General features: G+C 42.7%; 2 protein-coding genes and 1 long non-coding RNA gene across 8 annotated transcripts; 1 reads left to right on the top strand and 2 right to left on the bottom strand.

Annotated features, from left to right (window-relative positions):
- The first annotated feature begins 9,706 nt into the window (after positions 1-9,706).
- SHROOM1 (shroom family member 1) lies at positions 9,707-84,707 on the top strand. Of its 5 annotated transcripts, none has more exons than XM_073355664.1 (10): positions 9,707-9,888; positions 22,613-22,782; positions 24,609-24,708; positions 65,858-68,684; positions 71,438-71,508; positions 75,533-76,216; positions 79,060-79,677; positions 80,186-80,339; positions 81,882-82,154; positions 84,109-84,707. In XM_073355664.1, exons 4-10 carry the CDS (start codon positions 65,967-65,969, stop codon positions 84,361-84,363), a joined length of 4,773 nt encoding a protein of 1,590 aa, XP_073211765.1. In that variant the 5' UTR covers positions 9,707-9,888; positions 22,613-22,782; positions 24,609-24,708; positions 65,858-65,966; the 3' UTR covers positions 84,364-84,707. The 5 variants fall into 5 exon arrangements, with proteins under 5 accessions (XP_073211765.1, XP_073211764.1, XP_073211763.1 ...); XM_073355663.1 differs by lacking the exon at positions 24,609-24,708 and adding an exon at positions 13,149-13,247; XM_073355662.1 differs by lacking the exon at positions 24,609-24,708.
- Positions 11,580-92,212, bottom strand: LOC140915648 (uncharacterized). 2 transcript variants are annotated; one of them, XR_012160230.1, is made up of 3 exons: positions 92,127-92,212; positions 23,208-23,314; positions 11,580-11,809 (listed from the first exon to the last, which is right to left on the bottom strand). It is a non-coding gene; the product is annotated as an uncharacterized lncRNA (long non-coding RNA). The 2 variants fall into 2 exon arrangements; XR_012160229.1 differs by lacking the exon at positions 11,580-11,809 and adding an exon at positions 20,472-20,599.
- Positions 92,213-101,228: 9,016 nt separating this feature from the next.
- On the bottom strand, positions 101,229-104,674 carry SOWAHA (sosondowah ankyrin repeat domain family member A). The gene is given in 3 exon segments (XM_073358152.1): positions 101,229-104,210; positions 104,213-104,432; positions 104,434-104,674. Coding segments are annotated over 3 exon segments (1,896 nt in total). The 5' UTR covers positions 104,599-104,674; the 3' UTR covers positions 101,229-102,699.
- Positions 104,675-110,767: the final 6,093 nt, after the last annotated feature.

Genomic DNA, 110,767 nt, shown 5'->3' with positions numbered 1-110,767 from the left:
TATTCTTATGCACACACTGCACTGTGAGATGAGAGGGGTTTAAAAAGATACATATTTAAAACTGTAGCTGTCAGGTGGACTGGATGGCTCAAGGAAGTAGTGATGAGCTATAGAGGCTTATATACCTAGGTTACAGGTGTGAATCTAGACCTAGGCAGAGGTGCCCTGAAAATTGCCATTGTTTGGTGGCCTGTGTGAAATGAGTTGCCCTTCCGGTGGTCAAGTGTCCCAGTCACCAAAATACACCATGTGTATTAATTAGCCCCTTTGTTAGCAGTCCTGAAAGAGAAGACATGGACTGAGTGGACCATATGGTGTGGTTGCACTGTCACCTTTTTTCCAATTTCCACCAATGCACTACCCAAGGTGCAGCTCCATTGATGGCAGCAACAGTGAATATAAACTACAGCTGGCATTTTAACCATTGTGTTGTCTAACCATGTTCATAGCAGGTCTAGATCACATGGAGTCAGATTTTCAAAAGATCTAGGGATTACATTTTCAAGTATTCAGTACCCACAATTGGGACTAGATTTTCAAAAGTGCTTAGAGCACAGCAACTCCCTACTCTGAGTTTTAAGACGCATATATCTACTAGGCTGAACTCTTTTGACAGTCTGGCCTTCGTCTCCCCCTAGTCCTCACAAGTGGGAGCTGAGCTTTTTTGAAAATCTGGCCCATAATATCACAGGCATTCTCAGCAGTGTTGCCATGGTCATGGCTTCCTGAGGAGGCAGCCATAATTTAGGGCAGCCCTTGGATTGTCTACTTCATCCAGTGGGCTGCACTTGTGTCATGGAGTCATTGCGCGATGTTCTGGAACTATTCCATATGGAGCCAGTCAGGATTCTGGGGTAGCATGTCTCCTCTCTCTGAGCATACTGTCACCAGGGCAAGAAGTTTACACAGCTTCAACCTTCCTGGATCTGGCCCCGAAGCATTCAGCATCCCTTTCCACACCGTGCACTTCCTGCAGTGAGTCCGCCTGGGTGGGGCTCCTAGGGAAGCCAAAGGGCCCTGCACCCCAACTCTGCAGTCAGCAGAGATTCTCAGCCAGCGTAAAACAGAAGGTTTATTAATTGACAGGAACACAGCGTAGAACAGAACTTGTCAGCACAGAAATCAGTGACTTTCAGCCAAGTCCATCTTGGGAGACCCTGGGCCAGACCCCCTGGACTTCCCCATCTCAGTCCCAAAAAACGCAGTCCCCCAGCTTCCAGCAACCCCACCTCCAACCCGCCCATTGCTCCTCCTCCTGGCCTTTGTCTCCTGGTCGCATCCCCCTCTTGGGTCTCAGGTTACGAAGGGCATTGGCCGTTGTCTACACGTAGAGTTGGGCAGCCTCACTTGCTCGAGGGCCTCAGCGAAAGTCACACACCCAATGCCCATCACCTAAGCATTGGTTCAATACACAGGGAAACTGAGGTATACGCAGTATTAGTATAGGACAGTAAGACTACATGCAACATAACAAGGTGAATAAAACCCCACTTCATCACAACTTGTCCCTGGAACAGCCCAGGAAAGAGGATGCAAAGACAGTCTCAAAATTGCCATGGGGCTTTCTCCCACAGAGCTGAAAGTTCTGTAAGAAGTGCAGCACAGAATGTCATCTATTAGCAGATCACTGTAAAGGAAACTTACACTGCTGCTGACCACGTTATAGCCATTCTGTGCACAAGTAGAGGGCTTCAGTCTCTGGTAATTAGTGTGTATTATTGTGGTGTGTGGAGCTTTCAAGATCCGTTGTAACGGTGGTTACTGAAACCTAAATGCCTACAACATTCTGGAGGCAGGATTCAAAGAGACTGGTCACCTGGAAGCAGCTGAATATGGACAGTGAACCAAAAAGAATAATAATAAATGATACGTGAGGCTAGATGTAGCTTGAAATCAAGGACATCTCTCCCTGTGCTAATGGTTCATTTTGCTATTGTTCTTATCTAACTAAAGTCATCATTGCAGTTAACTGAAAAAGGCATGCTTAGTTACTGGAGACATGACATTCATGAGCACTAAATTACTAAGAGAAGAAAATTGAAACACGGAGGGAAGTGCTTTAAAAAAGTTAGCAGACTATAATTAACTCTGTCAGTAAGTGCAAGATTAAGATCTTGTAAAATATGTTTGTTTGTTTTTTACAAAAACTGAACCCAACAAAAATATTTCCATTATTATTTTTTTTAAATTTCCAGTTCATCAGTTTTCTTCATTTAAAGAAAGAAATATTGCCCTGCAGCTTTTGCAACAAAGGGCCCTGATCCTCCTGTCACTCATGCAGATTCAGTGGAGCCTCATTGCAGTCAATGGAGCTCTGCCTTGGCACAAGGGTTTGCCCCTTGCATGTGGTTACATGCGGTTTGTGTCCAAAAAGAACATGAAAAGTGAAACTGATTATAAACAAAAGTTATACTGACAAATGACTTTCTTTGCTCAAGATAAGAGAAAGGCCAAAATTAAATAAACAGCATGTGGTCCATATAATTTTGGACCTGTAGAATAAAGGATTTTAAAAAACACTATTTTAAAAAAATAATAGACTGTATTTTTTTGTTTTAATACTTGTAAGGTGTTATTAGTAACATGGAGAAGAAAGGTTTGTTTACAACATATGATGTTAAAAGTTCTCTTTTGAGTTGAAAGTTTCTCTTTACAAATACGTCAACTAAAAACCAGTAGAATAACATACAAAGTATTTCAAAAGTCTGATCCATGCATATCTAAATATTCCATCAGTATAGGGGAGTGAGGATTAAGAGCTAGTAGTTTCCCTCCTCAGAGTGATCACAGACTGTATTGCCTATGATCTCCTCCCACTGACATCTGGATTGAAGACTTCCTTCATCTCCCTTAAGTTTAATAGTCTTTCAGCATCTGACCGAGGGGATGTGAGAAATGGAGGTGAAGCAAGATGTGAGCTCTTAATACAAAGAAAATGGAAAAGAGTAGAATTTATGGGTTATAACAATTTTACTTCTAAAAGAGCAAGCAGATATTCCTCCTAAGAAACATGCTTCTTCCTCAAAGTCTATCCATATTAAAGGGTCACGCTCAAGTTAAAAAAACATTTTTAAAAAACCCTCTGAGTCTGATCCAGCAGACACATCTGTTTTTACTAATGTTGTTGTTTTTATCAGGAGTGATTCAACCGCAGTCAGTGGGATTAGACCTGGTAGTAAGCACTATGGCCATATTATATATTTTCAGGTTCAGGTGCAAACATCTTTAAGTAGGATAGTAACAAGAGCTTAGATTATTAAAACTGAAAAAAAAAAGATGCAAATACTTTTTGCCGCTTATGCTCATTGTTTAGGTTTTCCATGATAATGGACTAGTGAGCTTCCCTTCTGTTCTAGTCGGTTTCAGTTTCTGGTTTTCCTGCACTAGTGCAATGTTGAAAAGTTTGGATGGTAAACATAACAGAGGAATGTATGTTTCTTTAAAAGAATGGAATTGAACAGACATAGAAACAATTTTGCTGGACTGAAGTTGTATAAATAGCTGGATCTCTTTCCCTGCAAGCAGTCATGCATTGCTTAACTCTTATTCAAGTGAGTAGTCCTACTGAAGTAAAGGGACTACTTACATGAGTCGTCACTCATATGCATGAGTGTTTGTGATATTGAGGCATTGGAGTTTTTTAAATAAAACTCAAAATCTGAGCCAAATTAGAGTTGATCATGTCCCTTTAAAAAATTCCACACCATTTTTAGACTATTATCTGGTCTTCCAATGCATTACATATTTTAAATGTTTTGCTCTGTCTTTTATTAAATTTAAGATTCTTGGGACAGGAGCCATGTCCTCCTATATTTTTTTCACCAAGAAGCACACTAACGACACTGGTCAGTAAGTTCTTCTGCTAATAATTTTTAAATTCCTGTAAATGAGAACTGAGGAATGTGCGGCTTTGCCTGGTAGTTAGGTACTGAGGTTTGTTTGTTTCCTCAAGACAGCAAAAGCATGAGTCACAGGTACAGATGTTATGCCATGATAAACAAGGGTTTTAATTCTAGCTCACTGAGCTGATTCAGTGGACTTTGAAACGCAAGAAATGTCAGGTGCTTTCTGCAGAGTCCATTAATATTGTCTATAGAAGCTTAACTTACTACATCCCCACAAACGTCGTAATCATGCTGTTGCTATACAGATGTGAGCCGTGGCAATTTTCAAAGAAATGCGTGTTTAGAAATAAAAGGAGAAATATTCTTTGTTACTTATGACAGCTCATTGTTACCATAAACACCAAAAGATTTTGATGCTCTATTTGTTTACAGAAATAGCACACTTTTGTGGTCACTAAAATAAGAGCAATTAGTTACTATCCCAGGTAAATGAAGTCAATGAGTGCAAAAAGTAAGGTCATAGGGCTCAGTCTTAAATACCTGCTACCTATCAGTCAAGGATAGCCAAAGGATGGTCCCCGAGTCTGTAATCACAACCCTTCCTAGTGTTCTGGACCCTCTAGGTGTGATAGTTGCTCCTCTGTCATTTTGCGGAAGACTCAATTTCTTTTGTGTCTCCACCTGCGACAATGTAAGATTAATTGTCATTTTGTTTAGTTACCTTCAGTGTTTGGGTTGGCAGACTGGCTAGGTTCTTTCCATCTCTAACTTCTGTGATTGTTTCTTTCCAGAGTCTGGCTATAACTGATTACCCTAGAGAAGGTTGGGAGATTAGTACTGAAGCTTCATAAAAATAATTTGCAGTAATACGGCATCATCTGAGGATCTGAGATAACTAATGTTAATTATTTAACGAGATTGAGCCAGGAAGTATGGCTGGAGAAACTGAGTCATAAAGAGGTCATGTGGCTTGCCTCGAGTCACACAGTGAGAGAGCTGAGAATAAAAAAAATAAATGAAGTTTTGACTCCCATTCCCTGCTCTGACTACTAGTCTAAGGTACCATTATATTCCCAACATCCTCTACCCAATGCTTTAAAAGAATTATATACGATGGTACCTAACAGACTTTTCAAATGTTAATGAATAAGGTAGCCACAGTTGAACTTACATTGTTCACAGTAGGTATCTCTTCTTTCCTGTATATATCTGCTTAAAGTTACAGGGTCTAAATGATCTAATAGTCCTTTTTCATCACTAATATTTAGATTTACTAACAATAAGATTTTAAGTTAATTCCTCATGTTTAACAGTCTACTGACTTCTATATTGGATAAGGATCTGCTCACCAACGGCAAAGTCTCTCCTCTAATTTGCTGTGTTATTTACATGTATGTAAACATACCTTCTGTAGCTCTTTACATCACAGAAAGCACTGTACAAATATTAACAGATACACAAAATATCATGGGTTATTATTATTCCACACTTTACATATAACAAAATTGTGGCACACAGGAAGGCAAAATGACTTGCCAAAGGGTGCATAGAAAGTTAGTGCAAAGCTGGGATTGAACTCCAGAGTTTCTGGAACCCATTTGTTTGTTCAGCCCATATTGCCTACCTGTCACTTTGTCTAGAATTACTGTAAATTCTTGACCAAAATAACATTTACAATAAATGACCTTGTGGACACTTTGGACAGAGTATCAATTGTATTGTTGATTCAATAGTTTTGTTTAGTGACGTAATAAGTGATAGCATGGGAAGAGTTTCACTTTATACGGTTGTGAAAACATATGATTAGCAAGGAGGTGCTTGGCAGTTTCAGTCACTGAAAACCAGAAGAAACTTTGTCCTCTGATACTAGACTGTCAGTAGCAGTATGGGTATAAGTGTGTTGTCTTTATCAAACCTCTTCAGTTTTACAACAGTGGAGGTGTGTGTTTCCAAAGTATGTTTTTACAGAGCTCTTCAATATCAAGGGCTTAATTCACATCTCAGTTACACTGTACTTTACTACTGAAATTCATTAAGGAAGACTGTGGGATACTCCACGTTAAGGCAGTTCATTAGACTGCTATATTTTTAGCTTGTTAAGCAAAAATCACATGAAATCTAACAGCTCTTTCCGTGTTGGGAATCAGATACTAATTTTAAAATAATGAGAATTTAGTGCTTCTGAAAAATAACAGATTGACAGCTGCATAGAACAGTTCTCTATCCACACAACAGTTACTGCAGCAGTTCCAGCTTCCTGAAGCATCCCTGTCCTGGAGGGACCATTACTATTCAAAGTATTTCTAGACTGCATATCCCCATAGAATCCATGCACTGAAAAGCATAAAAAGATACAGAAGTTTCATTTCCAGGCCCATTTACTCCTTGGCTTGTCTGCAAGGACCAACAACTAGTGGTGACATGGACACCTGTCCACTAGGAACTGGACTGAGGTCACAGAATCATTTCACACAAGCCACTGAATAACTATCATAGCATAACATCTTTCAGTCATTATCAACCCTTAGACTGATTTGAACCAGCTACTTAGGGTGAAAGGCTCTGTGAACATTTACTAATACTATTGGCCATCCAGTCCCATAGAAAGTTATTCTTTTAGTGTAATGGGACTTTTATTAAAGTAGAATTTCTGTAGTTCATCCACTGAACTTGCATTAGTTAAATGTGCTAGTCCCTCAACCTGTGTGCACTACAAATGTAATAGGGTGAGATGGATTTTGTAAAAGTTGTATCTACCAAATATTTCTGTTTGGAGTCCTAGATATACTCAGAAGGGGTGAACGTGCTCCCACTGGGTACTGTGGTGCTCTGGAGAGATCCCCTCTGTACTCCCTAGATCCCCTCTGTATTCCTGCCTAGAACTTTGGAACAAAAGAAGTAGAGAATGGTCCACAAAGAATCCGTTACAGTGTTATGTAAAAGCCTAGTGGAAGAGGAGGACCCTGAGTAAATTTTGGGCAGATACCCATCCCATTCACCTGTTTCCTCTTAAACACTGAATCTTAGTGCATTGACCAAAGATGCCCAGTTACTTAGGCTGCATTAGATATGCATGACAGAGGAAATTGTGCCCTTTTGGATTGTTTACAATTGCACTCATTCACTCTGTTTAAGCAGAATTGCTAAAGAAGGAGTTGTGCCAGGTCCTGCCGTTGAGCTGGGAGTTTATTCTGCTTCTCACAGGACACCACTGGAAGATGCAGCATTGTACTTCTTGGGAACTGGTAGTGCTTAGAGACCTTTTCCTTCAGCACTTGTATGGTCTTCAACATAATAAGTTTGATTTCCTGTTGTCAACCCCTAATGATTCAGACAGAGAGCTTTTCCCCCTGGGTATCTTCACAAAAAGGAAAGCAGCTCTTTTATTTAGATATAGCAATTGTGTATATGTAAAAGAGGGGCAAAAGCTGCAAGCAGGGCCCATCAGTGGAAGCTTCACGGGGTACGTGTTTCGATTCTGACCCCGTCTGATGTTTATCCACTGTTGTGAATTGGTGCCAATGACATCTTTGTACTAGTTCTGCCTGCTCGCTTTCAGACATCCCTAGCCTTCAGTGGTACCCAGGCAATGCAACTCTTCTGTTCTACTGAATCCGTGGTTTTCAACCTTTTTTCATTTGCGGACCCCTAAAAAATTTAAAATGGAGGTGCGGACCCCTTTGGAAATCTTAGACATAGTCTGCGGACCCCCAGGGATCCATGGACCACAGTTTGAAAACCACTGTACTAATTAATCTTCTAGGTTTTCCCAGTGACCATGGGACTGGGAGTCATTAATGATATTGTTAGTCTGTCAGCATTTCTTTTGTAGATTCCATTTATAAAAATTGGCTCTTGGTTGTAAATTCACGTTAGATGTTTTTCATGTGCTAAGAATATATGTATTTCCCTAACTAATCCATGTGCTTGTGCTCAAGGGATGCTCCCTGTTACCTTAAACTCTGCCATAAATTCAGATCCCACTGCTCCCTTCATTTGAGCAAAGGGAAATGCTCAACTAGTTATTAGCAGTATCAGGACTGAGAGTCACAGTTCTTCCATTCTGATTTCATTCAGCATGGGCCTTATTATCTCTTAGTGTAGAGGTGGGCAAACTATGGCCTGTGGGCCACATCCGGCCCACGTGACCCTCCTGCCCGGCCCCTGAGCTCCTGGCCCGGGAGGCTAGCCCCCAGCCCCTCCCCCACTGTTCCCCTTCCCGCGCTGCCTCAGCTCACAGCACGACCGGTGCCATGCTCGGGGAGGGGGGGCTGCGAGCTCCTGGGGCAGCGCAGCTGCAGAGTCCGGCCTGACCCGGTGCTCTGTGCAGTGCAGCACGGCTGTAACGCCACCAGCCACCAGTGCTCCAGGCAGCGCGGTAAGGGGGCAGGGAGCAGCGGGGGTTGGATAGAGGGCAGCAGAGTTTGAGGGGGTGGTCAGGGGCCAGGGGTGTGGATAGGGGTTGGGGTGGTCAGAGGGCGGGAAACAGGAGGGTTGAATGGGGGCAGGGGTCCTGGGGGTAGTCAGGAAGGGTGGGGCGGGGGGTTGGATGGGGCGGCAGGGGGCAGTCAGGGACAGGGGTTCCGGGGGCAGTCAGGGGACAGGGAGAATGGGTGGTTGGTTGGGGCAGGGGTCCTGGGGGGGCAGTCAGGAATGAGAGGAGGGTTTGGATGGGGCGGTGGGGGGCAGTCAGGGGTGGGGAGTCTGGGGGCAGTCAGGGGACAGGGAACAGGGGGTGGTAGATGGGGCAGGAGTCCCAGGCAATGTTCCCTCTAATTTTTGACAGGCCGTGTGCGCAAAAAATATCTTCTGTGCAAATTGTTGTGCTTCTGTGCAAATGTTTGTGCGTGTGGTGTTTCGCACACGCACACAGCTTAGAGGGAACAGTGGTCCCAGGGGGGCCATTAGGGGGCGAGAAGCAGGGGGGTCAGATAGGGGGCAGGGGCTGGGCCATGCCTGGCTGTTTGGGGAGGCACAGCCTTCCCTAACTGGCCTTCCATCCAATTCTGGAAACCCGATGTGGCCCTCAGGCCAAAAAGTTTGCCCGCCCCTGTCTTAGTGGGATAATAAATCTGAGGATAAATACAGCAATTCTGCCATTGGATTTGTGGCGTATCCCACACCTGTAAGATGAATGCAAGCTGCAGTTAAATGTTAATATATAAAAATTCCTATTAGTAACTTCAAACAGTCAGTGAAGTAATCAATCCAGGAGAGTTTCCATAGCATCATCTGTAGCTGACTGGGAAGAGAAAAATAATAATAAAAAGCTTTTCCACTTTTACGGAAGTGGCGCAGCTTATGGATTCTGAGGCTGCTCCTCCTTTAAGTCTTAACTGTCCGCCATCCAAAAGGAAAGCAATCTCTGTAGGAAGGCACAAGCTCAGATTGGATGCTGTTAAGACGGCACCTTAACAGAGCTGGGGCTAGACCACAACTTTCGGATCCACTGCTAAAGTCTGGGGCATTCAGTTCTGGGGATTTTAGCTTGGATCCATCTCAGCTTCTTAAGTAAAAGACAAATCACAGGAGGTTCCCCCTTTCGCTCTGCTCCATCTCTGCAGTGAAGGTGTTATGAATACCTGGCTGTCCTAGATACTGTTTCTGTACCTTGAAGATTATAACTGCCAGCTCAATCTTGACTAGTACTGTAATCAGTGGCATACATTGCCTGGTATTCTTGTGCCCAGTGTTGGCTGCTGTTTTCTTCCCCCCTTTTGCAGGAGGAGATCTGGGTCATGTTGAAATGCTTCTACTCCGACGCCAGAGCTGCAGGTTCATTATTCTAACCCCACCTCCCTTCATCTGATTGGACAGGGAGCCCTCCCAGTTACCTTTACGGTCTAAAAGTAGCGAGGGGAACCGCAGAAACTGGAAGAGTTTAATGTGTTGCTTCTAAGCCTGCCTGTGTCAAGGAATAACAGCAAGCCTTTGCTACGTGCTGGCACTGCAAGGGAAACGGCATTGTCTGCAGCAGCTAGTGACAAAGCCAAGCTCGCTCACGGGAAGCACAAAGGGAGCCTGGGCAAGTGGTGGGATGCAGGTAATTATGGTTGTTTGCGGCCAGGGCTCCGGGCTGTTGTGTCTTTGCAATCATTGTTGACAAAGCTGGGGACTGATCTGATGGCCGCTCATGATGCTGACCCAGCTATATTTATAGCACGGATTGGTTCTAATTGCTGTAAATGTGGGTGCCCTTCGGGAGGTAACTTGCCTTTGTGACGGTGAACGGAAACCTACAGAGCTAGATGAATGCAGTGATGGGGGCGGGGGAAGACCACCGATGTCATGAAATAATGTGAAGTTCAGTGATCCTTCAGAATGTTAGGGAAATTTTGGAATGTTTGGGAAAATCGATGTTTTAAGCCAACCTGTTGAATATAAATGACAAGCCAAGTCCTCATCCCCTATTGTAAACAGATATAACTGAAATTTAAAAAGTGTGTGTGTGTGTGTGTGTGGAAATAGGGTTTGTTTCCTAGGCATTGCCTTTTGATCAGTTTTGCAGTCTTAAACGAGTAATTACACTATCAGAAAATGTAATATTGTCTGTTAACAGAGGGGGTTTTAGAAAAATGACATTATATAGTGAGATTATATTTTATAAGAGAAAAGAATCCTTTTATAGTTCAGAATGTGCTGGAATTCTACTACTACAGCATGTTGGGCGAGTAACAATGTGGTTTTATTTATATGCTCCTTTCAGTAGCTGATTTGAACCTTTATTTTTTGTTTTAAGGTCTTGATCTACCCAATTATTTCCTGTAAAAATCACAGGGGCAATAATGGCCTCGAAATTTCTGTTCCTGTTGTGCAGAAACCCATTAACAAGATGCTTATCTCAGAAATAACTCTCTATAGCAGCATTTAATGTCGGTATTGCAGGGATTGAGCAGAGCTGTGTGGAAATAACAAATATTTCTTCACAAGGTATAGCAGAAAACAACTCCTAATAGAGCTGTGGGTTATTTTGTCCTTTACAATTTTTTTCACTAACTGGTCATTTAAAAAAAAAAGAAAAGAAACTACCCAGAATTTCAAATATTGTGCATGTTGATGTGAAACTTAATGTCAAAACAAAATATTGAAATTCAAACTTTAAAAATGTCTTGGTACATATTTTTTAAAAAGAGATCCATTTTGAGTGAAAGTGGGTTTTTTCCCCTCCCACTTAGAAATGGTCCTATTTTTCAAGTGAAAAGACACGCAAAATTGCGCAGGTCTTTCATAAAACTGATCATATTTATAAAAATTGAGGGCAAAATGCAAAACCTATAGACTCAAGACTCTTGTTATGAACATTCTGCATACTGAGGCTGTCATTTTGCATTAGTTGGTGTTTAGGTACAAGAGGGCCAGATCCTGATATCTTTCTAATGCTGAATAACACTTTAAATCCACCAGTAGCCTCACTAAGTAAGGGTACCAGAATTTGGCCCACAATAGGCAGAATTATAGGCTGGGTTGGTAGTGCCTCCTATTATTAAGGTTGCTTGATACCTCCCATTAGAAGACCCTGTCTTCATTTGCTTACAACTTTGCCAAATGTTAACCATTTAGGCTGAAATTTTCCATGCCTTGTGTCTGCCTCAGGCTGATTGATTGATTGACTTTTATTTTTATTTTTAAACTTCAGCCAAAACAGCTCAATAGTTTCAGAGAAAGGGACTAGGGAAAAAAATATTCTGTTTTGCCCGTTTTTAAAAAATGATGACAACTTTTTATTTGAACAGATCTAGTAATCCCATGCCTTGGAACAGAAAGTTGAAATTCCCCAGGAAGTGGTCTTTATGTCAGGGGTGTGCTTTTTGCTGTCCCTTGTGAAAATCTGCCCAAATTGGCCAAGTTATAAGTCTTTAGAAAATTGCAGTTTGCATGTACTCAGAGACTTCTTTAATTTTTAGCAGCTAAAATCTCTGAAGAGTCCATCCTCAGTGAGCATGCTCACTATCTTTAAAAGTGACCTGCAAAGGAAAAAAACCCGGGTTAGAAATATCATTAATGTCAAGTCTAATCATCCCTCATACATTTTAAACAGTCTTAATTAAAAACCAGTTTCTGATTTATGTGACTAGGTTTCACTTCTTTAGTATTTTGATGTCATAATTTCATTGTTTCTCCAATTAGCCATAGAGTTTTCTAGGGGAGACAAGACCCAAATTTCTAATTTAAGGCCCTGGAGGTGGGGGAAGAGCTGCTGTTAAGATAATGAAAACTTTTCAGGCCTTTAAAATAATAGACATAAACCCTTTTTTCCTATTTGTAAGTAATGCCTTTATAAACTTTTCAATAATGTTTGAATTTGTTCACCAGGAGAGTTTAGTTGGATCCTCAGCTGGTATAAATCAGCTTCTGAAATTAATGGAATCATGCCAGTTTACAGCCGTGTAAGATCTGAACCTTTAAGGGCAAGTCAAAAATACTGATTCCAATACCTAGAATTGATTAGAGTAGCAGGGAACCATACAATTAAGGAGACCTACATTCCCTGTCTGCTGACCTTCTTCAGTTCATCAGTATTCTTTGCTCATTTTTCATCACCATTTATACAGTAGAATCCGTAGAAATGTAAAACTTTCTTGAAAATAGGGATACATTAGTTTCAATAGTATGTGAAAGATGAATTGCTTTGGATATTTCTTCTCCATTTCCTCCTGGCTGATTTAGGGCCTGGTTCAAAGCCTATCAAAGCCCATTGAAAGAGTGCCATTGACTTCAGTGGGCTTTTGGATTAGGCCTTTAAAAATCTTTTGAATGCAAATTACCCTCCAATGTGGAATAAAATAATAAAAGACTTGGAGGAATGGAACAAATATCAAATTTCTTGGCTCTGTAAGTTAGATATAGTAAAGATTAATATCCTCCCAAAATTACTATTTTTGCTTCAGTGCATTCCTGTTTGTATCTCTGATATGACATTAAAAACATGGCAGGATGCATTATTAAAATTCATCTGGAACATAAAGTTCTAAAGTTTTCTATAAGCCTACAAAATGGGGTGGACTAGCTTTCCCTAATTTGGTGTATTATTATTTCATTATATTATGCATCACAGTTAAAAGATATGACCAATTGGGTTAGCAGTAGATCAAGTTTTACCCAGTATTTGGATGAACAAGACTGAGGTCCAGTTATAGCTATTTGTATTAACTGTTGGGTTAAAAAGAAATGTAGGTCACCAAAAATAAAAAGTCACCCATTCATCCAGGCCATTTTAGCCGCTTTGGACAAACTTTCTAAATTCCTGTCACCGAAGCCCTCTCTCTTAGCTACTTGCATTAACAATCAGAAATTTCTCTCTAGGAAATATCAGAGTGATTATTCGTTGTGGTAAGAGCTGAGAATGAGATTACTCAATTCAGACAGCTGTTCCTGGGTCCTGATTTGAAATCATACCAGGAGGTATGTAATAATGTAAATAATATAAAGATCCCATATTTTCAATATTTACAAGTTAAATATTTTATTATAAAATCTGGATATGAGGTACTTCTGTCTAGAACTTTAATCACAGTTGAGCAAGCTAGAACTTATATAATCACAATTTTGTTGAAGAAGATATTGATAAGAAAACAACCCAGATGAAATAATCAGAGAGGGATTAGGACAAAGAAATTGATCTGGGTCCCTATATGGGAAAGGGAATATACATCTTCAAAGGCTAAAAAACTGGGCATATTTAATCTTGAGAAAAGAAGACTGAAGGGAGACCTGATAACAGTCTTCCAATACGTTAAGGGTTGTTATACAGAGGATGGCAATCAATTATTCCCCATGTCCACTGAAGGTAGGACAAAAAGTAGTCGGCTCATTCTGCAGCAAGGGAGATTTAGGTTAGAAAGTAGGGAAAATTTTCTAACTACAAGGATAGTTGAGATCTGGGATAGACTTATAAGGGAGGTTGTAGAATCCCTATCATTGGAAATTTTTAAGAACAGGTTAGACAAGCACCTGTCACAGATTGTCTAGGTGTACTTAATCCTGCTTCAGTGGAGGGGCTGGACTAGATGATCTTTTGAGGTCCCTTCCAGCCCTATGTTTCTATGATTATTGGAATTGTGTGACCCCCCCCCTCCTCCTATGGAATTGTGGTATAACATGAAATGTGGACTGTCTTTGTGATGGAAAAGCCTTCACACCAAGTACTCTGATACGAATACCAGAATTATGGATTTTCCGGTCAACCAGACATCCTCTGGAATTGGAAGTAATCAGGCAGCAGTGTAGACAGACAGATACATACACACACAAGCAAATACTTTACTGCCTCGGGGCTTTAGCCTTGGGCAGGCACCGATTCTGTGGGTGCTCCAGGGCTGGAGGACCCTCAGGGGAAAAAAAAATTTTGGGTGCTCAGCCCCTACCAACAGCCAGCTCTCCCCCCCGCCCAACTCTCCCAGTGCCACCCGCCTGTCGTGATCAGCTGTCCTGCGGTATGCAGGAGGCACTGGGGGGAGGAGTGGGGATGGGGTGCGCTCACAGGGGGGGAAGAGGCGGGGTGGGGGCGAGTGGTGGTGAGAAGAGGCAGGGCAGGGTGGAGGTTTAGGGGAAGGGGTCAAGTGGGGGTTGGAGTCTGGGGTGGAGTGGGGGGTTTGAGCACCCCCAGGGCCTGTAGGAAGTCTACGCCTGTGGCCCTGGGGCTCAGGGTTTCAGCTGCGAGGGTGGGGATTAGGACTGCAGCTGCAGGGTGGATTTGGGGGGGTCAGGGCTCTGGGCAGGGGGTGAGGCTCAGGGTCCCCAGGGCTTCTAACCTTCGGGAGCACCATGGCTCAGAGCTTCAGCTCCGTGGGAGGTTTCAGCCCCAGCGCTCTCCCCGTAGCTAAAGCTCCAGGCTCTGATGCCTCCCACTGAAATCGTGAGCAGATCCATGGGAAGCCCTGAGCCCCAGTGCCCCTTCACAGGGCTTCAATCGGGAATGGAGATATGGGGCTGAAGCCCTAAACCCTGGCACCCCTCATGAGGAAGAAGCCAGGAACGGCGCTGTGGGGTTGAAGCCCCGAGCACCAGCACTTCCCCCAGATCTAAAGCTCTGAGCCCTGGTGCTCCAGAGGGTCACAAACCCTGACACCCCACCTTCCCCACAGCTGAAGTCCATAACGTCTTGTTCAGAGATACAGACATTTCAGAGTTACGGATAACCTCCATTCCCGAGGTGTCCAGGAGAACCTCAGAGTTACATAGATATTTAGAAATGTGGTCACCCTTTCTGCCATACTCTGAGGAAGAGGGCTCCCCAGCCAGCAGGCCAGAATCCTTTGTACAGAACTTGATCCAGTGTAGTTTGTTAACATTGTATTGTAACTTTGCCTTAATAAGAAGTTTAAAAAACAAAACGAGAACAATGAAATGTTAACTTTGTTGTGGCAAAAGCAATCCATTTTTAAAAAAAAAAATTAACACGTTCCAGTGCTTTATAAATAGCCTGATCAGCACGTTTTCTGGTGGTCTGGAAAATCTTTGACTGGCAGCAGGATGGTAATGTTATGGCCTTAAAGTGTTTGCATTTTTGGCATTCAATAGTTCCATATGTTGAGAGTTGGGCCAGATCCTCAGCAGGTGTAAACTGGAAGTGAATGGAGTTACATCTATTTACAGCAGCCCTGGATCTGGCCCACTATTTTAGGTTCCAAGCTGTCATGGTCGTTCAGTCCAAATCAATCTAGAATTACAAATAAACAATTATAAAAAACAGCATTTAAATTTTTTTTATAATGCCCCAGTTCAGTTCGATATATGCTCTTGGGTGATATCATAAGATAGAAAATATAAATTCTGTATGCCGCACAGTGTAAGACCATGCATATGGTATTATATAACTGATACCTCATTTTCGTCTCATACACAAATTAGGTTAACTTGACCACATGCATTCCATTGTTGCAGATTTGTATTAAATTAATTTAAAATATGACCGTCCCTCCCCACAGCATTGAAAGAACTACCCTTAGATGACAACGATAAGATGAAGAAAATTAGCCACTATGTTACAAGCCAAGAAATCCTAACTGTCATGAAATTTTGTTGTATGAAGAGTTTATTAACTTGAAAAGAATTTAGGCATATTTTATGACAACTTTGAAAAGAGTTTCAGAGTGGTAGCTGTGTTAGTCTGTATCAGCAAAAAAAACCGAGGAGTACTTGTGGCACCTTAGAGACTAATAAATTTCTTTGAGCATAAGCTTTTGTGGGCTAAAACCCACTTCCTCAGATGCATGTAGTGGAAAATATAGTAGGAAGATATATATACACAGAGAACATGAAAAAATTGGTCTCGTTACAGTTGGTATGGCAACACCCATCAATTACGGTGGGCTACTATCAGCGGGGGGGACGACGGACTTTTGTAGTGATAATCAGTATGGCCCATTTCAAACAGTTGACAAGAAGTGGTGAGTAACAGTAGGGGGAAAAATTAGCATGGGAAAATTGTTTTTACTTTATGTAATGACCCGTCCACTCCCAGTCTTTAGTCCAGCCTAATGTGATGGTGTCCAGTTTGTAAATTAATTCCAATTCTGCAGTTTCTCATTGGAGTCCGTTTTTGAAGTTTTTTTGTTGGAGAATTGTGACTTTTAGGTCTGAAATTGCATGACCAGGGAGGTTGAAGGGTTCTCCGACTGGTTTTTGAATTATTTTTGATAATTCTTGATGTCTGATTTGTGTCCATTTTATTCTTTTGAGCAGAGATTGTCCGGTTTGGCCAATGTACATGGCAGAGGGGCATTGTTGGCACATGATGGCATATATCACATTGGTAGATGTGCAGGTGAACGAGCCTCTGATAGTTTGGCTGATGTGATTAGGTCCTATGATGATGTCCCTTGAATAGATATGTGGACAGAGTTGGCAACTGGCTTTGTTGCAAGGATTAGTGGGTTCCTGGGTTAGTGTTTTTGTTGTGTGGTTGCTGGTGAGTATTTGTTTCAGGTTGGGGGTCTGTCTGTAATTGAGGACTGGCCTGTCTCCCAAGATCTGTAAGAGTGAAGAATCGTCCTTCAGGATAGGTTGTAGATCCTTGATGATGCGTTGGAGAGGTTTTAGTTGGGGGCTGAAGGTGACGGCTAGTGGCGTTCTGTTATTTTCTTTGTTGGGCCTGTCCTGACCCAGGTGACTTCTGGGTGTTCTTCTGGCTCTGTCAATCTGTTTCTTCACTTCAGCAGATGGGTATTGTAGTTGTAAGAACGCTTGATAGAGATCTTGTAGGTGTCTGTCTAAGGGATTGGAGCAAATGCGGCTGGCTGTATCTTAGAGCTTGGCTATAGACAATGGATCGTTTGATTTGTGGTCTGGATGAAAGCTGGAGGCATGTAGGTAAGTATAGCAGTCAGTAGGTTTCCGGTATAGGGTGGTGTTTATGTGGCCATCGCTTATTAGCACTGTCGTGTCCAGGAAGTGGATCTCTTGTGTGGAATGGTCCAGGCTGAGGTTGACACAAATCAGGCATCAAGAATTAGAACATTCCAAAACCAGTCGGAGAACACTTCAACCTCCCTGGTCACTCAATTTCAGACCTAAAAGTTGCAATTCTCCAACAAAAAAACTTCAGAAACAGACTCCAATGAGAAACTGCAGAATTGGAATTAATTTGCAAACTGGACACCATTACATTAGGCTTGAATGAAGACTGGGAGTGGATGTTTTTACTTTGTGTAATGACCCTATTTCCCCATGCTAATTTCCCCCCCTACTGTTACTCACCCCTTCTTGTCAACTGTTTGAAATAGGCCATCCTGATTATCACTACAAAAATCCCCCCCTCCTGCTGATGATAACCCACCTTAATTGATTGGTCTTGTTACAGTTGGTATGGCAACACTCATTTTTTCATGTTCTATCTATCTAATCTATCTTCCTACTGTAGTTTCCACTGCATGCATCTGATGCAATGGATTTTAGCCCACGAAAGCTTATACCCAAATAAATTTGTTAGTCTCTAAGTTGCCACAAGTACTCTTTTTTTTTTTTTTAAAAGAGTGTGGGTGTGTGTACTACTATATATTACACACACAAAATCCACGTCAAGAGAATATTATTAAGATGGCAAAGTCAAGCACTCAGAAGTTAAGAAATGCCAGAATTAAGGTTGCCTCTGCCATGGCCTAGGTAATAGAGATAGCATCAAGCCACAAAATTCAGATCAGAAATTCTTGAAGGCTCTAGAATTTAGGGGTTTGGGGCCCAGAATTTTGGCTTGACCCATTATAAGCCTATGTTTAATCTGTAAAATTTGAGTTTGGATTTCTGACTGCTGTCCAAGTGTGTGGTATTCATCTGAGGGGTTTTTGATTCAGTTTTATTGCTATTGATCGGTGTTTTGCAGTCTAAAATGCTACTAGTCAGCATGACCCAGTTAAGATAGTATTTTGCAAAGAAACAAGAATGAAAGATTCTCTGCTGCTTTGTATATCATTGACAATATCCCATTGAACAAACAGGGGTTCTGAGAAACAACCCTTTTCTAAATTTTCCAAACAGACCTCACTGGCTCTTCACATTTGTAAATCTTTTAAGGAAACGATATTGCCAATATCCAGCTGGTCTGATAAGGAGACTCATCCAGACTATGGTATGCGGTACCCACCCCACTTTGGCACGCTCCAGAAAATCAGCTGTGTGATATCTCAAGAGAACATAAACTCTCTGCTATACTGTATGACAAATGAGAATTTCAAAAACTAACAGCTCAGCTTGCATCAGGAATATTTGTTCCACTGAGTCCTAAAAGATTCTCTACTCATTCCCCACAATAGCTCTATGCACATGCTCCACATTATTGGGGGATTTATGTTTAAGGGCCCTTCCAATTAAAGATCAGCTGAGCTCATACTATTCATGTTTTTGTCTAATCCACAAATAGTGTGGTCTTTCTGCTAATGGCAAATGTTTAATTTGCACCTGTCCATACTTCCCTCCTTCAAATCCCTCTCTGCTGCTGAAGAAGGCCATTTTATATGACTCTTTTGTAAGACAATTTGATTGCAATGTGAAGGCTCCGCTCTGATCCACATATAGATCTCTTAGCTACAAGGTGAATGTCTGCACTTCTTCCATGCCTGGACTTCCTTTGGAGTTCATGGAATGAAAATTACATTATGGGCCACATTCTGAAAACAGGTGTGATTCTGCCCAAATGGGTGCCAAACATGCCCAGGTGTGCTGCCAAAAAAGTCCAAATTCCAGCTGCGAATAGCCTGCAGAAATACATCCATCCAAAAGACTAGAGTCTGTCTTGCTATCTAAACCTGTAAAGGCCAAGCCCCCTATTCTCTTACAAACTCCACCACAGGTTCAGCAGGGACCATTAGATCATCTAATCTGACCTCCTGCATAACATGTTCCCTGGTGCAATCTCTTCCCCTAAGGGTAGGAGTCAAATACTCGGGAGTCTGTGTGCAGAGGCCATAGGGTGATGAGTATTGCTGCATAAGAATGTGTACCATCCCTCATTTACCCTTACATGATTCTTGCTATAGGCCCTGTGGAGTCAGATCTCTGCATGTTTTCAGGGTAGTCAGCTATGCAGCTAGTCAGGGTAGCCTTCTGCCATGGACCCTGGCAACAGCCTGAGCTTGTGTGCTTTTGTTCTTGCAAGTGTGTGTGTGTAATTTAGAGACATGTGGGTAAGGTAATATCTTTTTATTGCACCAACTTCTGTTGGTAAGAGAGACATGGTTTCGAGCTTACACAGAGCTCTTCTTCAGGTCTGGAAAAGGTACTAAGAATGTCACAGTAAATCTGTTTTGAAAGGAGAACTTTGTCCCAAGTGTTCAGCATACTTTTATGAATAAAGACTAGATGGACAGGGGATTAGGAAAAGCCACTATAACAACTGGTTTCCCTTTTGTAGCCTCAGCAGAGAGGCAAAAGATAGAAGGGGTGACAGATACTAAACTACTTTCAATTCCTCACAGAAAAGAGTGACAGATATTTATCTTTTTTTTTTTTTTTTTTTGTAAGAACAAATATAAATCTCGTTTGTTCACAACACATGTGATTGCCCTGAATTTAACCCAATTTCATAGATTCCAGGGCCAGAAGGGACCATTGTGCTCATCTAGTCTGACCTTCTGTATAAGATTGGCCATAGAACTTTTGAAAACAAATCATTCCTTTTGAACTAAGCATCTTTTTATTTTATTAATCTTGATTTAAAAATTGGGTGTGATAGAGAATCCACCATGAACCTGGTAAATTGTTCCAACAGTTAATTACCCTCACTGTTAAAAATGTATGCATTATATCCAGTCTGAATTTGTCTAGCTTTAGCTTCCAGTCAATGGATCCTGTTATACCTTTCTCTGCTCGACTGAAGAGCCCATTATTAAATATTTGTTCCCCATGTAGGTGTTTGTAGACTGTGATCAAGTCACCTTTTAACCTTCTCTCTTTGAGCCTATCACTATAAGGCAGGTTTTCTAGTCCTTCAGTCATTCTCATGGCTCTTCTCTGAACCCTCTCCTATTTATCCACATCCTTCTTGAATGGTGGACACCAGAACTGGACACAATGTTTTAGCAGCAGCTGCACCAGTGCCAAAAACAGATGTAAAATAACCTCTCTGCCTGTTAAGATTTTCCTGTTTATGCATCCAAGGATCTCACTTGCCATTTTGGCCATGATGTTGCATCGGAAGCTCATGTTCAGCTAACTGTCCACGATGACCTTCAAATCTTTTTCAGAGTCACTCCTTCCAGGATAGAGTCCACCATCTTGTAAGAATGACCTACGTTCTTTGTTCCTAGATTTACATTTACCTGTATTAAAACACAAATTGTTTGCTTGTGCCCAGTTTACCAAGTAATCAAGATGGCTCTGTAACTGTGTCCTGTCCTCTTCATTATTTCCCACTCACACAATGTTTGTGTCCATCCGTCAGTGATATTTTGTTTTCTTCCAGGTCACTGATGAAAATGTTAAAAAACATAGGGCCAAGAACCGATTCCTTCCTATGGGACCCCATTAGAAACGCTGTGATGAATCCCCATTTACAACTACATTTTGGGACCTAGCAATTAGCCAGATTTTAATCCATTCCATGTGTGCGCCATGTTAATTTTGTATCATTCTAGACTTTTAATCATGCAGTACCTAGTCATATGACTTACAGAACTCCAGGTATATTATATTAATGCTAATTTCCATAGTTTTAGCCAAAGTCTCGTGAGAATAGCTCACAATATCTTGAATGAAATAAGCTGTTTGAGCCAGAGAATGTTATTTTTTTCTACAAGTAGCTCTGCTACTCAGTCAGACTGGCTCCTGTTGCAGTCATATGGTGTTTTCCAGCAGGGGATGAGGAATCACACACAGCAGACAGATGCAGAGACATAACCAAGCTTAGAATTACATGGGTGAGAATGATTCAATGATGTATCTATTCCTCCTCAACCCTTCCTCTCTCCCCAGCTGTTCTCATATTCCAAATGGCAGACCTCATGCCATAGAATGTGGAAAACATATGGAAGCCCTTCCACAGACACAGGATATATAATTAGGCACCTAAATCCATATTAAGGCACCTAATAAATGGTGTGACTTTTCACAATGCTTCAATAGCATTTCATTGGGAGTTTGCCCAGCACTTCTGAAAACCCTCTATTTCAGTACATAAATCTGGATTTGAGTGCCTCGGTCTTAAGTCTCTTGAGTCTGAAGATTTGGGGCTTATTTTTAATGGACCTCTGAAAATGTTGTCACAAAACATGTATGCAACATAGTAACCTGGTCTAGGAGGAAGCAATGTAGACAGGGCATGGGATTGGGAGTTAGGAGGCATGCAGTCGATTCCCAGATCTGCCACTGACTCACTATCTGAATTTGGACAAATTGTTTTATAACTCTGAATTTATATTTCCCTATGTAATATAAGTGCTCTAAGATATATACATAAGTGCTGTTTAAGTACAAAGTATGATTTTTATTATATTTATCCATTTGCACATATAAAAACCTCACGTTGTTCCTGCTAACAGATGTCCTTGCCAAATTTTACATTTCAAAATGTATACATTTATTAATTTTTAAATTATTTGGATAGCATTTTTAATCCCAGGTAGTTTTTCACATGCTCTTTGAAAATTTTGCCTGAAATGTATTAAACATAAACCTCCACAAAAGGTAGTTGGACTAAATCTGATCAAATCCTTCTTGTTTCTTTCCACTTAATTGATAACACTTACAAGTTTAGCCAGGTTTGTCAATTGGATATAAAATCTTCTGTCATTATGTCTGTTATTACATGAGAAAGTAAGTGAGGCTTTCAACCTTAATTTCCCAGTCTATCTCCTACAGAACTGTAGTGTTCCCTCTCTTGTTAATATAATTAGTCTCCGACATGTTAAGTTATGAAACTAAAAATACAGTGAACAAATTATAATGTGTCTTACATTTCAGACATGTAAGAAATAATTTCCATAAAAGTCAAATCCTTATGTCTCTTGTTTTTCTGTTAATATTATTTATTCCTCATTATTTATAACTTTACCATCCATGAGTTAACATTCTTGGGACTTAATCTTGTATTTCTTCAGCACTCAGAACTCTTACTGGATCAGGCACTTGGCTGACAGTGAAATTTTTAGTTAGTAAAAAGAAATTCTTCTTAGTAAAATATAAATGTTTAAACACACAAAATCCCATTTTAAAGGTCAGGGTCACAAAGATGACAGGTGGGGAATTTAATGGATTTATATGTTGTTCTGCCCTCCCAATGTCTTCTGAAGTTCAGAGAGATTCCAAACTTTAAATGATTAACTGGCATTTTCCAGACTACCAGCCAAATGAACGCTTAGCAGAATGTGAAGATATGCCCGCAGTCCTCAAAAGATTAATGAGTCAGATCTGCATTCAAGAGAGAGAGGTTGGGCCAGATAGTGCTGTCTTTGTACAATCAAAACTCCCACTGAAGTCAAGGAAGCACCAACAAAAAACATGTAAGGTAAGTAACTTCTGCTTTCAGTCAGTACCCTGAATTCAAGCAAATGGGCCAGATCCTCAGTTGGGGTAATTGGTGTAACCCTATTGGGACAATGGAATTTTTGCCCGTGAAAGAACTGCTAGATCAGACCATTGTCTAAGTTGATGGGTTTCCAAATCATACTGGGCTAAGTTGTCTTTGCTCAGTAGGAAAAGGTCCCCCATTCTGGTTTTGGAACTTAATATTGTAATGCTCCTTCCCTTTCTTATGTCTGACGGCTGTATTATTTATTTAGGCTCCCTGTAATAAGGACACCATTGTGCCTGAGTGTTGTGAGAGAAAACAGAGAGCTGGCTCTGCCCTTGCTGTGTAACTATATCAACATACCAACAGAAGCCCTCTTTATTTATTTATTTTTTTTAGTATACAAAGAAAGGAATGCATACCTGATGACAAAAGCAGGCCTTAGCTGTTGTTGTGTCTCTTCAGCTGGGTCCTTGTCTCCTGGGAACTAAAACATCCCTCTCTTGTTTTACTTGTTTCACTCTTTTCCCTGGAAGAGAAACAAATGGATTGCAGTTTGCTAGGGACTGTGTTTTATTAGAGTTTTGCAATACTGTTTCTTATCAGTACTTAGCTACAGACATGTTTCCTGATTGACTCTCTGAAATGGGAATTATTATTACATTTAAGTCCCAGACATATAATACTGTTATCTGTAGAAGAAAAGGTGGGATGGTGAGGGGAAGGCAACAGACTTTTAGGCAATAACAGCTTCTTATAGCTGGCTGGCCGTTCTGTCTCTGCTTCTTACCTAATAATAGCCTGACCCTAGATGTCCATGGGAGCAGAACCTAGCCCTAAACTGCATTTCAAGTTGGTGATCTCATCCAATTGCCAATGGCTCAGTGGTCACATCACAACACCTACAACTGCCATTACTTTGGTATCCCTGCTGCCATGGTTTGGATGCCACAGAGACCTCTCTCAGTGGTTCCACTGATTCAGGACTGAGGCTATGAGCAGAAATTTGCTTATCCATGTTGCACCTTCACCTAGGCTAGTTTTAAATGACGCAAGTGATGGGGCTTTCTCTACTCCGTTTGAAAGACTACTGAGATTCTGTGTGGTTACATTAGGTAGGACAGTCTGTTTAGTTAGTGTAAGAGATTGAGAACCACATAGTCTGTCTGTGTTCATTTGTGTACAGTTGTGTATGCATATGTGACAATAAACACAACTCCCTCTGAAAGTCTTGGCCCTATAAGTACAGAAACAGTATAAATAAAACAAATCACAGAGGAACATGTATCTGTTTTTTCCTTTTGTTGGAGGACCAGAGCCAACACCATCAGTCTGAGCCCCTGAAGTGCACACTAGCAGATAGCTGTCACAAAAGAAGCAGCTTGGTTGAATGGTGCTGCCTCATACAGGGCGACACAGAGCTGCAAAATCATTGCTCTTACACAGTCCTATCCTGTAAAACGTTGAGTGTCTCCTGTGATGCAGTAGGAGATGTCAGGTCCCATTGGCTTCAAAATGAGTTGACAGTCTCAGCACCTCACATGAAGCTCTTAGCACTCTGCAGGTTGAGGCCCGTAATGCTATCATCCTGAGGAGGCCAAAGGTAAAAATGAAATTTCCTAAAAATTACAACAAATAATTATAGCAAATCACAAATTATATAATTTCAAAGCTACCTGCCTCCTCTGGGAACTTCAGTCTGATTTCCTGTCCACATTTAGCTACAGCTGCAACTCCTTCATTCAGACAGTGTTCTATCTTTATGCCCTTAGTCACCATATCAGGTGGATTATGAAGGCTAAACTCATCCTTTCTCCCTTCAGGTAGTGCTGCATGAATGAAAACTATCCATATAGCAAATAAATCACATCTGTTTGGAATAGGGCACTTTCCTCCAACAAATTATGATGATCTGGATTCACAGTATGTATCAAATGAAATGTAATGCCTGATATTTCGTATATGATGTGTTCCCTCAAGAGGGAATTTGTCACATTCTAGGCTTAAATTTTTCCTTTGCCCAGTGTCATGGCACTAATTTTAATGCTTAAACAATTTGATCTCTTTAATAGGATTTAAGTCCTTCATACATTTGTACTTAGTTATATTTTCCTTTAGCCATCATTTAGGCTAATTTATTCTTTTGATCATATATAATAAACCAATCCCTCCCAATCCATTAATATTCTTATTGATCTCTGTGAAGTTCCTCTAATTTATTGGCATCTTTCTTGTAACATAGCATCCAGAATTGCACATGATATTCTAGCAGTCTCATTGTGGGTAAGTATTAGCTTTATTGGCTACCATATAGGAAAGTTAAGGGACCCTACGCTTTCTGAGCTGCAACAACTTCAAGGTTAGATGATCTGAAATGTAATTTGTTAAATGTCCTTGATCTTTTGGTCACCTGATGAATCAAGTGGCTTCTGTTTTACCAAATCACTTCAAACTCCATAATATGTACTATCCCAAACCTTGTGCTTCTACCCATAATCTTCAAATGTGAGTAGTTACTCCACTGCCTATAGACCAGTAGTTAAGGCAGCCTAAAGTTGTAAATTTTCTAATATTTCTTTCATCTTTTTGTCTTCTGTAACAATGAAGGCAGGACTCTGGGGCTAATATTAAAGTATAAAACACTGTCCTGCAGTTTTCGGAATGAGCAGCCCCTCCAGCTGAAGCTAATAAAGAATGAATAAGTTTTAGGTTTTTGCTTTCAATAGAACACAAGTTGTATGTATGTCCTTAAAAAGGAACATGTGGGAAACTTGTGTGATGTTTGTTTTTATTTTCTAATGGGACTTTGAAACATGACTTGATTGTTCAGACTTAAAGATTCATGAACCACTTCAGTACCAGACAAGTATTTAAAACAACACAAGGATTTGGTGTTCATGTTCTGGTTGATAAACCCAATTCAGTTTTTAAAATGGTGTTGTCTTGGAAAACCAAATTTAAACACAGTTGAACATGAACTGAGGTAAAGGGACTTCATAAAATCTGCAGACTTCATAAAATCATTGTCACAGTCTATTCTATTCTATATGCTCATTACCAGGGTATCTGAGCGCCTTCCAGTATGCATTTAGTGATGTGTCTGAGGGGAGGTCTGCACGGGAGCTGGAAGGTGTAAATTCCAGTTCAAGAAGAGATACCCGCATTAGCTCTGATCAAGCTAAAAATAGAAGTAGCTACTGTGGCATGAACAGTGTCACGGTCTAGTCACCCCAGTACGGGTCTCGACCAGGATTGTACTTAGGGTTGCTAGCCCCTCCCAGCACTCATACTGCTGCCTATATACTTCTGTTTCAATCAGAGCTAGTGCAGTTATATCTCCTCAAGCACTTTCCAGCCCTTGTATAGACACATCCTGATATCTGTCTCTTGTGGCTTATTTTCTCATCTTCTACCCAGAGAAAGAATTGTGTATGCAGTGGAGTGTTTTGGTTTACAAAGTTGTTTTTTTTTAATGTCACTTTGCTGTGTGATTATGTTAGAGAAGGCAGGGTGAACAAATGCACCTGGCACTTGGAGCGTAAGGTGGAGAGGTTTATGATGGTCCTTCGTTCCTGGGGTAGTTCATTCCACAGTCTGACCAACCCCAGGAAAGTTCTGTCTCTCACACAGATGAACCTTCCTCTTACTGGCAAAGGTTTCATTGTGCCAGCCAGAGGAGCAGAGTCGGCAACCCTGCCTTCATCCCAGAGTACTAGGTGGTCTTATAGGTCAAAACTCTTCTATTCACTTTCAGTGCATTTGCAAACCCACACTCCTATTCTCAGTTACACCTATGTGCCTGGGTAATACTCACCAGGGAGGAGGAAAAGAAGGCAGCACTGTCTCTTGGAAGTCTAGAGACTTGGATTCTGTTCCCAGCTCTGAGCTGTTGTGTGACCTTGAGCAAGTCACTTCCCCTCTCCGTACCTCTCTTCCTCTTCTCACCCTTTGTTTCATCCATTTAGACTTCAAAGTGTCCAGGGGCAGGGTGTGTCTCTATGGCTACATCTACACTGGGAGGTGTAATTCTCAGCTTTCGTACCTTCTCGCACTAGCTCTCATTGAGCTAGAGCGCTAAGAATATTCGTGTAGCCGGGGCAGTGACAAGTGGTGACATGGGCTAGCAATGCTTCAGTACAAACCTGCCTGAGCCCAGTGGATAAGTACTCGGGGCAGCTAGTCCACGCCACCGCTAGCTGCCGCCAGTGCTACCCCAGCTACTACTATTGTTTTTAGCACACAAGCTCGATGAGAGCTAGTGTGAGTATAGACATACCCTACATGGTTGTGCAGTGGCTAGCAAATCGGGCCCCTATCTCAAGGGGGGGGGCATTTAGTCACCATTGTAATAATATAATTCTCGTTGTTGTTGTGGTCATCATTACAGTCAAATCGGGTGAGTAGACTTTGTGTCTGTTAGTCTATTTTAATGGGGACAAACTCTCCTTGCAGCTTTGCCTGAGTGAAGAATGATTTAAAACCCTAGTGAGAGCCTTTGGGATTTGGCCCATGATGCATTTGCAAGGCTTGTTAAAATAATGGGCATTTAATATTGCCATACATCTACAAAGTCCTGTACAAACATTAACTAATTCGTAGAAAATACTGAATAACTACAACATTCTCCTGCTCTAATGCAGTGATCGGGGATTAACTCGAGTAGGAAGGATTCCAATGAGAAAAGAATAAGTATGTCTGTGAGATCAGTATTTCAATTTTCCGCCCTACTAACTAGGTTGATTCACTAGTCAGTGTAACCATATCTGTGATGTCTGTCATTAGGAGACGTTTTCCAGCAGTTTTATTCTGCGGCTGTCAGGCTGCTGTTATCTGGATGATCTTGGGGGAAAAATATGAATTTTTTTTTTTAACTCTGCATTTGTGTATCCGCTGACCTAGTTTTCGAAGCCAACACTCTCAGCAGCCATCTGTAGCCCTGCTGGTGCCATGTAACAAAAATAACATTCTAAGGAAATATCCCCAGTGGGTGATTTAAGGTTTTTACAAGTAGCGGTCGGTATTTGTGTTTTCAGCATTTTACCCTCATTTTGAGTTCTGCTTTCTTGAGCATACATTAAAGCAGGTTACACAGCCAGGTGTGCATAAGATTTTGAGTGCTATGGGGTAATGAAATATATCTTGAATAGAGTACTTATTGGATTATCTTTTTCTTTCATTTATTTTCACATTTTCTCCTGTTATGTGCCCATCTGGCCTGTTAATTCTCTTTACCTGCTCCTTTTTCACTTTATGCTTGATTAAAATCTTCTTCATCAGGCTGGGTAGCAACCAGTTTGTTGTGTGTGAAGTTGAAGGAGGAAAAATTGTCAATGTTGTTAGGAGTCATTTTGACTTAAAATTTGGCTGACATGTCTATAATTATTGAAAACTTAACAGAGGTGACGGAAATAAAGAACAGAATAAAGAACTACCTCAGTGCAAAGTGCTAGTACGGTGGGCAAAATCTCTTCTCCTAGATCTGTTGTACACCATGATTGCACATTCTACGCTCCTTCTACCAATGGATGTCAGTGTCATTCGAAGTAACACAGTAGGAGTGCAGAATACATACGAAAGATATACAGTTCAGGTAATAGATTTATAGTGTAGACTGAAGAGGCAATTTTTGGCCTGTTGTAATACTGCCATATCACCTTGTGGTGCTGTGATCCTGTCTTTGTGAACTTTAGAAAGTTCACAAAGTAAGCATGCATTGTTGCCAGCTCTTGCAATTTTGATTGCAAACTTTCATGTGTTTTTTCTTAAAGCCTGAGTTGCAGGAATGAAAAGATTGCCTGAGAATCTTGGCTTTCATTTTTAAAAAAAATCTACTTTTTAGCTGTCACGATCATAGAGAGAAGCTTGAAAACGTGAAGCGAGCGCACCCCAAAGGGTCAGAAACCCTAAGTCAAATAAAAAGAACCTAAAATATATTACTCTTACAAAATCTCATGTGTTTTTAAGCAAATCTTCTGATCTTTAGGGCCTGACCCACGATTTTTGAGCCCTTGGGGTTGACAATTCTGAGCCTGGTTCACTGAGGTGGGTTCATCTCCCAGGAATGCCAAGCTGCTGCAGGAAACAGTGCTGATGACTCAAAAGGTGGTGGTACTCCCTCTGAATTGTTACTAAAAACCAATGCTTCTGCAGGGCGTTAGCAGGTGCTGTGTGGTGGGAAGTACTGTCTCTTTAGGATAAGATGCAAGACAGACACCTTGACCATTGGTGATCGTTGAAGATGCTGTGACAGTTTTTGTAAGAGCAGGGGAATGGTTAGTGTCCGCATCCTAGAAAGTCATTCTTCTTCACTTCCTGCCCTAAACAACGATATGATAAACTGCACTCTGTCTTAGAGATGGCTGCATTTCAGGAGTGACTGAAGTGATACTTGTAACTCTTACTGACTGGAGCTAACACACAGACGTTATGGGCTTTACTTGTTAATACTTGTGAAACACTTTTCCATCCATTGGGTGAAAAATATTTGAGAAGTGCCAGAGTCTTTTTTTATGTTTGTTTTTTTTTTAAAAATAGGCAATTAGGGCTGTCAAGCAATTAATCACACTGTTAAACGATCATAGCATACCATTTATTTAAATATTTTTGGATATTTTCTACATTTTCAAATCTATTCAATTATAACCCAGAATACAAAGTGCTCACTTTATATTTATTTTTTATTACAAATATTTGCACTGTAAAAAAACAAAAGAAATAGTTTTCAGAGTAGCAGCCGTGTTAGTCTGTATTTGCAAAAAGAAAAGGAGTACTTGTGGCACCGTAGAGACTAACCAAACCTGGATTTGTGCTGGAAATGGCTCACCTTGATTATCATACACATTGTAAGGAGAGCGATCACTTTAGATAAGCTATTACCAGCAGGAGAGTGGGGTGGGGGGAGAGAAAACCTTTTGAAGTGATAAACACCCATTTTTTCATGGTCTGTGTGTATAAAAACATCTGCTGTATTTTCCACAGTATGCATCCGATGAAGTGAGCTGTAGCTCACAAAAGAAATAGTGTTTTTCAGTTCACCTAATACAAGTCCTGTAGTGCAGTCTCTTTATCAGGAAGTTGACCTTACAAATGTAGAATTAGGTACAAAAAAACCTGCATTCAAAAATAAAACAATGTAAAACTTTAGAGCCTACAAGTCCATTCTGTCCTATTTTTTTGTTCAGCCAATCGCTCAGACAAATCAGTGTGTTTACATTTGCAGGAGGAGATAATGCTGCCTGCCTCTTGTTCACAATGTCACCTGACAGTGAAAACAGACCTTTGCATGGCACTGTTGTAGCTAATGTCGCAAGATATTTATATGCCAGATGTGCTAAAGATTCATATGTCCCTTCGTGTTTCAACCACCATTCCAGAGGACGTGTCCACGCTGATGACGGGTGCTGCTCGATAACGATCCGAAGCAGTGCGGACCGACACGTTCATTTTCATCATCTGAGTCAGATGCCAGCAGCAGAAGGTTGATTTTCTTTTTTGGTGGTTCAGGTTCTGTAGTTTCCACATCACAACATCCTGTGAGGTAGGAAATTCTGTTCCTCTCCGAGTGATTGCCCATGTCCATTCCACTGTAGGTGTGTGCACATCCTGTGCACAGTTGCTGGATATTTTTTTCCCCTCAGCAGCATCCATCAGGGTAGCATGAGCACCCTCTGCTGCCTCACACTTCTGTGCAAAGGTATAAGGGTCGGAGCTGCCACTGAGCCCCCGAAGTTCCTTCTTACCCCCTGTGATGGTGGTTGGAGCCTGTGTTTTTGCAAGCACCCATTTTTTGCCTAGTTTAGAGCATGTAAAGCTATATTTAGAAAGTTAGGTTTTAGTTTTTAAGACTTTGGTTTCCCCAGTTCCCAACTGTGTACCTGTGCTAGGGTCATGCCTTGGTCTCCAGGTTTCAAGTCTTGTCTCTCTTGCAGCAGACCTGTGCCTGTGAGTGATCTGCACCCCTCCTGTCTTAAATGCCTGGGGGAATCACGGGTTAGTGACAGATGTCACATTCATAATGGTTTTAAACCCCATCCCAAAAAGGACAGAGCAGCCAGACTCAAGTTCCTTTTCATGGAGGCAACACTTTGTCCACCCTCAGAGCCTTCCTGCTCACAGCATGCGGTGAACAAACTGGAATCTATGACCAGTGCTCCCCTTCGTTCCATTCAGAGAGGCTGTTCTTCATCCCTGGTGCTGGAAGAAAAGCACTGAAATACAGTAACTCCTCACTTAAAGTTGTTTCGTTGTTATGTTGCTGATCAATTAGGGAACGTGCTCGTTTAAAATTGCTCAATGCTCCTGTTTGGCAGCTGCCTGCTTTGTCCACTGCTTGCAGGAAGAGCAGCCCTTTGGAGCGAGCTGATGGGGGCTTAGAGTACTTAAAGGGGCAATGTGCATCCATCTCTCTCACACTCACACACACACACACACACACACAGGTAGGGTGACCAGATAGCAAGTGTGAAAAATCAGGATGGGGTTGGGGGCTAATAAGTGCCTATGTAAGAAAAAGCTCCAAAAACCAGGACTGTCCCTATAAAATTGGGACATCTGGTCACCCTACACACAGGGTGTGTGTCTCAGTCTCTGTCTGCCATGCTGTCTCCCCTCCCTCCATTTGTGCTGCCTTGTAGAGTATGAGGTTACATTAACAACAATGTGTTAACCCTTGAGGGCTCAGCCTACTGCTAGTTCATCGTTTAACAGTAAAAACAACGGGGAGTCTTGTAGCACCTTAAAGACTAACAAATTTATTAGAGCATAAGCGTTTGTGGGCTATGACCCTCTTCTCCATACATCTGAAGAAGTGGGTCAGAGCCCACAAAAGCTTATGCTCTAATAAATTTGTTAGTCTTTAAGGTGCTACAAGACTCCTCATTGGTTTGGCTGAAACAGACTAACATGGCTACCCCTCTGAAATTTAGCAGTAAGGCATTCCCTGGGAAATATCCCACCCTCTGACTCCACCACCTCAACCAAGCTTCACAATCATCCTTGTGTGTACAGTATTAAATTGTTTGTTTAAAACTTATACTCTGTGTGTGTGTGTGTGTGTGTGTGTGTGTGTTATATATATGTCTTTTGTCTGGTGAAAAAAAATTTCCCTGGAACTTAACTCCTCCCTATTTACATTAATTCTTATGGGGAAATTGGATTCGCTTAACATCGTTTCACTTAGTCGCATTTTTCAGGAACAGAACTACAACGTTAAGCGAGGAGTTACTATAGCTGTAAAAATCTGGCCATAAGTGACATACTGAAGGGCACCTGGAAGCTTATGGCAGGACAGAGAATTGAACCCAGTTCTCCCAAGACCCAGCATGGTGCCAGACTACTGATCTATCCATCTTCCCTGACTGGGGGATAGACTGTCAGTGCATACTCCTGAAAAGCTTTCAGAAGAGAGATTTTAAAACTATAAAATAATGAGCTCCACCTCTGTGTTTTCCAGCTTTGGTTGTTGGGTATATTATTCCTTTTTTTAGTCAGGAAGGTCCAGGAGTAGGATAGGCCTTTGACCCAGATCTCAAAGGTATGTAGGCATCTAACTGTCATTGATTTCAGTGGGAGTTAGGTAGCTAAATAGCTTTGAGGATCTCGGTCTTTGTGTCTGCAAAGCTTTGACAAGTCAGTCATCCCTTTTGTAGGTGCTTGAAAATTACTGGTAATAAATTGTGGCTGTTTGGAAACAGATTTTTGGTAGTTTGTGACTTATTTTATTTTTTTAAAAGAGCCTGGATTGCTGCTTCCAGAAAAATCTCAAATTAACAAACCCAGGGCTGTAATCAGGAAGTTCCTATATGCCCTTTACACTCAACAGACAGGCAGTTTCAGAGGTCCAGCATGATTTATGCATCAAAATAACCCACATCCTCTGCCTGCTTTTTCTCTTCACTAAACTATAAACAGTGTTCTCAGTCTTTACTGTAGTGACTTCACCATCGCCTGCTCAGAGAATGTGGTGAAGTCAATTTAAAAACAAGACCAGAATTGCTCCAGGGAGCCCTTTATAAAAAATTAAATCTAGCCACAAAGGGGATGAACGTTTAAAGGATGTTTAAAAGGATGTTCTTTTCCAGTTTTCCCTTGACATTAGTGCTTTTCACAAGTTGAGCCTTATTGCCCAGGAGGTTCTGTAATTAACCATTTGACAGTTCAAGTAGGAGTGATAGTGCTACTGGATTGGCTATTTTGGGTTATTTTATGAATGGCCTCTACCTAAAAGTGTGACACTTTTATCCTCTTAGAGTAGGAGCCTATATTGTGTAATATAGTACTGGACTGGGATTGTTTTTCTTTCGTATAGCTCTTGAGTGAATCTATGCCCTGGCTGTGGAAAATTAGGGTTTTACTGCAGGGGTTCTGATTTAATCAAGCTTCCAACCGCATTCCTTCCATACAGTTTTACAAACAGTAAACTTAAAAGGCAAACCATAGAGGGTAGCTATTATGTTTCCCCAGAGCATCCTGTCCTGACATATGTACAATCCCTTGCCCTTCCTCCCCAACCCTCATCCCAGAGAGTAGCACATTCTTCTTAGCTGAGATGAAATACTTTCAGTTGCATTCAATCAACTCTCAGCTAGCAATGCTTCCCATGGCTGCCTTTGAACCCTGCCTGGGAAAAAAATTCCTGAAACCCAAGACTGTTGGCTGGCTTGGTGCAGCCTCCTCCTAAGAAAACCATGGGACAAGGATGGTAGATCTTCAGAGTCCTCTCTCTGGAGTGACAAAGGACCTGAACACGACGTCACAGGGAGTAACTACATTTCTATGGGAAACAAATAGAACCACTGCATACTAGCTCCCGATGAGTGTTCCTTCCAGCTGCTTCTTCTGATTTGTTCCCAGGTTCATGGAAGTTTTCAGTTCTGTTCACCCAGCAAAGCAACATATAGTGCAGGAGTTATGATCACTGGTCAAATGGATGGCCAAAAATGAAACTCTAATTAATAATTGACTAGCAAGATAATGAAATATCTGTGGTTGCTGTTTGCTTTCCTTTCCTTTCCAATGCAGCACCAACACCGAGCATGGTGGAAGGTAATCAATCAAAGAACAGTTTCCACTTGTTGAGCAGATAAATTACAGAAGAAAATGGCTTCAGAATGTGGATGGTATTTAATCTCTATGAACTGCATAATGCTGTACTGTTTACATGAGACGTCCAAGTCACATGGTAGAGTAGGAAGCCACTTCCCTGACACCTATCTGAATCCCATTGAAAGATGTGTCGAGTCCTGTTTTTAGAATTTCTCAGCCATCGTCTTTCAGATCTTTCCAAAGACTGATCCTGGAATATGACCCTAATGTGTTACCTCAGTATTTTGAAGTGAAAGACTGGAGGTTATAACATATGAACAATCTAGATTCCTTGGAACCAAAGGTTCAAAGCCTGAGAGGGTTAATTCAGTCCATTGACCCGCCTTTGGTGAATAATCAGATACCAGTGTAGTGTGTGTGAGTATTTTAGGTGGCTCCATCTTGTCTAATCTCTCTATTTAGAATGCATCAATCACTATGATATGTACATCCCTATCTGTTTTGTGCAGATACTGAATAACAGAAAGTGGAGCTGCAGTTACTCCGTGTTGCCCAGTGTCTCATTTGCTGTGAATCTGGGCAGAGTGTAGATTCAGCTGATCCAGGGCCTAAGAGATTCCTTCTTAGTCTGTGCGAGAAAGTGGTGGTTCTGTGAGGCCATAAAGTGAAAAGGTTTGGGGGCCCCGTGATGCTACCCTAGGAAGGACAGAGTAATGGGGTAATTACAGAGATATTGCAACAGAAGGACAGAGTGAGGAGAATGGGAAAAGGAAACTGTGTTTTCTGTAGAAGTACATTGTCCATACTACCCATTGAGGAGTAACTTGGCTCTCTGATTACCTCCAGTGTGCCTGCTGCCAGAATCCATTTGCTATCATTCAAAGAGAGCTTTGCTGGGGCTGCCCACAGGAAAACAGATCAAGGGGCAGGAAACACTTTTGGAAACTATTAAAGCCACGTTTTGAAGTGTTTTGCCTCAAGAGCAAGGCTGACTTTAGGGGCATGCAATCACAGGAGGTATCACCCACTTGGGGGCAGAAGCTGTTGATGACAAGAGTCTTGACCTTTTTCACTGGAAAACTCGTGACAGTGACAAATGATTGGACTAAATCTACAAGGCTAGAATGAAATTTACCGGAAAAAATTAAACTTCAGAGTTGTTGAAACCGACACTGTTTCATGAACCCAAGACTGCAGGGAACAATCCTGTGCACAAGGTGGAGAAAGATGATCTAATAGGGCATTTCTATCTCCTATATTGCTCAAGCTAGTACAGATGCAGGAGCTCTGCTTGCAGGTTTTTATCACTGGGGGTCATCTCATGCCTGCAGGGCTGGGCCCAAATCTGAGAGTATGCGTTTATTTGCATGGTAAAAGGAATCGAGGTACATGATAAATAGTGAAGAGAAGGTCTTGCAGCTGAGGCATATGAGTACTTTTTTGAAATTTTCTATAAAACAGGTTAAATGTAGAGGCCATGCCCAAAGGAACCCACAAGGGCTTCAGAGTAACAGCCGTGTTAGTCTGTATTCGCAAAAAGAAAAGGAGTACTTGTGGCACCTTAGAGACGAACCAATTTATTTGAGCATGAGCTTTCGTGAGCTACAGCTCACTTCATCGGATGCATACTGTGGAAACTGCAGAAGACATTATATACACAGAGACCATGAAACAATACCTCCTCCCACCCCACTCTCCCGCTGGTAATAGCTTATCTAAAGTGATCATCAAGTTGGGCCATTTCCAGCACAAATCCAGGTTTTCTCACCCTCCGCCACCCCATATACAAACTCACTCTCCTGCTGGTAATAGCCCATCCAAAGTGACCACTCTCTTTAAAATGTGTATGATAATCAAGGTGGGCCATTTCCAGCACAAATCCAGGTTTTCTCACCCCCCCACCCCCATCCAAAAACCACACACACAAATACTGAGCTGTAGCTCACAAAAGCTCATGCTCAAATAAATTGGTTAGTCTCTAGGGTGCCACAAGTACTCCTTTTCTTTTTAGATAAGCTATTACCAGCAGGAAAGTGGGGTGGGAGGAGGTATTGTTTCATGGTCTCTGTGTATATAATGTCTTCTGCAGTTTCCACAGTATGTATCCGATGAAGTGAGCTGTAGCTCACGAAAACTCATGCTCAAATAAATTGGTTAGTCTCTAAGGTGCCACAAGTCCTCCTTTTCTTTTCACAAGGGCTTATTACACTGTGGGTTAAAAACACTTTGTTTTGTGTGGAGACCAATTCATCAGTGCTCTATGGCACCTTTGTAGTTGGCTGTGTCCTCGCAAGTCAGGCTGCAATGCAGCTATGTAGTCCCTCTGGGGAATTAACCCCAGCATAAGTAGCCTCTCTGGTAAGCACTAAGCTGGTTTTGCAACCTCCCCAGGAACCACTGGCTCAAGAGATGTGCTGGGGGCAGGGGGAGATGTGGCTGGGGAATTCCTATGCCTCAGCTATTGCCTAAAGAACAGGAGTACTTGTGGCACCTTAGAGACTAACCAATTTATTTGAGCATAAGCTTTCGTGAGCTACAGCTCACTTCATCGGATGAATTCAGTGGAAAATACAGTGAGGAGATACAAGTACTCCTTTTCTTTTTGCGAATACAGACTAACACGGCTGCTACTCTGAAACCAGCTATTGCCTAGCTGCTGCAAGGAACAATGAGAACTGAGCTATAAATTTAGGGCAGCTTCAGGATGAGGGAAGAGCAATTTGCCTGCCCCCTAGTCCCTGCACTGGCACACAAGAGGAATTCAGCTCATAGAAAATCCAGCTCCAGGAAACATTGTTTATAGTTGAAACTATCTGAGAATTACCCTTTGTAGTGTTTGAGCAGCTGGAAAAATAAAGGTGAATGCAAGTTCCTCAGAAGTAACTTGGTACATTTGGAGAGGAAGAATTTTGAAAATGTACATAAAAATGTTTCAAAAAAAGTAGTGAGGGGTTCTTATCTTGCAAAGTCTTGGCATTGAAATGGCAGGCAGAGGGTGATGTTTTCCATTTTATAGGTTGGTTATGCAGTGATGACACCTGAATTGTCTTCTCACATCTGCCACTGATTTGCTGTGTGATCTTGGGGATTACTCTCTCTCTGCCTGAGTTTCCCAATCTCTAAAATAGGGATAATAATAGTTCCTGACCTCACAGGGTATAGTGAGGCTAAATTAATGGTTGTAAAGTCCTTTCAGATGCTTAGACAGAAGCTGCTACAGCCGTGTGAAGTATTACCGGGAGTGAAATGTCTTGGGTTGCCTCTGAGATTAATTTGTAAACCACATGAATGGATGAATGAGATTTCCCCTACCTCTATCTACTGAAAAACCCATAGGTTCTAAGAAGCAGGGCAAGGCCAACTGGCTAGGCTTTGGCTAAGTCACGCAGTCTGCCTTATTATCGCAAGTCTCCAGCGAAGCTCCAAAATTACATTGCAACAAACCTACATTTCTCTCACAGACACACACCTCTGTCCCCCATCCACCACATTTTAAAATTGTATTTAATTTTATTTTTTACTTTACTGTTCTGTCTGTCTAATCCTGGTTTCCAGTTATAGCCAGTGCTGCAGAGTTATTTGCAGGCTGCAGCCTGTTATTAAACCTGCATTGTCCTATCGAATTGATATTCTCATAGTAGATTTAACTAGTGGAACACTTTGTTTCATTTGTTCTTGTGGAAACCACTGATAGCAATGTGTAGCACGAGATTAGGTAGAAGTGATTATGAAGTTTACAGAACTGTGGGATGTGGGAAAATACATTCCTCTGACAAGTATTATACTCAGGTACCATTCTATTGTAGTGTGTGTGTATCTGGGTTTGGGTTTGGTGGTTTTGTTTTCTTTCTCTACTGAATGTTCAGAGGACATTGGATAATTACACTAGTTTCTTGTCCAAGTACATTTATAATGATGTTTAACAACTGGAGGAAATACACTGAAGAAAGAGAGACTTTGGAAAGGGGTAGTTGTCAAAACAGTGAGGTTGTTAGTAAGCCATTAGTTTCCATTAGGCACTAAATGTGATTATTTAGTTAATGTTTATTCATTGCTCTTAATGTGTACAAATCACTATATAAGTGCTCAGTATTATTGTTAATAATTGCATTTTGTAGGCTGGCAACTTGGCTTTGAAAGAACAAGTCAAATACACTTGTGTGGCTACCAAATTATACAAAACGTGTCTTGTAGTTAAAGAACAGGACTGGAAGGAGGGAAAGCTACCCAGTAATACTACAATTCTCTTTCCAATCATGCTGTAATTTCATGCTGTGGCCTTGGGAAAGTTGCTAAGGCCCAGATCCACAAAGGGATGCTGAGCATCACAACCCCTAATGTTTAGGTATAGGAAATCACTGAAGCAACAAAGAGACCCTCAAAGCCTGAGTTAGGTGCCTGGGGTCCCAGTATAATGAATGAGGAGAGGGGGGGGGGGCCTTATAGCCTGATCCACAAAAAGAGCCAGTGGGAGATGCCAGCCAGAGAGGTGTAGACTAAACCCTGCTCCTGTCTCCGAGATAGGTGCCTATGGCCCAGCTGCAGGGAGGCACCAATCTCTGCTAGTGATCTACAATGGGGAACCCCTCTCCTGGAGTCAGGTGGCTAAGTCATTTCATGTGAGAATGAGTTGAGCACCAGCCTCACATTGTTATAACTTTTAGCCCAGTGGAGAGAGAACTCACCTGGGACGTAGGAGACCCAGGTTTACTCGCCCACAGGGCCGTCCTTACCCATATGCAAACTATGCAGCTGCGTAGGGCACCAGGAAATGTTGGGCACCAAATTGCCCCGAATTTCCTAGTGCCCTACGCAGCTGCGTGCTGCTCCAGCTCCAGCAGCCAGCCCGATTCCCCGGTCGGCTGAGCCAGCCAGGAAAGCTGCCCCTGCCCCTGTCCCGCCCCCACCCCACCTCTGCCCACCCCTGCTCTGCCTCAGCCCTGCCCCCACTTCTCCTCTTCCCCTGAGGGACGTCCCGGGGGACTGCAGCAGGGGTCGGGTGCGCCCTGCACTCATGGGGTGGCGGGAAGTGGAGCGACCCGGCCCCAGCCCAGCCCCGCTCTGCCAGCTCCCAGCCATGCCGCTGGTGAGTACTGGGGAGCGGTTTCCCTCTGCCCTGCAAGTCCCAAGGCTGGGAGCCAGGGGAGCAGAGTGGAGCAGGCTGGGGCCAGGTCACTCCACTTCCCGCAGTCCCGTGAGTGCGGAGTCAGGCCTGCCCTGCAATCACCGTGTGGCAGGAAGTGGAGCGACCGGCCCCAACCTGCTCTGCTGGCTCGTGCTGGAGGGCAGTTTATTCCCTGTCCCCCACAGACCTTGGGCAGAGCCCCTCCGCCCCCCGCAGAGGCCTGGGTATGCCCCCCCAGCGGGGGGACTGCATAGGGCACCACAATGACTAGGGATGGCCCTGCTCGCCCCCTCTGCCAAAGGGGAAAAAGAGTATTTGAAAAGGGGTGTCCACCTCTCAGGAGCATGCTGTAACCACAGAGCTAAGCAGCAGGCTGAAGTGAGGCTCCGACAGGCTCCCCTGTTGTAGCTGTTCCCCTGTGGATAAGTAATGAAAGAGAGACTTGTCCAGAGACAGTTGGAGAGTGCTCTATAGCCTGCTGGCTGGGGCACCCACCTGGGACACCCAGGATCCAATCCCCCAGCACAAAGGACTATTTAATTATTTATCCACAGGGGGACAGCTTCAACAGGAGAGATGGAGGGAGCCCCACATCAAAATATCCCAGTTAGAGCCCTCTGCTGAGGGGTGGGAGAGCCCTCTTCAAATCCATTCTCCCCTTCTGGCAGAGGAGGGAATTAGTCTCCCGCATCCCAGGTGAGTGTTTTAACCACTGGGCTAAAAGATAAGATGGGTGGCAGCACTGTCACCTTTTCCTTCAGCCGAATTTTGATGGGATCTGATGCAGTAGATGGCCTCTGAGCATACCTACCAGATTGGGCTCTGCGGGCAAGACAGGTGTGTGCCCACCTATCTTCCCTTGGCTTCATGGCTCGCTCTTAGGTGGGAGACAAGCATCTGGATGTCTAGAGTGAGGCATGCTCAGTGGCAGAAACCTAGGCATGTAGGGAACCTAGGGGACTTTTACTTTGAACACATAGATGCCGAGTTAGTTTTGGCACCTGCAGGGTTTGGTGGCAGCTGAGCAGGTGTTTTGTGGAGCCTAAAACTGGGATTTAGGTGCCTAAGTATCCTTGTGGATCTGGGCCTCAGCCTCTTTCTGCCGTAGTTTCCATTTCTGAAAAACTGGGGTGATAGTACTGTCCTCACTGTGGGATTGTGAGGTTGGTTCAGTGAGTGTTTGTAGAATGCTGCGAGAGCCTCTGAGAAGAGGTGCTGTAGAAAGGCAACGTACTCTATCTTATTGTGAGCAGTGCTAGCATGTGCAAACTAAAACCTCAGAGAGATGCAGACAGGAAACTGTCTTCAGCAGACCTGGTTTGTATATCCAGTTTCCTAAATCTCACACACTAAAACCCCAATCCTTTGTGTCTTCTTTTGTGCTGTGACTAAACTTGTTAGTTTTCACAGTGGACTCCGGTTATTAGCCGTCCAGATAAAGACAACTTTCGGCTCCTAGCAACGTTTTTCCTGAGAATCAGTCCCATCCTATTGACTTTCACGTTAACAAGTTTTGGATATTAGCAACTGTCATGCCGCTTATTGACAGCTCTTTTCCAAAAACAGAAAAGGCCCCGGCTGCAGGCAGGTTTGTGGGGCTGCAGCCAGGGAAGGAAGTGCAAAGATATGTTCCTATGCTTCCTTCCCTGGCTGCAGCCACATAAACCTGCCTTTTGCTTATTGGCAACTTTCAGATAATAGCAACCTTTTGCTGGGAACTGACTAGTTACTAATTGGCATCCACTGTATTCTGTTAGCTGTAACTCTGTGTTCAGACACCTCTGCTCTTTTATATATTCATTTCTCTCCCCTCCTCCTCCATCAGATATTATAGAATCTACTAACTGTCACATGTGTTTACCATCCCATCCATTGTCTAAAATAAGCTGGAAATAATGTCTTGGGGACATTCTCCCCAGATTCCAGAAGGCACCAAGCCTTTTGAATAATGAAACAAGAGACTCTATCCCAGGTTTTACATTAAGCCCTTTCTGAGTGGAGTCAAGGCAGTGTGACTGCTCATGCCTTGTAGTCCAGATTAATGAAGCTCATAATGTCCAATCTCAAACTTCATTGAGGTCAATGGAAAGACTCCTGTTAGCTTTAATGGGAGTAGGATCATCCCCATAGTACATCTCTATCAAGTCTTAATGCCATGGTTTTAGTAGTTCCTCAGTAACCATGGATTTCATGTGGTAGGACTCTGTGGTGAGAGCAGGGCCGCAGGGGGTTGATTTAACAGGACTCTTGTTAAAGAAATTGGACACTGTGCGTAATCCGCCTGGTGAATGTGTTTCTATCTATCCATCCTGAAACTGGAGGAGAGAAGAATGTTTATGTTTTGACGGCAGTTTCTGTCTGTGGAAAGGATAATGATAATATGGAAAAGCTGAAATCTGCAACCTCCTCTTTGCTGGGCCTCTTCGACTGATAGAGCCAGTCGTTAAGTCTCTCAGAGTAATTTTCTGTTCCAACTAAAGAAAATATACACAGCTGCTGGAAAATTTACTATTCTTTATAAAACCAGATCACTTTATCCCAGTTCTCTGCTTGCCAGCTCTCTCCCACAGACTTGAGAAAGCATCTTTCTTCACCCCAAGCTCTAGTAAAAGTCCAGAAAGACGGGTTCTAATCCAAGATCCTTCTTATTATACCTTATGTCTCGACTATGATTGGTCTGGGAAATATGCCCCGGGGATGGTGGTGGCGATCATTGTTTTGTAAAGGACAGTGTGCAATCTGCTAGTACCAGATGTGGTTGGAACAGACATACTCTGCTTCTAATGAACATGATTTTCAATCCATCTCTTAGGTTCTGCATAGGCTGTGCTGACTGACCTTTACTGGGGTTCATTTTCCTGGAGCCAAATAGCACATTTAGTCCAGTCAATGGAAGGGAATGTTCAACCAGCTGCATAGACTTCACATATTCAAGCTTGGCCTGTTCGTTACCCCACTGTCCTGCCTTAATACGGAATCCATTGGGGATCCCAGGACAATACGTTCAGATGTCAAAGTAGTTCAGAGGGATTGTGGGAATTTCATAGCCTTTCCTGATCTTCCCATAGTCAATCATGCCTGCTTGCCAGTGAGGAGGCAGCCATCAACCAGTATCTTCTGAGACTGCTATTTCTGGTAATCCTCCAGAATGTGCTCTAGTTTAGAGTCTCTTGTGATGCAGCTTCCTCTCTCCATGAAGACCAATAGGTTTGTCTCCTTGTTGAACATTAATGTATATAGGAACTATACTACTGCATCAAGGAGGAAATAGTCCTTTGGGTGTACTCTAATGATCTTTTAGAGAACAGAGCTTGCAAGATTCTTTCCTCTCCGTTTAGCTGTTGTACTCAGTCAAGATTATGAACAGAGGGAAGGAGTGCAGACTTGCAACAAGACTGTTATTGAGATCTGTTTTTCAAAGCCAACCTGTCAGCACAATTGACTGAGCAGAACCATGGATGAAGTCAGTGCATGTATTCATTACCTCAGTTGCTCAGTGAATAAAATGGAGACCTGTATTTGGGAAATAACTATGCTAATGTACATAGAACTCCATGAGAGTGCCAACCATTTTGGAGCTGTTAGGCTGGCTCAAATGCTCAGGCTTCATTGCTCAGGGCAAGGTTGCATCTGAGAGTCTTAGGAATGTATGGCTACACTCAGATATCTATGTAAGGCACCTATTACCAAAGCACAGATTTGGGTGGGGATCGTTTGGCCTTAAATTCACCTTTTCATTCTGGGCTTCCAGTTCCCTTACTGCACATCACCAGCTACATCGCAGCCCTGCATTTCTGCAGCTGTTTGATATATACTCTGTAGGCATGCACCTGTGTTCTGTGGTCACCCATTGGAGCATGCTTGATGACTGAACCAGATGAAATATGTCACTTATGTGATGCCATTGGGTCCTTTCTAGTGGGAGGTTATGGAATGCTGATGCTAAACTCCATATTATTTTGAAATATAACCCTGATGTAGTCAAGAACAAGTCCCTTATCAGTAAAATCCAGACTTTGAACATGTTGGATTTATCCCAGTTTCACCTCTTTTAGAATGGCCATGTAAATAAGTTGAGTGAAAAAAAACTAAAATAATTTATTGTTGCACTGAAAAGGCCAACTTCTGTCCTAAGCAGAGGTGACAGGAGGTAACTGAGAATAGAATCCAGAAATTTCATAAAAGGGGGAGGCAGGGGACGGGAGGGAGAATCAAAGGTCCCTAATTGCTCCCATCCAATCTCAAACATAATAGCTCTGCAGTCAGGCTTGGGCATTGCACAATCCAGTAAGTTAAATAAAACAAAACGGGCTCGGCTGTTGCAAGTTAGTGTTGCCAACAAATGAATCTTTGTAGCCTGGTTTTCTTAAACAGATGCAGAGTGTTACATTACGGCCACACTGGCTTTAATTTGCGGGACTGGTCTGGAGAGAGGTGATTCTTAGATGCACATAATTTTTCAAAGCAGATCTTTGAAACAGAAAATCTGATTCTCCTCTTACTTACACTGGTTTTAAATTGAGTTACGGTTGATTTATGCCAGTGAAGTAAGTCGAGATTTAGGCCTATGAAGTTTCATGTTCCTTTTATTAGTGATCATTTTACATGAGTAGTGTTTAAGGTAGAAGGAGAAATTCTTTAGGAATATCAGAAACAGGAAGTCTTGGGGAAAATTAGTGGGAGTCAGTCATCTAAAGGTGGGAGTCTTTTTTTTTCTTTGTTTTTTTTCCCCTCTCGTTAGATTGAGTTTTTGTTTAGATTCCTTCCCTGATACTAGATTAAAAAAATTCTTGATTCAGATTGAACATGATTAAATCTAAAAATATACATGATCATGTATATTTTTAATCTGACATTTCAAGAGTCTATTCTTTAAAAATGCTCTTGAATGTTTTCATAGTGAGTCTATTCTGGTTGCCTGGAAAAGTAACACACAAAATCATGACAACAATAATTTACAGGATCAAATGAACTAGATCTGGAACATGGGGGTGGGAGTCAAGATGGGGAGGTAAGAAGGGATGGAGTGGGAAAGATGTGAAGAATATGACAGGAGCATTCGGAAAGGAGCAGAGACAATGATTTATTTTACTAGAACATTCCCCACTGGAAGTGCTTTCAGAGATAAGGAACTGTTTAGTGCAGATGAGAATCAAGATATCTGAAACTGCAAGAAATTTGTGAGGCTGAATAAGGAATGTCACTGAATTCAGCGATGATAGAGATGTATATGGTGACTGACTGTTCTTATTAAAAAATCAAACTCGGCTAGATGCTGAGCATTGTTCTCTCAAACCATTGTTGTGAGCAGCAATTTCTGATCCTCCTTGTTAAATCCGTGGCCAGAGATCAAACCTATGATCTTTAGAACAAAATACCTTTTGGGACTGGCCACCAAACCCTTTACTCTGACACCTCCTTATCCAACAGGTAGTCATCGAGTTATGCAAGATAAGAAGCTGCCCAAAGGACATTCCAGCATCATTGCTCAGGCACCATTCCCTCTGAAGTCTGTGGGAATCTTGCTTGAGTAAGGATAGCCAAGATTTGGCCTAAAAAGTAGAAGAGATCTGGACATCAGTCATTGGTCTTGTCCTTTTCCAAACTGCTCAGGACATTTGCAAGACTTCAGAGAGTGCAGTAAAAGCAGCAGATTTGCAATACCTTTGTTCCTGCACACCATGCATTTAGGGATTAATAACAAGAATTTTAGTTATAAGCTGGGGACGCATCAATTAGAAGTAATGGAGGAGGAGAAGGACCTTGGAGTATTGGTTGATCACAGGATGACTTTGAGCCGCCAATGTGATATGGCCGTGAAGAAAGCTAATGAGGTCTTGGGATGCATCAGGTGAGGTATTTCCAGTAGAGATAATGAGGTTTTAGTACCGTTTATACAAGGCACTGGTGAGACCTCACCTGGAATACTGTGTGCAGTTCTGGTCTCCCATGTTTACGAAGGATGAATTCAAACTGGAACAGGTACAGAGAAGGGCTACTAGGATGATCCGAGGAATGGAAAACTTGTCTTATGAAAGGAGACTCAAGGAGCTTGGCTTGTTTAGTCTAACCAAAAGAAGGTTGAGGGGAGATACGATTGCTCTCTATAAATATATCAGAGGGATAAATACCTGGGAGGGAGAGGAATTATTTAAGCTCAGTACCAATGTGGACACAAGAACAAATGGATATAAACTGGTCATTGGGAAGTTTAGACTTGAAATTAGATGAAGATTTCTAACCATCAGAGGAGTGAAGTTTTGGAATAGCCTTCTAAGGGAAGCAGAGGGGGCAAAAGACCTATCTGGCTTTAAGATTAAACTCGGTAAGTTTATGGAGGAGATGGTATGATGGGATAACATGATTTTGGCAATGAATAGATCTTTAATATTCATGGTAAATAGGCCCAATGGCCTGTGATAGGATGTTAGATGGGGTGGGATCTGAGTTACTACAGAGAATTCTTTCCTGGGTATCTGGCTGGTGAATCTTGCCCATATGCTCAGGGTTCAGCTGATTGCCATATTTGGGGTCGGGAAGGAATTTTCCTCCAGGGCAGATTGGAAGAGGCCCTGGGGGTTTTTCGCCTTCCTCTGTAGCATGGGGCACGGGTCACTTACTGGAGGATTATCTACTCCTTGAAGTCTTTAAATCATGATTTGAGAACTTCAGTAGCTCAGACATAGGTGAGGGGTTTATAGCAGGAGTGGGTGGGTGAGATTCTGTGGCCTGCATTGTGCAGGAGGTCAGACTAGATGATCATAATGGTCCCTTCTGACCTTAATATCTATGAATCTATGTACTATATAATACCTTCAGATGACAATTTTGCATGTCAGATATGGATAACTGGCAAGGAACATATATAGCTTTCCAGAGTAGGTGTCATCATCAGCTGTATTTCCTTATGTTACTTCTAATTTTTAAGTCAATTTGCTGCTAGTGAAATTGAAGGCCCTGGAGGTTCAAATCCTTGATTATAATAACAACAACAATAGCAGCATTTAGATATTTTTATCTCCTTTTTACAGAAGTGGAAACTAAGAAGCAAAGAGATTGTGTCCTGATTTTCAGAGATGCTGAGCACATGTAGCTTCTAAATTGGCATGCAAATGACTTGCCCAGGAAGTCTGAGATAGCGAAGGCTCCTGAGCACATTCAGTCCTTGGCCTCTTGGCTGAGATATCCAATAAGATTGTCCGTTAGTATCAACCGTGATGGTGATTTTTGTACTGTGACTGGTGACTCTATTTAACAGCGCCTCTGTCTGTAAGATACCTGGACTTGTTGCTGCAGACTGTGCAACTGAATGGAATCTGAAGAATTTGGTCTAATATTTACCCTGGTATTTGTCCCTTGATAAGAAATGGGTCATTCACAATCATGTAAATCACACAATGTGGGCAGGTTAGTAACAGTGTTTGCTTTGTGTTTCACGCGCTTATCGCTCACATTCTTCTGAGGTCTGTTGCACATTGTGACTTTATGCAGATTAATAGGAAAATTTTCTTTCTTCTCTTATTTCCAGGAGCTGGTTTTAAAGAGGCAGTCTTATCCCTCAACATCCTTTCTTTTTTGTTCATGTACTGATGTTATTATTTGTAGTGCGAGAGTGCCAGTTAAGGATCAGGACCCCACTGCATGAGGTGCTGTACAAACTCAGAACAAAAAGACAAGCCCTGCCCCAGAGAGTTTGCAGGCTGAGAAAGGGCTGAGATTACCGGACATGCTGTGCCTTTCCCTAACTTTAACCAATAACATTGTACCTGCATGCCACAGCAAAGCTGCATGAGTATGTGGGGGGAACATTCACCAAACACCAATGAAATAAGCTGAAATTTGCCATATTCTTTTGCTCAGTGACTGCAAACAGATTTATCTATAAATCTTGGTCTTGGACAATTATTTATTCTCTCTGACGTCCCTCTCCATGGGAAACCATGCACCTGACTGTCCTCTCACTTATACTTCTTTGACTCCTGTGTAGCCCCACTTGCTTCAGGGAATTACTGCAGATTGACAACAGTGTGAGGGAAGAATCAAGCACCGTCTTTATAATGACCAGAGAATAACTAAGGTAGATTTTTGGCTACAATACACAGGCTGACTTTATTGCAGCCTTTGTAAAGGCTTTTTTACTTTGATTATACAGTAGCTACCAACCCCTAAACTTAACCAGGTTGGAACAGTTGATTTCCCTTCCCCTAAACCACTGAGCAGCTTGCCTGGTTAATATGTGTTCATCTTTCAGTGCATTCCTAACTGTAACATGAAAAGCCAGATTCTTTGCTGCTGTAAACCTTACTCCCAGGGCCATTCTGCACCAAAAATTTAAAAATTCTGCCAATTTTATTTGTCAAAATAACACTACGTAATCATGCCAGTTGCAATTATTTTGGTAATTTATTTCAAAATACCTGTCAGCAAGTATGTCTGTAACAATATAGAGACACACAAAAATTCCCCCAGGAGTAGAGAGTTAAAAAAGTTCCAATGACAACCCAGTTCCTCTTTTTCTGCCCCCTTATCTCCCCCCCTCTGCCCAGCCGGGGGGCCAGACACCCACAACCCCACCTCCCCACAGCCCACCTGTGGGCCCCCCTAGCCAATACATTCGAACCCACTGCCCCCCAGAGCTCAGCTGCGGGCCCCCCCCTTGCCCAGACACCTGTGCCCTCCCTCTCCCCAAGCCCAGGGATCCAGCAGTAGAAACAACCGGATGCTTGGTCCCAGGCTTGCACAGAGTTTCCTGTGCACCGCCCTCTCCTTCCCTCTGGGCATGCTGGGAACTGCAGCTGCCAGGAGCCCTCTAACTCCTTCCCCATTCCCCCCAGCAGTGTCTTCTATGTGCAAGTGGTGCTCTGACGAGTCCAGCAGCCCCTAGTGATGGCTAGCAGCACTTCAGCCCATTTCTGTGGGGAAAAGGAAATTCTGCACACGCAATGTTAATTTCTTCAAAATTCTGCATTGCGCAGTGTCGCAGAATTCCCCCAGGAGTCAAACCTGTTACATCAACTGAGAACCTACACCGGATTTACATCAGCTGAGAATCTGGCCTGAAGTCTTCCTGTATTTCCCAAAATATGAACAAATACTTCTGATCATATTGATAAACAAGAAACCAATTTCCATGTTGCTTTACAGGTGGATCTCGCCCCAAGAGCCCTTTCTCAAACTATTGGTTACTGAGTCACACTACAGTTTTAGGTCCTGATCCTGCAAGCAGAGTGACCCCTGTATGAGTACTCATGTGAATAAAGTTTTGCATATGCTTAAGTGTTTGCAGGGTATGTGCCTTAGTCTCAGCAGTGACATCGAATTTTGTCTGGGACAAGTAGGGACTCCTCTTCACTAATGTAATGTTGATTAGTAGACTGTTTGGAGGAGCTGAAAGAATTTTTAAAAATTCCTTCCTATAGGCTAAGCTTCAAGGGTGAATTCCATTATATACAAAGGATTCTTTTCAAAACAGTGAGAAACTGTTTTTCCATTTTAGCTTCGCATATTGGTGTTGTCTGTCATTACTCTTAAATACTGTAGTGTTTTGTTTTATTTTATAGTGTAAGTGTAGCTGTGTTCAGGTGTGAATATGAAATTTACCACTATAAAGCTCCCTAAAGAATAGCAGATATACAGTACATATAGGAGGACCAGAGCTATCGTAGGACCCAGGAGTCCTGAATCCAAATCCGCTGCTATACTCTCTAGTCTACATTTCTTAAGGGTAATGACTGATGTTTATATAGCACCTTTCAACCACGCAACAATGTTTAATAAATTAGAGTAATAAAAAATGCTGTTAATCAAAGACCAGCTGTCCAACATGGGGCTGGCTTTGTGGATTGTGTTGAAGGCTATGAGGGCAGCTTTTGTAACTGTCTAGCATTCGCTAATTTTTAACCTGATAATGTTTGTCTTGCTGGTTGAACAATGAATTCTGTCTGTGACTCTGAAGTTCTACTTCAAATAGGAAACCATTTTGGGCAGGGGAGGATTTTGCAAGTATAATATACTTTACTTGCAGACTGTCAGGATGCATTGTTCTTGGCCGACACAGTGTATTCGCATGCTTGAAGATGGTGGTTTATAATTTTAACTTCAAATGCGGCAGTCAGGGCAGAAAATCAGATTAGCAAACTTGAGTTGCTATGAACTACCCCCTCCCATGTACTTCTCTCAGATACAGAGTACGTAGTTAGTGACAAAAACAAAGGGAGGAATTGGATGTGATCATTTTCTGTTCTGCTTATTGTAAGCCATTTACTCTTTAATGAATACAGTCGCGTAAAACAAACTTGCTGTGTCTCAGTTACTGCATTGTGTGTGTGATGGATTCTTTAATCATTATAGTTTGGGTGTCTAATGTAGTTCAGTTTCTGTAATACTCAAAAACTCATGCTATCTGAATTTAGGGCCATATTTGGTAACAGACAAAACCATCCGATTATATTTTTGCAGCAAATACTTTATGGGCTGTATGCTTCCTCACGCTGTGCACTATGGAGAGGAAAGGAAAGCAAAGCAAAAGACCAGAAAACCTAGTCAAACAGAGCTGGAATTTGCAAAAGGCTGCGGCACATCCTCCCCCTTTTTCCTGAGATCTCAGAGGTTATTTTGGAGGAACATGAAAATTGTTGGGGTTAGGAGCTTGCTTGGCTTGAGGGTAACAACTGCTCGAGATGGGCTCTTGATGCCCTGAGGAAACTTTGTATTTTCAGACGGATAAGTTCACTAACACTAATGCTGCTCAGAGCATCAATAATTTCCACTCCATTAAGTTTATTCCTTCGAAAGGAGTGGGAGTACACAGCACAGCAGGTGACCCAACAGCAGTATGAATCAGTGGTAAGCCATGTCGTTGGAGGCAGAGGGACTGGAGAGTGGGATGGAGGGGCAGTTATGCTGCAGGGATGATCCAAAAACTGCTACATAAGGGGCAGGATTTCCCATGGATCACTGGGCTCCATCTGTTTAGTATCTAATGTCCTGTGCTACTTCTGCCTGGCCACTAAGCCCCGCCCAGAATGGACAATTTGTTGGGATTTCCTTTTTCAGAGTTTTAGAATAATTCCCCCATGTGTCCTGATTGCTTTCACTGATGCGGACCATATGGCCTTTGTGCTATTAAACATCAAGTCTAGTGAGACAACAGTGAAAGCCATTTGAGAGCAAAACCCTTACTGAAGGCTGAGCATCTGCAACTCCCACTGAACTCCATAGGCACTGCAGGTGCAGAGTGTCTCTAAAGAAGTTCTGAGGCCCCTCAGCTCGCACTGAAGTCTGTAAAAAGACCCGGCATTGTGAGTCTGCAGGATCAGGCCTGTATTTTAGAAGGGAGAAGCATTGTGCTAAACAGGATTCCAATACTACCTGGTGTTGAGAGCCTCCTGCAAGGGGGTAGTTGCCCCTGACCTCTATTGACTACCCAGGGGGAATTGAGAGCTCTCGGGATCAGACCCCAGTAGATTTTGTGTGCTCTGAGAGGAAAAGAAAACCTACTTTTTCTTTCAAATTCATTCATACTGAAACACCACTAAGAAACATTGGAAAGTTTCTTGAAGAGCTGTAGCTCACGAAAGCTTATGCTCAAATAAATTGGTTAGTCTCTAAGGTGCCACAAGTTTCAGAGTAACAGCCGTGTTAGTCTGTATTCGCAAAAAGAAAAGGAGGACTTGTGGCACCTTAGAGACTAACCAATTTATTAGAGCATAAGCTTTCGTGAGCTACAGCTCACTTCATCAGATGCATACTGTGGAAACTGCAGAAGACATTATATACACAGAGAATATGAAACAATACCTCCTCCCACCCCACTGTCCTGCTGGTAATAGCTTATCTAAAGTGATCATCAGGTGGGCCATTTCCAGCACAAATCCAGGTTTTCTCACCCTCCACCCCCCCACACAAATTCACTCTCCTGCTGGTGATAGCCCATCCAAAGTGACAACTCTTTACACAATGTGCATGACAATCAAGTTGGGCTATTTCCTGCACAAATCCAGGTTTTCTCACATCCCCCCACCCCCATATACACACAAACTCACTCTCCTGCTGGTAATAGCTCATCCAAACTGACCACTCTTCAAGTTTAAATCCAAATTAAACCAGAACATCTGGGGGGGGGGTAGGAAAAAACAAGAGGAAACAGGCTACCTTGCATAATGACTTAGCCACTCCCAGTCTCTATTTAAGCCTAAATTAATAGTATCCAATTTGCAAATGAATTCCAATTCAGCAGTTTCTCGCTGGAGTCTGGATTTGAAGTTTTTTTGTTTTAAGATAGCGACCTTCATGTCTGTGATTGTGTGACCAGAGAGATTGAAGTGTTCTCCGACTGGTTCTTTTTACTCAGTTTTGTGTTGCAGTATATCGGGGATGGGTGTCTAGGTGGGTTTAAAAATGTTTTAATCTGTCCGTTACAATGAGCCTATTGTAGTAATTTCTAGGGCTTCTGAGCCTGATTCTCTTCTCACTCACAATGGTTGGAATTAAGTGCAATGCCACTGAAGCCAAGGCGAATCATGCTCATTGTCTGCAATGGGTTTTTTCCACTAGGTTTAACTGCATTAAACTGCAGTTTGTTTGTTTTTTATATTGGGATTGACACAGCTGTTGCTTAAAGTCAATAAGATTGCACAGACAGAGAAGGCCAAATATGTCAGGGATTAGAGTTTATATAATGTAGCTGCTGCGTTGGATTGGTTACTCATTGATTGGGATAAACACTCTCATTTCCAAGTGCTGCTACTTCCTACTTCGTAAAACACACTACGTGGAAATGTGCATTTTATTAATTAATGAAATACTAGATTAAAGTTGAAAATAAGTATTTAATTGCTAGAAGGGGAAAAGGTGTGGTTGAAAGATATTCATCAAGTGGGGTTACAGAGTCCATTAAAACATCTACGTTCATGGTTTGCCACCTGCTTCCATCTAACGAAAGCCAAACCTGAGCCTCCCCGTGAGAAGTTTGATTGTTATTGGGCTTGATTGTCTGAAGAGCCCTTGACTTCAGTGGGACCTGAGAATGCTCAGTTCTCAAGCACTGTGCAGGATTGGGCCCTAAAATAGGTCAGTTTCCCTTTGCATACACAATACAAGATGAACAGGCCATAGGCATGGAGTTTTTCTTTTCCCCAGGGGTGTTTCCCCACCCCCACTCCACCCCTACCCCAAGGCCCTGCCCTCACTCCACCTCTTTCCGCCCCAGCTCCATCCCCTCCCTGAGGCCCCCTCTGGATTGCTGCTCTCTGCACTCCCCAAGCCTCTCCCCCAGCCGCCGATGAGCTGTTTGACAGCATCGCTGATGAGCTGTGGCTGGAGGGTGCTAAGCATCAAGTATTTTTTTTCTGGGGTGCTCCAGCCCCGGAGCACCCAAGGAGTCAGTGCCTATGGAACATGCCACTGACTGTTGAGTAAGTCACTTCTCCTATACTTTCAACTTGAATAATAAAACTAAGCTTGCCAAAGACTCTCCTCTGTTTAAAGAACTCCACATGCACATATATGGACAGTTTTGCACGTACAGGCAAAAAACCCCAACCTATACACTCTGGGGATGGGGCAAATAGCTCCTCAACTTTCCCTGTCTCAACCACTAGAAATATTTCTTTCATTCAGATGTGATTGATTTTTATTTCATTAATCAAGAGATTTACAATCTGTTTAGAATAAATTCTCATGTACTAGAACTCAGTGTGTAGTGAAGAGGAATGAAAAGCGCATGTGTATCTGTGCATCCTACTGTGTAGATTTGCTATTCTGGTTCATGCAAGCCTCTGCTTAGATTGGGGCCTGATCCTAGCTGTAGCCGTTGTTTATGTGAGTCAAGAGGAGTACTCATATTAATAACGGCTGCAGGACTGGGTCCAGAATGGAGCTGGTCAGTAGGAAAAAAAATGACTTCACTAAATAAGGCTCAAACTTACAACACTTATTATGTGAGTTTAACTCCCACTGATCACCTAGGAACAAATGTAATAAGGTTCCATTGTTTACGGTACTGGAGTCGGACCGAGCTGAAATGCAGTTAAATGCTAAAGATACAGGATGAATTATTTTTTATAGTGTACACAGTGTGCAGGGTACTTAATTACTAACTGCTAGGGACATCAATTCAGCTGCAGTTGGAAGATGACCCCTAAAAATTCATTTTGCCACCTGCCCACATCATATTAGCTGCATTTGGAGTACCAGTGGGACCTCTGCTCTTTGGAAGGGGGCTAGAAGTCCAAGGGGTGTGAAAATGTAGGGGAGAAGGGAACAAAGAGGGGAATGGAGGTGAGAGAAGTGAAAATGAAATGTTTAAAAAAGGATTAAAAAAGTAGGACAAATAATCTGAAAGAAAACATGGACACAGAGAGATTCTCAGCAAGGGAGAGAGGGAAATACCCAGAGACATCTTGTTCCACTCCAGAAAGCTTGTTCTAGATACACGTTGAATCATTGAAGTTTCTGGTAATTCCCCTGATTTTTGGATGGACTGACACCTCTCCCACAGACCTGACCCACTCTGGATGCTACAGACTGACCTGACATTTCATTTTGGAAAAGTCCGTTCCAAAGTAGGAGTGTCCAAGACTAGAATGGTCATCCCAAAGTGAGCATAGATGCCCCACAATTACTAAACCTATTCACAGGCATGAATCACTCGACCTAGGGGAAATCTGCCTCAGGGGTTCAAACCATGCGTCATATTTATTAAGTGTTGTTTCAGGCTGCTCTGATGCAAAGATTGTGCCTGTGAATTTACAATGTCACTAAACCAGCAGCACTGCATGCTTTGTTTAGTGCAAGGAGAGTTGTTCTCCCTGGATTGTCAGGAGAATTTAGAGACACGATAAAAAAATCTCTAATACTCAGAGAGGCCTTGGTCTAGTCTGGACAAGTGTTGTACAGACTGCCAAGAAAGTTAATTGATTCATTAACAGTAACCAACATAATCTAAGGAAGGTCACCCCAAACAAGAGCAAATTAAAGAGAGGAAGAAAACTTGTCCTTAAAGGAAGGATAAGATTTGTCCTTGTTAACTGGCTGCAGCTTAGGGTCACCATTCTCCCTCTGTACAGAGATATTTGCCAGAAATGTAAAATGTTTTTATGACCGATTAACTGGGCTGCTAATATTTTAACAGCAGTAGAGTACTCCATGAGTAACTGTACTATGCCTTAGGACTGGTGCCAGAGCCTGAATCCTTTACTCACAAGAGAATCACTTGCACAAGTATACTCAGTAGGATTTTTCAGGAAATCTCTCATTGTTACACTCTCACTAGTGGCAGTAGGAGTTCTAATGCGGACAGGGTACATGCTTTTATCGCCGTGTTATCCATACCTGATCTGAGCAGAGTTACTGTCCACAGAAGAAATGCAGAATGGACAACAACCGTGTAAGCTTCTGTACATTGACCTGCTATTATTGATATTACTATTGTACTTAGGAACCTAATCAAGGATCAAGGCCTCATTGTGCTAAGCACTGTATGGCCAATTCAGAAGTAGCATAGTCTAGTGAAGAGAACACTGTCTTGAGACTCAAGAGATGGGGGTTCTACTCCAGCTCTGCCGCTGATCTGCTGTGTGACATTTGGGCAAGTCACTTCCCCTCTGTGGCTCTGTTTCCCCTGCCACCCTCTGTCTTCTCATTTATTCAGATGGTAAACTCTCAGGGATTGGGGGAAGAGGCGGGGGTGGCAGCCTGGGGGAAGGGGTGGAGTGAGGGTGGGGAGGAGTTGTTCCGGGCCCCGCACACCCTTAGGGACTGCCCTGCTCAGGGCAGTGACCGTCTCTCCCTACACAAAGGGGCCACGCTGGGGTCCCTGTGTACTATTGTAATACATACTGTAAATAATAACCAATGGAAATCAAGTTGGCCTTAACTTTCCATTTCAAATTTGTACCTTGAATGGTTAGTGACTTTATTTCTTCCTTAGATTTCTGAATGGTACACTACTAATGCACCTGACTTCATCTGCTGTTTTTCTTACGTTTTTTAATTTAATGCATGTCATTGTAATCCTCCGACAAGGAAACGACAATATATGCTACATGCCTCGAATGTGTACATTGTTCCAGAATTGTGTACTACAGGGTTGCTTGGACATGTCTAAGACCCAGAGACTGCATTCTATGTGGCGGCTTAGCCACTCAGCGGCTTAGGAAAACAATAGCATCGTTTTGATATCAGTTGCATTTTGAATGTGTTTCCTTTTTCCTTTTGCAGAGGGGTTTTAGCTCCACATAATTGTTTAAAACACATTCAGATTGAAGTTTCCGATTTCAGGATTTAGGGGAAAAGAGCCCAAGAGTGTAACAGGTGTCTCATTTACCCTCTCCCCCTTCCCTTCTTCATTTTGCCCAGTCTGGGTCTTTGTTGTATCTCAGGCTTCAATCTGCAGCCTCTCCTAACAGTTTATGCCCAAGACCACGGCTTCAAGCCCAGTCAGACAGGTCTTTTCTCTTCAGGTATTGAAGCTGCCTCTGCGGCCTTGGAGAGGCTCATGTTCCCTGCAAGTGTAAGGTCTGCTCAGGTTTCAAAAGCAGGTCTCAAAAACTTAGGGAGGACAGAGACTAAAACTATTGTTGATGGAGTGTTCTCTGAGAACTGTGGGGTGTGAGTCTCCTTCCTGTACATTGGCTTCGGCTGCTCAGAGAGACCCGATGACCATTCCTGCTGTGGTAAGTGAAGACCCGGGGGGACAGGGGGCCTTCAGAGTCATCCAGACTGCCAAAAAAGAAGAGACCATATAGTCTAGAATGAGAATCCAAGAGAAGGAGAAAGCCACCCTTTTAGACTGGGTTTAAGAAGACCTTGAGTCCTGGGATAGGTACTTCTGAGGCTTCTACTTCCTCTGATACCAAGACCCCAGCGCCAGGTAAAAAGATCATGAAGATCATGCCAGGTTCTGAGAAGCCATCTGGTAAACAACCTTGAGCAGCATCGATACCAATACTGAATCCGTGTCTCCGAAACACAAGGACTCATCTATGAGCAAGGCTAAATTGTCTTCAGACCATGGTGGGAGAGTGCCTGGTCAGACTACCCCTCAGTACTATCTAGGCTTCCTGGTATCATTCAGGTATCATCATCCTTTTCCCACAAAGTCCTTTAGATCCTGAAGAACCTGAGTTACCTTTGCTGAGTGGTACTGAGAGAGATTTCTCCCTAGTATTGACTTACCTTCTGGAGTTGAGTTACCCTCCTGAATCCAGGAGATTGGTTTGTCTCTCTTGACCTGCTGGACACTTATTTTCATATAGGCATGCACCCATCTCACAGATGTTTCCTACATTTTATAGTTGGCAGGGACCACTATCAGCATTGTATCCTACCCTTTGGCCTCTCCACTGCCCTAAGAGTTTGTATTAAAGTCTTCTAGGCCCTCACAGCCCAACTCCCAGTGTAGTTTCAAACAGAACTACACCAACACAAACTAGATATCTTTTGGAGTATTGCAGCAGGGTCTACGCAAGGCAGTCGGAGTGCAGCACATTGTGCACTTCGCAAACGATGCCCCTCTTGCGCACTTTGTCAGCACCATGTGAAAGATTCCTAGTCTGCTAAGTTAACAGATGTAAACAGGTTTCAGAGGAGCAGCCGTGTTAGTCTGTATCCGCAAAAAGAAAAGGAGGACTTGTGGCACCTTAGAGACTCACCAATTTATTTGAGCCTAAGCTTTCGTGAGCTACAGCTCACTTCATCGGATGCATGTAAACAGTATCTAAAATTGGTATGAAGGTAAATGCATTAGATTCTGATTCTAATTTTATGGCCTTGCTGTGTCAGTGCTTCCCCTACTTCCAAAGCAAACTTTCTGTGTCTATTTTTCTTTCTATCGCAGCTTCAAAAGCTCCAGGACTCTGCTCTTTGCCAGATATCCAGTGTTTTATCTTCCTGAACTTCTTAAATGTGGCTCCAGCCTTACCCCACTGAAGTCAATGGGAGTTTTGCCATTAGTAAACCTATTATGCTTGGCATTTTCACATGGTGGCCCCTTATTCAGGGCCAGAATCTAACTTCTGTGTCTGTTTGGATTGTCTCTAAAAAAAGCCAGCGCTCTTCCAAGAGTCAAGTAGATCTTTCAGACTTAAAAATAGTTTGGTTAATTCTATTTCCCATTTGCATTATTCTGCATGAAAACAATTTTATTCCCAAAGAACCCAGCACAAATTTCCACACTATGCTGCTGCTCTGCCATTGCTTTACCAGAAGCTAGTTAATTTGTTTACTGTGCCTTGCAAGTCCAAGTTCCTTTTATAAATTAACTTGTAGCTGCCCCTCTGCTTGGCTGCTCTCCACCTTCTCTCTTGGTTCAAAATGAATGATACCAGGACTGTCTTTGAAACAAGCCAGGAATGTGAGGCTTTTTGTTCAAACAGCAGCATCACCAGTGAAATCTTTCTCCCCCTGCCAGCTGGAAATGTGCATCATAGGGGATTGTAGATTAAAATTCTGGTTAGTTCTTGACTTTTTTTTCAGAAAGGAAGACCATCTATAACTTTGACTGCGTTTGGATATAATTTGAATCTCTTTGGAAAGTGGGTCAGTATTAAGGAGCTTGGCATGGAAGGTTTTGAAGAATCTGGTTTCTTTTTATGTTGGTAACTAATTAAAATCACTGTGATCATCAGGTTTAAGTGCAGTTTTAAAGGGGAAATACTGAACTGGGTCACTGGATGGGTCCTCTCTGACTCTGCCAAGCTTTAGTACCTTCTGTGAATACATCCAAGAGGTTCTGTGCTGAGGTGGGTTAGCTAATGTGAATATTTGTTATGTTTAATAGCTCCAAATGTCTTTAGCCAGTTTGCTTTATCTGCTTAAGTGAACTGCTTGCGGAGATGTTGCTCATTGTACTTGATCCCCATGCATCATAAATAATAATAGTGTTGTGTCAATGTCAGGTGCTCCATATTTGGTCCTATAAACATAGGGTGTTTTTTAAACAATTGGCAGAGTTGCTTTCATGTACAGAACATTTATTATATGTGAACTCTTAGCAGCTGCTGCTGCTTTTTCCATTGCATTTAAGTGTCTGTAAGGGAGTTCTGAGTCTCCCAGTGCTGAAAGTATTTGCCTCTCTTTATGATGTATATCTTGCTGCTGACAGCACAATCTGTGAAGACAGATTGAGTCTCTAGCAGCATTTAATTTTGGTGGTCCCTCTGCTATCAGTTAAGAGAGATTTCACAGGATGTAGAGTTTTAAGTTAGAGGATAAGTGGCATGAAAGCTTAACTGAAGTAATGAGCGGCTTTTATGACGCCCGTCAAACAAGGCATGAACTAGTACTTGCTTCTCAATGAGTCTTTGTGGAGCAACTTACCAGTGTGTCCCCTGGGACAGTATACTGGCCCTTGTTTGTGTTTGTGTATTGCATTAGAAATGATTTACTCCACATGTATTTCAAGCCTGTGAGCAAAGCCAGCCCACTATGCTTTGGGCTGGGTAGCTTAATTTTTTTATTTAAAGTAAAGTTAGTGCAGATGAAAAGTGCTGGATTGGCCGGGGTCCTCTGTTTTACCTCTGAATAGATAAAGCACAGGCAGGGACCGCAGCTGCTGGTGCACCTCAGCCAGATCCTAGAGGGAGCGCTGCTGCATGAGTGAACACGTCAGTCTTCATGGCTCACAGTGTCGATCTGGGAAAACTGGCTGTGCCATTGGTGAATTCTGTGTGAGATTATGAACTCTTTGTGTGTATCTTTGCCAAGCTGCAAACTCCACTTTGACTCTGCAGTGCTTTGCCTTCTCTAGTGTCCCTTTGCCTCCGTGGTGGACTGAAATTCCAAAGGTGGATGGCAAAGGGCTAACAAAAGAGGGCTAACGTTAATTTATGTGCCTGCCATACCTCTGAAATGTAATAGTTCTAGACAAAAGACTGGCTGCCAACCTAGGGTGACCAGATAGCAAATGTGAAAAATTGGGGCGGGGTTGGGGGGGTAATAGGTGCGTATATAAGAAAAAGTCCCAACTGTCGGGACTGTCCCTATAGAATCGGGACATCTGGTCACTCTATGCCAACCAGGAGAACTGGTTCAACAGGGTAGAGATCACCTAACAATGAAGTCACCTGGGAAGATTCTGTGATCACCTGCTCATTCTGCCCAGGGAGTCACCTGACAGAAGAGACTGGAAGTTTATAATGGGCAGAAGCGGCCTTTGCTCTTTCAAGGGAAGCTAGAAAGGGAAAATGTGTGTAAGGTTTATTTTTTGTATGGATCTGAGTATTGCATGTGTGATTAAGTGAAGAGCAACTGTGTTGTATAACTCTGGGCAAAGTGTCTGTGTGTTATGTGCTATAGCCACAACGTGCCTCCTGAGAGAGTTAAACTGTAACCCAGAAGGTTCACATCTTCAGTGAGATTCTTGGAGAAGGTGTGTTTAAGCTACTGGGGTACCCTAGGGATCAGTGCTCTTTCTGGAGGCCTAGGCAGGTGGGTTGAGGGACTCTTTGAAGAGGTAACAAGACAGAATTGGTGCACCAGTAGTGTGCCAGAGAGGCCAAGGGAGATAACAGTGTGCAACTTGCTGAGACCCAGGGAAGTTTGAAATACCAGGGGAAACCAGAAATGGGATTCCCCTCACAGCAATCTGGTGGGTAGCCATATCTGACACACTGCTCACTCGAGTGTGCCTCTGCTGAGCTTAGCAACATGTTGTAAAATTAACGCCTATTTTGATGGTGTTTTTTTGTGATGGATGCGAATATGCAAAAGTTGACTCATTACTGACCTGTGCTGGATTCAAACTAGTGGCCTAGAGGAGATAGTCTTGGTATCCTAGGGTTAGTCCCTGAAGAGTAATCTAGTTCCTTCTAGTTTTATTTGTTTTGAATGTAAAAAACATATCCACTTCTGACACTGAAGTACAGTGTTGCTACGAGTGGTAGAATATGGCATTGTAAGAGGTACCATGAAAAATTATCAGTTGTGCATGTTCCTTTTGGATGACTAGGTGGAAATGTATGTAGGGACAACTTATTCTGTTGTATGCTCCAGCTGTCTCCTGTCAACCCACCTCCTTTCTTCTCTTTTTAATCATATTCTTGTTCTCCCTGTTTATCTCATTCTTGGCTTCTCTCCCTGTCCTATCCTTTTTTTCTTGCTCTGTGCTTTTCTCTGTCTTTGTATCTTCACCCTTTCTCTGTTCCTGGGTTCTACTTCACTATACCTGTTTTTTCCCCTCTCCATCTCCCCCTCCTCTTCACTTCACTTCCCCTCTGTTTTTCTCCTTCTAATCACTTTGTTTTCCTCTGCTCAGTTTGCTTTCGCTCTTTGTTTCCCTTCTCTTCCTCACTCGATCCCCTCCTTTTCTCTAATTCATTTTTCCTCTTGACTTTTGAGACAGACACGTGTTTAAAAAATTCTTTCCTAGATGAACAGATTTTATAAAGACGTACGCAACCCCCTAAATGTTAAAACCAATCCCAGCTAACATTAAATCAAGAGTGAGTATGACCACGCTGTGCAATCGCAGGGGAGCTACACAGAGCGATTGGATTAACAGCTGGTGCTAACAAGCTGTGCCATGCAGCTGCCTCCCCACTGCATTACTAACTCCAGCGTTAGCAGCCCTCAAGCTTCAATCCATTTTCCCCCGGATGGGCCAGCTAGCTAAAGTATTATTTAACTTGAGCTAGAGATTTTTGTGTGTGGACTAGAGTCAGGTTAGGGGCAATAATGGAGTTCTACCTTGAGAGACACTGCAATGGAGATAAGACTATTCTGTATTCTTGACAGTGACCCTAATTTGACTCTTTTCATTAAACACCTGAACCAAAGCCCATTGAAGTCAATGGAAAGAGTACCACTTCAGATGACTTTGGAAAGGGTCCATGAAATACAAACCCACAAAACACTTAAGAACATGCTTAATATGAAGGCTCTTGATAAACTGGAGAACTGGGCTATAGGCAGCAAAATGAAATTCAACAAAGACAAATGTAAGGTGCTACACTTTTACATTTGTGAAAAAACAAATGCACAAATAGAGAGTGGGGGAAAGCTGACTTGGGAGCAGCACTGCTGAGAAGGACCTGGGAGTTGCAGTGGATCACAACCTCAACATGAGTCAGCAATGCGATGCTGTTGCGCAGAAAAGAAAGAAAGAAAGAAAAAAAAAAGCAAATGCAATTTGGTTGCATTAACATGCATGTGTCAAGGTTCCTTCCCCACTCTAAACTTTAGGGTACATAAATGGGGACCTGCATGAAAGATCCCCTAAGCTTATTCTTACCAGCTTAGGTTAAAAACTTCCCCAAGGTACAAACTTTGCCTTGTCCTTGAACCCTATGCTGCCACCACCAAGCGTGTTAAACAAAGAACAGGGAAAGAGCCCACTTGGAGAAGTCTTCCCCCAAAATATTCCCCCCAGCCCTACACCCCCTTTCCTGGGGAAGGCTTGATAAAAATCCTTACCAATTTGTACAGGTGAACACAGACCCAAACCCTTGGATCTTAAGAACAATAAAAAAAATCAATCAGGTTCTTAAAAGAAGAATTTTAATGAAAGGTAAAAGAATCACCTCTGTAAAATCAGGATGGTAAATACCTTACAGGGTAATCCGATTGAAAACATAGAGAATCCCTCTAGGCAAAACCTCAAGTTACAAAAAGACACAAAAACAGGAATAGCCATTCCATCCAACACAGCTTATTTTACCAGCCATTAAATAAAAGGAAATCTAACGCATTTCTAGCTAGATTACTTACTAACTTTACAGAAGTTCTGAGTCTGCATTCCTGATCTGTTCCCGGCAAAAGCAACACACAGACAGACAAACCCTTTGTTTCCCCCCCTTCTGATTTGAAAGTGTCTTGTCTCTGGCCAGGAGGGATTTTATAGCACTGTATATAGAAAGGTGGTTACCCTTCCTTTTATTTTTATGACAGCATGCAAGTCACGGGAGGTGACAGTACCGCTCTATGCTCTGCACTGGTTAGGCCTCGGCTGGAGCACTGTGCCTAATTTGGTCATCAATTTATACAAGGATGTAGATAAACTGGAAAGGATCCAGAGGTGAGCAACAAAGATGAGCAAAGGGATAGAATGCAAACCATATGAGCAAAGGCTGAAAGAATTGGGTATCTTTATTTTGGAAAAGAGATTAACAGGGGATATGATAGCGGTCTTCAGATACTTGAAAGGCTGCCATAAAAAAGATGGAGAAAAGTTGTTCTCTTTTGCCATGGAGGTCAGGACAAGAGGCAATGGGTTCAAACCACAGTTTAGTAGATTTAGATTAAATATCAGGAAAAACCTCCTAACTGTAAGAACAGTAGGACAATGGAAAAGACCTGTCTAGGGAAGTTGTGGAAACTTCTTCCCTGGATGTTTTCAAAAGGAGGCTGGATAGCCATCTGTCTTAGATGGTTTAGACACAGCAAACCCTGCATCTTGGCAGGGGTTAGACTAGATAATCCTGGCAGTCCCTTCTAACCCTATGGTTCTAGGATTCTATGAATATTGAGCAATGAGTAGGCGCAAGGGTGAGAGCAACCATACTGCAAGCCACACTTGAGCTACACAGAGTGATTGGATTAGCAGTGCAGGGTATGTCTACCATTGGAGCTGGAGAGGTAGATTCCAGCTCAGGGAGACATACCTCCGCTAACGCTGATCAAACTAGCATGCTAATATAGAGTGGCATAAGTGGCGGGATGGACTGCTGCCTGAGTACATGCCTAGCATCTTGGATGGGTATGTACAAGCCTGGCGACAGAAATTCCAGGCCTCAGGGCCAGGGCTGTCCTTAAGGGGGGGTGGGGACTGGGGCAGAAGAGATGAACCTGTCACTTCCGGGACATCCCGTCACTTGAGGGACCTACCCCGTGCCGGCCCGCGGGGCCCAGCCCTGGAGTGTTTGCGCGTGCCTAGGAGCCCTGTGGCCCGCCCAGGCGATCTAAAAGGGCCCAAGGCTCCTGGCCACCGCTGCCACGGGCCCCCAGGCCCTTTTAAGTCATCCAGGCTCCTGGGCATTTGCCCCCTTTGCCCTTCCCCCATCAGCAGGCCTGGATATGTACTTGGCATGGCTAGCCCACACCACTGCAGCTACACCCTTGTAGGGTGCTAGCTCGACCAGAGCTAGTGTGGGTATGTCTCCTTGAGCTGGAATTTACACCTCCTCTGCCAAGGGCATACATACCCACAGAGCGATTGGATTAGCAGTTGATGAGTGGTGCTAACTTGAGCTCTAGCCTGTTGTTGCATTCTCACTGCATTACTAGGCTCCTTCTAGTAACTGTTCCAATGAAGACTAGCCCTGAGAAAGAGAAATAATGGACATGATCTGTGCAAAAGTATTGGACTCTTCATTTTTCAAACGGTCTGATGACTGCTGAGTTTTGGTGAATTACTCTTTAGCACTACTGATGTCAGCTGTTTTTGGTACCATTAAATATCAATACACCTAGAAATATGACAGGAGCCTTTTGAAATCTGCATTAGTTTCCTTTTGTTTATATAGCCCTCTCTTTTGGTTTGGCTAATGTAACTAAATATTAACACAGCAGAATAAGGTTTGAGACATGCAAACCAGATGTACAGTAAATCTTTATGTAAAGCCCAGGTACTGACAAAAGACATTCATTTGATTGGGGCTGGTGCGCTAGCCAGGCTTGGATTTACTTATTTAGAAAGAAGAGTGACAGTTATACTGATAAAGGTGATTGAATAGAATTGTTTTATAGGAAGGAATAATAATTAGTTAATCTGAAAACCAGTTCCTAACAGATAGTATCTTAGACTAACAAGCATAGCAGGACAAAAAGAAAAGGATTTAGGAGGTATTATAGTTTGGTACATTGAGAATGGGCCTGGTTCTTTTCTCAGGTATGCTGGTGTAAATCAGGAATAATGCCACCAGAGTGTCACTGGTGTAAAATTTGTGTAACGTCAGAATCAGACTCATTTCAGTTCTGAACAAACAGCAGATATAGATAAGTGATACCTTAAATATAGTAACGGATTCAGTTTTATAAAGCTACAATTTGCAGGAAGTCATACAAGCTTCCAGGTTCCAAACACGCATCTTAAAAGGTTAACAGGGCAAGTACACCTGCAGCCACACCAATTTGCACTGTAATCTCACCAGTCCTCACAAACTCCACATCAGACCAGGTCAGTACCTGGTTAAGGATATGTCTAAACTGTGCTAAAAAACCCACGGAATGGAATCTTAGAGCCTGGATCAGCTGACTCAGGCTTGCAGGGCTCAGACTGCAGAGCTATTAAATTGCAGTGTCTATGTTCGGGCTTGGGCTAGATCCTGGGCTCTGAGACCGTCGCACCTCCCAGGGTCTCAGAGCTCAGGCTCCAATTTTGTAAGCCCACAGCCTGAGCTTCATGAGCCTAAGTCAACTGACCTAGGCCAATCATGCCGCAGGCCTTTGTAGTGCAGTGTAGACATACCCTAAAAGATCTTCAAGGTACTAGCAGGAAAACATATTAGTGATTTAGAAAGAGGTGCTTTTCCCTTTGAGTCAGTAATGAATTTATGTCCAAGCCTGGTGTTGGGGGAGCTGTCCAGTTGCAGGTGCAGTGTTTAATGGTAAAATGGTCTGCATCTCTGCTTTATCCAAAAGTCCCCAGGGCACTTTTTGTGATAGCTGGGATGATAATCCTAGCATCCTGCCAAAATTCTAACTCAAGTAATTACATTCTACTGCCCTAAATTTTCTGTTTTCAAATTAATAAGATATTCTTCACTTTCTGTCCTAAAGAGTTGACTTGTGCTGTTATAACAACTGCTGTATTCAGTGTTGCATGAAATGACCCCCCTGTACATTTCCTTTTCTTTTACGCACCAGTTCATGGAAAGTATTGGATAAAGTTGCCAAGCATTAGCATGAACCTGGAGCCATTAATGGATCAGCAAAAAGAACGAGGAGTACTTGTGGCACCTTAAAGACTATCCAATTTATTTGGGCATAAGCTTTTGACACGAAAGTGGGTTTTAGCCCACAAAAGCTTATGCCCAAATAAATCTGATAGTCTTTAAAGGTGCCACAAGTACTCCTCGTTCTTTTTGCTGAGACAGACTAACACGGCTACCACTCTGAAACCTGTCACCATTAATGGATCAGACTCCAAAAAATGGATTGAAATCTAGTATTCATCTCTTTGGGAGTAATTTATTTTATTTTTAAAAATGCCATTCCTGCGCAGTGGAATTCAAGAGGAGCTGGAGCACAAAAGTTATGTTTAGAAGCAAGCATCGCACGTGTTTTCTTTCTATGTAACCCATTTAAATACACACATTTCACATTCCAGTCACACTTTACAGACATTAACATTTACTTTTAAAAGTTAAGCTACTAGAATTAGAACTCAGGAGATCTTGGCTGCCACACCTGTGCTTAAATCACTGGACTCCCTCTTTCACAGTGACTAATGAAGGCCTTTCCCCGCCCCAGTACTACATGAAACTTACACCAGATATTGCTGATACAATGGGAGAAAGAATGGAATCCCAGGATTTTCCCACTTCTTAGAGGTCACATGTTATCTGTGCTCCTTATAAAAACAATTTGGTTGAAATATGCTGAATGTAAATTTTACACTCAGACCCCATTGATTATATTTAGGGCCAGAGTCTCAGCAGATGTCAATAGAGCTACGCTGATTTACTTCAGGTTCAATGGGGTTACAAATGGTTTACACCAGTTGAGGATCTAGTACATAGTCTAACGCCAGGGCTGTAACCAGGGTGGGGTGAGTGGGGTAGCTTCCCAGGCTGAAAGTCATGGGGGTGGGAAAATGGGGCAGGGAAATGAAGGGGAAAAAACAGTAGGGAGTGCACAGATGCTTGCTTGCCCGGGGTACTAAAATGCCTAGTTACGGCTCTGTCTAAATCTGTAATCATCCTTCTCAATGGCTGTTTTTCAAAATGTTTTTGTTTTTCTCTCCAGGATCATCTACCTACACATGAAATGTGCTAAATACAGTAAAACGTGCTGAGTCACAAGCAGGGAGACTTAATCTGAATTCTTTTCCTGGAGGAGCTGGCTGATAGTAGATATGGCTTCCTATGGGAATGAGATCGAAAGATGGAACCTCAAGCAAGCTGGCCAAATTGCAGAACTGTTGGAGCCAGTGGTCTCACCTGATTATGGAAACAGGCTCTCGCCACTTAAGTCCATCAGCAGCTTAGACCACCTCTTAGATTCTGCTTACAGCTCTTTCTCTGGTGGCTCAAACGTTCCAGAATATCATTCTCCACCATATTATAATGAAAACTATTGTCTGCCCTTAGAGCGATTGCCATATATGGACTCGGAATATGTAAGAGGAATTTATAATCCTAATGCAATAAACTCTGATCCTAAACCCACACATCAGCACAAGTCACTGGAGCTGGGTAGTCATCACAGCTCCGACGATACTGGGCTCAATGGACAATACAGAAGCACTCCTACCCATGGGACTTTATGTCAGCCACCATCACCTCTGGCTTTACCCCCTCGTCCACCATCACCACCAGCACGACTTCATAGCTATAAAGCTACCAGAAATTTTGAAATTACAAGAGGGAAATCTAATTCTGGAAATCATTTTGACTATAGTGTGCAACTAGCTACTTGTGCTCAGGATATTAGCAATGTCCTTCTCCCCTCTGATTCAGGGACAAACTGGGTATTCAGGTCAAAGAATGAGGGGCTAATGACTGAGGAAAGCAAAGAGAGGGATCCATCCCAAGATGGCACAAAGCAAAACAAGCCTCATATTTTCATCAGACCCTCGTCTATTATTTTTCAAGAATATTTAAAGTCTGACTCTTTGGCTAAGACCCCAAATCTTTTCTGTACTCAGAATTCAGTCCAAGCTTATAAAATTCCTGAGGAGATGAACTCTAAGTCCTCTCATCCACTGCATACCAACCTCAGTGCTGTTAATGATACACAAGAGAACAAACAGTATCTTTTTGCCTGTGGAGTACACGAACCACTCTTTAGAGAAGCAGATTTGCAAAGCAGAGTCTCAGAATCCAGCCAACAAGAGGGACAGTTTCCCTGCATTCAGTGCCCATTCTGGACTGAAGAGTATTCAAGCTTGGATCAGGATGTATTGGAGAGTAGGGCAGGCTTAAAATACATGGACAGTCCTCTTCCAAGTGAAGATGTGTCTGAGAAACTGAACAGCTCCGAGGACAAGAATCAGTGCTCTGGCTCCAAAGAAGAAAACAGGAATGATGTTTGGGAACTACTTCTCAATCAACATATCAAAATGCAGAAATCACCACTGTCCTACAGCTTGGAAGGTGTAGAAACAGAGCCTATTCACCATGGGGAATTGGATTTTGGAAATAAGCAATTTTCTGATAGTGCTGACCAAACATCTTATTACAGACCAAACAATGACTCCCCATCTCAATTTCCAAATGGACTCCAGAGTGAAACACAATCTAACAATAGCAGTCCTGACCTTAACATGAACCCAAAGGAAGAGGACACCCTAAATCCTGTTCATCAAAGAAAACACCAACTTGAATTTCAAAAGAAGCTTGAAAGACAGCCTCAGGATGATTCTGCCAGTGAAAAAATAAACAGGCAGACAACTCCTCTCCTTTATTACCTTTCTGGTGGGAAAAACACCAACATTCTGAGTCACAAAAATGACACTCAGCAACATGAGGACTCAGGAAGTTTGCCTAAGACCTCTCCAAGGAGCAATCACCCTGTTTCTGCACAACCTATAGAGATAGAAAGAGAAATTAGCCAGCTTCAAAAGAACAAACGCCACCTTCAGTGTACAGGGGATGATACCATTAATGAGACTGATGATGTAATTCTGGGGAGCTCTGTTTCATCGGTGGATGAGAGTTTCAAGAATGATTACAGGGAAAAACTTAAAGTTGCTCAAAGAAAGGTCCTGAGAGAAACATCTTTCAAAAGAAAGGATTTACAGATGAGCTTGCCCATAAGGCTGAAGCAGAAACCCTCCAAAAGACCGTCAATTGAACATCTCAGATCTTTGTCCTTATCCAGTGCAAATGAGGATGCCAAGTTGATTCCTCTTCCCAAGTCTCTGGAAAACAGCAGCAAAGAAGAAGAAACAAAGAGGCCACAAGCTGCTCGAATAGGAGGAAGAAAAAGGATAACAGAAGAACAAAAGAAATTGTGCTATTCCGAACCTGAGAAGCTCAATAAACTGGACGATCAGCAAGATCAGGGTGATCTTGAAAGATCGGAAAGCACCGGGGTCAGGTCGGATGAAATTAATGAACAAGATGCAGTGGCAGCCAGAAGAAAGATTCTGGAAAACCGAGGGAGTGCGCTTGCCAACTCCAATCTCTCCAAGACCGAGTTGAAGCAAATCCAGCATACTGCACTTATTGAATACATGGAACGAAAGATTGCACAAAGGCCCGCTAGTGCTCTGCACAAACCGCCCCTGCAGAAGAGGCCTTCAAATGCTAAGAGGCTTGCTGAGGGCAAGACTTCCAAACCAGATATTACCAGAAAGACCCAAAATAATGAGGTAATCTGCCAATTTCTCTCTCCAGAAAGAATTCCAGAACCCTCCCCTGCTTTAATTGCCACAGGGATCTGGACCAACAGACACAGTGCTAGTTCTTCGGCTACTGAGACAGCACATTCAAAACCCAAGTCTGCTGTCAGGGAAACAGACGGAAACTGCACCAGCAAATGTGCTTCATCTGAAAATCTCATTCCATCAGGGGCTTCTGCATCCAGCAAAGGTCGAGAACGATCAAAATCGTCATCTTCTCCTGCACAGGTATGAAAGATATTACAAGGTAATTTCCAGTTTTTGGCCAGACTGTGAACCCTTTGCTTATACTGGTGAGTAGTTGCTCACATGAGTCCCCATTGCTCACCAATGGAAGTAAGAAACTAATAATCTGACCCTTAGTGAGCTATAGCCTGTTCTTGAAACCTGGAAGAAAAAAAGGAGGATTTTGTGTTTGTTATTCTATAGGAAACCTCACAGTTGTTTGCAAATCGTATGTTTTGAGTTTGGTTGGAGGAACAGATTAGAAGAGAGAATATAAAATTAATTGTTTGGAGTTCTAAAAGCCATCCTACCAAAAATGTTTTAAAATATTATGTTTAATTAAATGACAATAATGGTTGTTAATTATTGGCATGCATAGTGCTTTGCAGACAAACTGTAGATTTTTCTTTTTTTTAATGGAAAACAAGTTGCTAATAAGTTTGCTTGGAGGTTGAAAACTTAAGTGCATTGCCATAGATAAAAGCTCTTACATGCTAAGTATTACATGCTCTTTCAGGACTGGTAGAACAAACAGGGCTGGTAGAAATTCATCTGAAAAGTCCACAAGGAAAGATTTCTGGATTTTGAACCTGATTTGACCATTAGGAGAGGAATTTGGGTAGGCTGCCAAGGAGGTAGAGGGGTAGCTTGCAAGCCTGCTGTATCCTAAGTATCTATGAGGAAACTAGAAGAAACGTTTTTCTCCCAGATAAGTCTTTTGAGGGAACACCTTTTAAGTGGTTTTTGCCCTGAAAAGCAAAGCCATATAGAAATCTGTGGGTTCCAGTTGACAGAATTAGTGCAAATATTTTATTTATGTATGTATGTATTTATGTTTGTCTGTCTCTTTTGGCTCTTATGAAGTCTTCCTGCCTATACCTGAGTTTCACTTTTGACTTTTTTAATTGAACCCAGATTTTCAAACTAAAACTCAGCAGAAACCACTGAGCTTTGTCTAGTTATACATTGCAACTTTGCATCCTTCCCAGTTTTCTCAAACCTCACACCCAGCCACTTAAAAAAACTGAAGATAGCTAGACAGATACTTTTGGATAGTTATCCTGATGAAATTAGATTTCCTGTTTTTCTCAGGTAGAAGTAATTCATGGACACTGCAGACTCGCACAGGATGAATATGTGTTCATCACTGTTTATTTAGAAATCTGTTTTATAGGACTGAGATTTCTGTTTCCTAGGTTGGTGGCTTTCCATTTGGTAGAAGAGAGAGAACCTTCCATGGATTCATCTCTTCTCATAATACGACTTCCCACACACTGTTTAGATCTCAAAATTACTCATTCTGGGATAGCAAGAAGATCTCTGGGCTACTTCGGGTACCACAATTAGGAAAATAAAACAATGGTTCTCATCCGATACCTCAGATACTGTCGTGAAGAGCATGTGATATAGATATTTACATATATAGAACAACATTGCTTAGCTACCAACAGCTAGCTCACCACACACCATAAAAGACTACAATGCTGAGTCTTTATGGATGGTTCCTTTTGCCCTTGCTCTTGACACAACAGCCTTGAGTTTAAATAATATGATGATGTGGCTTCTGGCAGACTCTAACACTTTAGAAGCCTGTTGGAACAGGTAAAATTGGCCATTTGCTTTATTTCCTACATGCTCAGCGAACATTGTCCCAGTGTCAGGGCAGAAATATGCACTTTTCAGTGCCAGAATTTGGAGGACAGTATATATGTCAATATTTCTGGAAAAGACAGATAAGGAAAGTAAACAGAGGCAAAGGGGAAAGAGAAGAGAGAGCCTTTTCCCCCGCCATTAGCGTCTTCTAGCTAATGGAACTGCCACTGAGATAAGAAACTGCCACCAAAGATGCCTATTTTCAGAACTGTAGACAAGCAAAGGTAGAGTCAATATTTTGTTCCTGTATTGTCTATCAGCATGACAGGTGAAGATTAGCCGTCTATTTGATCATTCAACCTCATGTTCCCATGGCTGTAGCTTTGAATTTTTCAAACTGTGAGCATGTTCGAGCTTAGCCTTGTGAAGAGTAACCCAGAACAATACCTATGAAGGCCATGAATGGGTGGGTTACCTCTGGGTTGGAGGATAGACTAGATTCTCCGATAAGCAGAGGGGATTGATTCACAGTTGCGAAGAACCTACAGATAATCAGTCTAGTGTGTGCCTAACTGACTGCCTCAGAGCCTGGAAAAACCCATCAATTTTGGATAGTTGAAGGATAATGGAATCAATTTGATTATGATGTATCTGTAGGATACCACTCACTGTAGTATCCAAGTGCAAGTAATAACCACTATTATACACTGGGATGAGCTGGACAACTCACTAGAAGTCCCTTCCAATCCAAAAGATTCTATGATTCAACAACCATGAAACAGATTATTGACTGTCTGGGCTTCATTAGATTGTGGGGCAGGGTTGAGCACTGTGTAAAATTTCTCTACTTAGGCATGTAAAATGTACCTTCCTTGATACTTCTCCTGTCATGGAGAAGTGCTGGTAATATCCCAATTTTGTTTGTAAATCTAGGAATCCTAACAAACATATATTTTTCTAAAGGGGAAAAAAACCTGATGCTAACTTGGGAGAGAATGATGGGAATTACAGGACTGAAAGGAAACAAAACACTTAAAATGCTTAGTAAACTGCTATCTAAGCTACTGTTGAGTTTCCACCTTAGTAGGCTTGGGGAGGTGCTGAGTACACAAAAGCAATAAGAATTTACAATGCTGCTCAAGTTAAGTCTTCTGCGTTTTCAGGACCTTCATAGATATACAACTTTTCCGGCATCATCAATTCAAGGTTGTGAAAACTGTCCCAGCATCCCCAGGTAAAGTTGTGAGAACTACTCTACCCTCCCCAGATGAACATTGATTTAGAAATTTTTTCAAACACTAGTGACCAGCTACATTCACTATGTTTCTTTGCAATACAGTAAATTTAATGTGATGTTAATTTTGATGCTCTATAATGTGATTGATTCCTAACTGAAGTCTGTTGTTTCCTAGTTTTTTTGGAAGTACAGGTCCTGCCAATGTTGGAAATAAACATGTGTTAGCTAGCAACAACAGTGTTTAAACACAGTTCTTGCTAGAAGGGTTCTAGAACGGTTTCCCTGACAAGCATGCACAAGGATTAGAAAGGTGTTATTAAACCATGCTTCAGTCTAATCCCCACCCAAATACCCACATGGCTACTAACAAACGTGTTTAATCTGTTGTCTCTCTTATGGCCTTGTTACAGAATTCTAGTTTAGTTCTCAGGCGTAAAACAGAATTTAAAAAAAAACTGGTCACATGGCCCTGGCCTACAATGAGGTTTTTGTTTGTGGACACCTCTCACCTCTATTCTGTAGAACCAGTTCAACTCCACTAGTGCTAACAACTGTTCAGAGTGCGAGTGTAGCTCAGAGCAGGGTCGGATGCTCCTCCTGCTATTTACAGTCAGAGAGGCACCAGTGCTAAAGCAACAGTGGGAGAATTTGTGAAAGTCCTGAATGTAGACACAGCCACTCTGTTAGACGAGTGCTGGTAAAACCCTGCTCCCATCAGCCATGTTTAGATACAGCTATTTCTAGCATGGCTTCTGTCTTTGTGTGGACAGGGCCTAAGTAGAGAGACTTTTCATTAAGTGGTAATTCAGGCACCTGTGAAGTGGTCTGATATATGAATCCATGAACTTCCGTAGCCCCTCAGACTGACACTGGTATCATATAATTCACAGCGTTTCAGTTGAAACCTGACACATCAATGAAGGAGGCTCTTCCATGCTAATAAAATGCAGTGTTGCATTTTCAGCAAGGAAGCGCTGTCATTTTAGGGTGGATGTTCCCAAAAGAAATGGATAGTATCATCATGGCCTTAATAATTGCCAAAGTCAGGGAAAATCTACCTCAGAAACTTGTAAATGTAGAGTCTGGTCCTGAGAGGTGTGGAGTATCTGCAACTCCCATTTGAAGCCGGTGGGGTTGTAGGCCCTCAGCACTTCTTGGGCCCCAAATGTACAAAATACTATTTAGAGATTTTAATCTTTTAAAAAAGATCATGGAGGAAATCATGCTTAGTTCAGAGACAAAAGGATTTCAGACATTAAAAGCACTGCTTATTTTCTAAGCACTTACCTTATATTAGCTATTCCTCACAACACCTCTGAGGTACAGGAGAGGTGTTCTCTCTATTTTATAAGTGGGGAGACCAAAGCACAGAGGTGATTCGACTTAACCAATGCCTCAAAAGGAGTCAGTGGCAGAGAAATCTGGAGTTTGATCCCCCAGCTCTGTGCTTTTCCCTCCATTCCAAGCTACCCCTCAGTCTGAGGTTTTTTTAGTGAAGGTTGTGAGGGATCACAATCCCTCCCTGTATCACAGGGGTGCTGTGGGGATCAGTTAATTAATATTTGTACAACACTTTAGAGATGAAAAGTGCTATACACATGCCAAGTTGTTGTTGTTATTATTAGGTTAAGCCCGATGTCCTCATCCAGTTTTCAGTCTGTCCTTACCTTGTTATGGGGAGTTTTATCTGAGTAAAAACTGAGTGAAAACAAAGTAAGTGCCACTGGATTTAGTCCTTTATTATGCATCTGGCTATAGGGAAATAGACTGCAATACAGCTGTCTTTACTCTGCTTCTTTTATTTACCCTTCTTCTATTTAGCCTTTGTGCTGCCTACGTGGCGATGGCTGAAATAATGATATCTTATTTCCCAGCTACGAAGATCCAAAAGGGAGGGACGGGAGTTTCTTTTTGAGAAATGTTGGTTAAAGGCAGCAACTCTGTGCTTTTGCCACCAGGGACTGCTGTAGCAGCGCAGAAAAGGCAATATTGCCTGGCAGCCTGCTCTGAAATGCTGAGTCGCTTCCAACCTCCACGTGATGTTAGCCAGGCATAATACAGCCACTGCACCACAGAGATGCATCTCCCGTCTAAAGGCTTTTACCTGACGAGAGATCACTTCAGGGCCTGCTCCTGAGAGGTGTGGAGCTTTAGTGGGAGTCACAGGTGCTCAGCACTTCTCTGGTTCTTCTCAGTGATCCTACAATCCCACATCCTTAGAATAGGGTTATTTATTCCCCAAATCATTTTCTTTCCTTTTAGGTAGCCTTCAAAATAATTTTTGCCTTTTTGTGGAACAAAAAAGGTGTAAAATGTACACAAAATATGCATGAAAAGGGCTGGAAGCTCTTTACAGTAAAAGACTCCATATTGCAAACCACCATAGCTTCCCCTCTTTTCCTCACTTGAGTGCATAGCTCCACCATCTGATCTCTGCCAAAAACAGCACCTAAAGGGTAGGCCAGACCTGTCCACAGAAGAACAACACAGAGATCCTGTCAGAATGCTTAAAGCATGGAGTTTATATACATTTTTAATAAATATTTACATAGAAAAGCTCCTAGTACTTTAATCCAATATCGCTTGCCTAGAAGAATTGGTAGAGGAACAATCAAGTCTTGCTTCAACCAAAAAAATGACACCAAAAACTGCTTGTTAATACCCACCATTAGGACTCCCATTGTTTTGGCCATTCTGTGTAGTGGGGCTGCTTGATACAGGGTAGCCTGTCTCAGCAGGACTTCAGTGGTCTGTCTGAGATTCCTGATTCCGGTGGAGCAGCTTCACTTCAGCAGATTATTTTTGATGCAACTGGAAGTGTGGGTGAGTCTATGTGTGGTCAGAAACTCTTAATACAGGGCAAGTGAATATGGGAGAGGAGGGAAATCCTGTAGGGACTGATTTTGCTGGCTATTAATTCAGGTGACTAAGTTCAGGTTTCATTGTACTACATTTATAGAGGAAACCATAGCCTCCTACTGTACAATAATATCTCCCTCTACCTCCCAACCCACCAAGTTCTGCCACTGTGCCATATAATACTGTAGCTGTGTTCCGCTGAACCTTGGTGGCAAATCCAAACCTGTCAGTGAAACTGGTGCAGATTTACTATGTTTGGATATTACTTGCTCCGAAAGATGAGAGCAGATTATCTTGCAGGCCTCACACGTGTGCCTTTCCTGCTTGTTGGAGAGTTCCGGTTGTCCCAATGTGCGTACTGTGTTAATGTAATACTGACCCTGCTGACAAGAAGGATCTCATTCCCTCCAGACAGGAACTGGCTAACTTCAAGGCATTTATCCAGAAGTTACCCAGCTTCTGGCAACATTTCTATTTTATAATCCCATTTGAAGTTGTTTTTTTCCCCCATTATTACCCATTACCTACCACTTTCTTCTCGTAATAACTACAGTTGCTGCATTTACCCTGCAGTCCAGGTCTCTCACTCAGGCCCAAGGAGTCTCTGACATGTCTACAGTGCTGTTCTTAGGCCTTGTCTCCACAGAGCCTTAGGGCACAGCAACCCAGGCTGTGAAAATAGAATGCACGCACCTGCTGCACGCTACATAGAGTGCATCAAAGTGCACAGTGGAATTTTCCGTGTGCGTCAGCAGGGTCCACACAGCTGTAAATTTACACCCCATCTTGCTGTGTGCTGCATCTCCATGTAAACACACCCTTAGGTGGTGGAAGAAAGGGATGAAGTAATTGTGCCATCCTGTCATGATGCTGTCTCACTATGAGATCATGCCGAGTCATAACACAACAGCATCACACTGATACAATGCCATGACTCAAACTTTACAATACAACGTCGGGCTGGCACACTCTTCAACCCTGATTGACAAAATGATTTTTCCAGCAATTGAGTATCATTGGTGGGCCTAGACTACAAATGCTGGCTCAAGGTCTTGTGAGGTTTGTATTTTACCTGCATTAAATAGTTCCATATAATAAATAAAATGCCTCCAAAGGGTGGCCTTAGTAATTAACTAATGTGAAATATGATTTGAAACTTTAGCTTTCCATCAAAGAATGAAGTTGACTTGCTGGAGGAAAAAGACTGTATTAGAGATGAAAAACAGCGAGTCTGTACAGCCAGAGGAAGGGGAAAGTCTATGGAAGAAATTGGAATTTCAGAAACTGTAAGACTTTCATTGTTGAGCCAAAGCACAGATCAGCTTCATCACATGAAAAGCCTGCACATCTTGCCAGTGCCTGGACTTGAACGTGGTAAAAACAGCTCAGCTGCAAACCATCAAAGTGATCTGCACAGCACCAAGTCTGTATCAGGAAATCTGCCCAGACAAACAAATACTAAAGACGTTGCGGGGCTCAAGAGATCAGATACAATGGTCCAAACACTTGGAAGGCTTCCTAGCACAACAAAGCCCTATGGCATTTCCTTAAGTATTGAAAATCTATCCCCATGGTGTGTATCCTCCCTGGGCACATTGCAATCTCCACTATTACATTCAGAGTCTCCTCTTCATTCTCCACTGGCCCTGTCTTCTGTGGAAGAGGACAATGTTTTCTTTAATGACTCCGTCACCAATGGCTTAGAAATAACATCAAAGCCTTCCTGTCTCTATGGACAAAGTGATACTTTAGTTTCAAGGACAGACATTCCAGAATCTCTCCTGACTGTATTGTCTTTGCAAGTTGCCTTGGAGGGAAAGCAAAGTAAAGCAGAACAAAAAGCCAGGTAACCTTTCTATTTCTAAATTATTGCTCTGTTGACATGTGATCTTCAAAATAATCACAGTACAAAACCATACCAAGCAGAAAGGACAGGCGGCCATATCTCTATGCCTATCTCTACAGCCTTCCTCCGTGCTCCCTCTTCATAAGACCCCATTCAGCTATCACAGATTTTTAGATAGAGTTAAAAATAGTGTCTGTGAAAAAGCCATTGTATATAATAAACTCATTAAGAAATTTGAATGGCCAGAGATCCACATAGTTTGGCCATTTATGTGCTAACTAATTTGTGCATTAATGCAACCATGAATTTGGTAATTGCATGTGCAAACATCATGATCACTTGGACATGCAATAACATGCATACACAAAACAAACAGTAATTGCACATGCAAACTGGCTGCAGAAACTACAAATGTTTTGTATGTTCATCCGTGCACCTAAATTGTTACAAAATCTAGATTTAAAGGTACTTTAAAAAGATGGCTGTGGTTATTCTATATAGCAAATGCAGTATGACTACAATTATTTATTCCCTATAGTCAGTAGCCTCTGCCATCAAAGCTTCTGTTTTAAGTGCTACATCAAAGCCCAAAACTTTAGGAGGAAACCAGCACAAAAGGAGAAGCCTCGACTCCTAAGACTACTGACTGAATGGATTAAATAAATGTTTCGCTTTTATCTACAAAACAAGTGTTACCTCCCCACCCCCATACGCAGCAACAACCCACAAAACCTCAACAGCTGCATGTACCAGGATTGTTGCCTCCTGATCGCCTCCTCGCGGCCAGCCCAGGCTCCACTGCGGCTTACCTCTGGTTTCCCTCTTCAGTCCCCTTAAGACTCCCACACAGTCTTTTTTGTGGCTAACACCCTCCTCCCTCCAAGTCTGAAGTTTTGGTATATAATAAAAAGAGTTCAAAATAATCCTCAAAATTAAGACCATCTCCCCAACCCAAATGTTTATACTCAGCTCTGGCCCCTCTACCACACAGAGCTCTTTTCCTATTATATCCCACTCTGCTCCTCATGAAGCCCTCACTCTTGGACCTTCCCAGCAGGAGCACAGCCTTCTGGCCCTGGCTTCCTTCTTCTGTCAGCATCTCCCCTGTTCTCAGAGAGAAGGCAGCATATATACTGCCTGCTTTCAGAGAGCTCCTCCTAGTTGGCTGGGAGAGAGGGGAGACCTGTCCCACACTACACTTCAGGGCTCCTGGTCCCAGGCCCTTAAAGGGACAGCGTCCTGGGTTTTTCCTCTCATCCAACTACTAATTCCCCATTACTGCTTTGACCATTTCCTGAGCCTTAGTTTAATTGTTTCTGGAACAGGGTTTTCTTGCCCCTTTCAGGTTTAAAGGGCCAGCATGCTCAGCTACACTGAACAATTTCCCCTTTGCCTATTGCCTTCTGCTTCCATATCTGCATTCAGCCCATTTAAAAAGAGAAAAATATTAACCGGTCAGCTGTTATACCTCTCTTTTAATAAAGGGTTAGAATTAGAAAATGAGTGTTGTTTATGAAGAACAGATTGAGGGAGTGGCTACCTAAACTCAGGTGATACTTTCTGGGTTAGAGGGCACTTGCTGCAGAAATAAATAGAAGGTACACAGTAAAGTTTCTTCCATTCACAATATTGTAGCTGGGTCACAAAAACTGTTCTGAAGAAAATACTTGGGGGGCAGCAATACTTCCCTTCACTACAGGGGGCAAAGTCTAATCCTGATTTTCTGAACTCTGGTGAATCAAATCTCTGGATAGTTCAGTTATGCCTCTTGAGGCTGCACTGTTTGAAGCGCCAGTCCTCAATTACAGAAGCAGATCTCCCTTGTCAGTCAGTTCCTGTGGCATTTAGGAGCTGAGCAAAGCAAAAGCACTGCAGCACCTAAGAGATCAGCAGGAATTTAGCTCCAAGCCTGTGGAGCTGGGCACTCAGCTGAACTGCAGCTCTCAGATATTTAAATATACAGTTTTCCAAAGCTTTCAGATTTCACAAAGACATTAGTAAAATTGGGGGTGTTTTACACATGCCCGTGAAACTATTGTGAATGGACCAAATTTCTAGCTAACGGCTTTCAGTGGGAACACAGCAAGAAGGTGCTCTGCAGGAAAAACCATACTCCATTAAATGCATCATCAATGTACCCGATGGGAATGTACACCCTAGTTGAGCTCCTAACTAGGAGGAAGGTGGGGAATGGCGTTGGGCTCCTAACGTCTGTTCAGGGAGGAGACAACCCCTTCTTCTCCACCTCCTTTACCCTCATATTAGGGGAGGGCAATGGGCTGCCAGTAATAGTGCTGGGACAAGGTTAAAGGAGTTGTGGGGGCTGACAGCAGCCTTCCACCAGGTGGTACAAAGAAAAGATGACCTGCACTGGACAAGTTATTGCAGCTGGTTCCCAGATGTGTTACTCAATAAAGTTGTGCCCTTAAACCACATTCCTGGTATTTTGTCTGTTCTCCTGTGGCGTCTGGCACAATATGATAGCAAGCAGTGCCGCAATGGCTCTGCTTCCTTGTGTATTATGCTTTCATCTCAAGGAGTCAGTGTACAACGGGGTTTTTAAATGTTTTCAAAGGAGGCGTAATGCGAAGGGATGGAGCTGGAAATGGGAGACTGCATATTAACTGAGGACCCCAGAAATGTGAGGGCCTGTACAATTAGCACATATCTAGCATTGGCCCTGCCCTGTGGCCCGCAAGCACAGTGAACACTTATCACAGATTCAGAAGCTCTGAGACTTTGAAAAAGGTAGACATGAAAATATCTATGCCCTGATCTGCCAGAACTTCTGGTGGAGCAGTGAACGTCCACAGTGAATGCAACTTCTTTCTTCTTTCCTGTAGATACCAGATTCCTGAGAAAGAGGAATCCAGTCTTGGAGGTCGGCATGAGGAGAATAAAGACAGTAGTACAGTTGTGAATTCATGTTGTCCAGATGTCAAGGAACTAACTCCTGAAATCCCTATCCTGTTCCCTAGAAGAGGAGACAATGAAGAGACTCAGGTGGAAAAAGAATGCAGTGTAAAATCTCTGGCTGGCAAGGCTTCAAAGGGAACCCCACGGCAGCAATTAGAGTCAAATGATATTGCACTTTCCCAGGAAAAAATAAATTGCCACACAGCATCATCAGCTCAGTCCGAGCAAGGAGATCAAATCAGTAGTTCAGCCTTAAATGAAAAAGCAGCGTACAACAGCCAGAATTGTGTCCTGCCAGAAAAGGAGACAGACTTTCCTAAAAGGAGACTGAAATCCCCTGAAGACCAGAGATATGAAGAACTTGCTATGGAGATAATTGCCACAGACAATTCTCTGGCTGATATCCTTATCCCTCATCCTACTAGAAAAACTGCTCTAGACCTCCTGGAGGGCCTTTTTCCTGTTAATATTTCAATGTCTGACAGATCACACAGAAATAAGGGAGCTAGGATGAGAGAAGAGGTGCAGCCTGTCCTGGAAAATGAGTAAGTAGTTTGAGATTACATATTCCTTTCTGTCTCAATGTATATTTGTCTCCTTCGTTCACTGGAGCATCAGAATACCTGGGGATTCTGTTTTTTTAAATGAGCAACAAATTCTGTGGCCCATCTTCTGGTTGTCACACCAAGGAAGGTCTAAGGAAATAGTCATAGCTGTACATAAGAAAGAGAGGTAGAATTCTGACTGGGAAATAGGGCCCTGAATAGCTATGCTAGTGCCCTGGATGGATTTCTTTTTTGTATCACATGCAATGTGCCAGACTGGAAATGTTTTCATGAGAGATTCCCAAAGTAGTTCTGGAGTTATTAGAAGGGAACATGATAATTCTTGGCTGTCAGAAATCTTATGCTCCAGATATTTTCAAAGGTTAGAATATCCCTGAGTGGGGGGGGAAAATGATTCTGGATAATCTAGAAACACATGTGAATAGGAACCACATTGTTCATGAACTAGGCTCTAAACATTTGTTAACGTATTTATTTTCCGCTTCAGGAGCAGGAAAAGTATTGATGGTCCAACAGAACCATGTTCTGAAACTGAACACAGTGCAGGTCCGAGTACAGAAGATCCCAATTCTAACATGAACCAAATCCTAATTAAGAACAGAGATGGCTCAAATGACCTTGATGACATCACTTCCAAGAAAGTAGGTATATGAATGTGAAAAGGACTGTGTGGGTCTCCTTACAGTAACTAAGATATTGTCATACATTTGGTACGTGTACTGTTAGAGAAAGCACTTTTATCAACATACTTTAACACCATATCAGTACTTCAAAGTGCATTGAGACTTTCTGGGCCAAATTCATCTTTATTATAACTCCATTTAAAGTCATGATGAATTTGGTATATTGACTGTAACTGATAAATTCTGTCCTGTTTTATTCATCTGCCAAAGACATCCACTGTGAGAGTGATCAGGGATAGACTCTGAGCTGAACGCTTCCTTGCAAAACTAGCTTCTGTACACTAGCTGATTCAAAATTGTACAGTATTTGAGACCAGATCTGAACCCTAAATTGATTACATCTGGCAATCTAAGTGAAAGATGATCTTTACATTTAGGGGACTGGCAGCAGTTTCTGTTGATAGCAGCAGTTTCTGTTGATAGCATCTGTCTATTGGCTTTCACATGTGCAGAGAAAAAAAAGATAAGAGACTATGATTCCTAAAGCAGAAATACTGTGCTTCTTTAAAAATAACCCATATCACTCTTCAAAAGAATTAAGCTTGTTAGTTGTAGAAATATGGCCAAATTAATTATAATCTGCCTACTTAAAATTCTTCCTACAGTGGATGTGGTATTCTTCCCTACGCACTGTTTAGCGGATGCTCCCTTCTCTGTCAGAGTTGGCTGCATTTCAGTGAAAGTTGGTGTGATCCTTCTCCCACTCATCTCTGAGCCTTCTTTCATGCTGCCCACTGTGGATGGTACACCCTCCCCAAATCTGTTCACCAACCTACCTCCCTTGCCTCATTCAAATCCCCCCATAGAATTCAGTTCTGTTATATGGACTACAGGAAGTGAGTTGAATTAGCTTTTAATGGAACCATCACACTGTGTCCATGTCTTACTGAGTAATTATATGCTCTTAATACTATAACCCTTATCCTCCTTCCCTTTTTTGCCTGTAAGGGCATGTCTACACTTACCTCCGGAGCAATCGATCCAGTGAGGGTCGATTTATCGCATCTAGTGAAGACGCGATAATTCGACCGCCGAGAGCTCTCCCGTCAACTCCGGTACTCCACGAGGGTGAAAGGCGCAGGTGGAGTCGATGGGGGAGCATCAGTTGTCGATCTACTGCAGTGAAGTAGCTCTAAGTACAACTTCAGCTACACTATTTTCGTAGCTGAAATTGTGTAACTTAGACCGACTTAACTAGCCCCCCCCCGCCCCGTGTAGACCAGGCCTTAATTACCCTTGCCAGGTATGTTATGCAAACTCTTTGGCTTTATTGAGGCAACTACCAGACTTTCACTCTTGGGGGTGAAAATAATAATATAGTTTATAAAGTCATTGGAACTTGTTTGTAACTGTCTTTTGTACAGGCTTGAAAGTATTTAAAAAAAAAAAGTTTAAAATCTGGAGGAGACAATCTGTGGAAAAAGCCAGTGTCTGTAAGCAGTTTGGATTCTGGGAGTTAGTAACAAAGTTTCCAATTTTTTTTTTTTATTTCCCCTGCAGAAGGAACTTATTTCTAGCATCCAATCCAAACTGCAGACCCTCTGGGAAGAAAGGGAACTTGTCCTATCCGAAACCAAGGAGTATGCTCTGCGTGGCAAAGAGCTAGAGGCAATGGTACAAGATGTCTGCAAGCCCAATGAGTATGAGCGCTACCTGATGTTCATTGGTGATCTGGAAAAGGTAGTGAGCCTGCTGCTCTGTTTGTCCAGCCGCCTCGCTCGAGTCCAAAATGCCATGAGGAAAATCAATGAGAATACAGATGCTGAGGAGAAGGTGAGTCACAAAAGGATTGGAGATTTAGCCTCTTTATTTCTTTCACACTTATCTTTCAAGATAGATCTTCACTGGATCTATTTCTCTGTCTCAGAACTCTATAGAGTTCTGGATAAAATTAGATGCAGATCTGAACCATGGCTGGCTTTGCCAGTAGTAGTTAATAATTGGCTTGGCGTATTTCCATGGCAGAGAAAGAGTGAGCCTCACAAACGATAATTGCTCAGTGGAGGAAAAGTTAGGCTCCTACCTAAAGCAGGAGTGCAAGGTGGTGATGGGAACAGGTAAGCACTGTGTAGATGCTGAACTATAGTTGTGGCTTTTGAAACTGTCAGTATATGGGATTGGGGATCTGGGAAGCCACTTAAACGTCTCCTGTTGGTGTAGAACAAAATCCTGTATTCCAGATGTTTTCCACTGAGGATCATTTCTTCTGAGTTTGGAAATCCTATTTAACACAATGGCCTTGTCTTCACTAGGGGGAAAAAAGTATGTTCCGAACTGGAGGTGAAATCCCCCAAAGTCTTCAACTCAACCTGCTAACTCATGTGAACACCACAAATTGCCTTGTCTTCAATAGGAATTTAACTTAAGTTAGCTAACTTGAGTTAGAAACACTGCTTTTTATTTTCCATAGCGTAGACAAAGCCATTATGTCCTAAGAGATACTTTTTTCTGCTGTCCTTGTTAAATAAGGCGTGCCCCTTTCCACAATACTACCTACGTGGCGGATTCCCAAATGAGGAACAAGTCGAGCACAGAGTTCCTTCTGTGATCTTACCCCCATGAGCAGCGCTGCTCCTTTTCTGCAGAGCTTTGAATTCTTGTGGGTCATTTTTCTTTACATTATCAAATGCATACAATCAATCCAAATTCAGAAACTCACCACCAGAATCTTATCATGTGATGCCCCCTGGAGATTCAGAATATGTCTGCCCTGGAGTTGAGCTCACGGAAGCAAAAGTGGTTTTAGACAATATTTTAAATTGGTTTTGGCTAATACAGCTTAAAACAAGGTGACGCCTGGCCTCTACTCTTCAGTCAAAGCACATTTAAGCTGAACTGGTTATAGATGTTCCCAGCGAACAGTTAATTTCTAGTGGGGTAGTTCCCCTAAACCAGCTGCACTGAGAGCTCTTCACATTAGTTAGGGTACTTTACTCAGGACTTTGGATAAAGTGCTCTAAAGCCTTGTCTACAATTTTTACAAAAATCTCCAATCGTTCAGCTGCACAAGCTTTAACAACATTGGGAGCCCGCGCCTCTCAGGCGCAAACAGTCCTGTTTAGCATGGAGTTGATTAGACTTGTTCTGAGCAGGTTTAATTGATATGGTACTGAAAACGTCCCACATTGCTAATCTTACTAAAACCAGTCCAGCTGAACTAGTGTTCGCAATGGCGGAAATGTTAAAATTCCCTAATGTAGGCCAGGCTTAAACAAATTAATATATACTGTTTTAAAAGCCATCCTCGCTTAGTAGCTACTCTTGTTTAGCAGGTTACTCTCTTCCAGGTACATTAATAGTTATAGTTTATTCTTTTATATAGTTTATTATTACCAATAATAATTTGTTATGCACTGACACTATATTTGGCTCTGTTCAGGCCACAAATACAAACACTTTGTGCCCTAAAGGTTTTACAGTCTACACAAGACAGATGCAGGGTAGACCTGACACACAGAGATAATTAGGATTTTAAATATATTATTACTACCTTTGACTTGCTTCCTGTGGGCAACATAAAAAGTGAATCTTGATGGGATTTGCCAGGCACCTTTACCATGCAAGCCATAAGGGACAGTAATGCAGTCTAGGAGAAGCCATCCAGAATCTAAAGCCACAAGGGGAAGTAATTAAATTTAATACACTGTGGCTCCAGAATGAAGATCTAGAGTCTGTCAGAAATTATTGATTTTCATGGTGTATGCTGCTTTTGCTTTTTCCCTACTAGCAATCATTACATGAACGGCACAACCTCCTGTCTAGACAGCGGGAAGATGCAAAAGATTTGAAAGAAAACCTGGATCGCAGGGAAAGAGTGGTTTCTGGTATCCTTTCCAAATACCTGACTGACCAGCAACTCCAGGAATACAAACACTTTGTTCAAGTGAAGACCTCTTTACTGATAGAGCAGAAAGACCTTGAGGAGCAGATTAAATTTCTCGAGGAGCAGCTGGAGAGCCTAGAGAAGAGCATCCTTCTCTGAGCCACATCAACAGGCCATCCACTTCCAGGAATGGAGGATTCGGGCATTGTGTTGGAACTTCGTACATATTCACTGCATTGCTGCTAAGACATGAACATGGATCAGTTTGATGAATTCCTATTAGTGTCATAGTGTTGATAAGTCCTTAGATGGTCTAGGGACATGTTGGAAGGGTTTTTCCTCTTTGGATGAGCTGAATGACAAAATCTTACAGTATGTAGCAGATTGCATCTTGAAAATGACTGATGAGACTTGTCACCCTTATTAATTTGACATTTTTCCTTCTCCCTGTCATCTGCCCGTTTCCACACTGACATCATCTCAATAAAAGACTCATAAAAATATTTCCTCTTTGTGGGTGGGTTGAATATTCAAAATAAGAAATTATGTGGGTTTTTGAATTGTGAATTAAAGAGAGAGGATAAACAACTCCAAAGCACAATGCCATGGGCCACTTAGTGAAACTCCTCTGACAATTTAATGATAGCGTCCCCAGTTAATACCTTCAAGTGACATGTAATAATGGAACATATTGTCACGGGAATAATACTGAACTCTTTTAATCAGCAGTAAGTCCCCCGGCCTTTTGTGACTCTGCAGCTGTAGAATGTAATGGCTATTTCATCTGAATCTGGGTGGGATGTTCAACAGAAAACTCACGAGGACTGCAAGAAGAGCTGTGGGCATGGGTTCCCGCAGGCCACAGAGAAGTATTTAGTGGTGAAGTTGACATAAAGTGATGCTCTCAAAAATGGTAAATCCAAAAATGGCACCTACCCTCGCTATCTGCAGACTCCACACAGTGCTTCCTAGGTGACTGTTTTTCAAATTATTGCTTCACTGTTTGTTTGTTTTTCTTCACTTAGTGCCAATCACCCAGCACTTATTATGGACCCTGCCATGAAAAACCACTGTGCTGTGATACAAACTGGTTGAATTTCAAAGAGTTTTTGTAAACCATGAGTACAAAAAAAAAGACTTTAAAAGGCGGGGAAAGTTACTTGACAATGTCCTTTTAAAATAATGTGTATTGAAGGTCTTTCAAGTGATATTACTGTATTGAAATTGTTTCATTTAATACTCCTTTACCACTAGATAGATACTCCTTCATCACTAGGTGTATCAGCTGTAGGTTCCCTGAACATCAAAGTTCACGAATCTAACTGGAACTTCTTCCTGATCTGGGCAAGAGGGGAAGGCAGGTCTTGATGTTTTCACAAGTGACAGAAGTCACCAACATTTGTTATACTGAGAAAGGGAGACAGTTTTATCCCCTGCATCAGAAAGAAAGGCTCCTTGGGTCTGATGCAGCATAGAAAACTTTCATGGTTGATGCCCATGGAACTTTCATACATGCACAGCCAGTGTTCATAGAACCGTGTTGCAAATAAATCTCACTATTAATTATCATCCTTTATTTCCCCCTACCAAATATTGTGGGTTTTTTTCCTTCAGAGCCTTGAGGTTTCCCTCTCCACTTATACATACTGCTCCTCACCATTAAATACGTCACTCAATCACAGGTGGAGGTGGCTCTCTGGGACTGGCCAACCCTCATACCTGCCAGCAGAGGTTACTAAAGCATGAGCACAAGATACCCCCTCTGCCACCAGACTGAGCAAGTTCCCACTCCTAGAGGTCATGATTTCTGATCCTCCATATTACACTGCCCCAAAAACCCTCCACCCATCCCCCTTTCCTGATTTGCTCCAGCTTTATCTGCTTTTCTGGGATCAGCTGCAGTGTGGTGGCATTCTTCTATGTTGGCACTTCAGTAAGGGCATACTAAGAACAAATTATGTGAGATAGCCCTGCACGCAAGGTGATTCCCCTTGCCCCTCACCTACCTGCCTTTGTTAGCAGTAATGAAAAGGTTAATCTTTTATTTTGTAGAATTGATATCAGTAATAAAATCTGTTCCTCTTGGCTCATTTTGAACAAAAGTCCTCCAGATCCTGAAGTGAGATGAGTAATTAAAAAAGACATGTTCTCATTATTTTTCAGTTCTTGCCTTGTCACATAACTTGCTGAATGTGAGGGTTGTCTGGTTACTTAGTATGCAGCTGTACAATAAATGGTTCGATACAGCCCAGACACCAACGAAATTGTGCTCGAAAAGGCACAGGTCTTCTCAGAGGGAATTGCTTTTAAAGCTTAGCTTGCATGCAGGTTTCACAACACAGAGTGAAAAATACCCTGCGATGCTACAAACAGCCTTTGCTGAGATAATAAGCCTTGCGTTCAATTCTTGAAAGTCTGTGACGCACGTACAGTATGCTGCCTGTCTTTTAAATTTATTTCGTATAAGGCACAGTACTGCTTGGCCTAGGAAGCAGACAGCAGTGAGCTGAAACCAAATAACTTAAAGTTTACAACAGAATATTTATTTCACAGTCAAGAGAGCTCGATGTCACCATCTTCCAGAAATACCCACAACCAGGAGAGAGCCAGGGGCAAGGAAAGCTCAGCGAGGACCCCTGAGGAGTTTTACTCATACTTCCAACATGGGAGCTGGGGCGGGTTTTGAGCCTCCCCCACAGAACAGTCAGGTGGCTCAGCTTCAGATGACCTACATGGATTGATGGGAATCCACTGCAGCCCAGAGCCATCTGTACAAAAGCTTACTACTGCCCATCTTCCTGGAGCTCTTCCCCTGCAATCTTCTAAAGGAGTGTTCCACAGCACAGAAGGGGCTTAACAGAAAACTCTGAAAGCTTTAGACTTTATGGACTTTTGCAATGGATCTCTTGCAGAATTGGGAATGGGTCCCATCCTAGCCTGACCCTTGCAATCCACAAAGCCCTGTCCACATGAGGGCCTCCTTCGCACGAGGAGCCAAGTGCAATATTGCCAACCCCAAGCATTCAAAAATAATGCATCACGCTCTCCCCAGTCATGAAACTGGCTTAAAATTATGTTCTAGCAGGTAATAATTCTGGTGGTTGTTGTTGTTTTTTTTAATTTGCCATACTTTAGTATTAGGATACACTCAAGCCACGTTTTCAGACTTTCATCTGCAATAATTTTTTCTCTGTAACCTCAGACCTTTTTTTAAAAAAATAAAACCAGATTCTCTCATATGCACAGGATTCCAAGAGCTGGGACTTGAAGAAAACCACCAAGTAGCATGAGACTTGTGATAAAATTGTGAAAGCTGGCGACACGGCAAGTAGTACAATCTGGCCCCAAAATACTATTCCAGTCTTATGTCCAGTCCAAATTGTGTCTGCCTTAGTCATGTGACTAATTTTAGTGAACTCAGTACTGGTATTAGCAGAATTTGGAAAGTCAGTAGTTATTTTAGACTCTATATGATTTTTTTAAAGGTACAGTATGTTATGCATTTCAACTGAATATTTTAGCACAATTTATCAAAACTGTGGTATTTTAAAATGTTTCTTTCCTCCCCCTTCCCGAAAACTGGATTAGTGTAAATTAAATGCAGATGATATTTCTATGCATTTAAAAATTTATTAAGCCATGTTAGTGCTTTGGAGTGTTGGTTATGCTGAAATATAGAATTATGGACAGAGAAATAACACATTTCTTTCCAACCATCTGCTTCATTATTGTTTCATTACCTGTCAGTAGCAAACACTCATCATCATTCACAGAGATCCTTGTATATTATTGTATGTACATCTTTATACAATGGAAGAATAGGTATCAATGAGAAAATGCCTTCCTATCTGATGCTGCTCTTCATGTCTAGACAGACAGAAGGTCTTCATACAAGAGTATTTCAGTGCAATAGATAATGTAACAGACATAGCAGAAAATACAACAGCTGTAGATTATTTTCAAAAGCATTTTGGTCCTGATTCTCCTCTCACACAATCAGGCGTAACTCCACATAAGTCAGTTGAGTTCCACCAGGATGAAGCCAGTGTGTGAGGAAAACTAGACCCTTCATGCTTAAATGACCTCGCCTGAACAGCATTTCGAAATGAGTACATGATTTACCAACAACACGAAGTTCAAGGTACCTTAAAAATCTCCATCTCCCCACTGTCAGGTGAATCAAGCCACATATTTACGTTCAGTAAAAACAAACCTAAGTAGTAATACAAATATTGTAAATATTTTAAAATTCCAACTAAATCAGTTTTGGGTTTGGATTGAAACATTTCTCCTGCACTGTTTGCAACTCAGGTATTATAGCCCTGGAATCAGAACATGAGACTGAAATTAACTCATTAGTACAGTTTAACTGTCTAGGATGAAGGAAGTACACAAAAGAAACTGTAGAAATAGCAATAAGCAAATTAGGCCCCAATTCTGCATACAATCATGTACATTAACTCAGTGGGACTGCTCAAAGTTAAGCACATGCATGAATATTTGCAGGATCCGGGCCTTGGTCTCAATAATCTAAGGTATTATTAATAACCCAAAGAAACCTTTTACTATATACAGATTTAACATGACAGTGCCCCTTCAGAAGTGGACTTTAAAAAAAAACAAAACCCTACAAATTAAATGTTCAAGGAATGGACAATTCTAAAAGATCATTATGGATATTTTTGTTAAATCTATTGAATTGTTTGTATGAATACATATCACAAAGTTTGATTTGAAGGTGCAATGCTTTTTTTCTTTCAACTGCTGCTCCTTATACAGAGATGTTTGCCAGGATAACCACTGTAGTTCAAGCTTAACTTTATTAGAATGAATAAAAGTTTTAAACCACTGGAAGTGGTGAAGAACAATGCCTGGCATCTGCCCCATGTGCCAGTTGGCAATGCTACCACATGGGTGATCTCTCTGTTGAATGGAAATCAAACGTATAGTCCCTTTCCCAGTCCAAGAATATAACTGTAGAGAGTTGTTTATGAGATGTAAACTGTCTGCTTGATATTAAAAATGGGAACTTGCTTGGTATAAATAACAGTAGCTCAATCAATCCCTCTCAAGGCATCCTGAGGCAATGATGTAGCTTTAAAACTAGCAGAAATTAAAAGGGTATCCTTCTGGTCTCTCACAGCAGAGGTGCAGTTGGCTTGGGTACTATGCAAATTCTCACTCTTAATATTTTGGTATTTGAACATAATGCTTGATAGACCTATCTTTACAACTACCAAACTTTTTGATATGACAAGGCCTTAATGAACAAATACCACAACTAATCTGTTGTCTAAAAAGTAGTTACAGTGCCATGTATGTGCTATTTTTATTTTTCCTAATTCCTCTGTCATGTCTCTGTCTAGGTTTCAGGAAAGTGTAAAAGTGCAAGTGTTGATGAAATATGAAAACAACTTTTAAGTAGACAAAGGGGAAACTGCCTCTGAGGAGCATTAGGAGGTGTGGAGGTCAGTTCTTAGATTAGTGCCCTAAGCCCCATGATAGCTGTGGTGTAGTTCAGGCTGCCCATATGAGACTAGTCCTACATTCCTTGTACATCTAAAATTCCCACTGTGGGCTGGAGTGTTCTGCTTTAAAGTTAGGGGTACAGCTGGGGATATACATTTCGTCTGACCTTATTGAGAGTTAGAGAGTCTTTTTTAAAAACCTACTTGGCCCAGCCCTGAATAATTTCAACATTGGTGTAAAGGCCTATTAACCTTCCCACAAAGAGCAATCAGCTGCTAGCACTCATCGTGCTTTGCCTTTCAAGTAGACAAGAAAAATACAAACACCACCTCATCCCAATAGTGCTATGCCCCTGAGTCTCGCGGGCTTTGCTCTTCTAAGGTATGGAGAGTTCCGGTATGTGTCAAGAAAAAGTCCCCACAACCAGCAAAGGGGAAGGAGGTTGGGAATGTTGAAAATAGACATTTTCAGAAGAGGTAGGAAAGTTTCTCTCTCCCTCTCCACACCCATTGACCCAATGGCAGTCCACAGCCTCTCATTTGTTCACAAGCATTATCTCTGCAAGGTAGCAGTTAGCTCTAAGTAAGGAAGCCTTTTATTGTGAAAACCGTGACCCTCCAGCGTTTCCATCTACATCCAGTTTTTTTTCCACTCTGGCTTGCTTAGGTAAAAGCTGGGAGCAGGAAGAAACAAGGTCATAAAAGGACCCAGCATTACTGCCTTCAGAGTCCAACAGTTCTCTGAAGCTGTAGATGCTGAATATGGTCCCGATTGTGCAAGCCTTTCCCCTGAAGTCAATAGACGTTCTGCCCCAAACCAGCACACAACTAAAGCTCTGTGCAGTGCAAATAAATACCTCCCCCATACATTCCTAGTGGCGTCACCACATATATTAACCTTCCACTTGTAACCTCTAATTTGGGTGGTGGCTATGGATTGCTTCACATGCATTTTTTTTCTCTTCAGCAAAGATAGTGACTTTCCCTCTGCCAAGTAGATTAAGGAAGTCCCAGTGCCTCTGATCTTCATTCCAACCCCTGTTCAAAGCACTGGAAAATTACTGGTTTGCAGAGTTGCAGGGCACTGGCACCTGACCACTACTAGACCTGCTGGACTGCTTCTTACCCAAAGAGGAAGTTAGATAGGGAAAAATGTCAAGAAGGAATCCACTCACTGCCAGAGGGGCTGAACGAGGCACTGCAGCAAATCCCCAATGCAGTCCTATAGAACTCACAAAGTGACAGAATAATCAAAGTCCAGCTGAAGCCTGCTACCTCTCACTTGGTTAATCTGCAGGCCTGGTTTTCCCCACAAAACCCAAAGAGGTCGTTTCAGCCCACTGCCCAAGAAAGAGTTAATAGTAGTGCCCTGTAGTGAGAGCTTGCCTTAGTAAGGTTTCATTACTTGCATAAAACAAACATAATAGGTACTAGCATAGTGGGCAGCAACTAATTACAGCTAACGCAAGTGGGATACAAAGTACTGGTTGCAGAGAGTGATGTGAGGGGAGGAGGCAGGGCAGGCATAATGTTAGGTGGGAAAAGCCTTCTCTCCTTAGGAGAGCAGGTTGGTGGGGGAGGGCAAGAAGCGTTAGTGACCACTGCAGGATAGAATGATCACTGTATTGGCACGAGCCTAGCAATGGGAGTCAGGCTTATGCTGGTGCCATGGAAATAAATATGGCAATTCTAAAAAAAAAAAAACCAATGTGTTCACTAGGGAGCTGAATTTACACCTACTGAAGTAAATAGGAATCTTTCAATTGATTTCAGTGGGTGCTAAATCAAGCCTGGATGCACAAAGGCTGCAATGAACTCCTTTTGGCCAAGCCTCATTGCATGGAGCCCCACTTTAGACAGACAGATGACTGAAACAGTCTTAAATTCCTTGCAGGATCTGAAATGGGTCTCCCAATCCTAGGCACTAGTGTGAATTAATGAGGTTCTACAGTAATTATTAAGTGCAATGATACCCCTGGCTTTGGGAACTCATAGCAACATTCTGAATGTAAATTAATTCTAAGCCAAGAGCAGAGCCACTTATCGCACAACTAGTCCTCAATGCCCAGAAGGGAGCCCAGGAATTAGACATGAAAGACTGAGCAGGCAGTTGGAGTCATGCAACCTCTCAGATTAGCACCAGAGGCAACCCAAAAACCACTCAAGAAGCAACAAATGAACATTACCGTTTGCCCCTGAAGGCATCTGACTTGTCATAACAGAGACAGCTAAAACGTCACAAGCCCCCAGAAGCTGAGCCCCCTTGTGGCTGAAGCCATGTACTAAAATATTGTGTGAATGTACAGGCTTGGTTTAGAGAATAACAAGGCTCCTCTTTCACAAATATTAACGTGAGGGGGTTTTCTAACAAGCTTTCTCGTCATGACTTTTCCCTATCCCAAGCTACCTCATGGAAGATGCCACTTCAAGAACAACTTCTAGTTCATCACTTACCCTTTCCCTGTCTCATGGCAACTCCTGCTGTGAAGTGGAAAATGGCACCAGCTTCCACTTCCGTGGCCAAGATGGCTGCTCCTTCCCACTCTGGAGGTGAGTCTCATTTGCTGGAGATATAAAGGATGGGGCTGGTGGTGGGGTTAAGTGGTGATCAAATGCTTTGCGTCAATGTCCTTGGGAGGCAAATGAGTCCTTGCTATTCTATGTATTTATAACGCACGTCCACCCCCCCCCATCATTATGTTATCTAAGCAGAATCTGGTATATGGCAGCTAATGATACACACACCAGGGCTTGCAGGGACTGGAAGAAACTAGCCAAGGCAAAGCATGTGGGAGGGGTGAGGAACCCGTAACAAACCATCATGTAGCAATAATCTTGGAAGCTTGCACATATTGCTCTGTTTCTGCATCACCATTGTACTGGTAAATATTGAGGGAGTGGCTATGCTGAGACCACCTGCTTCACTAAGAAGAAATAGGGCAATAGCTCTGTCATTTAGAGAGAGAATGATAGCATCCCATATCCCGCTCCCCGAGCACATTACATTCCAGGATTGTTCATTTGAGCTCCACAGGAACCCGAATGTCTTGGTAACTCTACAACAATTGTGAGTGTTTTCTCTAAAGGGTCTCCCTGCACCCTCTTTGGGGTACTATTTATGGGACAAAATATCATGCAAACTGGTCTCCTCATGGTATTCCAGCTACTCTGGGACTGAAAAGCCATGAGGAGAGCAGATCACTTGTTACTATGCTCAGAAGTGGCACCCTGATGCATAAGGCAGCTTGAGCAAAATGCAAACACAAGCCACACAGACAGATCACAAGTGTGCTCTGGCTACAAAGCAAGGGCCCAATCCTCTGAAATGCTGAGAACCTCCTGTAGAATGCTGAGCACTATCATCTTCCACTGAAGTCAATGCAAATTGAGACCACTCAGCTCCTCTCAGGGTTGGGCCCTAAGAGGCAATCCTCACTATGGGCCTGAGCCTGATCAAAGCACTGATCCAAACTCCTGGGGAGGTTGAGCTGGGATCTGAAGTTCAGGGCTTGGCCCTGTATCTCTCGCGAGTCTACAGTCAAGCTCAGCCTTGAGCTCAAGTCACATAACATTTTGATTCTCTTTTGTCGACTGTTTATTCTCAAGAACGAGAAAGCCGGCATCGTTTAAATACATAAATACATGATTTACCACAGCAAAGCTGAATGGATTCTTCACACTAAATTCCTGGATTGGATCCAACCTCAGCTATGTTCTTAGACAATCCAGAGACTTTTCTTTCTTAATGTAAGAGGGGTGTGAGACAAAAGGAGCAGGGAGGGAATGCTGAGCCTTCCAGACAGTCATGTTTTGGGTAGCTGTCCCAGGCAGGGAAAGCAGCTGATGTGCAGCATTCCCTTAATACGACATGTACACATTCTCCTGCTCACACACAGAGCTCTTGTCTGCTCACAGGAAAAGGATTTACTAACATAATGCTGATATGAACAGAGGGTATCTAATTTGTCTGGTTCAAGGGCACCTTAATGTTCTAATCTAAAATCAGTCCATTTTGTTCATCACAGTAATAATTACAAAGCTGAACTTAGTGAACTGAAAGGGATCAAGCTAACACCCCTGGGGATTCAAGTCCTCTGACAGCAGAACAAGTACAGTGTGGACTATGGCAGTGCAAACTCCCCCCTGTTCTTGCCAATATGCCTCAAAATCCTGACTGGGGAGAGGCTGACACCTTCAAAGGGCTCCCGTTCCAGATCTGACCTGGTCTGGCTTGTGGAATCTACTAAGGATCACAACACAAATTTGTATCGCTAAAGCCTTCCTCTTGGACATGAAGTAACTTCACTTACATGTGCCCATAACAGCATTATTAGTGATGCAGGCCCTTTAAATCTGTAAAGCTTGATAACTAGCTCTTAGATATGGCTGTCTCTGAAGTCAGCTAGCAGAAGGAAGGATACTGCGGGCGCCAAATTAAACAGGATGAGGAGAGTATGATGAAAAACCTCTTTAAATGAATTCCAGTGGGGTAAAGTCGCTTCTAAAGACCCTAGTGAAGCTGCTGGTAAGCTTTTCTATGCAACAAGTAAATCTTCTCATAAAAAGAGCAAAATCCAGAAAGGAAGATTATTGCTAGAGGAGTTCAGAGCTGCCTACAAAGGCAGACAGAAGGTGTTAACTAACAAGTCATCATCCTGTGAGCAAAAGACCGTTACTTTCTCATATGATCAGTTTTCTGTGGCTCAGACCTGTGTGCCCTCAGGTCAATGGAAGGTAAATCTCAGGAAATGCTCAACACCTTTCAGAATTAGAGTGGAAGGATAGTCCAATAGTTGGGGGCTGCTAGGCTGAGACTCAAGAGACAGGGCTTCAATTCTCTGCTTTGCCACAGACTTTCTACATGTCCATTGGCAAGTCACTTAACTTCTCTGGGCTCCAGTTCCCCAGCTGTATAATAGGGATAATAGCACTTCTCCACCTCACAGGGGTACATGAGGCTAAATACATTAACCATTGAGAGGTGCTCAAATACTCTAGTAATGGGGGTCATCTAAGTATCAAAGCTAGATAGCATTAGCCCCTAAAGTCATTTGCCCACAGGGAAATGCTCTTGTGACTTACACCTATGGCTTATATTGTCTCCTCTAGTCTCCATATGGATATTGTCACTTGTAGAAAATGAGTGAATGGGAGGAAGGAGAGGTCTCTGGTATGAATGAGGAGTGTATTTGGGGGGTAGGAGAAGACCCTGCCTGTTATGTTGAGGTTAGGTAGGGGTGGGCTGGGGTTTCTGACGCATTGCATGATGGTTGCAGTGGACCATAGGAAAGGGTCACTGTTTTCTATACAGCAGAAAGTGTTGGGGAGAAGGTGAGTCTGTATGTTGGGATGGGTGAGCGCGTGGAGGACAGAGTAAAGATTAGTGCTGGGCTAAAGTTGGAATCTACTGGCTTATGCTTCTTCCCTGTTAGTTTCCTGATGTAATACTAGGCAATGCGCTTTGTTGTGATGTGGGAACCTTGCGGGTACAGTAGCTTCAGCACCAGTTCCCTCCCTGCTCGGAACCTTGGTGCCAGTGGTCCCCTGAGCCTAAGAGCCTATGCTAGCATATAGGCCCTGTGTTATTGTTGTCAAAACAAGTAGCTCCTTAGGGGAAAAACATCTCAGACTTGTACAAACAAAACTAGGCCCAGGAAGCTAAACTAGTAACATGAAACACACCTAAACTACCTAAGGGCCAAAGCTGATCAATTGCTGGTTGAAGTTTAATTTCATCTGTGCTTTATTGCCACTAAAACCTTTTTTGTTTGATTATATTTTTAAAAGCAATACCCATAACCTCTCCCTCATGCACAGGTCTAGAAATACAATATCCTGTTATATAAAACGTGTCTGCCTAGGAAAACCTTATGTGGATCCATTTTGAATATTAAGCCTTTAGTTCTGTCTCTTATTAACCGTAGGTGGGAATCTTACAGCTTTCAGGATTGTCTGAGCAGAGAGGCGGTGAGAATTCTTTCACAGATAAACTCCTCCTGTGCCCCGCTGCTAGTGCAGGGTCTCTGCTGTTTTGTTTCTTCCTACAGCAGCTAAGATTTCACTCAAATTTTCTAGCTTCTTTTGGTTTAAAGATTATGGACCTGATTCTCCCCTGCCTAGGGTCCTGTGTCATCATTTACAGCTCTGCCATATGAGAGCACGGTGGGAACAAAACACTGGGGACAGATTCTATCCCCTGCATGCTGCTCTGGCAGTGGGTAGAAGCTGCAACTGGCAAAGGAGAATTTCTCCTATCACGCACACAGTGTAGGGCCACTGTACTGTGCTGTCCCCCCGCATAAGCCCCAACATAGGAGAAGTGCCAGGAGTGGGACTGGCAGAAGGAGGGCCTGTAGTGACCTGGGTGTTACTTGGCAGCCCAGAGTGCAGCCCCAGGGCCATTTCAGTCCCCAGAGTAGCCCAGAATCTGGAGAGCACTAAGGAAGCATAAAGGGTCCCCTCCCCTGTGGTTGCATCCTGAGCCCCTGAGTTGGTAGCATTTGAAACTCACTGTGCACAGACTTAGGTAACTACAGGAGCACTAGGGAGTGGAGAATCGGTCACACATCCCTGGAATGTAAACCGCTGTGTTCTGCCTAGCTAACGTCACCTCTCTGAACACTGCACACAGCCAGAGAGTAGCTCCAGTACAGGAATAAACTGAGAGGTATGGACTGATCTTTGGGACTGCCCATCCCCAGGCTTATCCCTACTGCATTCAGGGTACAGGCAGGTACTGACCAGTGGGCTGGTTTGTGGTAGCTGAGCAAACCAGTGCTTTCCCCCCAGAAGTTGCCATCTTGTGTTCCAGTATCCAGGCTTTCATAAGTTTCCAGCCTGTGTAAATCAATGCACTGAAGTCTGCCTGAGTCTGCAGACTGAGAGAAACAAGAGAACTAAAAGTTGTGGGCTGTCCCTGTTCGTCTCAAGGGGCTGGAGAAGCTGAAGACTAGTGGTGACCATTTAAAATGTCACCGTTGTAAATACTTTCGCTGCTGGTTGATAGCTGGCCTGTAACTGACTGAAGCAACAAGGGAGGTTGTTTAGAGCAGCAGTGGTGGAAATCTTGCTCAGTCTTCTTGTTTTTTTACTCTCCTCTGCTGTTTGGGGGTGGAAGATTAGGCTGAGAGGAATAGTTGTGTGAAGGGGGAAGTAGAGGAAGCCAGGCAGGATGGGCATGGGGGTGGACCCTTCCAGAAATGTGTGGTGGGTCTGGGCCCACTTCAACCTTAATGCCCCCACATCCATGCCCAGGACAGGAAGGTCATACAGAGGGAGAGAGAGAAAGGGACAGGAGTCCCCTGGGATGTCATGGAAGGCTTGGCTTATTTGTCAGGATCCCCCCACCCCCACCCCCACCAATGATTTGCTCCCTCCCTCAGATTTCATGCCACACTCAAAACCCCACACTGCAGTCACCCCGCCAAGGACTGGGGTCCCTTCACAGCCAGGCACTGCTGCCCTTTAAAGGGTAAGGGGTATCATTTTGAGGAACATGTGACTCTAGCTCCCCCTGCTGGGGCTGAATAATAATACCCAGCCATTATATAATGGCATTTTCCAAGTGATGTACAAACATTAATTAACATGCTGTCCCCGCAGCAGACCCCAACACAAGGTGCACTCGGGTTTTACCCCCCCTTTTTTTATCATTAATGAACTAATAGCAAATGAACGTTCCTCAGTATGGTACAGAACACGTGCTCTATCTCCCCCCCCTTAAACAAACAACAGGCTCTTTGTGCCTAAACTGCGTCTGTGCCAAAGGCATGTTAGTGCAATCTTAATTTGGACATTTCTTCATTAACACAAATCACTGGAAACATCAGTAACTGTCATGATGCGGTTTTACTTTGATTCATATGTAAATCAGGAGGCAAGGGAATGTAGGTCCCAGAGTGGCAGTATGCAGAGCAGGAAGGAGAGGAGGAGAAAAGAGGAGAGGGGCAAGTAATGGACAGGACAAGGAGGAGGCTCTTACTCATGTTATGTTTCTACCGCACCGTATCTAAACACACTTGGTAAAGAAACAGTTCAATCACAGTGATTAGCACTTGACTAAAAAGTACTCGCTCCTCCCTCAATGCCTTTGCAAGTCAGGGATTATCCCATTTGACCGATGGGGAAACAAAGGCAGGCAGGTTAAGGTCAACATTTTCAACTCTTTCCGGGTTCCCACCTGCAGCTCCCACTGAATCCAGCTAGAGATGTGGGGGATCCAGCAACTTTCCGCATCTGGCCCTGTGTGTTTCAAGGTCAGCATGTTTTTTTTTTAAAGGAGACACCCCAAAGGGAGACATTTTAAAAAATGTTTAGCCTAAATGTGTTGTGAAATGCCACCAAGGAAGATGACACCAGAACTGATACTCTGTTGACAAGAATTCCTTGCTTCTAGTACAGTCGTTAGCCTGAAGCTAAAATCTTCCTTAAGAGGTTCTTTTCCAAGGCAAGCTCTCAAGATTTACACAGAACCAGCCTGATTTTGAGAGGGATGTTTAGCATCCCCCAATAGGTCATTAGGGACCTGACACTGGGAGCACGTCATTGTGTTGTTATCACACAGCTTTGTCTTGGAGGCCAAAGTCTAGCCTTTCTGCACTCACTCTGGGTAGTTACTATTGGGTGGAGCTATCTATCTTCTGGGTTTGTTTATTGTATTTTTGCATAACAGCACCTCTCAGTGTCCTATCTGAGCACTGACTTTCTGAGTTACTGGCATTCTTTGGAAAAGGCTGAAATATCTATGTTGAGGGGGGAAAACAAACTAAGCAGCATAGGCCAAATGTTACTTCTTTCTGACCTTGAGTACAATTCAACTAAAACATAATCTAGTTTTAACTCACCTGATGTGGGTGTCACACTATGAATTTTGTAGTAAATCAGCTCAGTGTGACTACATGTTTATAAAATGTTATGCTAGATTCTGATTTATATTTACAGTGAGGATATCATTATGTAATTAATTGTACCATCAGATACTAAGGGATAGCCAGCTACCCGTCTTCCCTTATTGTGTAGTATGTGCTGTATTATGATGTATTTATTAAAGCATCAAGGACCAAATCTTGCAGTCATTCATACAGGTAAAATTCCTATTGAGTTCAGTGGGGATTTTGCCTAAATAGGGCTTGTTAGATTTGACCCCAGAGTAATTTGAAATAATGGAGAGCTATAAAATCCATCTGCTTGTAACTTCAAAGGGCAAGATTTTGTCCCCAAATAGAAGAATAAAACTGATATAACCTTGATCATTGCCAAGAAATGTGCCTTTCTGATTTGTTGGGAATTAAATACTGTGTCTCCTTTACAATCACAACTGTAGCACATGAAGAAGAAATGCAGAACAATAGAGCCATTGGTTTGAATTCAAGTTATAGTTCACTAGAATTCATTTCCATAGAATTACAATGGGTTCATTCTTAATACCTCGGAATACTGTTTGTACTTGTGGAAGTCACATGGTATTGGGAACACTAACTAGTGCCTGGGTAATTAATATCTAGGGTTTAAAAAATTTGTTTACTAAGAAGGTAGGCATGAACTAACTGAGTCACCATATAAACTTGTTGATGGAATTCTGGCCTGCCCGCACCCATCTATTTTATAGATTGCAAACTCTTCCCTGTTTGTTTTGCAAGGTGCTTAACACACCCTTGAGCATGGTCCAAATGAATTATAATAATGACACAGAGGCTTTGTCTTCACTGCAAAAATAAAGCATGTTTTTTACACTGAACCAGCTAATTCAATGTAAAATCCTACACAAGGCACAGGTAGCTTTTACCTAGATGTAGATAGTCAAGGACAACTCTATAGCCTCCATGTGGGGTGCTTTGTCTCCACTTGGATTTTACATCAAGACAGCTATGTTGATGTAAAAAACACATACACCCTTTTCCCTTTTTTTCATTGAAGATATAGGCACAGTTTGTTGTTCTAAGAAACTCTTACTGCAAGTATGCTTTTTATCTGCAGGAGAACATGAAAGGACACTTTCTCAAAAACAGTATAAAAGATTCCAATATAAAATATGAACATGGATTGAGCGTATCCATATTTTATCACTTAGCCTCAGAATGATAAAGGGCTGAGTCACTCAAGTGATAGTTTTCATGCATATAGCTACTGAATATTTTTACTAGCTAACGTGCCATTCCTTTGCAACATGTCTGCAATATCTCAGGCTTTGCAGTGTGCCCATTTGGGCTGAAGGAACAGAACGAGGTGTTTACTGTCAGGTGGTCTATAAGGAATTCTTAAGAAATTCATATAGGGTTATGCTGTATTCATTGCATGGGTTTTTCTTCTGGAGCAATGGGGGTTTGATTTGCATTTGCACTGTATCTATCATATTGATCATGTTGACACCATCAGCTACAGAACCAATTGGCTATTTTTTTTTTTACTCTACCAATGCCAAACATAGAAATCATGAGGCACTTGGTCATTAACATTTGCTTACCCACTTGATTAGCTCAATATATGAGCAGGGCCCATGCAAAACAATCCATTATCTTCTGAGATAAACCGGGCCAAAGCTGTCCCTGGAATCAAGAGTTCCACTTGGCATGAATGTGGCACACTCCATGTAGTATTTTTAACGAGGGGAACAAAAGAAGGTGGGGAGGAGAGTAAGATGCCTTTTCCAGTCGGCACTAGTAGTGCAGTATGGCTTGTGGAATGTTTCAACAAAGCCTGTTGTTATGCAGACAGAAAGAGGAAGTCTTGGGTTTAATTCAAGGCTGAAATCAAAACATTCCAAAAGTTACTGACTTGCAAAGAATTTCAGAGCATGCAAGTAGTGTGGCACTGCAGAAACTTGACCACCTAATGGGGATTTAACAAGCAGAGCAAACATAATTATACTATCAGCTTTGTCCTCCTATGGTTGAACTGTATGCTGGTTTTTAAATAGCTTCCACTTTTAAAGAGAAAATTATTGTGGTCCAGTGGACTGGTCACAGGAGTCAGATCTGGATTCTGTTCCTAACTCTGCCCCTTAACTCTCTCTGGCCTTAGGCAAGTCAGCTGACCTCACTGTGCTTGTTACACTCGGCCAGCTCCGCAGCTGGTATGACTCCACATCACTCCAAAGTAAATGGACCTAAGCCCATTTACACCTGAATATCTGCCCCTCCATTTAGAATATAGGATAATATCTACCTACTGTAGCAAAGAGCCTTGAGATCTGCTGAGGAAAAAGTACTACATAAATACAGGTTTCAGAGTAACAGCCGTGTTAGTCTGTATTCGCAAAAAGAAAAGGAGGACTTGTGGCACCTTAGAGACTAACACATTTATTTGAGCATGAGCTTTCGTGAGCTACAGCTCACTTCATCGGATGCATCCGATGAAGTGAGCTGTAGCTCACGAAAGCTCATGCTCAAATAAATTGGTTAGTCTCTAAGGTGCCACAAGTACTCCTTTTCTTTTTACATAAATACAAATCATCAAAGGGACTTAACAGAGGGGACTAACTGGTCCCTTTAGGTTCACCATAAACTTTGAAACTAAGTCAAAATGCATGATTGTATACACAGAACCAGACACATTAAGAAATTTTATTTAGGTTAGTTTTACTTTAACCAACTTTATTACACTCATTGGAAATATCACATGGCACTAAACACAAAATTCACATGCTCTTTGGAATTATATGTTGAACTGTGTGAACATCCAGACAGAAGGAAGAGACACAAGGGAAAAAAATGGTTTAGGTCATTGATTCACACTGTTCAGATATAAATTGTTTTAGTAGAGGTCATGCAGGCATTTTGTTATGAAATACCTAACATAATTAAACCTTGGTTTTATAACTCTTTATTGTAATTGGTTCAAACACAACACTTAACATTTATAGGACAAGCAACACAAAAATAGTCACCTAAACTTGTATTTCCAGTTGGCTATCCATATATAAAAATCTATAGTCTGAGGAAAATTTCCCGTAGTTAGTTTTTCACCTGAATGTCCCACTATCATACATTTTAAAAGTCTATTAGATTCTTTTAAAGGTGCATTTGTTAAATTACCATCACACTTAAAAGTTCACAGTACTATCAAAATAGCTAGTTGGTAACATTTGTTTTGTGGTCAGAAAGTTCTAAAAAAAAAAATACTAAAGCCAACAATGGTAATCTAGCATTTAAATTGAGGTAGACAGGTTAGTGTTTCAATTGGTAGGGTTGCTTTTTCTCATTGCATAAATGGTTTTGTATTCTACACATAGTAAAATACATTAGACAACAATTAGAATAGTTGCTAGTTAGCATTTCTAGCAGAGAAGTTTGTTTTTAAAAAGTTAGAGCACTAAATAATCTTTTAAAAACAAACAGATTTTCCTTGTCACTATCTATTTGTTACCAAATTAATTGTAAATGTCATACAGAATTATCCATCTTCCTTATTATGTACCTTGTTATTTAAACGTTTAGGATAAAAAGCCATTTTAAAGTAGGTTTGATCTATCTTAAAATCAAGGTGTAAATAAAATGTGCAACAATCCCTTACCCTAGTCCTACTTTCCACCTCAAAGAATTACAAACTCACTGGAGGAATTTGTACATTAAGAAGATTGTATGTTAAGCCTTGTAACCTGTCCACACTGCTTTTTTTTTTTTTTTTTTTTTAACACTATTTCAGACATTAGGCATAGAGTTAGGAAGTCTTTGTGGATTAAATTAATGCATCAGTACATAGGTAGGTATGGCATTTTTAAGAGAATCTTGTTTTCTGTGGGCCTGATCAAGCTTTGTTGAAATCAATGGAAAGACTGCCATTGACTTCAATGAGCTTTGAATTCAGACCCTACACAGTGGACTGTTAAACACCTTTGGGGGGGGAGGGGGGGTAGAAGACACAGACTGCTTCTGTGAAAGAAGACCAGGGCCTAGATCCTCAAAGCTCTTTAGGCACCTAACTCTCATTCATTTCTATGGGAGTTAGGAGCCTAAATATCCATGAGGATCTGGGCCCAAGAAAACTTCTATACATTATTTGCATTACTTTGATTTCAAGAAGACAGAGACTAGTGACTGAAGAACAGCTCAGAAACTGGTCTGTGTTTCACTGTGGCCTCCTCCTCCTGCTCTTCCTCCACGGCTTCGACAAGAGAAGAATAAGACGGGAAAGTCCCCCTAGTCTTAGGCTTCTTCCTTGAGCCTGCAGATGCATTAAGGAGCTTATTTAAGGAAGAAGTCTTCTTCAGACCCCTGCTTAGATCATAGAAGGACATGTCCTCAGATAAGACTCCAAGGAAGGTGCTGGTGGAGCTCAAGATGGAGGCACCAATTTTTGGATTTTTCTTGATTGGAAAGGCATGTCCAACACTGTTGTGAAGGTCAGGATCACCCAGCAGATGCCTGACTGCGTAAGAGGACCCTTCCTTTAAGTAGTGGTGTGGCTTTTTCCCACTGTAGTCTCTCAGATGAACCTTGACACGGTATGTCTTGACCAATGTGGTAATGACTTCTTCTTGGCCATGTATGGCAGCGATGTGGAGGGGCGTGTAACCTCCATAGGACTTGGCATTCACATCAATTTCAGTGCCACCTTTCTTGGCCACCTCAATGACCTTCCCCACCATGTCACAGTTCCCACTCTTAGCTGCCCAGTGCAGAGCTGTAAACCCAGACATGAAGTCCCTTTTCCCTGCTAGATTGGCATCGCTCAGCAAGAGGCCATGAAGCCGCTGGGACCACTGGCCGGCGGTGGCTTTCACCAGCCATTCATGCTCCAGAGACTCCAGGGGAACGGCAGCAATGCACCCAGTTTCTTCACTCACCTTCTGAGTCTTTGACACCCTTCGCAGGTGAGGCGACCTGGCACCCGCCTCATCCACTTGCCTCCTCTTCATGTGCGGGGATCTGGGAGAGGCGGGCTCAGGGAGGTCCAGCAGGGTCCCCACCTGCAGCCTGGCTCTGTGCCCAGGCTGCTCCTGCTGCCTTGGCAGCTCCTCAGCCCCTACGGCCGGCTGCGGGCAGCGCACTGGCAACATGCAGGGCTTCTGGGGGGCCCCTCTCCTGGGGGCCCCGGGCATCCCCGGGGGGGCCCCAGGCGTCTCCCCGTCCTGGCTCTGGAACAGCCCCCTCAGCTCGGACACAGGCTTCAGGGACGGGCTCTCGGCGGCTGCAGGGGGCGGCCCCTGCCCGCCTGCCCCGCTCTGCCCGGCGCCCTCCGGAGGCGCCTCGGGGGGCTGCGCTCCCTCGCCCGGCTCCCCCCCAGCCTGGGCTCGGAGCTTCTTCCGCAGCACCACGAACTTGACCCCGTCCAGCTCCTTCACCACGGCCACGCTGTTCACCAGCGCCGTGAAGCGCTCGCGGCGGGCGGCTCGCTCCCCGGGCTCGCCGGCCTCCAGCAGCGGCTTGAAGCGGCCCCGCAGCTCCGCGCTCCGCACCTGCCCGCCATGCTCCCGCAGGAAGCCCAGCAGGGCCGCCCGGCTCGGCTCCGGCTCCGGCTCGGCCATGCCCCGCACCGGGCTGGGAGCGCGGCTCCGCTCGGCAGTCGCTCCCCGCTGGGGTGGGAGCCGAGCCCGGCCGGGGGTGGCGAAGGGACCGCGAGCGGAGGTGTCTGGGATTTGTAGGCGAGACGCACCTGAGTGTGACCCCTGCGGCTTCCCAGGCAGGGCCCGCGGCGCCCCCTGTGCCTGCCCCGGGGCGCGCTGGCTCCGGCCGGCGGGAGGGCGGGTCCTGCCCGCTGTTCAAGCCGCGCAGCAGAGGCCACCAGCCGCAGGGCTTGGCGCGGTCCCCAGCCCCCAGCCCCCAGGGCTGCGCTTGGCAGCGGAAGGGTTTGGCCGCAGCATGAGCAGAGCGCGTCGCACCGTGTGGGTGGCACCTTGCGGGGCTTGTGCAAACCCGCATCCTGAGCGGAGACTCCCCTGGGAGCCCCTGCCCCCGGATCTGCTCGGCGTATGGTTAAATGCGCCCATCACCGTCGTCTTTGGGCACCGCCTAACTGCGGCCAATCAGCAGCCGGTGCCGAGGATCAACAGCTTGACAGACAGCAGCGAATTCAGCCTGGTGACTCCCGTCCCACACCCTGTAGTGTCCGAAAAATATTGTCACTATCTCCTAGGTAGGGAAATCCAGGCATAGAGTAGGTACTGAACACTGGCAGCTCCCATTGACTCCTCCAGGATCAAGCCCTGAGTGACTCCCCTAAAAACCCACAGTTGGGGCCAGTTCTGCAAGTGGCTCCACAAGGGCAGAGCTGTGGGCTGTTACCAGCACAGGAGCTGGGCCTAGATTTTAACTCTCTGTTCTGGGTTGCTTGTCGCTGAAAAAAATGAATCCTTTTTGGGCTGCCTCTTTACCTGTAGGGCCTGAACCCCCAAAGGGGGAATGTATCCTATTTTGGAAATTCTGAGCAATCAGTTCAGCTGCTTGAGTTACCCACATGTGTGTGCATGTGGGGAGGAGGGCACAGCAGAGAACCACTTTTCAGTATTTTTTTAAAAAAATGCTTCATTCCCCAGGGAAATGCAGCTACCTGAGGAATACAGTCCCACCCATTGTTTTACCAGTGCCTGTACCAGCTAAACTACCTAACAGTTCAGATAAAATGTAGAGCTTTTAGGGCTTTGTCCTGAGAGATGCTGAGCAGCTGGAATTCCCACTGTCTAATCTGTGTAAACACCACTCCAATTTCACTCACTCCATTAACTTTGGAAGGTAATTGAGCAAAGTTGTGTCTCATAGAACATTAGTTCCAGCCATGTGGAGATTGCTTGGACTGAGTTAACGGTTTCATTGATTTACTTCTGCCCCTACTTGCTAAAATAATGATTTTTGTCTAAGTTATTATCAAATCAATGACACAGCTTTACATATAATTACTTTGCTTCATAAAGCCAGATGTTTATATTTCAGAAGAAGCTTCCATTCTTCCATTCTTCCACGGAAGAATCCAATGCACCGCTACAGACTAGGGACCGAATGGCTAGGCAGCAGTTCTGCAGAGAAGGACCTAGGGGTGACAGTGGACGAGAAGCTGGATATGAGTCAACAGTGTGCCCTTGTTGCCAAGAAGGCCAATGGCATTTTGGGGTGTATAAGTAGGGGCATTGCCAGCAGATCGAGGGATGTGATCGTTCCCCTCTATTCGACATTGGTGAGGCCTCATCTGGAGTACTGTGTCCAGTTTTGGGCCCCACACTACAAGAAGGATGCGGAAAAATTGGAGAGAGTCCAGCGAAGGGCAACAAAAATGATTAGGGGTCTGGAACACATGAGTTATGAGGAGAGGCTGAGGGAACTGAGATTGTTTAGTCTACGGAAGAGAAGAATGAGGGGGGATTTGATAGCTGCTTTTAACTACCTGAAAGGTGGATCCAAAGGGGATGGATCTAGACTATTCTCAGTGATAGCAGATGACAGGACAAGGAGAAATGGTCTCAAGTTGCAGTGGGGGAGATTTAGGTTGGATATTAGGAAAAACTTTTTCACTAGGAGGGTGGTGAAACACTGGAATGCGTTACCTAGGGAGGTGGTGGAATCCCCTTCCTTAGAAGTTTTTAAGGTCAAGCTTGACAAAGCCCTGGCTCAGATGATTTAGTTGGGGATTGGTCCTGCTCTGGGCAGGGGGTTGGACTAGATCACCTCCAGAGGTCTCTTCCAACTCTGATATTCTATGATTTGATTCTATGATATTTGAACATCTGATCAATTGTGATCCTTTTGAGTTATACACCCTCTTCTCTGCAAACAAGATAAGAAAAAACATATGAATTAAACTATATTGTATAGCTAAACAATCTCCGTAACCCACTTTCATTAGTATTTCAGAAGGAAGTTTTATAAATACATTGCCACATCTGTTATTTCTAATTGCATTTTTTTAATATCTAAAATTATTAATTTTTTGTAAGTGGTTCAGAAAACTTCAAGCAACTTTCCCCTGACATCACTGGGTGCAGGATTGGGCCCAAAGGCCTTTTTGTTAGAAAAGAGTAAATAACACCCATTCCTTAAGGCTTATTTTCTTTTGATCACTTTGTTCCCAACCAGCTCATGAAATGGATTCTTGAATGACCCACCAGTTTGACTGGAAAACAACAAAGGAGCCTGAACATAAAATAAATGGAGTCAGCATGTTGGGAAGGCAGAGAGATAAAAGTAACTGTCTGTGCAAGAATGAATGGGAAAGGGAAAATAAATGTGTTTAACTTCCAGTGTCTTAAACTTGGAAACTATGTAGTATAAACCATTTCTAAGCCCTGCATATTATTACCATTCATGGTCCAGCCTTCCTCATGGTCTTCATCTTTCTCTGCTCCCCATCCCTCTACTCATCTGGCACTGTCTTCCTTTCTCTTCCTCCACCCATATTACTGTTGGTTCAAGAGCCTTCTTCTGAAACTCCCACTGGCTGCATGAAATATCCTTTTTGTATCTCTTCACCTTATCTCTCTATCTCTTCAAATCTCATCTGAAAACATATTTCATCCCTTGACAACAGCTGGCACTTTTCCTCAAAGTGTCTGTGCTGTGCTGTACTGTACTAATGTTCTCTCACTTAATTCCATGTTATTCTTAGCAGAGCCTGTAGCTCTGTAATGTTCCTACATTGATTACTTCAAGCCTAACATTGCCTCACCATGCCTGTCCTATTGTTTGCACAGTAACCATATACTTTGCTGGTGTTGTCTCTTGTGTATGGTATTTTACTAATGCCACCCCTGCATTAGCAATGCCTTTTTGTTTATAGCAATCCCACGATGCTGGCTGGCTTACCGCAGAGATCTAATAATAAATAAGCATCCAAAACTAATTGCTATGACTTGCTTTAAAGGTTGGTTATTAGAATCTAATACAGATATATGAAAGCCTAAGAATTCATTCTGTATCCTTTGTGTTGCAAACCTTTCCTCTCGCCTTGTGCCTATCCTTCACTTCTTATGTTCTGTCTCACAGAGCATGAACAAGAGGAATATGCTAAGGGAGAAGAACTAAGGACGATAGGGTTTTTGGAACCACTTGCCTTATTTTACAAACATTTGTGGAGAATTTGGTGGCATTCCAAGGAGACACTGTTGGCACTGGTTAAAGTCAAGCAGGGTGCATCTGTGCTTAGGCTGCCTCTACACTGAGAACTCTGAAAATCAATGCAGTTCACGGGTGCTGACGACTGCGTGAGCACGCCTGTGGGCTGGCCTGCTGTCTGGACAGCTCCCATGAAAGTGACAGCAGGTTGGATCTCAAAAGCCATGGATACCTAGAGGGCCACATGGATGCTGTTGTATCTTTGCCCATTGCCTCTGCATTGTTCCCCTCACCCAGCAAGTTGTTGTCCCCTGACCACCAGAACCCCATCTGCAGTAGCTTATGAAGGTTTACTACTCAGTTTAGGGGGACTCCACATATAACCAGCACTCTAGTCTCATCCCAGCCCATCCTCTCTCCACACAGAGACCTGTAATCTTGTGGGATGGGGAAAATGTGCTACAGAGGCAATACCCCTCCTTTCCATGTTCCTCAGCTGGGATCAGTGGATGCGGTGTCCCCTTCACCCACCAAAGTGGAGGGGAGCATAGGGCCATATGATGATAATAAAAGCACTGGAAAAATGTGCGGAAATGTGTCTTGCATTGTGATGGCGCTGAATAGGTTTCCCCACTTTAACTACTCTGTCCCATAAACTCTTTCCACAAGTTACTCTCTTCTGCGCTGTGGCTTGTCTACACTTACAGTGCTGACGTAGTGCTTAATGAAGAAGCTACCTACGCCAACAGGCGAGTGTCTCCTGTCAGAGTATGTGGCTGTGTCGATAGGAGAAGCTCTCCTGTGTACACTGGAGGTCAGGCTGGTATTACTACATTGCTTGGGGAGGGTGGATTTTCCACACCTCTAGCAATGCATAATACCAACATAAGTCGGTAGTGTAGACCAAGCGTCAGTTACACATGCTCGTTCCCCTCCCACCCCGGTTATCATTATGTTAATAAGTGTGTTTCCCTTCACAAACTCTCATTTATTGAGTGTCTGTTAGAAGGTTGGTACTTATGCCTTGCACCAATTAAAACAAAATACAATATATCTGACTAACTAAGCTGTACCATTTCAGACCCATGCTCATTTGTTTGTATGTTGTGTCCCTAGCCCTCAGCCTTTGTCTGGTTGTGTGTTTAGAGTCTTTAGACTTTAAACTCTTCAAGGCAGGACTTGCTTCATTTCTGTATTTGTACGTTCCCCAAGCATAATGGGGCCCCCAGCCCACTTGGAGGCCTCTGGGTACTACTATAATATAAATATTTAATAATAATAATAATTAGTAATCCTGGGGTGATGGGAAATTGTGTAGTCATGTGGGGAATCCTCACTACACTATTTTTGGGTTCATGCAGCTACTTCCAGTTTTAATTGGATTAAAAAAAAGAATGTCCATTTGTGGCTCGCTGGGTGATCCTGGGCTAGTCACTGCACAGCTCAGTGCCTCAGTTTCCCCATTTATAAAAGGGAGACTGATCTCTTTTCCAAAGCATTCTGAAGCCTACAGATGAAAACCTCTATATAAGAGCTGGGCATCATTAATTAATATTGTAGAATGGCAAAATCTTGTTCATTGATAAGTGGTTCAGACCTGGTAAAGGTTATCCATTTATAGACAAGTCCCCTGGGCTTTTCTATCTGTATGGTGTTTAGTTTATTTCTCCATAACTGATTAAGAAGTAGATTGAGTTACAAAAATGATGCTGATTGATGATGTCTTTGAATACCACCATAAATATATTCCGGCAAAATCTTTTAATACAGAGAATAATCAGCTGGAACTGTATTGGTGTTGTGGTACTTAACTCCTTTGAAAATTCCAGCCTTAAGGGAAATTTTGCCTCCCTCTTTTTCCTTTTGCCAAAAACCTAAAAAGTACGTATTTTTGGATTGGTTATTTATGGAACACTGCAGGCTGCCTCTCAGATGATTTCGAGCCAACTGTCATAGAATCATAGACTTTAAGGTCAGAAGGGACCATTAAGATAGTCTCGTCTGACCTCCTGCACAACGCAACATCTTGGTGTTTCCAGTTTACCAGCTAGGACAAAAGAAAAGTACAGAAAACAGAAAAAAATATTTTAATTTTCTGCTATTTATATTTTAAACCAAACTTTGCAGCTTTCTAACTTTATATCACAAACATTAGGGGATTGTCCCTCTTTTAATGTATTTGACTGGGAAGTGTTTGTGAAACATCGCAGCCCTAGGGACCCATCAATATTGCCATGTTAGCAAACACACCTAACTGTGGGCATTTTGCCATTATCCTCAGTAGAAGGAGGATAGTATTGCATGGTTGCAACAATTCAAATGATGCAACACCGGAAAATGAAGTGGAATATCCAGCATCCATATCCAGGCTCTGCAATCACAGTACTGTCTGTTTAATCTTCAGGGTTAAGGTGGAAGCCTTGCCAGTCCAGTGCTCCTGCTCCTTGGCACAGGAACTGTAAAGCTGTGTAACAAAGAAGCCACGTGACTTTGCTCTGAACTGTAAGAAAGGTGAGGCATCATATTGCAATACAGACGAGAAGAGGAAGGAAAAATGCAAGGATGAATGGGCAGGGAAAATTCCAATCTTCTTCCAGCATAAGGAGTGTTGGACAGGAGAATCCTGCTTTAGAGAATATTGTGGATTTCCCTTTGGGCTGTATGGCACTGGGCACTGATGAAATTTGTACCTTCAGTGAGGAAAGGTAGATTTTTCTCCTATATGAAATCCAACAAGAATGACCAAAGCCACAATTTTCCAGTTTCCTTGTTGATATTTCCCTGTGAAACAAAGGGTGAGTTATGTGAAGGCAAAGAGCTCTTCCTTTGTTCCAGAGAGAAATGCAGTAACTTTCAATGAATACACAATCAAACAAAAGTCTGGGAAGGAGGGAAAACATCTAGAGATAAAAGGCATTATCCGATGAAGGAGTAAGGCTCAACTGCAACTCAAGGGCCAATTCAAAAGAACATTACTAAATGGACAAGAGTAGACAGCATTTACATGATATTTGCCAGATAATTACTGCCTGCTGTTCCACACAGATGAATCTCCTTGGGGCTGACTCTGCCCCCCGCTCCCATTCCCACAGTAAATAGCCCCTTAGTTCTGAGTTC

Source organism: Lepidochelys kempii, chromosome 8 (assembly GCF_965140265.1).
Source record: "Lepidochelys kempii isolate rLepKem1 chromosome 8, rLepKem1.hap2, whole genome shotgun sequence".
Classification (NCBI taxonomy): Eukaryota; Metazoa; Chordata; order Testudines; family Cheloniidae; genus Lepidochelys; species Lepidochelys kempii.
This window is presented reverse-complemented; position numbering and strand designations above follow the sequence as displayed.

Coding starts and splice junctions, on each gene's coding strand:
- SHROOM1 (XM_073355666.1), top strand. CDS start 65,967: ATGGCTTCCTATGGGAATGAGATCGAAAGATGGAACCTCAAGCAAGCT. Junction 76,217..79,059: donor AAAGCAGAACAAAAAGCCAG/GTAACCTTTCTA, acceptor TCTTTCCTGTAG/ATACCAGATTCCTGAGAAAG. Junction 80,340..81,881: donor ATGACATCACTTCCAAGAAA/GTAGGTATATGA, acceptor TTTCCCCTGCAG/AAGGAACTTATTTCTAGCAT.